Source organism: Eretmochelys imbricata, chromosome 15, assembly GCF_965152235.1.
Source record: "Eretmochelys imbricata isolate rEreImb1 chromosome 15, rEreImb1.hap1, whole genome shotgun sequence".
Taxonomy (NCBI): domain Eukaryota; kingdom Metazoa; phylum Chordata; order Testudines; family Cheloniidae; genus Eretmochelys; species Eretmochelys imbricata.
Window position 1 is genome coordinate 29,251,981 of NC_135586.1, and position 139,349 is coordinate 29,391,329.

At 45.7% G+C, this 139,349-nt stretch overlaps 3 protein-coding genes across 6 annotated transcripts; 1 reads left to right on the plus strand and 2 right to left on the minus strand.

Annotated features, from left to right (window-relative positions):
• Positions 1 to 16,329: 16,329 nt before the first annotated feature.
• SELPLG (selectin P ligand) lies at positions 16,330 to 25,963 on the minus strand. The gene is made up of 2 exons (XM_077835300.1): positions 25,807 to 25,963; positions 16,330 to 18,786 (listed from the first exon to the last, which is right to left on the minus strand). Exons 1-2 carry the CDS (start codon positions 25,847 to 25,849, stop codon positions 17,669 to 17,671), a joined length of 1,161 nt encoding a protein of 386 aa, XP_077691426.1. The 5' UTR covers positions 25,850 to 25,963; the 3' UTR covers positions 16,330 to 17,668.
• An 8,355-nt stretch (positions 25,964 to 34,318) lies between these two features.
• Positions 34,319 to 112,441, minus strand: CORO1C (coronin 1C). Of its 4 annotated transcripts, none has more exons than XM_077834638.1 (11): positions 112,322 to 112,441; positions 81,646 to 81,845; positions 63,994 to 64,116; positions 50,953 to 51,082; positions 43,420 to 43,601; positions 42,673 to 42,792; positions 41,810 to 41,914; positions 39,792 to 39,937; positions 38,515 to 38,572; positions 38,180 to 38,425; positions 34,319 to 37,197 (listed from the first exon to the last, which is right to left on the minus strand). In XM_077834638.1, the coding sequence occupies exons 2-11, from the start codon at positions 81,838 to 81,840 to the stop codon at positions 37,078 to 37,080; spliced, it is 1,425 nt and encodes a 474-aa protein (XP_077690764.1). In that variant the 5' UTR covers positions 81,841 to 81,845; positions 112,322 to 112,441; the 3' UTR covers positions 34,319 to 37,077. The 4 variants fall into 4 exon arrangements, with proteins under 4 accessions (XP_077690764.1, XP_077690765.1, XP_077690763.1 ...); XM_077834639.1 differs by lacking the exon at positions 112,322 to 112,441 and adding an exon at positions 82,862 to 83,152; XM_077834637.1 differs by lacking the exon at positions 112,322 to 112,441 and adding an exon at positions 82,773 to 83,152.
• ZBED2 (zinc finger BED-type containing 2) lies at positions 46,794 to 50,493 on the plus strand. Its single transcript, XM_077834641.1, has 2 exons — positions 46,794 to 48,551; positions 49,992 to 50,493. The coding sequence occupies exon 1, from the start codon at positions 47,232 to 47,234 to the stop codon at positions 47,880 to 47,882; it is 651 nt and encodes a 216-aa protein (XP_077690767.1). The 5' UTR covers positions 46,794 to 47,231; the 3' UTR covers positions 47,883 to 48,551; positions 49,992 to 50,493.
• Positions 112,442 to 139,349: the final 26,908 nt, after the last annotated feature.

Here is a 139,349-nt window from a genome sequence, read left to right on the forward strand (position 1 = left end):
CTGTGTCCGGTTTTGGGCCCCACACTACAAGAAGGATGTGGAAAAACTGGAAAGAGTCCAGTGGAGGGCAACAAAAATGATTAGGGGACTGGAACACATGACTTATGAGGAGAGGCTGAGGAAACTGGGATTGTTTAGTCTGCGGAAGAGAAGAATGAGGGGGGATTTGATAGCTGCTTTCAACTACCTGAAAGGGGGTTCCAAAGAGGATGGATCTAGATTGTTCTCAGTGGCAGCAGATGACAGAACAAGGAGTAATGGTCTCAAGTTGCAGTGGGGGAGGTTTAGGTTGGATATTAGGAAAAACTCTCTCACTAGGAGGGCGGTGAAACACTGGAATGCGTTACCTAGGGAAGTGGTGGAATCTCCTTCCTTCGAAGTTTTTAAGGTCAGGCTTGACAAAGCCCTGGCTGGGATGATTTAGTTGGGGATTGGTCCTGCTTTGAGCAGGGGCTTGGACTAGCTGACCTTCCGAGGTCCCTTCCAACCCTGATATTCTATGATTCTATGTAAGGAACTGTTTAGAAAGTACTTAAGCTTAGTGGAGCACATGTGACTATATTGTCCAGTCCTTTTAAAATTCCAACTAGAGTATTTGAATTCAAAGCATCAAAGTGTGATCATGTTTGTAAATGAAGGAATTATTGTACCGGATAGGGAAAGTCCAATATAACATGAACAATCAGTGGCTGCAGGATAAAAGAGACAACAGCAAATTAAAGCTGCCAGAGCAAAGGTGTGGTGTGGGTAAGAGACTGGTAAATCCAAAAGGCTGGAGAGAGAATTCAGCACCCTTTCTAAGTGAGTGAGAAGGACTCTGAACAGAAGGGGCAGAAAATAAAGCAAAAGGCATTCAGAATCTCTCCACAAAAGAGCTTTCACGGATTGCCTTGTAAAAATATGAGCTGCCTCTTAAAGCTGAATTATTTGGCATGACAGGACTTGATGGGAACTAACACATGTTGCTGAAAGTAACTTGGAAGGACTTTTCCCATCACACTCCAGTGACTTCCAAACAGAGAACTGAGTCCCCAGGAATATTGAATGAGCTCCACAGAGCTGCCGGACCTGTTAAAATGGGAAAGGAGAATATAGCTGAGAGAGAAACTCAAGAATCTGTCTGGCATTGACCGACAATGGGAATTTATTTTCAAAGTGGTGAAAATTCTTCTACAAAATTAACAAATATTCTGTATAAAAAATGTTCTTGCATCATGAGACAAAAACTTCAGCTGGCAAGAAACAACTGTGTTCCCATCTATCTTTGGACAACGGGCTTTCTGTAACACATGTTGTATTTCAGAGGGCTAGGAAATTATAGTGCAGGCCTTTTAAACAAATTCTAAAAGAAGAAACGCTAAGAGCCGTCTCCAGTAGCAGGAGTTCCTCTGATGTGTGTCTCAGCTGAGAACACTTTAATTATGGAAACATGGCTGAATTATAATCCAGAAATACACTACACAGAGCAGGGTGGACGGCAGTTACACAGTATAACAACAACTAGCAGGAGCTTTCATTATGGAACCACAGACTTTTCATGTGGACAGAAAGGTCTAGGTGATGAAGAAAGGTTGTTTTAAAAAAGATCATGTAAAGGGAAGAGAGTTCTTGTAAAAAAAAAAAACTAGGACATTTGATGAAGATGGAGGTGGTGTAATTAACTAGTGGATGACCAAATGGGTGGTGCTGGGATCTGGAGGAGCTTTAGGATGGGATTCAGAGCCGAGTCCATATCAGGGATAAAAGGTCCAGATTCAACAGCCACAAAAGTCCCAAGAAAAGAAAAAGCTGTTCTTGTGAGATTTCTGGCCCGAATAGTAGAAGTCTTCTGATCTGAGATTTCTGCAGCCTGGAGTCCAAATCGCATGAGAACAGTTTCCATGAGATTGCAGGTGGCTCTTAATCAGAGCTGGAAAATAGCCCCTTCCTGGCAGGGATCTGACCCTGGATAGAACCGTAGGGGCAGCTTTAAACCTAGGGGTTCATCTCAGACTCTAACTCGAAGTGCAGGTGAGATGGTTGGATTTCCAGATTCAGGTACCACTTGCATTAGTTCTCCACTGAATCAATATTCCATGGCCCTCAACATACTAAGGGAATAGGAACATTGTGTACTGAAAAAAACCCCACACAAATAGACCCCAGCTCACAAAATTACGAGAGTCAGTTCTGGACTTTGGTTGCTCGTTTGTGCATTAGCTGGGTATGCAAATGACCCTTTAAAACCTCAGCAGATACAGCATCCTTCCCTACAGCATATTCCCCACTGCCTTCTCCAGGCCAGTGTCAAATGGCTCAAGCTATGATGCTTCCACCATGTCCTTTGTTCATCTGTAATCTGGCTAGGTTTGAAATACAGTACTCCTGTACTCATGGATGCACCTAAAATACCCACTGCACACCTATGCAAGGACCACCACCACCAGGGCAGCCAAGTAGCGTTAACAAAGAGGCAACCTCAATCCAAAACAATGTGAAGGGGTCCATGGCTCCGTACAAAACAGAGACATCAGAGTTGTCCTCTGTGTGGCACAGGGAGCAGAACTCACACCTCACTGCTCCCAAATCACTAAACTCTGCCACTTGAGCTCAAGGAGAAGGAGTAAGACTCCAGTCTCTGGAGGACAAGATTATTACAAACAGATCTATGCCTGAGCAGTGGGAAAGACTGAGACAGACAGACAAGCCTGACTCTTAGGAAAGGGCTGGTTACCGAGAGGAGGTGCGGGTTGTATCTTTCAAAAAGGGCAGACAGAGCAGGATTCAGAAGGAGCACAGGTGCCAATCAGAACCAGTTTTAGAACCAGTTTGCCCCAGCTTTAAAATACAAGGCTGCACAACTAAGCAAATTATCTATCCCCTTCCCCCTCCTCCCGGGGAGGAAGTCGCCATGGCCAACATCTGGATCACCTCTAGTTTTCCTTTAATTTGCAAAGTCAGAGCTTTGCTCAAGGCTCGATTCCTGCAATGGAAAAATCACAGTCTGCAGATTCCTACTGACCCAGGGCTTAAACTAACGAGCTCAAAGCTCCCATTTCCTGTGGCCACAGGCTAACCAGCTGCTGACTCATTTATAAACATTTACATTCACCAGGATAAAGCAAGGGGAGAGTGAGGTTTATTAGCCTCAGATGGAAAATATTTGAAGCAGAGTATGAATGTAAACACCAAAATCTTCAAGTGTGATCTTCAAGCAATTTGTTCTGATGCCCCTCGACTGAATTCTGAGAATGTAAGACCAGAAGGTGAGTGGAAAGCTTGCAAATACTGCTCCTCTCAAAAAAAGTATGTGATTTTTCTCTCGTCTTTGGTTTGATGGGCTGGATCTTTGATGGGAGCCCAGCCCTCACCAAAATTAAAGGACTCTCAGCCCTGAAAGCAAAAAATGCTGCCTTAAATTCACCCACAGCCCAGACACTTTAGAGACGGCTGCTGTATCAGATGTCTTACGCTGCTCTGCGAAACCCACTGTGGTCTAGCAGCATGCCACGCTCCTCAGTCAGCCTCCCCAGGGTTTCAGTCAGTGGCATGGCCAGGAAGGCAAAAGCAGCTGAGTTAAAAGCAATTTTTTTTAACGCAGAGACAGTCGTTTGAAATGTGGTTCTAATCTGGAACGGGACTAGGTGAAACGAGCCTTTCCTATTCCACAGGCCTACTAATAATGTGCAGTTACAGCTGATGACATCAGTGACATAAATACGTCGACACCCCTTTTTACTCCTCTTCGCTCTGCAGCAGCGGAAAGGGAGCTGGATTCTATTTGGTCTCGTATGTCATCTGCAAAACTGCTAACTAAGTTCCAGCTACAGGACCCTGGTGCAGAAACCCGAAGGACCCAGCTTGATTCTGAGATCCCCGCAGAAGTTTGCTGGGCTGGCAGTCAGAACCCCCACCCTGCCATCTTTCGACTTGTCAGCGAAGCGCAGTTGAGAGCTGGAGTCAAGATGACAACAAACAGGGAGCCACACCGTTTTTAGAGCCACTTCTCAGAAGAGCAGTGCTGCGAGAAAAATTCATAGACATCGCAGAGGCGATGTGCCAAAAGAGACAGCCTTTGGGTCTGCTCTGTGTCCTGGTGGGAAAAATTACTCTCCAAGGTTATTCTACTTCCCCAACTGCTGTTTTGTCCTGGTTTTTAATCTCTCCGGTCTTGCCAGATGAGGAGGGCTAAAAAAATAACACCAATGAGCTTGCTAATGAATCTCTTTCCCTTGTGCATTTTATGGCTTCCTACAAGCCCCTAGGCCTCTGAGATGGAGCTCATAAAGCAGGCAGATTTTATCTCTGTTGCAGCCAATGCTCTAAACACAAAACACTGTATCTAAAACGTCTTTGCACTTTTAAAAACTATTCACTAAAGTTAACAGGACTTGAGCTTAAGCCGAAATAGCAACAGCTGGTTCAAGCTGGACATCGGGCTAAATCAACAAAAAAAAAAACGCAGTGGGATTTAAGTTCCCAAATTTAGCCCAAAATACATCAGGGCACAATTTCCCCTCCCACCTCAATGCAAATATTTGCCTCTCTCTGCACACATGGAGTTCCCTTGGCCAGGACTGGTATTGGAGCTCAGAGGGGAACTTGGTCAGGGTATTTTAAAAGACTTGACAATTTGCAGCCTGCCTTGGGGCTGGTTAATAATATCCACAAGAGTCCTTGGAAATCCCTTTACCGTGAAATGGTCCCGCAACCCAGAACAGCGGGTGTGCACTGCATCACTCACACCAGGTGCTAGTGCTGAACCCACTGGTGAGCGTGTGACACTAGCAATCACCTAACAGGTCAAGTTCGGTAGCTCGCAGCTGGTGGGGGGAAACAAACACTGCTTTCAAGAGGAGTTTTGCCTGAGGAAAGACTGCAGCATTCGATCCCACTCACAACAGACCCAAAACCAGTTCCCCTGAAGCGAAGGCTGCTCCTGAGCTATGAGGACCTCGACGGTGCTGACCACAGCTGACCTCCAAGTCGCATTGTAACGGACATAAGCCGTTAACTCACATGGTGGGGAAGGAGCATCAATCCTCAGCCCACATAAACAACCAAACTGGCCTCACTTCTCTATTTACAGGAAGATTCTTTGCAAGGCTATTACGAGCAAAGTTTCCATCACAGACCATCTTCCTGTGCTCACCCACATCCCTTTGAAGGCCACTTCAGCAACGGAATCTCACAATTTATTACAGTTCTGGGCCGAGCCCTGCATGCCTTATTCAGGCAAAATTCCCCTTAACTTCCATGGAAGCCGAAGCCGGAGAGTATCATCTGCAACAGAAATTTGGCCTGACTCTGTCTAACAAACCACAGCCACGTGCTATGGGCTGTAAATGGAGCTTGACCCTGGGATCCTTAGCACTAAACTTACGCTAGCTCCCACAGAGCAGATTTTCACAGCTCTCCGGGCACTTCAGACAAGGAGGGCCGCATCACGGTCCCCGTTTTACAGATGGTAAGCGGAGACGCAGAGCAGGGAGTTGACTTGCTTGAGGTTGCCCGGCAAGTCAAGGCAGAGACGGGAATAGAACCTGGTCCCTCAATTCCCAGCTCAGTGGCCTCTCCACTGGGCATCACTGCCTCCGAACAGCACAAGCTCCTCCCACTGGAGCTGGAGGAGTAAACTGCGGATAGTGGTAAAGGGCACCCTGTTGTACTTGCTGATGCCGCCACTAGAGGGAGACAAGGTCACATGACCTAAGCCGGTGAGTTCTACATGGACTAAGTACCCTAGACGTTAATCGGTGTATTAGTAAGAAAAATAAGACCAACCTTTATCAGCCTTTTCTTTTCCAATTTGCCTCCCCCTGAAATGCTGCTGGTGACCACGGTATGGCGCTTCCCCCATCTGAACAACAGGGAAAACACATATTTAGTAGTTCTGTTAATCAGCATGAGGGTCAGCTAGAGTCAGCCAGTTGGCACTTCTTGGGTTTAAGGCTGCGAGCTCAGTAACAGCCAGGGCCAACTTTTCACACCCCCACCAGAACACTGACTGTTGCAGGCACACGAGCTGCACGGGGAAAACAGACGCCCAGCTGCTTGGATGGGGTGAACTGACGCAGTGCCAAGAGGAAGGGCACAGGCGGTGCATGGCTTCTTTAAGAGTTTGGCCCACAGTATCCAGGCCCAGTCTGCAGCCCCGCCATAGTCCTAAATCTCCTTCCTACTTTGACCGAGTGTGGCATCTGCGTCACAGGGCATTAGTCTCTCTCGTCTCCTGCCCGCCCCCTCACACGGTCACACATGGGACAATTTCTGCTACAAACATTAAATGCAGGATCACCCCCCCGCAGCTTTCTCTGCTGGGCCCCGCCCAGCACTCCCAGCCATGTGGCAATGCCGCTTTAGACCCAGAAATAACACGTGTAATTATCAACTTTGACCAAGAAATCCAGCTCAGAGCTTAGTCCTGGTGACAAAGGACTACTTACCTGGCCACCTTTGGGGTCAACAGCCTTGGTGTCATGTGCCCAACATCTGGCTCGAGTTCAGGAGCAAACCATGGCCTCTATTAAGTAGCACTAAAAAGGAAACATTTAAAGTAAAACCCCTAGAAATGGAAACACTAAATGACTGAACTTAAGTCTAGGTCTGTGAGCGGAATCTCAGGGTTAGAGCTCATGCCCAAGAACGGAAGGGCTTGTTATGGAACAGGACATCTATCAAGTATCTATTAGATAAGAGGGCACCACAGCTGGGATCTGAGTTTGTCTCGTTCAGTTCCTCTCTCAGCAAAAGGTGCCTGGTTGACAGTCCTGGAGTGGGAAGTTTTATCTACGCACTGAGAAGAGGGGGAGAAGATGGTTATGTCTAGAATGTGGAATCAAGAGAGCTGGATTCGTTCTCTGGATCTGCCGGAGACTCGCAATGCGACCTTGGCAGAGCCGTCTGCAAACGAGACGGGGATTGGACCCCGAGGAGAGCTGTGAGAATGAGTTACATTTTCCAAAGCACTCAGCTCCTCAGATGGAAGGTGCTGCAGATGTGCCCTGGATTGTTCCGTACCTCGATGGTATAGCTATAATGCAGCCAGTAGACATACTGCCCATCCCCACTCATCCCAGGCAATAGGGCTCACCTCTGATCTGCAGGCACCAGGTGCTGAGGGTGAAAGGAGACGTCTGGCTGCATGTCCCATTCATTCCTTGGCTTCTTCCCTGAGAGCACCCAAAAGGGGGGACACAGTTGGTGCTAGCCATTGTGGTTTTAGACACACCCATCCCTCTGTCCTTCTCACAAGCTCCCAACCAGTTCTGAGGTGGTACAGGCTATGCCGGATTTGAACCGGAGACCAGGCAAGGAGGAGTTTGGACAATTCATGGGGAATTCCTACCCTGGGTGGAGCGTCTGTGTGCTATTTTGTGCTTTTGTACTATAGTAGTCTCGGCCCCTCAGTCCATCTTAAACAGGAGGCATTTATTACAGAAGACAGCTACAACTACACATGGAAACAGGCCTCAGGTTCCTGCTTGGTCTCCTTTGTTCACCATGTACCGCGATCCGCACCCCATCTGGGGCTCTGTAGACAAGGCGGAGTCACCAAGTGGCTGAACAACATACTGCAAGGAAACAGTGTCAGGAACCAACCTAGGCAAGCTTACTCACCCCGCACAAACCTGACACACAGTAACCTCCCTCCGTATTTCTCTGATCCAGTGACTTGGCTCCGTCTGCCAGACGCAGCCAGCACGGGTCTAAGGCGCACGCAAACTCTGCCAGGATGGCAGCTGACGAAGGAAATGCTCCAAATAGACCACTGTGACTTCTGCAGTCGGCATCCACGTGGCAGACACCCAAAGCGCGCTCTCTCCTCATTAGCCTGACTGGGGAAATTCTTCCGCTGTCCCGACCTTGGTCTGCAGCTTCCCAACGATCACAAGGCCTGAGAGGCAGCGTTTCTGGAACAGCAGGAAAGGCCTCACATGTTCCACCCTCGTCTGGGGTGGGATGCACGTTGCAATGGCTACAGGAAAGGAAATCCTATCTCCAAACCCTCTCCTAGACCCTCCTCTCCCAGCATCAGCCACAAGTGAAAGGAGTCTGATGGTCTCAAGGTCAATGGGCATTTCAGAGGCAGAGACCTGGAGGAACCCCATCTAGAGCAGGGTCAGGGTGGTGTCGTTCCAATCTCATTTAACCCTAGGAGATTCTTCCACAGTCAAACCGATCTCACTGGCGGGACATTTTTCTTGCTATCTCCCTTCCATTTCCTGTCCTTTATTGCAGCCCCAGGCTCCTGGTTGAACCCCCTTGTATCACACTGAGGAACTCCTGCCCACCCACCGATTTCGGGATGCCTACAAGAGATGCCTAGGAGTGATAGCATCCTGGGCCAGGCTTGCAGAGCAACACGGGAGAAGCTTGCACAGGGCCTGGCTGCACTGACTGTACAAGTATTCATGCCTCATCTTGCTTCTGCTGAAAGCAGTGGGAGACTGTTAATTACCTTCAGCGGAAGGAGGAGCAGGCCTTAAAAGTAGAAAACAAACTCCCATTCAGGGCCTTATCCGATGCCCTAGAGCGCATGAGAGTCTTGCCACTGCTTTCATTGGATTTTAGATGTGGCCTGTAGGTGGGAGGCAGTACGGCCTAGTGGATAGAACATTGGACTAGGACTCAGGACACCTGGGTTCTATTCCTGGCCTGGTCACTGGCCTGTTGGGTGACTTTGGGCAAGTCACTTCCTGTCCCTCAGTTTCCCCATTGGTAAAATGGAGATAACAACACTCTTTGTAAATCTCTTTGAGATCTATGGATGAAAAATGCTGTATAAGAGCTAGCGATTATTTAGTGCATACATGTAACTGGCCCCACAGGAGAGAGTCATTATTTTAAAATGATCAGTATGGCTTTTTAAAAGTAGAGCTAAGCACCACGTCTCCCCATCTAGTTTCCTCACAAAAAACAAAGAGTGAAAGCATTGCATGATGTTCGCGAAACATTTACTAGTTAGCTAAACAAGAAAGCAAAGCAGGCCTTTGATGGTAGTGATCTCAGATAAGCAGCTGCTATCCTGGGACAAAACAAAGCAGGTAGGCGCTGTTGTTGAGGGGAAAGCAGGAGGAAAGCAGGGGGGAGGGATAGCTCAGTGGTTTGAGCATTGGCTTGCTAAACCCAGGGTTGTGAGTTCAATCCTTGAGGGGGCCATTTGGGATCTGGGGCAAAAATTGGGGATTGGTCCTGCTTTGAGCAGGGGGTTGGACTAGATGACCTCCTGAGGTCCCTTCCAACTCTGATATTCTATGATGGAAAATGCTTTGACACTCAAAGATTAAAGGGTCAAATCTGAGCCTCATTGTGAGTGGCTAAGTCCTTTCTTTCCACACAACTGGGTGGATGGTAGGGGTCAGGAGTTTAAAAGCTTTTTAAAATTATGCAGGTGAAGAAAATACAGCTCCAAATAATGCAGCTGTTCACCCGCAGTCAGTGACCTCAAACAAGACGATTCATGCAAATTCTATCGTGTCGTGCCAGGACATGGCCTGTTCTTCCGAGTCAGCGGCAGCCATGTGAGCACAGGTGCTAGAAGCAGCTGGTTTTGTCGGGGTGTGTAGACAACAGACACAGCGCCCAGGGTTCAGGAAAGCAATGAAAGATATGCTCATGCCCATCCCTGTTCAGCAAACCACTGAAGCTGAATAAGGATTCTTTACTGAATTGGGGCCATAGCAAGTAACCAGACATCACATAATAGCATCACGAGGGCTAAAAAACGAGCATAGCCCGAGGTCTTCTCCGGGCCCGACCTGTTAGCAGGAGTTAGCTTCCGAGTAAGTTCTGCTGGCTCTTTGAGATAGGTATGGGCTTGTTAGCTCAGGGGAAGGCCAGACCCTCTGGCTAGAGAGACCCACGGTTTGGTTAGGTAGGTGGTGCCTGCAGATCACGGGGGAGGCATATTGCTTGGGATGAGTGGTGATGGGAGGGCACTAGGGCAGGTGTACAGGACAAGACAGATCTCTACAAGGAAAATTCTAGGAATGAGCAGGCATGGGCATAAAGCATCAGCTGAGGTTAACAATCACGTTACTTTCATTCCAGTTATCACCAAAAGCCATGGAGGGAGCGTGTGTGGACATGTACCGAGGGGGTATATTCTGGTCTGAGAGCCCATCTGTACCAGCTGGCAATCTGAGGAGGGAAGAGGACTGTATTAACAACCAGCTCTCACTCTTCTCATCTCAGCTTTATGGCTGCTCCCAGACTACGCTGGGCCCCAGTTGATAGCCATTTGTACTGTGCATCTCTTGCACGAGTGTAACTTTGTCGCTCCCATGCTGCCCTGGAGAAGCTCATGTCCAAGTTATGCCCCAGGCCTTGCAAGGGGCTCTTCCCAGGAGCAGTAAAGCTCAAACTTGCAGGCAGGCATGTGAAGAGAGTGGAAGGGTAGGAGGGGTGGCTGGTATTCTCGCTTTAGGCCACTCTGACAAAGTTCCTCCTCTGCCTTGGTGGGTCCTGCGCTTATTGGTGGATTTGCTCGCCTCAGAGATTCACGGCCGCCCTCAGTTGGCCACTTTTGCTAGTGGCTCAAACCTGCCGTTCACTCAGCTAACCTCATCACTGGCCAGCATGAGGGAAACGGAGAACAATCCCCGCAGTCTCTGTGTCCCACCTCGTGGGTCGGAGGATAGGCCAGGGACCTTCCCCTCTGGTGTGACCCACAGTCCAGGTCACCTCCTCTTGTCTCAAATAGGGAGTTGAGGGGAATGGGGGGAACCCGGGCCCGCCCTCTGCTCCGGGTTCCAGCCCAGGGCCCTGTGGATTGCAGCTGTCTACAGTGGCTCCTGGAACAGCTGTATGACAGCTACAACTCCCTGGACTATTTCCTCATGGCCTCCTCCCAGCACCTTCTTTACCCTCACAGCAGGATCTTCCTCCTGAAGCCTGATCACGCATGTACTCCTCAGTCCTCCAGCAGCACACCTTCTCACTCCCTGCTCCTTGCACACCCTCCCCTAACTGATGGGAGGTCCTTTTTAAACCAGGTGTCCTGATTAGTCTGCCTGCCATAATGGATTCTAGTATGTTCTTAATTGGCTCCAGGTGTCTTAATTAGCTTGCTGTCTTAATTGGTTCTAGCAGGTTCTTGATTGCTCTAGTGCAGCCCCTGCTCTGGTCACTCACGGAACAGAAAACTTTTCATCCAGTGGCCAGTATATTTGCCTTCTACCAGACTCCTGTACTAGTCCGGTGTCTCTCCCTTCGAGGGCGGGCACTGGTGCTTAATCAGCTAGTCCTGTCCACACTCTGGTACCGGCTCAACACCCTGGTCCCGGCCCCGGGTTTCCTGGCCAACCTCCGGACATTGATTCTGGGGTTCTTCTGGTCAGGACTGCACTGGGTCTCTGCAGGGGTTCTCCATCTGCCCCTGGAGGAGGGAGGGCAGGGCTGAAGTGTCTCCACACTCAAGTCCGTGTCTTCCGCCTCCAGGCCCTGCAGAGGCTCCTTTATGGCGCAGGTCGTCCGGCGTGGAGCGTACTGGCGCACGCCTTCCTGCGCCGCCTCCGAGGGCTCCGATATGACCGGCAGCTCCTTTATCTCCACCCGAGGGGTCTTCCGCGAGACCTCTCCGGGCTGCCGGTCTTCTACCAGGACCTCCTCCGGACCTGGAAACTGTGCACAGCGACCAGGCCCATGGCGGCCTCCGTGGGGGCAGATCTCCTCGCGGAGCCCCTGCTACACAACCCCCAGCTCCGTGTGCAGGCGGCGGAGTCCCCCTCGGTGGGCCAGAGGTTGGTCCTGGCGGAAGTCACCAGAGTCGGAGACCTCCTGGACTACGCCCGGGGAGACTGGCTGGATCCCCTGACGCTCGCTCAGCACATGGGGCTCTCCAGACCTCATACTCCCCTGCGCGTACTTCAGGAGGTGAGGGCCGCTTTGCCGCCCGTTGCCCGGGTTTACCTCGACCGGGTCCTGCGAGAGGGCGCGCCCCGCCCACCCTCCACCCCAGGCCCTCCGGACCTTTTCATCGGGCCCCTGCCCCGTGGACCCGACCGACCCCCCCGCCCCTTCACCATGAGCCGGCTACACAAGCTGCAGCCGGTCCGGTTCCAGACTGCGCCAAGGAAACACCTGTTGTTCATTAGTTGTCCCCCGTAATTGTTTGGTTTTCCAGGTCCTGTGGACCCCCCCCCTTAGGCTGGGGGGGGATCCTTTAGCAGTGGACGGGCTTCGCCCGCTCACTTCGTGGATCCCAATAAGACCAGACTCCTGTACCCCACTGGTCTGGGTCTGTCACAGCCACCCACACAGAAAGACCCTCCTAACATTAGCAGCAGAGCAGAAAACCCCTTTGCATATTTTAACGAGCTGTATTTTTAAATTCAGTACATGATTTTTTTAAAATATAATTGAAAAACGTTCAAGCTACCAGAATCCATCCCAGGTGTTCCCCTTCCATGCATTGCTAGCGCACAGAGCTACCTCACCGATGCAGCCCTGAAATGGGCAAAGTCTAAGCGCCCTCTAGTGACAATACCATGTTCTAGCATAAACCCAACCAGCATCTTATTCAGAGCTGAGCAAGCCCCTAAAATAAACCAGGTGATTTCTTCCTGCTGCCCTCAGTCTGAAAACGTGGGCATCCAGAGAAACGTTGAGTCACTTTGCTCCCTGGACACAGGCAGAGGTCTCAGCTTTGCACGAGTCCTATGAAAAGTTGCAGATCTAAGGCATGAACAGCGTGGCTAAGAGAGACTATTGCTCCCTGCATTTCATTTCAGCTAGTAGGTAGATGAACAATATCCAACACTGGAAAGCTCCTACTGTCAAATGCCATTTCTTGGCTTTCAAACCTCAGTAAAAACATTGGTCTCCAATGCGTTTCCCCAGAGAAAGCCAAGAACAGCAATCTCTGCACCATGCTGTCTCCAGGCATCTCTGTGCAACTAAAATGAAATTCCATGCACTGGCCTCCAAACCCTCTGAGATCTCCTCTTCGCTAATCTCTGCTCCCCTGGCACTCAGATCTGCACAGCCAAGACTGGAAGAGCTGTTTTCCCCTGGATCTGCACTTCAGAGGGAGACAGGGAATTACTGGACCTTTGGGGGTGCTTAATGCATGCAGGTTCTAAGAGCATTCTGGTTCTCTCCAAGGTTACTGAGAAGCTCCTTAAATCAAGACACTGAGACTCTCTATTGAAACACATTAACCATGGGCTTTATTGGTTACGTCTGCCGCATAGGGGAGCCCATAACACTCCCAAAGTCCTGTCCCTGCATGCAGGGGTTCCATGTGATATAAAAGCCGGGACAGATTCTCTTGGGTCAGTCTAGTCTGTGATCCAAAGTCCTACTCAGGAACATGCAGGATATCTCCCCTGGATCATCGCTCTTACCTAAATTCAGTGGCCTCTGTCCCACTGCTTTGCCTGCTTCAAAGCTCCCCACTATAACAGAAGACCATAATGGCTCATGCATTGCCTGCTTCATATGAGATTACACAGGGCTAGGACATACTCAGCTTATTGGCCAAGTTGTGCTGAGAGGTGCAAAGCCTGCAAAGCAAGTTATCTCCTTCAGGGAGCTGGCTTACTGCTGTGGTTAACCACTCAAGCAAGCAGCCAGAAGTCAGCTATTGCTAAGCATTTTCCAACATCTGTCTTCCTCAACACCCATATGTCTGTCCCGTCCAGTCTGGAATGACAAGCCACCGACTGTTACAAAAGCCCTCCCCCACTGGCCAGTCATTTTTTCCCCAAGAAGCCAAAGGATTGTGCCAGTGAGGGGTTCTTTTTGCAAGGCCAGCTGTGCCCCCCCCTCCCCATAGCAGACATGTGGTCCCCGTCTTCCAAAGCACATGCTGCTCAGGCGCAAGCCAGCAGAGTGCTGGCAGATTCAGGAGAGCTGCTCTGCGTGCACGCAGCTTCTGGGGGTGCTTGTAGACCTCACAGTCGGAACATCTAACCCTGCTGCATCAGCCGCCGATGCAGGGTGCCCATGGTGGGAAGGTGGGGCCCAGGCAGGTTCCTGGAAGGGGCAGTTTCCTGGGTGCCGTTGTGCTCGGAAGAGTGAGGCTTTCTGCATGCGCTCTTGGACAGCTGCACGAACCGGTGCAGACAGAGTCAGCGTCGATCCAAACCGCCACTGGGGTACCGTGCAGAAGCCGTTGCTGACGTCTGTCTCTGCTGGAGAGTGTATCTCGCACGCCAACCTTATGTAGCCTCCCACCCTGTTCTCCGGAATCGCACTGCTCCCTGCATCCCCTGCCTGCCCCAGCAAGGCTCTCCCCTCTCACAGCATCCCCTCCCTTCGAACACAGGGCCCCAAACCTGCCCATGTTGAGTTAAGCTGGCACACGGTGCCAGGGCTGCAAAACTTCCCTTGAGAGAGAGAAAGAGAGAGAGAGAGAAGCCAGCGTGAGTCCCTCGGGAACTGTCTCAGGTGTCTCTCTGGGTGTGCGCCTCTCAGAATCCCCCCTCCCAGAATCACTGCTCCCACCGCACAGGGACGCTGAGCCGATACACAGCACGCAGCGGGGGAGCGTGGCCAGCAGGTCGCCACCTGCGGCCTGGCTCTGAGCCATGCACCACGTTAGGAGACGATCATCGTTAGAGGAATCGGTGCCCTCGGCGTCGGGTATGCCCCTGGTGGCTGGCACGCAGCAGTGGCATAATCTCAGAGGAGCTCTCTGTGCCCAGGGCTTGTGATTGGCCAGGTGGTAACCCGGGCCCATATCCTGGGGAAGGGGCTCTAGAAAGGAGGGGTGGGGCGGGAACGGAGGCCCAGGAGCAGCAGGAGACGGGCCGTGCCTTGACTGGCCTTTAGAGCGGCCCAGCTAACCCTGCTGCGTGCCCGGGAAAGCACAGGGATCCAGCAGGGCCTCCGTGCGGGTGGGGATAGCCCGAAAGAGCCCTAACAGACAGAAGGGAGGAAGGCACCCCGGAGGGGCGGTCCGCCAGCGGGACAGCTCTTGGGCAGATGGGTGAGCTAGGAACCAGGCTGTCCCTCTGGAGAGCCCTAGATGTCACTGTTGCCTTCTCAGCCAAGCTGCTCACTTTCCATTTGATGCAGCCCCGGGCGACATCTCCCCTATTTCGGGCAGGGGAGTATTCGAATGTCCACAGGATGGAGATTTAATCATCTCCTTCGTCAGCTTCCGGGGCAGGCAGGTGACACGGGCTCCTCGTACCGTTATTGATCACCGCAAGCCATTGCCCCCGATCAGAGCAGAGGACGGACTAGCATAGGGTGGTGTTTAATCTGGGTTTCAGCGGCTTTGGTGCTTGCAGAGAAACCTGATTTGGATCAGCTGAGGCTCCCTGGTGAGGGAGGGGCACATCCTGGAGCTGCTGGAGAAAGCCATTTGCAGATGCATAACCACCACGAGCAGCACTCGTCCTGCAAACCCCAAACCTATTCTTGAGCGCCTGCTATCAGCACCTTCTCGATTAGCTATTTACGTGTACAAGGCACTCTTGGAACAGGAAGTGCCGTTATCTCTGTTTTACAGATGGGGAAACAGAGGCAGAGAGAGAGGACCTGCCTTGCTCACAGTCGCACACAGCCGGGAGTTGAACCCAGATTGTCTGACTCCCAGTCCAGCGTCTTAACCACGAGCCCACCCTTTTGTCTGGAGTCAGGGCCTGCAGCAGAGCCAGTCTGCAAGCAACTGAGTGCGTGGCGGTGGTCTGCAGCAGGCAGCCGGCCCGGCTTGGTCGGAAGAGGTAGCAGCCCAGCTCTTAAGCCATGCAGCAGCAGGGCAGCGGCTGCTCAGAGCATTCGCCCAGGGCTGAGTTAGCGCACGCTTGTTCCCAGCCTTGCTCCTGCCTTGCCTCACTCCCGGTAACCCGGTCCTGACCCTCGGCTCCGATTCCTGACTGTGGCTCTGACTTCGGGCACCTGGCCTCTGACTCCATCTCTGACCCCGGGCTCCAATGCCACTTTACCAACTCCTGCTCCACCCGGGAGACCTGATTCCTGCTCCGCCCAAGAGGCCCGCCCGCGCGCCCCGGTTTTGAGTTGCCACAGAGAGGCCAGATGGAGTTCACTGCTCAGCTGCTGCTCTGTTGGAGAATCCACCCTCCCTCCCTTTTTCTCCCTAGCCGCTGCAAGTGCAGGTGAGCTAGTGATGAAGGCAGACATTTAATGGGCATGCTTACAATCTTCCTGAAGCTAAAGGAGGCCTGCTCCTGCTGATGGTGAAACAGATGATGCCACACGGAGCGGGTCAAAAAAGAGCAATGTACAGCTCAACACGGATGAGGCAGGGAGGGGCTCAGCAATTTGCCATGTTGGGCCCTAACTAACCACAAGCTCCTAGGACTATCCTGTGCAAAGAACCGTTTCCTTCCCTGTGTCTGATCAGATAGGGCTCAGTGAGTCAGCGTTCAACGGAACTAGGAAGCCCCCGTAATATTTATTTCAACAGTGGTGAACTCGGTACATAAGGCATAAAAACAATCACAGTGCATTTAGCTACAAGCCTGCAATTTCATTGTGAATAGCACACTACAGCCCACAGAGCAAAAGGTTCATTACAAGAGAAGATGCAGCAAACAGTAACTGTCCTCTGACCTGTCCCTTCCTATGAGGAAAGCACACCCAGTGTCACCATGAAGCCCACTGTTTGGAGACCGTGTGGCAGGGACACATTACAAAGACTAGAACCTAAAGCCCCATGACTTGGTCAGTCAAGAGAGGAATGGGGTCAAAGAAACATCACCCTACATTTCCCTCCCAGTGCGGGGTGCTGGGAACAGTACATGCCCTGTGTTTGATACCTACAGTTACCGCCAGCGACTGCCTGGATTCAGCATTGGGATGCCCACAGCCCGTCACGCAGCACTGGAGAGGGAACAGGCTCTGAAGAGTGGGCCGGAAGGTGACGTTGCCCAGGGCTGTCTCTGAGCAGCCTGCCCTGCCATTCCCCTCCGAGTGGTGGCATGTGAGCCCAGGGCCATGACCCCTGAAGAGGTGTCAGGGGTATGACCACCCGGACTTTCCCAGATTGCTGAATGGGAAGTGGGTCCCTGTACGGAAGGGTTAAGAGCCACTGTCTTAAAGGGCCCAGGCCATGCCAGAAGGCGTTCACAGAAGAGACTTAACCACAGACAGGTACACAGAGATTTTTATGTTATTCATTTGAACAAAGAACATTAAATTGAGATTCCTTCACCCATTTAAGTGCAAAATAGTAACATGCCCCTTGTACATTAGTATAAATTAAAGCAGCGTCCCAGTTGTAACACTGTCTGGGCCAGGTCCACAGCTGGGGGTAACTCCTTCGGCTTCCTAGGAGCAGTCTGATTCATGCCAGCTAAGGATCTGGCCCCTTGTGCCCATGCTAGAGAGAACATCAAAAACGCAGCAGGCAGGTAAAGGTCAAGAGGACAGAACAGCAGTTTCAAAATCCCCAAGCCAGATGGAAAAACCAACCAGGTTCACCAGGACCCCCATTCCATATGCTCAGCAGTGTCTGCTCCTGGCAAATGCTCTTCGCTGAAGACTCTCTTGCCAGATGCCAAGTGCCTTTTGGGGTTGTGGTTGCTCAGCTAAGTACAGTACATCTCCTACTCACGTAACACAGACTGAGGCAACCTTAAGCCGAGTTAGATGGCCACCTAGGACACTGCACCCAAGAGATGTCGGGATGGAGAGGGTCACTCCAGTGCCCAGGAGGGGGCTGGATGGCCCAGGAAATGAGAATCGGAGAACCCCTGGGCATGTGGCAAGGTGTTTAATGGTCCGGCAGGAAGCTGCTCAGAGTCAGGTTGTCTCCTTCGGTCTCTGAGCTATTGTCTGTGGGCATCTTCATCCTCTTTACCTTGCTGGGCTTCTCCCCGTTGGCCACCGGCTCGCTGTCGGGCAGCAGGGCTGAGATACACACCATCTCAGTGTTGAGCTGGCGCACCTGGCAGACACGCTTCTGGCGCCACAGCAGGGTGGCGAGGACAGTGGTGCAGACGATGAAGATGGCAGCCACAAGGGCTAGGATGAAGATGGCCAGCAAACACTTCCCCACCAGGATGTTTGTGTGAATCGGCAGCTTCTGCAAGGGGACATTTGCTGTAACAGAACCACCTGCCGGGGGCCTCGTGGGAGGAGAATGGGTCTTTCCCACCTTGGAGAGGCCATGCCTCCAAGTGGCCAACTCCTTCACAGGCAGGTCCCCTTCAGAGGACTGTGTCAGAGATTCAGGTGGTGAAGTCGGTGAGCTTTCCCCCAGCCCCTTCATTCCCACTGGCCTGATGGAGGAGCCATGTTCCCGACTCTCCGTGCTGCTCGTGAGGATATCTTCTATCCCAGTGGCTGCCGCTTCTGAGGAGACGGTTCTGGAGCCCTGAATTGGAACCACCTTGGCTAAAGTATCAAGATGGTTGCCCACTGTAACTCCGGCCGCTTCTGTGGAGACGTCAGAGCTGTCAGCAGACAATGGCTCTGCTGTAGTGGTAGCATCATCATCATAGAAGTTTTCTTGGGACGTACTTTCATCTAGCTCCTGAGGAGCTAGAGAGACCTCAGTTTCTTCCACGGGATGCTCAGAAGGAGTCATGGAGAATGTGTTGTGGTGGCCGGTGGTGGTGGTCTCTTCAGCAGAAGAATTGGATGACTTCACCTCAGCTTCCCTCTTCTCGCGGATAAACACGGGGAAGTCAGTGCTCCCAGCCCCTGCTGTGTCCCACACCCACTGGCCCCGCTGAGAGCCCCCAGCCGCAGGAAGCCCGCCTGCTGCCGGGCTCTCTCGAACTGTGCCATCTCGGCCACTGAGCTGGATGGCTGGCAGCTTGTGGGCAGAGACCTGGAGCAGGCTCGCAAACAGCAGCAGCAGCGTGGCCCGGATTGGAGCCATTTGACCTAGGAGGAGAAAACAAAGAGATTAATTAAATTAACGGTAAATTAAATTAAAGGTAAAAAAAGAAAAGGCTGAGGAGGTAAGAGGAAGCAGCTGATCAAACATCCCCGTAGAGATGAGCTCGAGACGCAAGATTAGGTCCCAACATTTGTGAGGATTCAGCGCTGCATTTCCATTCTCCGTCGCCCTGACGCTAACTGGGTATGGCCAGTGGCAACGCTGCAGGCTGAAAGCGTCCCTACATCAGAATGCGTTCGCTGCCTCTTCTCCCCACCTCATGCCTTCACAGCCTGATAACCCCTTTGTCGCTTCCAGCATGTGCGAGTTGGGAGGAGGAGGAGGAGGAGGATTACAGTGGCACTTAGGAACCACAACCCTGGACGAAGGCCCCCCTGCGCTAGGTGCTGTCCAGATAAAGAAAGACACCTGTCTCCGCCCGAGGGAGCATACACTCTCGGGGGGGCGGGGGAGGAGGGAGACAATGAACAGTGTTTGGCTGCAGAATGGAGTCTCAGCCCCGGGGTTCCAGAAAGCTGTCCAGGTCACTCATGGGGTATTAGGTGGCACAGAGAACTGCTCCAGGCAGCTCCGCAGGAGGAGTGTTTACGAACAACAACTTGTATTTTGCACAAATGACAGAGTGGGATCTAGACCTCTCCCTATGCTAGAGCCACCAGGGAGCTGTTAGCAAACAGGTATGTCTGCCTGACTGCCTCCCCAGCATGCCACCTGCAAACCGCCGCCTTCAGCACCCTAACAAGCATGGGCCTTCAGTTTGCAGGCATATGCAGAAGGCAGTCTGGGTATGTTAACCATGTGCCAGTCTCTGTAGGGCTCCTCCCTCCCTCCAGCTACACTACAGAGCAGAGGTTCTCAAACCTATTTGATTGTGCCCCACTTCTGTGCGTCTGTTGTAGCAGATTGTGCGTCCCCCCCGCCTTCGGGTGCCCAACCAGCAGCCGCCGCTCGCCAGCCACCCAGCTCTGAAGACAGAGCGGAGAAGCAGCGGCTGCCAGCTGGGCGCCCAGCTCTGAAGGCAACGCCACCGCCGGCAGTTGTAGCAAGGGTGGCGGGGTACGGCATTGCCGTCCTTACTTCCTCGCTGCTGCTGGCGGCGACGTTGCCTTCAGAGCTGGGCGCCCGGCCAGCAGCCGCCGCTCTCCAGCCACCCAGCTTCCATGGGTGTAAGAGCATGAATGTGCACAGGAAGTTCCGCCCCCCCACTCCCCCAAGGCTTCTCATGCCCTGCCAGAATACGTTCTGCGCCCCCCAGTTTGAGTACCTCTGCTATAGAGAATGGGCTTCTCCATCAGGGAGCCATGCTAGAGAGAGCAGTGCCTAGTTGTCTGATTGATAGCAACTGGAACTGACCAAAACCACAAAGACTCCGGCTGCTGATGGAAACACGTTACACTTGCATTTTAAATGAATGGATTGTATCATCCGCCACTCCATGAGGGACCCCCCTCCTTGGTGAAGGAGCTTTGCCACATTAGCAGCTGGGAAAGAAAAACCTTAACCCCGCCCCAGATGGCTTGCAAAAATCTGGGATATTTTACCCTCGGGGAAAACCGATGAGCCTTGAGTGGGATTTGTACGCCAGCTACCTGTGCCCAGTCATGGGTCACTTGCATGACTTCTGCGGCTGCTCAGAGCTGGAGGTGGTGAGGCAATGCTTCTCTGTTTGATAGGGCCGAGGAGCCCAGTCGAGGATCAGGGCCCCCGTGGTACTAGGTGTTCTATGCAGTATGAAGAGATAGGCCTTGCCTCACGGAGCTTGCTGGCTACCTCGTGACCCGCAAAAACCCAGGGAGAGGAGCGGGGCACCCAAGGGAGCAATGCTGCAGCCAGAGTCAGCCTCCCTTCACCCCTCTGCGCAGCCATTGCCAAGTGCCCTGGGGATTTGGCAGAGGACAGTGGAATGACTCTGTGGGGTCCTATGGGGAGCTCGTCTCCTGCAAACTTCTGAACTCCCCCCCAATTTCAATTCCATGCCCCCCACTGGCTCTGTGAGGTGGGTGTGTTGTCCCCCCCTGTGGCACTGATCTATGGTGCTGCCTCTTTGCCCTTACACTCATACAAAAGTCTCTCTGATTCATGCAATTTATAGTATTGATGGGGTGAGGGGCAGGTTGTAAGCACGATAAAATAAATTTAAAAAGGGAGACGGACGAGCTCCCTCCTGGACTACCAGGAAAACCCAGCTTGGGGCTGGTGTTGAAGAGCTGGACTCACAGGCAGGCTTGTGGGGGCTCAGTTCTAAGGGGAGAGAAGACATAAGAACGGCCATACTGGGTCAGACCAAAGGTCCGTTAGCCCAGTATCCTGTCTTCCAACAGCGGCCAATGCCAAGTGCCCCCAAGGGAATGAACAGAACAGGTAATCATCAAGTGATCCATCCCCTGTCACCCATTCCCAGCTTCCGGCAAACAGAGGCTAGGGACACCATCCCTGCCCATCCCGGTGAATAGCCATTGATGGACCTAACCTCCATGAATTTATCTAGTTCTTTTTTGAAGCCCCGTTATAGTCTTGGCCTTCACAACATCCTCTGGCAAAGAGTTCCACAGGTTGACTGTGTGTTGTGTGAAAAGACCTGCACTGCTCCAAGCCCCTAGCAGAGGAAACCACGACACTATCAGCTACAATTGACTCCAGTGCCACAAACCCCGTTTCAAAACAGGAATCAGCTCCACCCATGGAAACTGCAGATAAAAGCAGTGGGTTCGTATGCGTCCTGTTTTGCAGCGTTCCTCTTCCTCCTCTCTCCTCCCCCCCCACCCCCACCCCTGGCTCCATGCACTGTAGGAGTTTTAAGACCTGTGGAGGGGTTCACAGATTTAATTGCAGCCGTTCTGTTGAGTGGATCTTTCCCCACACCTCCTCTCAGTGCTGCAGGATTGCTTTCAGAACCCAATTATGAGTGGTCTGGTACCAGTGCAACCAAGTGGGGAGCAGTCACTAGGCCAAACCCCCGTACAGACAAAGCCTAAGTCAAGTGCTGTGGAAAGAGGGTTAATGGAAAACAAGGAGAGAGAGAGAGAGAGAGAGTGTGTGTGTGTTGGGGGGGTGAGGGGGTTCTCTAACATGGCTAGTGAGATCACTGCCTTTGGAGGCCAAATAATTAGATTATTTTGAGTCCAAATGGCTGTTATTCCTGAGTGGTTTTAAATGTCCCTTTCAGATGTAATTTAATTTAATTTACGGGCTAATTACCTTACAAGGATTTCCTTCCCAGAGAGAGAAGGTAGCTATGATGGAGAGCAGATAACATCTCTGCTGAGGAGCTGGAGAAAGTTTGCAAGTAAGGAAATGCACTTTAAGGAAGTAGAATCTCAAAGCAGCTCGAAAAATAACTGTGTAAAAGCTCTGGAGTCCTGTTAACGCACGAGTAGCGGTGTTAAAAGGGTTAGATGTAACACAACAGCCTGCTCTGCGGTAGCACTGGCATTCCAGGTAGCTCCCGAAGCACTCAAACTGTGTACATATAAAAAACCCACGTCACCACTGAAAGGTACCCTCCTCTGGGGCAGAACGCAGATTTTGTAAAACATGCCATTCACTGTCCTGTCAGGGGGAAAGGCTGTCCCACCCACTGGTCCTCCAGCACACTGTGCTCCAGCTGCCTAAATCCTCCGGCAGAGGACACCCATCTTATTCTCATGGTTTAGGTGGAGTTTGTTCGCTCCTGATCCTCAGCAGCCATTTGACTTGCAATATTCAAGCAAAGACCCAACTGCAGAGTTCACACACTGGAAGGCTGTGGGCGGAGAGGGAAGCCATGACTGAGAGATTTGGGTACATTTCTAGAGGAACTGAGCAAGAAAGTGGCCCAGCAAGGAGCCTGGGTGTGTGTTTGAGTCTCTAGAGTGGCTCCACTCAGAGGTAGAGAGAAAACATTTTCAGAACGGGCAGAAAGATACGGCAAACCACAAAGATGAGGTTTATACAACGGCAAACACACCTAGAGCCAGGTTTCAGATGTGAACAGCAGCTAGGCTAGTGTGAAGGAGGAAAACCCAAGGGGCAGCACTCCACCCTCTTTTGATCAGGGGCGTCTCCGCTTGCCACAAACAGGACCCCGGTTGTGAGCACTCCACCCTGGGTTTGGTGCTCAGGAGCAGATCTCAGCAGCACAGGAGCCCACCAGAGCCTGGTCTACGCGTGCTGCTGGGAGCTACCACTGGGAACTTCTGCTGGAGATTCTCTAGGGCAGACAAGAGTCCAGGACCAAGATGGGGTGCATTGCACTATGGTTGCACATATTGTGACAGAGAAGAGGTCTTGAGGCTGATCTCTCTCTCCTTCACACCAGTGGCAATCAGGAGTAACTCCTGGGAGTTACCCAGCATGACACAGGCCTATTGTCAGAGAGGTTATTTGTTAGTCTCTAAGGTGCCACAAGTACTCTTTTTCTTTTTGCGAATATAGACTAACACGGCTGCTACTCTGACACCAGGACAGGCAGCCAGCTGGAGGGAGGTGAAAGGTTTGCAACACGATGGATAAAATCCATTCTTTTTAAAAATAAAATCATCAATCAGAGAAGCTTTTATTTAAAATGTCCTTTTATTATTTAAATATTTTTTTCTTTTTAAAACTAAACCTATGTAAATTAAATTTGACATTATGAAAACCTGTATTAAGGCCTAAATTCACTATAATCTATTAAAATAATGTAAATTAAATAAATAGTAATCAAGCAGTACGTGTTTGCTGCCAAAATTTTAAAGTCAAACTCCTGAACTGGTGGATGTCACTAGCTAAGCACCTGGAACCAGAGATCATTGAAGTGCTAAAGCAGCTTTTGACAGCACTAATCTCTTCTGCAGGTTCAGAGAGAATACTTCCTTCATTTCAGTTTACTCAGTTCAATGACCAGTTCATTTGAAGTCGAGAAACTGATTGGGAGTTGAAAGAGCAGAAAAGCTTGTTTTCTGCTTCCAATCTACGAATAAAAATGAAGCATGAGAGGATAAGATCGACTAGTTCTAAAATCTTGAAGGGATTGGTGACCAGAAATAATTAGTTCCATTTATTAACTACAGATAATAATTCCTTTGTTTAATAAATCATTTAGTTTTAAGTGCAAAAGATGTTTGAGAAATGTACTTTTTTTCTTCTTATGCATCAAGCATATTTAATGTAGTTTTATTTAAAAACAAATTTTAAAATGCTGGCTTTGTGCATTTTTAATTTAATTCCAACTTCTCTACAAATGCAGCTGGACACGAACCACAAGTAAAAAATTAATCGCCTCGTAAATAAGAAATGCATCATTCACTATTTCCTTACCATCAAAAATGTAAAAATTAAGAATCTGAATAAATGTACAGTAAGCTACCTAATTGCTTGAGTGATATAGAGATAGTGTCTCCTCCTGATTAGCAAAAGTAATAACAAATTATACCCATTAGTGGGAATCAGACTTTTTTTTAAAGAAAAAAAGGTAACTACAGCACAAATTCAAAACCAGACTAAAACTGATCACTTAAAATCAAGTTTTCCTACTCGCTGCTTTAAACTGTGATTAGAACAGGTGAGTTAAATCACTAATTTAATTCCCCCCTCGTTTCCCACCCCGTTTTGAGGCACCATGAAGAGCTGATGAACAATTACTTCCCTATAACTTAAGGCCAGGGGGTTTCTTTGGCAGAAGCAGTTCAACTAAAAATGAAAGGCCCTGACTTCCCAGTTAATGAGAAGCGTGGGCCCTAGATTAGCAAGGGTAGGACGCATGTGTCCTCCCGTCTCGGGGTGGGGGTGCAATATGAATGCAGCATGAGCAGCTAAGAGATCGACTTCTCTGGGCATGGCCTCCCCTCTCTGTTCCTTGTTCAGTCTCCCTTGCCAGAATGCTTCCAGAGAACTTCCACATTCACAGTGGGTCAGAATTTAGGCCAAATTTAGACCCTTACAGGGATGTACCTTCCGGGGGTCTCCCAACAGAGCTCTCCATGATCTAAAAGAGCTTTTCCAGTGCAAACCCACCTCAGGGCACCCTAGAACACCCGGAAGTAGGGGGACGCTGAGCAGGTTTAGGTCACTGGAGCTGTGCTGAATTATACTGGCTCAGGATCCAGCCCTAAACATTTCAGGTTGGACAAGCAGATCTGCTGGAGGAAGGCCAGCACACTTACAAAGGGCCAGGTGAAGACGCTATTACAAAGCCAGCAAGAATTCAATCACTAGGATGTCACCCATGTCTCAGGCCAAAAGATAATAAATCTCTGCCCATGACGCAGCCCTTCCGGTCCCTTATCATGGCAGAATGGCTCCACCGCCACAGCTGGACTCTCATGCAGCTGCCACAGAGCCCTGGTAACATGGGCGCTGCTTTGAAATCCATTACCCGTCACAGCTGCACAGAGGCTAACGTACAAGGGAAACGGCTCCAGAGCCTTCCAGGTCACGTTCTATTAAGCATCAATTGATCTCTTAGAACCCGGTCTAGACAGGCAGCGCTCTCCAATGGTCAAGGTGCCAGACCGGGTTCTAAGAGATCAAGGTCCTACCCCAGCTCTGCCCCAACTTGTGTTATGGATTAACCTGGCAAAGGTCACATATTTTACACTGGTAAGCCTTTGCACCCTGTGTGCCTCAGTTTCCCCATCTCTAAAGGCAGGAAGAACAGCACTTACCCAGCTCAGTAAAGCACACAGCGATCCACAGCTGAGCCCTACCCAGATGCTAACTACACAATGGCATGGAGTCAGAACGAGGGTTTTGCCCTCCTCTACAGCCATGAAACCCCATTGCATGGAAATCAGCCCAGTGGGTCTAGGGTAAGTCTTAGGTTTGGCATTTGAAATAAACCTGAGCCTATCGTCATACTAGATCCACAGCTCTGCCTTGTGCCTCGCTGATTGCATCTCCCTCAAGGAGCTGCTGGCTGAGCGGCTCCAGGCACTGCAGCTGTTAAGGAAGATCACTCGGTGTGCTTGTAACATGCCCCTGACTGACTGAGCTCCAAGCCTGCCCACCCACCCAGCACTGCCTTCCCCACCCCGATAGCCGCTTACCCTGGCTTGAAGAGGGCTGCCAGCGAAGGACGGGCGCAGGCATCACTCAGAGACCCAGTGCAGCGTGTGTCGAGGGGAAATGCTTAACGCCCCTTTCAAAGCCCGACTGGGTCTCTGTGCTACCTGCAATAATTCAGGAAGCCTCCCTGCCAGTGTACAAGCAAGAGAAGAAGGCGGAAGAGAAGTTGTGGTTTGGAGAGAACACGTGACACCGCTCCCAGAAAGAGTGCATCACAGCCGAAAAGGAGAATCGCCACCGGGCCCGCAGGCCGGCTTTTAATGGATGCTTCACTAGCTGGGGAGCCAGCAAGTAAAGGGCATCTCAGACTCATGCTGGGCTTAGCAGCATGATAAACCTTACCCAGAGCAATGGCAGAGGCAGGAGACGATGGAAACCCTGCAGCTGAGCCCCGATTAAATGGCCCAGGAGAGTCAGAATTCGAGGGGGTAAACACGTTACAAAGTCAGCTGCAAGGCTGCTCCAACTGGGCAACGCCTTGGCCTCTCCTTGCCCAGGGCAGACGGAGGCAGCGTCTCACTCCTCCTAGTCTGAACAGTACGTACGTTGCTGGCACCAGACCATCCCTACACACTATGTACAGGGTGGCCTGTGGGCGCTCTTAGTTTCTTGCCATTTACTGGTACTTGCAGCATTCCCTGGGCTTCGAATGGGGAACGAGGGCAAGTTTTGCAGTGGCCGTTGAAATGCAGCACGTAAATCTTTACTGTTAAGGGCTCTCCGAGTCCTGCCTGGTTGGATTCATGGCAACGAAGGGAACCTGGCTTTGAAAAGCAGAAGGGGAAAACAATGAACCCAATGATGTGTTTTAAAACTCCCGCTCAGGACCCGCAGCAGAGTCAGTCTCCAGGCTTCCCAACAAGAACAGCTGGCCAGCAGCAGGCTACCCGATTGACTTCGCCACCTGACTGGTCAGGAAGGGCAACTGGCTGGCTGCTGGCTGGAACAGCAGGAGCCGGTAGGACACAGGCGGTGCCGTCCCTTCCCCACTCCACACCCACCTTCCTCCTTTGTCCCTGATTTCACACATCTGAGGCTGGACCAGCAGCATCATCCCCAAGCTGAATGAGGAACTGAAATCCAGGCGTTTGGAAAGTGCTTCAGCACCAGGCTTCCTCTGTGCACGCCCCGCTCAGTTACTGCAGCACAAAGCTGAGGATTTCCCAGGGCTTGGGGGGAAGGTTGAGGCCAGGGACGAGCTAGAGTTAAATCCTGTTGCTGAGATCAGACCAACAAGAGTGCGGTTAAGACTGGAACTGGGAGGGGATCTGCCACAGACACAGTGTGTGACCTTTGGCAAGTCCCTTTACCTCTTTCTTCACTATTTATAACCTGAGTATATTACTGCACCTAGCACAATGGGGCCCTTCAGGTGTTACTCAGAATAGAAAAAACAGGGAAAGGGGACAATCCTGGAGAGCAGCTAGGAAAACACTGCATTTGCCTGGTTGGTGGTACCTAGGCTGCGCAATTAGTAACATTCACCCTCAAGCTGGAACTTGCAGGACACAAGGAAGCTGGGGAATTGGGACTCTTAATAGATTTGAAAGTGAGGCCAAAAATGGTGTCAGTAGCTGGGTGCATGGAGTTCCCTCTATGGAGCAGGGCACTGCATTTAGGAGGATTGGCCTGTTTGGAGGGGCCTCTCTTTTTAGAATATCTAAAAAATGGTTTCCATATGGATCACACATCCGGCATGTACCACCCCCCTGCAATTGGAAGGGGCAGATCTATACACCCCAGGAAAAGGAGATCGTCCAAAGCTCACGCCCTGCACTGAGCATCCCATGTTGCCCTCAGGTGACCAGATGTCCTGATTTTATAGGGACAGTCCCAATTTTCAGGGCTGTGTCTTACATAGGCGCTTATTACCACCCACCCCAGCTTTCCACACTTGCTGTCTAATCACTCTAGTTGCCCTCTTGGGAAGGCTGGGGGGCTGGATTAGTGTTATCGGTATTTTGAGGTTGTTGGGGTTTTTTTTGGGGGGGGGGGGAGAGATATGCCCCATAAAAAGCTGGCATGGCTAATGTAGCTACTGTAATGATGGGGGAACCTCAGATAGGCTTGGGTGTTGCCTTTCTCACATCCGAGACGAGCATAGTGGAGAGATAAGCAGCAGTTTATTAGCTGGAAGAGGCTCTCTGGTTTTGACTGTTCTAAACAGTCTATTTAACCACATCACAACAGCAGAAGCAAACGGCAAGTTGGCAAGAAAAAGATGAAGGAAGGTCACAGCTGGTTGCCCTGCCCATCCAGAAACAAATCCATCTCTGGGGTATGTTTCCAATGCAACACTAAGCAGGCAAGGACAATTTAGCTCCTGCTGGAACTTTAAGAAGTGCCCATACATCACTTCCCAAAATTATGTTTGGGTCAAATCAAGAAGTTTCAAACCTTTGCATGTCGAACAAAACCAGAAAGGTTAAGGCATAAAATGAGTTGCAGCTAGCAGGGAACATAAAAGGCAATTAGAGGAGGTTCTTTAAATACATTAGGAGCAAGAGAAAGACCAAGGAGAAGGTAGGTCTACTTCCAAGGGAGAGCTAATAACTGATGACATCAAGAAGACCAAGGTACTTAATGCATATTTTGCTTCAGTCTTTTCTAGAAAGGTTAATGGTGACCAGATACTCAACAGTGGGCTCCCACAGGGTCTGAGTCTGGTACTATTCAATAGTTTCATTAATGACTCGGTTAACGGAATAAAGCACATGCTTCTAAAACGTGCAGACGACACCAAGCTGGGAAGGGTTGCAAGCACTTTGAAGGGCAGAATTAGAATTCAAAATGACCAAATCAGAATTGGTCTGAAATCAGTAAGATTAAATTTAAAGACAAGTGCAAAGTATTCCACTGAGGAAGGAAAAATCAAATGCACGACTACAAAACAGGGACTACCTGGGGAGGTGGTGGTACTGCTGAAAAGGATCTGGAGACTACAGTGGATCACAAACCGAATACGAGTCAGCAGCATGATGCAGTTGTGAAAAAGGCTAATGTTATTCTGGGGTGTCTTAACAGGAGCGTTCTACGTAAGGCTCTGCTCGGCGGTGGCGAGGCCTCACCTGGAGCACGGTGTCCAGTTCTGAGCACCAAATGCGGACAAATGGGAGAGAGTCCAGAGGAGAGCAACAAACATGATCAAAGGTTTAGAAAACCTGCCCTATTAAAAAAACGGGCATGATTAAGTCTTGAGAGAAGTAGCCTGAGTGCGGGACCTGAGAACAATCTTCAATTATGTTACAGGCTCTGAAGATGGGACAAGAAGTGATGGGCTTAATCTGCAGCAAGGGAGATTTAGGTTAGATATTAGGAAAAGCTTTCTAACTCTAAGGCTAGCTAAGTTCTGGAACAGGCGTCCAGAGTAGGTTGTGGAATGGTCGTCGTGGGAGGTGTTTAAGAACAGGCTGAACAAACACCTGTCAGCACTGGCCTAGGTTTCCATGGTCTTGCCTCAGCACGAGAGGCTGGACACGACTTCTCGAGGTCGCTTCCAGCCCGACATTTCCATGACAGTAGCGCAGCCTCTCCACGTGCGGACTTCCTCATGACACTTGGCCTTTCTACCGCCCCTCCCCATGACTAGCTCAACACCCTTCGCCGGCATTCTCACTCAGAGCTTCAGTGATGGAGGCATCACCCCCATCTTACAAAGGCTGGCACCGACAGACAGCTGTCAAGTGCCCCATGCCTGTGGCACAACCTGAAACAGAACCCAGGAGTCCGGACCCCTAGCTCCCTGCTTCACCCAGCAGGACCCAGCCTGCTCCAGCACTCAGCTGTGAACAGATTTCCCATTAGTTTCTGAACTCCTTCTGCCCACCCTGGATTTACTTAGTGTGAAACTTGAGCCCTCCAGACATGGCGCAGCTGTGCAGAGGCCAAGCTCTTGGGGAACAGCTGCCACAGTGAAAGAGGACCTGCATCTGCTTTAAAGAATTTGGGGTTCTGCACAAACCAGGAGTGTCCAGTGTTAACAAGGTTCCATATTGTCCCTGGCGCATCGTTCTCCAACCTGGGAGGAACACAGGCCTTTACGAGTCAGCAGGGCTGGCAGTTGCAACACAAGGCTGGCTCAGGGTATCAGAGTGGAGGAAGTGCACAGACACAGTTGTGAAACGCTTTGCTGCAACTTACTGTAAATTCCAGTGTCCTTGGAGAACAAAGCCAGCAGTGAGTGCCGGTACGTTTGCTAAACGGCAGCTGCTATCCTGAAAATATACAACTGGCTCCCTGTTGTAGACTTTTCCTTCAAGTTGAGATTTTCATAGCCGACATGGGAACCTAGCCCCACAACTTTCAACCCCAGCCTTGAACTTTGACATTGCCAGGTTTCTCTTCTCCCTGTGGTAAATTTCAAACAGATTTAAATTGGGAAATAGGTAGTAGACAGCACATTGCGTCCTAGCTCTACGCAACAAAAGCCAGAGTGGGCCGATTCTGTTCTCCTTTCTCCTCACACTCACTGTTCTGGCAACCTTGGAAGGCGTCACCAATCCAGCTGAGCCAGCAGTAATACAGTGGGGATTGTGTAAATGGAAAAACACCATGCAGCTTACTTCAGTTAAAGGACGTTGTTGGGCAGTTCACATCCAAAATGAGCTTTGCTTTCCCTCCCAGCCTCTTCTCTCAGGAGACTCCTGGACAAGAAGGGAAGGAAACGGGGGAAATCCTAGTGGGCTGGCTCCTCCCACCCTCATCCCTGGAATGGTTTTGTTTACAGCTGTATCGATATGATTTAATACTGATCATGTAATTTAACAGGCCAGTCGCACCTTGAGGTGCAGGGTCCATCTTTCTATCATGGCAGCCATCTATCTAGGTCCCTGTACCGTGCCCATCACCACCGAATTTGAGCAGCTCCCTCATGGTAAGTGCTCCACTATGACATGGAAACCCACACATGAAACATAAGACAGATCCACAGGAGTGCTTCTGGTATCCGTGGAAACAGTTCCCCAGAAATACATGCTTCCAAAATAGGATTTTGCCACAAGTCGACTTTGCTCGGTGGTGATGAATATTCAGAGGGGAACTGATGCATGGCACATTGGCAGGGCCAAAGGGTGGGAAGAGCTAAGCCCGTCGGCATGGATTCTGGTTCTGTTACAGGGGAACAGTTTCCTCCATCTCTTGGCACAGTAAGTCTAAGAATTAGGGCAGTCAAGAGATTAAAAAAATTAATCACGATTAATCATGCCATTAATCACACTGTTAATATAGAATACCATTTATTTAAATATTTTTGGATGTTTTCTACATTTTCAAATATATTGATTTCAATTACAACAGAATACAAAGTGCACAGTGCTCACTTTATATTTGAGTACAAGTATTTGCACTGTAAAAAAACAAAAGAAATAGTATTTCAATTCACCTAATACAAGTACTGTAGTGAAATCTCTATCAAGAAAGATGAACTGACAAATGTAGAATTATGTACAAAAAAATAACTACATTCAAAAATAAAAACAATGTAAAATTTTAGAGCCTCAAAGTCCACTCAGTCTTACTTTTTGTTCAGCCAATCACTCAGACAAACAAGTTTGTTTACATTTGCAGGAGATAATGCTGCCCACTTCTTGCTTACGTCACCTGAAAGTGAGAATAGGTGTCGCAAGATATTTACGTGCCAGATGCGCTAAAGATTCACATGTCCCTTGATGCTTCAACCACCATTCCAGGGAACAAGCGTCCATGCTGATGACTGGTTCTGCTCAACAACAATCCAAAGCAGAGCAGACCGATGCATGTTCATTTTCATCATTTGAGTCAGATGCCACCAGAAGAAGGTTGATTTTCTTTTTTTGGTGGTTCGGGTTCTGTAGTTTCTGCATCAGTGTTTTGCTCTTTTAAGACTTCTAAAAGCATGCTCCACATCTCGTCCCTCTCAGATTTTGGAAGGCACTTCAGATTCTTAAACTTTGGATTGAATGTTGTAGCTATCTTTAGAAATCTCACATTGGTATCTTCTTTGTGTTTTGTCAAATCTGCAGTGAAAGTGTTCTTAAAATGAACGAGTGCTGGGTCATCATCCGAGACTGCTATAACATGAAATATATGGCAGAATGTGGGTAAAACAGAGCAGGGGACATACAATTCTCCCTCAAGGAGTTCAGTCACAAATTTAATTTTTTTTTTTTTAACGAGCATCATTAGCATAGAAGCATGTCCTCTGGAATGGTGGCCGAAGCATGAAGGGGCATACAAATGTTTAGCATATCTGGCATGTAAATACCTTGCAATGCCAGTTACAAAGCCCCATGCAAACTTCTTTTTTCACTTTCTGGTGACATTGTATATAAGAAGAGGGCAGCATTATTGCCTATAAATGTAAACAAACTTGTTTGTCTTAGCGATTGGTGAACAAGAAGTAGGACTGAGTGGACATGTAGGCTCTGAAGTTTTACATTGTTTTGTTTTTGAGTGGAGTTATGTAACAAAAAATTTACATTTGTAAGTTGCACTTTAACAAAACTTGCACTGCAGTACTTGTATGAGGTGAACTGAAAAATACTAGCTTACCATTTTTACAGTGCAAATATTTGTAATCAAAAATATACACTTTGATTTGAATTACAACACAGAATATATATGAAAAAGAAAAACATCCAAAATATTTAATAAAATTCAATTGATAACAGTGCAATTAAAACTGATTAATCGCAATTAATGTTTTTAATTGCGATTTCTTTTTTTGAGTTAATCGCGTGAGTTAACTGTGATTAATTGACAGACCTACTAAGAATCACTCTCTCTGGCATCTGTTAAGCTCTGCAGAGCGACATGGAGAAAGACATGACAGCAGCATGCAGGGTCAGGTTGGATTCCACCCCCTCACCCACCCCGGCTTCTCAGCTCAGCCAGGAAACTGCCACATGGGAAAGTTGAAATTTGCCCCTAAACTTTGGGGAAGCCACCAGTTTGGCTGGAGTGAAATTGCCTGGTGAGAGTGGGGAGAAGCTGGGCCCACTGGCACAAACAGAGAAACTCTGCCTTGGAACAGACTAAATACCAAAGTCTCAGCTGGCACAGGCAAACCCTGGAGCATGGAGACTGGCTGAGGTTTCACCCAGCGCAGCTGGCTGAATGCTTCTTGCACCCAGCTGCAGCAGCCTGTGGGGGGACGTAGGGGTACCTCACTGGGGGAGGGCAAAAGGAGCTGAGGGTCACCTCACAATGTATGACTCTGCCATGTGGCTGGATAACCCAAATCCACATACTGTATTTGTAAAGCTTGTAAAACAGTCACCCCAGTCTTAACCTGTAGAATTACAGAATCTATCACCTTTGATTTGTCTCCACCCGGTCCAGGTTTTTAGGGGCTATAGAGAAGTCAGAACATGGTTTGTTCTAAACAGCCTCTTGCTCCCAAATCCTCCAGGCTGGGCAGCTTCTCAACAGCTGCAGATTGTGAAGATGGCCCCTGCAGTAAATCACACAGCGGAGTGGCCAGGCTCTGCAGACGGTCTGCCCTGGCCACCACACTGCAGTCTGCAGGCAGACAGGCGCTAAGCCAAGTCAGGCACAAAAACTGAAGGAAGACAGACTCCAGGGGGAAGACATTGCGTGTCTCTTCGCATCCCCAGAGTAACTCCCAGCAAGGAATGCCACAGCTATTTGAACTTTCCTTTGATCAAGTATCTGAAAGGTGCTGGGGTAGTGGCAGCCCTCGAGAACATGATGCTCTGCCTACACAAGGTGCATAGGGTAAGAATCCCTATTGGGCTCTACCATCGTGTCTACTCCGTACTCTGGAGAGCCAAGGGAGTCTGCATGGGCTGTATGCCATCCTGGCGTGGCAGGATGTGTGGTGCACACACTTATTTGCTGCTAGGAACTGGATTGAGAAACAAGCCATTTCACAAAAGCCTCTAAGCAGCCGTGGGACGGGTACAATTTTCAGTCGCTGCTGATGTGGCTTGGATTCAAATGAGCAAGCCGGAGGTGAACAGCTCCAGGCTCCAATACCCACTCCTCAGCCACCTACCCACAGATATTGGAGGGCAAAGCTCCTTTCGAGAAGCATCAGTTCTGCACAGCTGGAAGTTGACTGGAAATGAAAGGCCTTCGTGGCCTGCTTGGAAAAAGGGAATGTTTGAAATACATGAAAATACAAAAGCAGTTTGTGAGTTCTGGGCTTCTTTCCAAGAGCGTCAAACTAAAGGAAGGACCAAGATTCTCTCATAAATGGCTGCGGGTAGAATTTTCAAATGTGCCTAAGTCCCATTGCAAGTCAGCAGGGCTCAGATTCAGTGCCTAGGTCACTTTTGAAGACGGGACTCAGGCACATTTGTGAAAGTTTCATCCTGTCTATTGTGTGTCTAGACTATTGCATCCTCCGCTAGTTTACAAAAATCCTAACCCCAGCCAGAAATAAAACACTGGCTGCTCCCTACAAGCTCAGGTTGCTGACACGCATTCAAACGTAATTGAGCAGCGCAGAATGCCACAGGAACAAGGTGTCAAAGAAAAACAACAGACACAAACTTTGTAATCAATGATTTTATCTTTGAAAATGGAAGCAAATATTTGGACAGGGTACTATGGCTGCTCTATAAGAGCGCATCTCTCAAATACTTCGCTGGTTCTCTTCTGGGATAGCACGGCTAAAAAAAGCTTTAGGCACTGACTCCGTTTGAGCCTGGCTAGGCATCATCCGTTCATTTAAATAAAATACAAGCTACAAACTAAAAAACCACGGAGGACTTTCCCCCCGCCCCCTTCTCTTCAAACCATCACGCTACCTTACACCAGGGTTGGTTGGGCAGTTAAATCTGGCATTTCAGGAACTTCCTTCCCTCGGGTTAGAAATACAAAGACCCCCAGCACACAGACTTGACGCCACACATACAAATTAACAAGGAGATCACTACCCAGGGGATTTTGTTTGCCAAAATCCACCCCACCCCACCAGCCATTGATCGCAGTACAAAAAACACCAAACACTCAAATACCCCAGAATTGTCTAGGCTGCAAACTCCATTTTCAACACACAATGCCAAGAACATTGGCTCGCTGTCTTAAATAACCCAGAGCTGGCTTTATGAAGCTTTCATCCTGTGACACTACACATTTTCTGTCCTCTCATCAATTTCTTATGCTTCACCTGCTAAAAGTTCACTTAACTGTCCCAATGGTACGACTTCACCTTAGGTCAGGAACACTCACGTCTTCCAGAACAAGAGACTCCTTCATCGTAAGTTTTGAACATGCAAATACAAGAAAATGGAGAACTTAAGAAATTCTAGCTAAACTACTTGAAGAGAAATTCAGCACTCACTCTTTTGCCCAGATGAAGGAATGTGAACCTGTCCCATGCAAAGGCAGCCTCTTGTCTGGCACTTCCCTCATTAATTGGGAAAGCAGCCCTCGTGAGCGTGTGTGTCTGACGGGCATATGCATATATATATATATATTAAGCTGCAGTGAGGTGATTCAAGGATCAAACCTCAGGTGGAAAAGGGTATTTTAGGCTTATCAGCTGGTTCACTGCTCTGGCCCCCAGACAGGTTTTAACTGCACTTGTGTTTGATCAGCCCCTCCCCTGGTGCCAAGGCAGGTTATACTGGCCTGGGTATGGCTCAAACGAAGGTCAACACTCATCACAGCAAACTGTGCAGACTACCAGAGGTCTAGCACCCTTTGCCCCAACAGGTGCTGAAGCTGCTCACCCCTGCAGGTAAATCCTTTGCAAGCCTGATCAGGGCCCACCTGGGAAGCTGCGTTTGTCACCAAACGCTGCTCCCTCTCATAACGCAGACCCTCATGGTAAGCAGACATTCACTGGGCTTAGGCAGTCACTGGACACTCGGAGCCCCACGCCCAAGTCAGCATGTTGGCTTTGGATTAACATGCACTTACACCGAGTCTTTCAACTGGGGATCTCAAAGGTTTCTGAGACCAGGGCAGAAAAGCTGGGACTGCAATGGGACTGGAGATAAAGGTTACTTATATTTCAGGAAATCTTGTGTTCCCTGGGATGGGATTTTATTATAGCTGGTGGAGTTACCAGGAGTGAGAGAGAGAGGGAGGATAGGTATTGGAGGGGTTTTATTTCTGGAGACCTGTCATTGTAAAGTTACCCAACTGCTTCTAATGCTGCTTTGAAAGCCATACTTGGGCTGGAACTTCTCAGAATCAAAAATGGGGGCAGAAATAGTTTAAGCTCACAAATTTAAGAGCTTCTTTGCAAAGCAAAGGAGTCTGGTCTTGCAGCATTTAATACAGACAAAAATGTACAGCTAGGCAAAGGACTGGAATAGACATAATGGAAAACTTGGCTACATGCTCATGTCCTGCTTGCTTGCAAATCAGAATTCTGGCCATTCATCTTCGCTATCTCGCTGCGCACCCTTACACCTTATGTTAGCTGATAAACAGAATACATGTCTGCGGTGTAAAAATATTTGGCCTTTAAAAAACAAAAATGCCCATTCTGACAATGTTAGAATAATCCAAAGCACAGGGTGTTGGAATGAGGACAGCATGACTCCAGGACAAGGGTTCAGTCTCTCGAATGTAGAAGGGGAAGAGAATTATGTGGTGACATGAGTCACTTCACTCACAACCAAGTTTTTTAGCGAGGTGCTGATGGTGACTGGGACACTGTTAAAAAGGCAGTAAAGTCAACTCACATGGGTTTATGGGAGGGTCTCTATAAACTGCTTTGTCCACACTGCAAATGGAACGGATCAGATTGTTCAAAGATGAAGATTTATACAAAATAGCCTCATTTTGTTCTCCACACAGTATAAACACACACATGCACAGCCACACCCCAACCTCTACACACTCACACAGTGCTGTTCCTTTAGATTTAAAAAACAAATACTGCAAAATGCCAAATAGGAAAAATAAAAGGCTACTTTTTTGTGTGTGGCAACTTTTAAAAAAAAATGGTTCAGAACAATGTGGTGTTGGTCCCTAAGGAGACTTGGGCACAACACAAAGTCAGAATAGTTTGTTTTCAAAAATTCATAACATCTGGAAACAAATTGTAAAAGTAGCACTTAGGCTTTTGACTTAATTTTGACCAAGTCATGTAACACATTAAAACATCAGAAAAATCTTTCACTAAAAAGCTTGGCTTTTAATCATCGGCTTTCGCTGAAGTTAATTTAGGAGAATAAAAAGTTCTTATTGGAATGCTGCACGCTGCTGCTTGACGAACTTCTGAAATGGAATGTCTTCTTGAGTGCAGTGCCTGCCCAGCCCTGCTCCAGCTTAAAGTTCTGCTCCCTTTGCTCTCAAACCGTCATCTTCGCCATCTGCTGTTCTAACTTGGAAATGCGCTCATCTTGATTGGAGATTGTGTCTTTTATAGATTTAAGCTCTTTCAAAATCTCATCCAATTTGGCTTCGTTTTGCTGGAACCAAACAAAAAACAAAACCATGATTCATTAAAAATTGGCCTGGAAGGAGCAATTCTGCATATTCAAGTTTGAGGTTTCCAAAGCAAACGTGTTCCAACACAAAGGGATTTCAAAGGGAGATTCTTACAGATAAACCAGCTGAGATGGCTGGGAATCATGTGCTCTTGAGTGCTACCATGAAGCTTCTGACACAGGGTAACATGCTAATGGCACAGCAGCGTTTCTAATGGAGTTAATGCGAATGTAAAGGGTACACTGGGCCATGGTTTGCTTTTTAATGGAGTTTATGTTCTCCTTTATCAATAGCCATCAGTTCAATGGCCCAATACACTGAATCTGCTCTTATAACCAACGCTATTAGAGCACCTGTCAGCCAGTATCACCAGAGTACAGGGCATTTCACACCCTCCTTCTCAGCAGTCCACTCTGCCAGGGTTATCCGGTCTGATTTGCTGTGTTTGGTTTTAGACAAATGATGGGCTCATGAATTAGGATCCAAAGTTCCTCTGTTAACCAGCTGCTTTCTTTGAATTACATACGAAAGGCAGATTGCTGTGGCCGCCACCCCTGGAACGAGTTCCCAGTGTGGGAACAGGACTTTTAGTGTCACAAGCCATTTCAAACACTTCCAGTGCCTAACAGCACAAAACCATTCCTCCCATTGCAGCTCTGGGCTGAGGGAATGTAAATCCCCCACATACGTGTGTGACCAGATCACCAGGCCTAGCACACATTTGTGCAAAAGGTTCACAGGGCACTTCAATAGCTACAAGTGATCTTAGACTTACCTCTTGTCCGGGAAACCACATACCCTAGTAGCACCTGGGCCCTACGTCCATGCTAGCTAGCTAAGCTGTTACTACAGGGATGGGCCCAGTGTAACGAGGGCATTTGGTTTTTTACTGAGTCAGAGGGTAGAGCAGCCCTGCCTGAGACTCCAGTGCCACTCCCTGATGGCCTGTGAGATGTTACTCACAATATTTGAGGTGTCTGCTGCTTTCTTTGGGGTGTTAATGAGATCGCTTTTCTTGTTTGCTGCAGGCTTGTTGTCCAATATGTTCTTTTTGACCACCTTGAGATCCCTGTTCTTGCCTGGAATGTACCCATGTTTCAAAGAAATGAGAATGGGATCAGCATTCTTCCCCTCAAACCACTCTTCAGCTTCCAGAGCTGCTTCTGGACCAGCCGTATCGGGATACAGGTCATCTTGGAAAAGGTCAGACTAGAAGTCAGAAGGAATTGATTAGTAACATGCTTTGGGCTGGAAGGCGCTATATAACTTCCACTGCGTAACTGCAAGCAGCACCTCACCTTTCGGGGGACAGTCATGATAATGGGCTCGCACTTCCGCTCGTGAAGTTTGAAGAACCTTTCAAAAAGAAAAAGCACAACTTAGTGGGAGCAAATGCCAGTGGCACATGAAAGCTGGGCTTCTTTCCTCTGTTCACCCAAATGGATACTAGTGGTCAAGTGAGAATGATTAAGAGGTTTCAGCTGGGTAATTTCTCCCCCCCCATTATACCCAGCAGTTGAAGGGGCTTTTCTAAGGGCTGGTGAAAACTACTCAGCTTTGTGCGCCAATGCTTCTATACCTTTAATGACTGGGTGGACTGAAGGGCAGCCTGTGCGAAGAGAACAGCACATGGAAACAAGATTCTTTAGGCAGTCTTCAGTCTGGCCTGATGATCTCTCAGCATGTCACAGAGTGCTGCCGAGACTATGGCGATGAGCACTATACAGATATCGTCTACACGCACTGTATCTTTGGTCGCCAGGCTGCTGCATGACACACTGCCTATCTCCACCCCCATCTTCCACCTCTACTCAGTATTTTGAGCTAGAAGACCATCACCAATTAAACCGTTACAGTGGGTGCCTCTTCCTTGTCGTGGGATGTTTACCTGGCCTGGCTTTCGCTGGCAGTTTTCAGTCATGTCAGCAATCTCTGGTTAAGACAGTGCTGCTGTACTGTTCTCCAAGAGTCCGAAATTGTTTCTATCTAAGTTTATGAAGCAGCACTGTGCAGCCTGGAAGGAGATTAATGCTAGACCATCAAAGAGATATCCTCTTAATATTAAACCCTGTAGTAAACCAGGCTTATGTCCGACCCAATATAGATCAGAACTGCCTAGATGGAACACACTTGGTTTTAGCAAGGCTGATTCCAGCAGCTTGCTGTGTCAGATACTGTTCATCAGTCTGTTACGGTCTCAGCCAAAACACTGATCCATTTTCAGTTCAGATCGTATTATCCCTAGCAGACGTATTAGTACTTGTCACTGGGAGCGAAGGGTACTACAGAAATCCTGCTGGAACATGGAACTCCTCTCTCGCTTGCTCTCAGATGAGGGGTCTCTAAGGCAGTCACTGTTTGTGTCACTGTGTCAGACCACACATCAGATTGAGCTTTTAAGTGCTCTCAAATCTATCAGTTCTTGTACCAAATGCACCTCTTGCTTCTGTGAGGTTGTTTTGCTTTTTACTATATGAACCTGGCCAGCGCGGCCCAGGACATGTACCAAAAGCAGGAATTCTAATTAGCTGCGTTGCTCACATCCACATGCCAGCCACTCAGCATTTCTAGTTACCTGGCTATTTCACACTTGTTCACATCCAGGCCCCTCTTTGGCATGAACCCCATCCCTCTCTGCGGTTCTTTGCTGCTGAAGGTGTTGAGGTAGTGGACATACGGGGATTCATCGGTGATCTCAAAGTAGCGAATGCTGCTGTCACCCTACAGGGAACAAAAACGAAGGCGAATAAAAGGGACTGTGATGATTCCATGGCCCTGGGATCCCCTCTTGGCTATGGGATACTGTGCTTAGCATGTGGGGAGGGGGCTCCTTTCCTAATGAGGCACCGTGTCCTTTACACAAAAAGCAGGCTGAAATCTGCTATCGATCCCCCTCCCTGAAGAAAGAAGAAATGCATCATGCCAATGCACAAGCAGCCTCCAGCCCACTGGCTGCCTCTATGCAGCCGTCAAACACAATGGCAATACTAGAAACACAGTGCTGCCCTGGAAAGTCAGCAGTCCAAAGCAGACGTGAATGAGGCAGTGCTGGAGATGCGGGCAGCCACAATGGAGGGGTTAACTGCAGGGACCAGTGGCGTTTCCATTACATGGGAGGCAAAGGGAATATCTCATAACAATCTGACCTTCAAAAAGCATCACATAAAAAGGAGAGAAGCATCAGAAACAATTGCCCCAAGAGTAATGTACATTTTATAGTTAATTTTCTCCAGCTGAAACTTTCACTGATCATCAGGCTAATGGCCTCATCTCAGCCAGCTCAATCACTATCAGTCTGCTGCTGCATTCAGATAGACCTATTAGCATGGCGATCATAAAACAGATGTCCAGTGTAATCACGGTTCATTATCTCAACAGGCTCTCACAAGTGAGGGATACGGTCTGGACTTAGAAATCTAAGTGGTGTCATAATCTCAGCACAGGACTGGACACCAGGAACTTCTATGGTCCAGTTCCATCTCTACCACCCTCTGTAGCTTTGGGCAAGTAAGAATTAACCTCCCTGCCTCGGTTTCCTCATCAGCAGACTGGGAATAACTCTTGCCTTCCCTGCAAGCATGTAGAAGGGGATGATTGTTTGCACAGCACTTTGAAAGTGCCATGTATTTAACTATATAATATGGAGTCATCTTGTAACAAGTATTTCATTGAAAAGGATGTGCAAAAGCATGCCATTTATAACATGCAGCATTGACAAGGAAGCATCTGGCCCATGTTTGAGTCTGGCTGAAAGTACAGATTAATAAAAATGGGTCGGTGGTCTGGAGATATCGGACAGGAGAGCTAGAAAACAATTACTCCTCATGAGTTCCAGGGGATTCTAGCTGTCTCTCTAAAGCAGCAGAAGAGGTAGTAAGAATGGAAAATGAGTCTCTCTTGTTAGCTGCTTATTATGAAAATGTTCTTCTATCTGCTTGCATGGATCCTTCTCGGTAATTGCTCATTTGCCTTGCTTATCTTTAAGCTGCGTGTTGGCAGGAAAACTGGAGCAGCAGTGAGCACTTTAGAGCACGTAACACCAACAGTAAATCACTTTCAGAAGCAACATGCACAACTCCAGTAACTGACCCATAAACCAAAGTTGGCTCTGTACACATTCAGGTGTCTGAAAGGGCAGTGAAGGTACCACCTGAGGGTGCCTTCGTCCTATATTAATGCCAGGGGTCACTTGGGTCACCATCCAAAGGGGTGAGTCTGGCTGTAAGGCAAGTTTAACTTGTATTCTTCCCATACAGCTTTGTTTGGCCTAAGTAAACCCTGCCAAAACAAGGCTAGGTGAGCATCCCTCAATCATATTTTAGGCTCCATGGGACTGTCGTAAAGTCTTATGGAGTTGGAATAATCACTCCAAGTCCCAGATCCTTGCAGGTTCATCTGCAGCCTTGACAACCGCCGAGGTGCAACATTTTGTTTAACTTTCCAACCCGTGGTTTTTAAGAAACGCTTTTGCGCACAGTGAAGGACCTTGTGCGCTCCAGCTGAACGGAACGCCCTTCACCAGCAGCACCCAGTCACCAGCACCACAAGCAAACGGCTGCAACCACTTCACTCCTCTTGGAAGTTGCTCTTTACCTTGCCACACAGGTAAATGATATTGGTGTCTGGGTCATAGAATGGAAGCAGCACCCCATTGCTGGTGTCCATTTCATGCAGGGCTATTGGCTCTTCCATATTTTTCTGCAAATGAGATTTGTATCAGATCATTAGAGAACAGAAACCCCCAGTAAATTCATTAGCTAAATCCTTTGAGATTCCTACTGTTTAGGGGAACGACCAACAGCAATTTCACTACTCTGAAGCACCTGACGTTGTAGCACATACGGTCATTGTTTGAGAGTACACTGGTTTTCTGAGGACCTTCCATCAAAAGTTGTTTTTAACAGGCCCCCACAAACACACGCAAAGTTAAGGAAGAGATTAGACACACAATCATGGTACTAAGTCTATTGCACAGTCGAGGAAACAGACCACGTCACAGTTAGGTACCACATTACATTGGCACATGAAAGATTTTGGATGGAACTGGCCCTCTCGGAAGGCCTGCAGGATCTGCTTTTTGCTTTGGTCAGATTTACGTTTGGCTCAGCTGGCTTGTTCTAGGACATCACTCCTTTGCATATATTTTCCTGATCTGTTCAATAATAAATGCAGCTTTGAACATTTAGCTGCTGTTACGTCTTCACTGTTCCTGGGAAGACACAGTAGACTTCCTCCAAGGAGGTTATACGAGAGTAAATTTCCTTTACAGATACAATTTGGGGCCTAAACAGATTGGCGCTGTGCTCGGCTGTGACATGTAGGGGCAGGATGAGAGAGCTAAGAAGGGGAATATAATCTCACTAATAAAACGTAAAGTGTTGCAGTAATTAGCAGGCTGTCTTGGCCAGTAACTTATGACAGCATTATAACAAAGGACAAGCTGGATGGGCACATACAGGATTCCACAGGGCGAGCTGCCGTTCACTCATGCGGCTGAAGCCGGTGGTAAAGACATTGCCATCGGAGAGGAATATTGCTCTTATAGGCCGTGCTCCCTCGTGGGCCCTCTCCTTCTCCTGAAATGGATTTTCAGAGAACAAGATTCAGCACTAAACAGAAATCCGGACTCATGATGAATTAACCCAAATTCTATTTGTCGAGTTGCATGGAACCACTGCCCCAGGAAGCTGACCAGATGGGATACAGCCACCAGGTCCTTGCCCAAAGCTCCAGGTGAAAAAATAATTACTAATGTACAAGAGAAGCGGCATCCGTTCAGTTCGTTTCTTTCAGCTACGCTTACCATGCAGAATCACATATACTAAAAGCAAGATTAAAACAAACTGATGTTTCAGCAAGCTACAGCACATGAAAATAGACAGCTATGCCACCAACCCTCCCTCTGCATCTACAGGTACCCAATTTTCCACACATTATTGTGGTACTATAATTGTGCCTGAAAATTATGTGTGAAATTACCCTTGTGCAGATTGAAAAACTGGGCCCAAAATGTTGATAATTCAAGCATAAATGCCAATAAAATTAGGTGGAGTACCTCAGCACTGCTACCCTTCCTGTAACATTTCACCAGCTTTGCAAATATCTCACTCCGTTAAAGAAAACACAAACGTTGAGTTTGTCTACATGCTTTTTTTTGCTAAGCATCTGTTGCACTGACACTCCACTGATTTTAGCATACTCACAGCAACGATTTCTTGTTTCCTAGGGTCAATCACTCGGACTTTTTTGTCTTTAGAAGCTGTACAAATCAGGCTGCCGTTGCGATTCCAGCTCACATTGTAAATCATGTCCAGATGCATGTCATCCAGATTTATAAGGGCTTCACCTGTTCCCACATTCCAGATGATGACTATATTATCACAACCTAAAGGAGAACAGTAACCAGACCTTAGAGCCAACCCACATACAGAGCACACAGGCCAGTTTTCAGAGGGGTTTAAAACAAAAGATAGTTCTAAGGGCAGCCAGTTCTATGCTCAGGAAGAGGAAAAAACTTGATGTTCTGCTTCCATCATTACGAGACGAGGAACCCTAGTAACAGACCAAGACCCCATGATGCTAGCAACAAAAGCAGATTCTCCAGAGTAAAAAGAGACACCCCCACACGCACACACTTCATATGGTTTGCAGATGCACAGTCAGTATCAATCTGTGTAGCCATGCCATGGGTAGAATACGCGGAAGGTCAGCTTCCATTTTAAGGGGGTATTTAAATCAAAGCTGCAAAGCAGGTTAGAGCCACCTGAACCCTCCAGGAATCACCACCTGGGCATGTTTAAAGATGCCCGTAAGCTTTGTGTTTGGGATGAAGAACGTTTCTCAAGGTCAGTGGCATTAAGGATGTCCTGCAGAGGCCAGGAACAGAAGGTACAATGTCTCAGTGCCTCCAGGCAGGTGCCTGATAAGGAGCATTGTACAATCTGTTCCCAGTGCTTGCAATGCAAGAACAAAACAGGAAGGATTCACAGGTGTGAGCAGCTTTCAGGAGAATTCACACAGAACCCTTCCTGTAGATTATTAGTGGACTGGGGATGAACATTTGATACAAATTAACGAGCAGAATTTGAAGACTTCCTGGGTAACCTGGGGGCAGAAGGTGGCTATTGAGAAGTTGGTATCAGGCTGGAGGACACTTCCATTTGCTGCAACGATGACTATACAGGCTGACTGGGCGAAAGGCCGGCAGGGTTTGCTTTCTGCTGTGGTCAGATTTATGCTTAGCTCAGCTGGCTTGTTGCATGGTTCCAGCAAGGTCAAGGCTGCCTCTAACACCCAGGCATGGAAACTTTCCCCTTCTTAGACACAGGAAGTAAAAAGCCACTTCTTGGTATTTTATCTGCCACTTAGATTATTGTGCTCTGTTCTTCCCTTCCTGTGCTAGACCTTCAGCCGCCACTCTTGGATAAAGAGAACGGCCCCAAAGGCTCTCCAAGATCCCTCCCCCGTCTCTGCTGGGACAGCTTTTTATCCCGCCCCATTCCCAGTTTCCCTACGGCCCAGGTTAGCAGTAAGGGGCTAGCAAGAATGGAGATTTTCGCACTGCAAAGCCGTTCCACACAGGCAATAATACTCAGCACAAACACAGCACTTGTCATCTTCAAACAGGGTGACCAGATGTCCTGATTTTATAGGGACAGTCCCAATATTTGGGGATTACCCCCCACACTCGGTCCTGATTTTTCGTACTTGCTATCTTCAAAGCACTTCATAAGCCTCACACCCGGACACAAATGTGTCTCCCATCCAGTGGCCAGATCCCAGGTTTAGTGGGGGTGGATGTAGTGTTCTGAAACCTAGATTCCCACCTGGTTCTAATTAATCTGTGCCCTCCCAGCCTGTCTGCCCTGTGCTCATCCTGCTCTCCCCACCTCCTCCTGGCCTGGCATTCTGCCTCCTCCCGCAGCACCCTTCCTCTACTATAAACACTGCACGGCTAGAACAGCGGAGCCCTTTCCAGGCCCAGCTAGCCACTTCCTTTTCAAGCACTACGGACCCTGGATATGCCAACTGTGCCCCCTAATTCCCAGTGTGGCATTGCATTAAGAATCAGTATGTGGGCAGCAAATCAAGCCCAGAATGTCCTGAACACTTCAAATATGGCACGTGGGCAAAGCTCAGTCAGGGGAGAAGTTAAGACAGGCACCTTCAGAAACCATCCTCTCCCTCACTGATATGCATTCCCAACCCCCGAACCCAAGCAAGACATACAACCCTGGACCCAACAGCCACACACTCCCTGTTCCCGTCTTCGAGATATACATGCCCCCTGCCAAGCTATCAAAATCCACCCAGCTCCCACCCTCTTCTTCTGGAGCCACCCAAAATAGGTCCCAGATTTGTTTCATCACCAAATACATGGTCACACTAATATCCTCCCTGCTAGCTGGTCTCCAGTGCAGCCTGAACAGCTGGAAATGCCGGTTACACTGCTCCGCATGCCACACTGAACGGCGTAACACTGGGCTAGAGCAGCCATCCAGTGAAGGAAGAATCCGGTCCCTGGGACTCGCAGCTGCTTCTAGCAATGCCTCAGATCTCCTGGGATCCTGTCTCTTTAAAATTTCTCCAGTGCAGAGAATGATTGACACAGGAGTCGGCCAGCACTTCCTGGTCTGATCACACACTAAGAAGTAACTGGGGGAGGAAGCAGCAGAGGAGAGGGAAAACACTGGCTGAAGCCAGCCTGGGGGCCAGCGAATCCTCAAGGATCTGGGCACCAAGGCTCCCCACGCCCCACCTGCAGAAAGCTGAGTTTCGCCAAGGCAAAGAGCGTGCCAGAAGAGGAACCCACGGCTCCACCTCCTCCTCCCCAAGCCTGCAGAGAGGGGTCTGTGCCTCCATGGCTGTACAGCCTGCCTGGAGTTTGTATCTCAGCTGATGAGAAGCTGGAGCAGCGGGAAGGGAAGCAAAGCGGTCTGGCCCAGCCCGGGGTTGGTAGGGCAGAGAAAGGTGCCGTGGGAAGATAATGGGAGAGACCCTCGGCTGGTACTGGCTACCAGGGAAAGGTACAGACTGACTCAGAGCACCGGGTGCTGACTGAGAACTCCTGGGGCTCCGGATTACAGCAACCCAAGGGACTAGGGAGGGGGCCCCCAGCTGGGCAGAGACAGACACGCAGCCATGGCTATATCATGAACTGTTACACGTGGGCTTTGGTTGTTTTTATTAAAAGGAAAGAGGAATCATCCTACCCACTTTGTGACTGTACCGCTGCAGACTGCACCAGGCCAGGAGCCATCGCACAGAGAGCCTGGGTTCCAGAATAAGAGACCGGTGTAAGAAACCAAAGTGCAGAGGATTTTGCACACTGGTTTGGAATATGCTTTGCGGGAGTCGTGTGGCCTGGCAAGCAAAGGACTGGGAGCCAGCAATTTCTAACCTGTAACCCCAGCTGTGTGTTACCAAAGCACTCAGAGGCCTTGCAAACTGGCTAAGTATCGACACGTGACCTACCTCACTGGGGTGTCATGAGGACTAGCTCACATTTGTGAAGGGCGTGGATGAAAAGCACTAGGTAAGTGCTGAGAATTTCTTGAGGAGGAAAAAAAGCTTAAAAGACTCTGCCATTCTAGCCCGCAGAGATTTGGTTATTGCAGCAACTTCAGTTCACACAGTTTTGGACCCTCCAAGCTTTAGTTTCATTCAAATCCAAAACTCGAGACACATCTAAGTGACTTTTGCTCAGCTTTGCTGCATCACCTATGGGTGAGAGGGGTTTCATCCAACAGGGGGAGAGGGGACAAGTGGGTGGCACTGAACAGGAACTCAGCTACTCAGGAGACAACGGTCACGTAAGAGAAAGACGGAATCACTCCCTCTCTCTATGGGAGGAATAAGGAGAGGAGAGAAGGTCCTGGAGTGAACTGGTCACATGTGATGCATTTGTTTCTTTGAGGCATTCTGAGGTTTAAGAGGTTTCACGCTTGGGGTGCAGGGGTTTTAGCACATTGGTCGCACTTTGGACTTCTTTGTGTACTGAACTTCTCGAGAGGGGATGAAGCAGGAAGAGGAGGAGGTGGTTGTGAGGATAGAGGAAGAGGTTGGTAACGCAGGAGGGCGAAGAGGTGCAGTGCCCACCCACACACACCATGGCAGAGGAGTGAGATTTTCTGAGGTGTGGGAGTACTTCCACATTGCCCCACCCCGGACTGGTCACCACCCCAGCCAATATGCTGCCTGCAGGCTGTGCGGCCGACAGGTCAGCCGTGGTCCAGGGCTCAACGTTGGGACCACCGCTCTGTGGAAACACCTACGGAGCATGCACAGAGAGGAGCTGGAGAAGAGTGGGCACAGGCAGGTCAACCAATGCCCAGTGGCACACTTGCCCGTGGTACAGCACCAGCCGGTTGCAGAGGGGGAATGGGCTCAGCTCATGGAGCAGATGGGGGCGCTGGCTCTGCGTGCCAGCCAGCGGGAGAGGGAAGTGGAGAAGAGGGAGAAGGCTGTGGAACGCAGGGCAAGGGCCGTGGAGCGGCGCGAGAGGGCCGTGGAGCGGCGCGAGAGGGCCGTGGCAGAGGAGGAGAGGTCTCTGACAGAGAGGGTGCTGAAGATGAAGGCTGAGGAGGTTCAGGTGCGGCTGAAAAGCACATGCGAGAGGGAGAGCGCCCTGGCTTCAGCTGCTGATCTCCCCATGCATTTTGTGTAGGAATACTTGGGCTTTAGGCCCATGTTGGGAGACTAAGATCAACACCCAGGCATGTGACTAAAGCAATATTTTAAGACCTGGTATGAACGGTCTGGACTGTGTTCCAGGCCTCTGACCTGCAAAACAGAACCACCAATCTCCCTGATTCCCTTCAGCCTCCGACAGCCTCCTTCCGAAACAAAAGGCATGGCTCGTGTGTTCAAAGCTGGGTCCCAGTTTCTGACACTGGGGAACACAGAGCTCCACGAGGCACAAGCAGTCTCAACAAGGCCCCAACACAAGCAATGCTGCAGGTAGACTCAGCCAGTCATGGCCTGAGCAGGCCAACAATGCGGTCAGTCAAACCTTTGGTTATGAGACAAGTTTGAAACCAAACCGAAGTCTCAGAAGACATCTGCCTATGCAGAGAGGACACAGAGGATCTGATGACCCAGAAAAGATTCCAGTGAAACTCCGTTAGTTTCCATTACTAGGCTCAAAACTAACCTAGCCAAGTTTCGCACAAGTTTCAGGCTATGCAATAAAGTCTTCATGCCACTTTTACTGATATTGACTTGGACCACAAAAATATTTCTTCATCTTGTTTTCTTAGGCATGCCTGTCAAAGAATGTAATTGTAACAGAGGTTAAGAGAATCCCATTGGATGGATTGCGCAAATAAAGGGGACAGTAAGTACTGAAAATAGGAGTTTGTGAAAAGACTCTCCAAACACATGCAGGTACCATTCAGATGTACATGCAAGATTGTTTGGCTAGTCTCATACAGGGATTTCGGCTTTGTCTACATGGGAAAGTTATATCCATTCAGCTAAATTGATATGGCATCCTTCAACCAAAATAAGCATCTTCCCAACAGGGCTGCAGATTTCACTACACCAGTACAATTCTTGTGCAGACAAGGCTTTTGGCCCAGGGTAGTCAATAGGTGGACCGTGGGCCAAATCCCGTCCACCAGACGCTTTTCAGCGGACTGCGCAGGCTGAACCCGAGCCAACGCTGGAACCGCGTGGAGCCGTGTCCACTCCCCAGCGCAGGGTCCCCCAGCAGGGGGCTGGTGGCTGGCCTTGGCTGCGGGGCAGAGTGTTCCCCTGGGCGGTTGCTTGTGCAGCCTCAGCCCCACTGGCAGTGCAGGGATGGAGCCTGGGGGAAGGTGTGGAGGGGTGGGGCTGAGTGGAGACATTTAGGAAGGGATGTCTGCACCCCCACGGGCAGCCTAATGTCTTTCCACTATGCCCTGCCCCTCCAATCAGGAAGCGATGGAGTGCAACACGCTCATTCTGCAGCCCAAGCAGAGGGCAGCACTGTCTGGGCCCCAATTCAAATCCTTCTCTGCTTTTCCTGGAGATGGCGGGGTTGGCTGGGCCATGGAGTTGCAACTTATGGGCCTCAGGCCCTACCTGGCAACCCAGCTGGTAAGTGCCTGAAGGGATCCTGCAGCATCCGCTTGTGCCGGGGCACCAAGCGCAGCACACCCCCCCACACACACCCGGGCACTCCTCGGAGCCCCCTACCCCAGCCTTATCTCCTCCCCACCCCGTCCTTCAGGGCCAGTCCCCAGAGCCCTCTCCAGCCCCCCTCGCCCCCCAACCAGCCTCTTTCCCTTCCCAGTCTGCCTCCAGTCACCCACTACGGCCACATCCTGGCCTCCCGACCCCTCCCTGGGTCTGCTCTCTGGAGTTTCCTTGGTCCCTCCCACTTCCTGCCCCTCGGTTATTCCAGCCTCCAAAGGGGCATTTCACCGCTAGCTGGATCGTAGTCTAATAGCTTCACCTCCTGGCTTCGAGCTCAAAATTCACACCTTGCTTTGCTGCCCAGATCCCAGCCCATACCCATTCCCCCTCCACCTGCCCCCATCTCTGCCACTTGGCTCAGCTGGGGACACGGAGGAACGTTGGGGGGAGGGGAGGAAGCGGCAACACCAGGTGGCTCAGGCCAGCCCCCTGTATCCTGTTTTCAGTTTAGGGAAATAAGGTCACTCTGCGCTCCGGGCAGGGAGCTGGTGGCAATCAGGGGTGAGGGGAGGGGACCTGGGTAGGGGTCTGGACCTCGACTATACCTTAAACAAGAAATTTGGACCGTGACAAAAAATAATCGATTACCCCACCCTAGATGCTGTCCACACGGGAACAAAACCACAGCAGCGACACATCTGAAGCAGGGTCCTGCCAGAACCTTACATGATCTCACTGTAGCTAGCTACAGCTGGTTTTCAATACTGTTCTCACCAGCATGCAGAGGTACTTGCTTTCCTAGGTATCCCTGCTAGCAGACACCCGAGTTGCAGATCCAGTCAGGTTTCCATCATAGTTTATTCACATATAGTTGTGCATTGCACTGAGTGTGAAAACAAACCACATCAAGCCTAACAGTATTTGAAAATTGTTGCCAACACTGTTGCAAACTTCTGCTAAAGTGGACAGGGCCAAAGATGGAAGTGGACAGATGGAGGACGCCTGTAATATGTAGGTTATAATCTTTGACATCTTTGCTTTGATACCCTGGATTATCAGTAAAATAAGATAACACCACCCCCATTTGTTATTTTCTGTTTGTATATGAGAAACTGACTTGGAAAAGAGAAACGTTTACACTTTTGTTAAAAGCAAGTGTGTCTGTGTGTGTGTGGTGGGGGGGAGGGCAGGGGTAGTGGGTGAATTGTTTGATAGCTGAACCTGAAATGGTCATTATACTTGCTTATCAATAAAGTCTGGAATGGTTTAAATACAACTGTTTCCTGCAGACAATTTCCTAGGTCTCATATCTGCAAATCAGAGACGGCATGCACTCAGCACAGAGTGGGATAAGATGGTAACCCTCTGCATTTGCGGGGGGGGGGGGGGCGGCAGTATTATTCTGTTTATACAGCACCTAGCACAATGGAGTCCATGACTGGGCTCCCAGGCCTTATGGTAATACAAGAACAGTATCGTGAGTGACCCAGTCCTAGAAACCAAAGGAACTCAGGCAAATGGTAACAGGGAAGGGTCATCCATTCCCCTCCAATTACCTGGTGTACGAACAAGCCGTAGGCGAGAGTCATTCATCCCCCCGCAATGCTTACACCTCCTACCTGCACTGAGCAGCACATTACGTGCAGCTGGATGCCAAGCAACGATGCCAACTCTCTTTGAATGGCCTTCTAAAACCACCACAGGCTCCGTCAGGGAGAGGGCGAGTCCGTTCTCTGGGATCTGCCAGACCTGCAAAGGGGTAGGTAAAAATGATTACTGAAGGGCCGTCAACTTTAAAGGACACACCAGTCATTCCGTGTGTACTGTACCATTAACAGAAGTCCAAATTCACCCCTCTTGATCTGGGCTGGAAGGTAAGAAAGCGAGGGACTCATTCACGGTCCCAAAGAAGTCTGTGCAATGACTGGGCTGCTTGGAACATAGCTCTGTAGATCAGTGTCTCGGGGGCACACAATTTGGCCAGCAATATTTTGAATCCACATCTCCCACATTTCCACGTCCAAGGAGACGCTTCATTTTAGACACACTCCTAAATAAGCGGATTCAAATAAATTCTCTTGCATCTCAAACTGCATCTGAATAAACTGATCCATTTCCTTACTGCATTTGTTCTTGTTGGGAAGAACAGGCAGCCATTTTAGGATGGGGGTTCCCTAGTTTTAATAGAGGTGGCTATACTTGGATTAAGAATGTTCACAGGGGCTTCTATGTTAAAATTCAAGGTCTGATTTCTGTGGTCGGTTACATGGGGAGTGCAGTTCGGTGCTGGTGGAGGTTAGAGAGGTGCAGGTCAGTACCGTGTAAGCGTCTACACAAAGAGCTGCCGATTTACTCCACTTCCAATCTGCAGCACCACATTTGTGTGCTAGAGGTGTGGCAAGATGTCTCCAGGCAGCTGAAGAACTCAGTCTGAAGGAGGAAACAGCAGAGATCATGAAATCCCAAACATTAAAGATCATGTCTCTTTGAAATTTAAGTGAGGAGGCGGGACGGGACATTTAATAAAGGTGGTTTCTGTGATTCATCAGTGTTTTGCATTTCTCAACCAAATCTGACCTACATGTAACAAAACAAACTATAACGGCCTACCAACAGATGGCAGCATAACCGCAAATTGCTTCAACTTTCTATTGTTTGTTTTTTTGGAAGGATTGATTAAGGATTGTCAGATTCTGCTCGCAATACTGAAACAAGCTGTCAAAGTCAAGTCCACAGTCAGCCAGAATGAGATGTGATTCAAACAGATTTTGGAAATAAAATGGGGGTGGTAGATGCACACAGCGGGGCCAGTGTGGACGTTAGCACTAATCCCAATTTCTCCACTCCAACAGAGCATGGACACTAACAAAAAACAAAAACACACACCCACAACTTTGAGACACAGATGCTCAAAGCAAATCAGATTACCTCAAAATAACCCACCCACCTCTAGTTTGGTTTGCATTTTTATGGGGGAAAAAATTCCACAGTGAATTTTAGAAAATCATTTGGTACTGGTCTGGAGAGCTCACGTATCAGGTATAAACAGGGGTTACCCACAGAAAATACCAGTGAAACAAATTAAAAAGCTACAGAAAACAAATTCTGAAACTGGGAGAACTATTGGGGGGGGGGGGACACATGCATTCCACAGCAGTCGTAGAGCACTGTAATCCTTTGCAAATTGCAAAACTACTGGTCTAATAATCCTGCTTGGTATTGCAAAACACAGGGAAAGCAAAAGGTCAGACTATGCTCTAGAGTGAACTGGCCAACTCATTCCAGTGCAGGGCGGGGAGTCTCTTCTGTGTGGGATGAAATCAGATGTGGGGCAAGTTAAGTAGCTTCCAGTTTGGTCACAGGATCTAGCCTGCTAAAACCCAGACATGAGACACATTGAGACATGGGACAATCGCCCAGAATGAGGCACACAAAGGAAAGCTTAAAATGTTGTGAGAGTCGTTGCTTTGACATCAGTTGTATTTTCTATCATCAGTTGCATTTCCTAGATTGGCATTTCTGCATCAGCTTTCAATACAGGAAGCGAAGCAGCACCAGGAAGTTTGCTGGTGAAGAACAGCAGGAGAGAGAAGGTTTTCTTGCACTGAAAGCACACACGAGAATAAGGATCGTTCCACCATTTTTCAGTGGTTGCTTTCCTTTTATACCCTTAAAGAGTATTAATAACTAGCTATTCGTTCATGTTCCCTAAATTAGTGAACAGAAACTCAGTGAGTCAGTTTCTCGAAGTGACAGATTTATTACTACAAACATTTCAGAGATGAAAATTGTTATATATGGTTGTTGAAGTAAAGGAGTGAATCAGGAGGCCCGGGTTTTAAGTCCCAGCTCTGCCAATGACTGCATCATCTTGGGGAGATCACTATGTCTTTCTGTGCCTCAATTTCCCCATCTGGGACATGAGGAGACTATTTCCCTACTTCATGGGGGGGGAAGGGGGGTTACTGTCCTATTTAGATTTTTGTACCATGCCCATCATCACAGGATCTGAGTGATTAATTCATTGTTTGAGGTGCTTGGATACTATGGTAATTAAAGGCCACAAAAACACTAACAGAACAACGCTTGGGTCATTGGCATTTCTAGCGTGGTGCTTCCAGCTAAGCTATCTGGTGCCTCTAGTTAGAGCAAGAGCTCTGGTTTAAATTTTTAACACATTCAATGGTCAATAATTTAATAAAACAATTTACCAAATCAACTTCTATGGGCCAATCCATGAAAACAACCTACCAGTTCACCTTATTTAAAAGGCTGCTCGCTTATACTAGAATTAATTCCTCCCATCTGAGAAGAGCCATTTGATATCCTCTATAAGCCCTTCCATAATAAACATTTTCCAGCTGAATACAAAACCTGCAGTACATTACAGTCATTCACAAGGTTCTTAAGCATGAATATCTAAGTAGTTCCTCATTTGCTGGCAGAAGAGAATCATTCTTCAAAGGAAACATCCAACATATCTGCATAGCACAGCACTTTAAAGGAAGTCTCTCTGAAAGCAATTCAGAGAGGAGGAAATGATGGGAACTGCTCATCTCATTCTTCTGTCAGAGAGCAGGAAAGTGAAGGTAACTTACTAGAAAACAGAAGAGTACTTGTGGCACCTTAGAGACTAACGAATTTATTTAAACAATAGATCTGCATTGCAACAGATCTCAGATTGAAGTTCATTGTAAATCAGCACTATGCCAGCACAGAATAAAGGATGGGCCCTACTCTGTAGAGTTTAGAGTCTCAGTATTAAAAAGGAGATACATAATTCTGTGTGATTATTCACATGCCAATATGACCTAGATAGGCTTCATTTGCCACATGGCGGACTCGCAGGGAGTCTTAGCACAACATCCTAATAAGTATCAGTGATCAGAGGAGGGACTTAGGCTGGTCTTTGCCACTGATGCTCCTTTTCCAATATAGAATCTTAGAAATGTAAGGCTGGAAGGGACCTCGAGAAGTCATCAAGTAAACCTAGACCATCCCTGACAGGGGTATGTCCAACCTGTTATTAACCTCCAGTGATGGGGATTCCACAACCTCCCTTGGAAGCCTGTTCCCAAGCTTAACTACCCTGAATGTAAACCTCCTTGGCTGCAGATTAAGCTCATTACTTCTTTGTCCTACTTTCACTGGTCATGGAGAACAACTGATTACCATACTCTAAATAGCAGTTAACATCTGAAGAGCGTTAGCAGGTCCCCTTTCTGCCCTCTTTTCTCAAGACTAAACATGTCCAATTTTTTTTATCCTTTCCTCACAGGTCAAGTTTTCTAAACCTTTTATCATTTTTGGTGCTCTCCTCTGGAATCTCTCCGATTTGTCCACATCTTTCCTAGAGAGCGTGGCACCCAGAACTGGACACAGCACTTCTGCTGAGGCCTCACCAGGGCCAAGTAGAGTGGGACCTACTCTACCAACATCACCCTGTTGACTCAGATTCAATTTGTGATCCACTATAACCCCAGATCCTTTTTACCTAGCTACTTATTCCCCATTTTGTAGTTGTGCCTTTGGTTTTTCCTTCCTAAGCGAAATACTTCGGATCTCTATTTACTGAATTTCATCTTCTTGATTTCAAACCAATTCTCCAATTTGTCACGGTCATTTTGAATTTTAATCCTGTCCTCCAATCCCTTGCAACACCTCCCAGCATGGTATCATCCACAAATTTTACAAGCATTCTGTCCACTCCATTGGCCAAGTTATTAAAGAAAATACTGACTAGGCCTGGACCTAGGACTGATCCCTGCAGAACCCCACTAGATAACCCCTCCCTGTTGCATCTGATGAAGTGAGCTGTAGCTCATGAAAGCTTATGCTCAAATAAATTTGTTAGTCTCTAAGGTGCCACAAGTCCTCCTGTTCTTTTTGCAGATACAGACTAACACGGCTGCTACTCTGAAACCTCCCAGTCTGACAGCAAACAATTGACAACTACTCCTTGAGTGTGGTCTTTCAACAAGTTCTGCAACCACCTTATAATAATTTCATCTAGACCACATTTCCTAGTTTACTAATGAGAATGTCATGTGGGACTGTGTCAAAACTCTTATTAAAATTAAGATATATCATGTCTACTGCTTCTCCCTATCCACTAGGCTAGTAACTCTATCAAAGGAAGAAATAAGGTTGGTTCGGCATGATTTGTTTTTGTATCATGGGGACACAGAAGAATGTTCTTCCAATATATTAAGGACCTATTTCTATAGACTAGAGACAGGCATGTGAATTTTTCCTGCTCTCATTTCTTTGCACCCAAAGCAAAGACACTAAGGGCTTGTCTACATTACCTGCTGGATCTGGATCAACGGGCAGCGATCGATCCAGCAGGGTTTGATTTATCGCGTCTACTCGGGACACAATAAATCGACTGCTGAGCACACACTCATCAACTCCGGTACTCTACCAGGGTGAGAGGCGCAAGTGGAGTCGACAGGAGAGCGTCACCCGTCGACTTACTGCAGTGAAGACACCATAGTAAGTAGATCTAAGTACGCTGACTTCAGCTACATTATTCACATACTTAGATCGATTTCCCCCCCCACGAGTAAGTCAGGCCTAATTGTGTATGTTTACACAGGCTAGTGCATCCATCTTAATAAAGAAGGTCTTACAGGGATGAGCTGGCCTAAAGGTTTGGCATTTTCATACAAATTTTTGGTGGAAAATTTACACCTGGGGTAAGTACTTCAAATATTTCACTTAGATCAGATGTACAGCACCTTTTATCTGTGGCTCTCGAAGCACCCTGCAAACAGTTAAACCTCAGCATAACTTGCTTAAGGCTATAAAGTAGATCAGTGGCAAAGATGGAAATAGAATGCAGGAGGTCCTAACTCCTAGTCCTCTGCTCTAACCACTTGGACTAGCGGTCTCACATATCAGACGTGCTTGAGGCATATATAGGGCCCACATGGCATCTTCAGGCTGCAGAATCAGCTTTCTGAAGTACCATCCCAGACTGATGTGTCAATAGAGGTTTTATTAAAAAAAAGTATAAACTAAAAAGTTATAAGTCACTGGGACCAAATGGTATTCACCCAAGAGTTCTGAAGGAACCCAAATATGAAATTGAACAACTGTAATATGTAACATGTAACCTATCACTGAAATCAGCCTCTGTACCTGATGGACCAGAATGCCAAATATTTAAAAGGAGCTCCAGAGGAAATCCTGGCAACTGTAGGCCAGTGAGCCAGAATTAAGTACCAGACAAATTGGCAGAAACTGTAGTAAAGATCAGAATTATCAGACACACAGATAAATACGATATGTTGGGGAAGAGTCAACATGGCTTTTATAAAGGGAAGTTTTGCCTCACCTATTTATTAGAATTATTTGAGGGAAATCAAGAAGTCTGTAGATAAGGGTGATCCAGTTGATACAGCATACATGGATTTTCAGAAAGTCTTTGACAAGGTCCCTCACTAAAGACTCTTAAGGAAATTAAGCAGCCATGGGATAAGAGAGAAGGTCCTCTCATAAATCAGTTACTGGTTAAAAGGCAGGAAACAAAGGGTAGGAATAAATCATTTTTTTTATAATGAAGTGAGGTGAACAGTAGGGTCCCCCAAGGATCTGTACTGGGACCTCTGCTGTTCAACAGATTCATTAATGAACTGGAAAACGGGGTGCGAACAGTGAAGTGGCAAAGTTTGCGGAAGAAAAAATTATTCAAGACAGTTGAGTCCAAAACACACTGCAAGGAGTTAGAGGAATCTCACAAAACTGGGTGTCAAGGGAACAAAATGGTAGATGAATTTCAACACTGAGAAATGCAAAGTAAAGGACATTGGAAAAAATAATGCCAACTATATATATACACAACGTTGGATTCTAAATTAGCTGTTACCACCCAAGAACAAGATCTTGGAGTGACTGTGGATAGTTCTCTGAAAACTTCCACCAAATGTGCAGCAGCCATCAAAAAGGGCTAACGGTGTGTTAGGAACTATTAGGAAAGGAATAGAAAATATGACAAAATATCATAATGCCAATAATTAAGTCCATGGTGCACGCACATATTGAACACTCTGTTCAGTTCCGTTTGCCCCACATCAAAACATAAGAACGGCCATACTGGGTCAGACCAAAGGTCCATCTAGCCCAGCATCCTGTCTTCTGACAGTGGCCCATGCCAGGTGCCCCAGAGGGAATGTACAGAACAGGTGATCATCAAGTGATCCATCCCCTGTGGCTCATTCCCAGCTTCTGGCAAACAGAGGCTAGGGAAACCATTCCTGCCCATCCTGGCTAATAGCAATTGATGGACCTATCCTCCATTAATTTATCTATCATGAATTTTTGAACCCTGTTATAGTCTTGGCCTTCACAACATCCTCTGGCAAGGAGTTCCACAGGTAGACTATGCGTTGTATGAAAAAATACTTTTTTGCTTTAAACCTGCTGCCTATTAATTTCATTTGGTGGTCCCTAGTTCTTGTGTTCTGAGAAGGAATAAATAACACTTCCTTACTTTCTCCACACCAGTCATGATTTTATAGACTTCTATCCTTTCCCCATGTAGTCGTCTCTTTTCTGAGCTGAAAAGTCCCAGTCTTATTAATCTCTCCTCATACGGCAGCAGTTCCATACCCTCAATCATTTTTGTTGCTCTTTTCTGAACCTCTTCCAAGTCCATCTTTTTTGAGATGGGGCGACCACATCTGCACGCAGTACTCAAGATGTGGGCATACCATGGATACTTATATAGAGGCAATCTGATATTTTCTGTCTTATTATCTATCCCTTTTTTAATGATTCCCAACATTCTGTTCGCTTTTTTGACTGCCGCTGCACACTGAGTGGATGTTTTCAGAGAACTATCCACAATGACTCCAAGATCTCTTTCTTGAGTGGTAACAGCTAATTTAGACCCCCTCATTTTATATGTATAGTTGGGATTACGTTTCCCAATGTGCATTACACTATTTTTTTTTTTTTTTTAATCAACATTGAATTTCATCTGCCATTTTGTTGCCCAGTCACCCAGTTTTGAGAGATCCTTTTGTAGCTCTTCGCAGTCTGCGTGGGACTTAACTATCTTGAGTAGTTTTGTATCATCTTCAAATTTTGCCACCTCACTATTTACCCCCTTTCCCAGATCATTTAGGAGCATGCTGAATAGGACTGGTCCCAGTACTGACCATCACAGTGGTCGGTACATTCTCTCCTTTCTGAAAGCTGACCATTTATTCCTACCCTGTTTTTCCTATCTTTTAACCGGTTACCAATACGAGAGAACCTTCCCTCTTATCCCATGACAGCTTACTTTGCTTAAGAGCTTTTGATTGAGGGTCCTTGTCAAAGGCTGTCTGAAAATCTAAATACACTACATCCACTGGATCGCCCTTGTCCACATGCTTGTTGACCCCCTCAAAGAAGTCTAGTAGGTTAGCGAGGCATGACTTCCCTTTACAAAAACCATGTCGATTATTCCCCAGTAAATTATGTTCATCTATGTGTCTGATAATTTTGTTCTTTACTATAGTTTCAACCAGTTCGCCCAGTACTGAAGTCAGGAGTAACGGCCTATAATTGCTGGGGTCACCACTGGAGCCGTTTTTAAAAATTGGCGTCACATTAGCTATTCTCCAGTCATTTGGTACAGAAGCTGCTTTAAATGATAGGTTACAGACGACAGTTAGTAGTCCTGCAATTTCACATTTGAGTTCCTTCAGAACTCTTGGGTGAATACTTATTGCTGTTTAGTTTATCAATTTGTTCCAAAACCTCCTCTAATGACACCTCAATCTGGGACAGTTCCTCGGATTTGTCACCTAAAACTCTCAGGCTCAGGTTTGGGATTCTCCCTCACATCCTCAACTGTGAGGACAGACGGAAAGAATTCATTTAGTTTCTCTGCAATGGCCTTATCGTCCTTGAGTGCTCCTTTAGCATCTTGATTGTCAGCGGCCCCACTGGTTGTTTAGTAGGCTTTCTGCTTCTGATGTACTTACAAATTTTTTTGCTATTACTTTGACTCTTTGGCTAGCTGTTCTTCAAATTCTTTTTTTAACCTTCCTAATTATATTTTCACACTTCATTTGCCAGAGTTTATGCTCCTTTCTATTTTCCTCATTAGGATTTAACCTCCACTTTTTAAGAGATGCCTTTTTTCCTCTTACTGCTTCTTTTACTTTGTTGTTTAGCCATGGTGGCTCTTTTTTGGTTCTCTCTGTTTTTTAATTTGGGGTATACATTTAAGTTGAGCCTATATTATGGTGTCTTTAAAAAGTTTCCATGCAGCTTGCAGGGATTTTATTTTTGGTGCTGTACATTTTAATTTCTGTTCATAGATACTAAGGTCAGAAAGGACCATTATGATCATCTAGTCCGACCTCCTGTACAACGCAGGCCACAGAATCTCACCCACCCACTCCTGCAAAAAACCTCACCTATGTCTGAGCTATTGAAGTCCTCAAATCGTGATTTAAAGACTTCAAGGAGCAGAGAATCCTCCAGCAAGTGACCCATGCCCCATTCTACAGAGGAAGGCAAAAAACCTTCAGCGCCTCTTCCAATCTGCCCTGGAAGAAAATTCCTTCCCGACCCCAAATATGGTGATCAGCTGAACCCTGAGCATGTGGGCAGGATTCACCAGCCAGATACCCAGGAAAGAATTTTCTGTAGTAACTCAGATCCCAACCCACCTAACATCCCATCACAGGCCATTGGGCCTATTTACCATGAATATTTAAAGATCAATTAATTACCAAAATCATGTTATCCCATCATACCACCTGCTCCATAAACTTACCGAGTTTAATCTTAAAGCCAGATAGGTCTTTTGCCCCCACTGCTTCCCTTGGAAGGCTATTCCAAAAGTTCACTCTTCTGATGGTTAGAAATCTTCGTCTAATTTCAAGTCTAAACTTCCTAATGACCAGTTTATATCCATTTGTTCTTGAGTCCACATTGGTACTGAGCTTAAATAATTCCTCTCCCTCTGATATATTTATAGAGAGCAATCATATCCCTCCTCAACCTTCTTTTAGTTAGGCTAAACAAGCCAAGCTCCTTGAGTCTCCTTTGATAAGTCTCCTCCTGTTCCATTAACCTCATTTTTGTGTAGTTTCCCTTTCTGAAATTAAATGCTACGGTGTCAGGCTGCCGTGGTGTTTTCCCCGCCATAGGGATGTTAAATTTAATTATGTTATGGTCACTATTACCAAGCAGTCCAGCTATATTCACCTCTTGGACCTGATCCTGTGCTCCACTTAGAACTAAATGAAGAATTGCCTCTCCTCTGGTGGGTTCCAGGACTAGCTGCTCCAAGAAGCAGTCATTTAAGGTGTCAAGAAATTTTATCTCTGCATCCCTACCTGAGGGGATATGTACCCAGTCAATATGGGGAATAGTTGAAATCCCCCATTATTACTGAGTTTGTTTTAATAGCCTCTCTAATCCCCCTGAGCATTTCACAGAAGGGATATAGTGGAACCGGAAACAGTTCAGAGAAATGCCATGAAGATGATCAAGGGTATGGAATGACTTCTATATGAGGACAGACTTTAAAGATTAGGGCTGTTCATCTTAGGAAAGAGATGACTAATGGGGGATATTATAGAGGTCTGATATCATGAATGGTGTACAAACAAGTTATGAGAGAAGTGTTATTTACCTTTTCCACCCAATACAAAAGCCAGGGATCACCCACTGAGGCAGCAGGGTTAATACAAACAAGAGGAAATACTTTTTTAAAGAACATACATCTAATCTGTGGAACTCATTGCCATTGCGTGTTGTGATGGCCAAAGTGTAACTGGGTTCAAAAAAGAACTGCATAAGTGCAAGGAGGATAGGTCCATCAATGACTATTAGTCAAGATACCCAGGGATGCAACCCCATACCTCTGACTACCAGAAGCCAGGAGTGGGTGGATCACTCCATAACTGCTCTGTTCTGTACACTCCTCCTGAAGATCTGGTACAGGTCACTGTTGAAGACAAGATACTGGGCAAGATGGACCACGGTCTGACCCAGTAAGGCAGCTCTTCTTATTGCATCTCCTGTCTGCAGAATCTGAGCTTTCATTTCAATAAAAAGTTTCTAGCCTTCATGCAAAGTTAACCATCGCAATGGAACACAAATGTCAACGATGCAATGGCGTCTTCCTGAGTCTGTAGAGAGCATGAAACAACAGCTATGGGAGGCACGAACTCCCCCACCCCCTTTATCTTAACAGGATGCTAACTAAAGCCTACTGACAGCTTACATGTCATTAACTATTTCATTGCTGATCATTTTATCAGATGGAAAAGACATCAGAGTGAAACCCATGGTTGGGAACTGTTGGAGGAAAGGAAATGCAGAGGCAAAAATGGAGGGGAGACAGAAAAAAAACAAAAGAAGGATGGAGAAGAGAGGAACATAAGGCAGAAATGGCAGGACTCCTATAGGTAAGAATGATTTTTCCATCAAAAGACAATGTGACTTTTTTCATTATTAGGTTACTTCCTACCTGTAGGCTATGTTCTATCCTGCATCTCCTTGCAAACATCTCATTGATATCAGTGGGAGACCTGCTGTGGACTGAAGGTAGTACAGATTCCTGAACAGTGTGCCCCAAATTCAGAGTCAATTAAAAATGGAATTTTCCAAAAGTGAACTGCACACTCCTGCACAAGCCTGTGTGGATTTCTCTGTCAGGGCACCAGCATGTTTCTCTTGCTTCATTTTAGTCATTAATGAAGAGTTCAGAACTAACTGACAACTTAGATATATTGGCGTTTATTCAAACTAATAAGACAGACAGTTTAGGAAGCAGGAATTTGAAACCAATACTGAAGACAATGCTAAATTACCAGTGCCAAGATATAATAGCAATTAGAGATGGAAAGAGACCCATTAGATCAGTGGTGGGCAACCTGCACCCTGTCATGGTAATCCGTTGGTAGGCCGCAATACCTTTTGTTTACATTGACTGTCCGCAGGCACGGATGCCCCAAGCTTCCAGTGGCCGCGGTTCGCCATTTCCCCCATCCCACCCGGGTATTTGTAGACAGTTTGTCCCTACATTAGCGGTTACTTAGACAAGCTATAATTGCACTTTGCTGATCTTTCCACATAAATCAATACCTCTGGATGTTCCAACGTGCTTCTCATTGCAACTTGGATTAGGAGCTTATTTCTTCTTCTACAAAGAAGTTCTAGATTTAAGGTTTACCAGTTCTACTGATGTTTATATTTCAGAGAGTATTCGTTCCATTTCACATGCCTTCTGAATTGTGGTTTCTTACAGAACATTCTGACACCATTTCAAACAATTCTAGATCGGTCGTGAACTTTACAAATCACAAGTTTGAGGGTTTTTTGGTGTGGGAATACTTTTTTTTTTGGAAGGATTTTCTTATATTTGTTATGGAGTCAATGCCTATCACTGATCAAGGCCATTTATTGTTCAAAGTGCTCTAACCCAAGCTAAAAGGGAACCCATGTTCAAGGCTGGCAGGTGCAAAATTTAGAACCCTGTTAAAGTTTTGACATATCTACACATCCTGTGGATGTAGACAAAAGTAAGGTGTTCACCCTTAAATCAAGGGCTGCAACGGTCCTAAGAGAAACTGGGTTTGTCCTCCTTTGCCCCATTCCCACCCTCCTGACTCTTCTTCAATCCCACACCTCTCCAGTTGTGAGCTCTGGGGATCGGAGCCACATCTGCCTTCTTCAAAGCACTATAAAAGGATACATGTCCATGACTGGCTCTGTCATGATCACTTCTTTCTTCCTCCTCACCCTTAAAGACCCCGTCTGTGAGACCAGGGAAGAGACTTGCATTTACCTATAGGTTTTGTTTTTGGAACAATTAGGAAGGATGGAGAAAGGCCAAACCAATTATGCCAAGGCAGACCCGATATCTGGATTCTCAGAAGAGAAAGTTCCTCTAGGAGTTTTGGGCTTTGATTTTCTTGAACAATGCAATGAAATGTCAAATGGACAATTGTGGAAATTCAAAATCCTGTAATCTGTGTTTTCACATAGGGTTCAAATTTACAAGTTTCTTCCCAGTTACTAATTGGGTGACCATCATATGTAAAAACCACACAGTATTGTTCTGAACACTGATCATGGTAATATGTTATCTGACCTGCTGCATCCTGGCTCATACTTCCCTTTATAACCTTCAGTGTCTCACTTCACTACAACAGAGCATTGATATCCCCAAAGGGGGACTTGGCTCCTTGGTGACTTCATCCATCCTGTTGTGCAGTACTGATGGGGCTGTTAAACACCCTCCTCTTCATTCCAATTTGTTTAATTGGCTCCTCCAGATACACTAATGTCATTGCTTAGCCAGGGTTGGATCCTGCAAGTACAGAGTGACCACTACTATCACCGAAGTCGATGGGAGTGGAGGCCTTCAGCAGATTGCAGAACGAGACGTCCAGCGGGTGCTGAGAGCAGAGTGCTGTTACAGGAGACACTTACCTGTCTTTGGAAGCACAGTGTCACCTGCACAGTCAACTCTTAAGCTGGAATAGCCTCTCTAGTGGAATTATTTCTGAAGTCAATGAAGCATCAGTACCATAAAAGCTCACCCAATACTTTTCCAAAGAAATTTTATTTAAAGATCAAACAAGTGAAATTTTCTAAATAGAAACCAGGTCTCAGGCTTTTAAATATGCTTTTTATTAACTTACCATGACAGTGCAGTCCTCAGAACCACTGGCAATGACTTGATCATTATGGGGACTCCAGTCTATGTCAAGCACAGGTCCTGTGTGACCACATACTGTTGGGTATGACTTGTCAATTCTACCTGTCTAAAGAAAGAAAGAGGGAGAGCTGTAATGTGCAGACCAAACCAGGCAACACACAGCATTTCACAGGGTAAAAGAACATTTCCCACACTCTACTCCACCATCTCCTCCAAACAACAATTTCATAAGCCTTAATTTCGTGTGTTTATGACTCTCATGCAGCACTGCCCCAAACTCATCAATATCCTGACAATTTCTGACTTTGAGACACGTACATACACAGACCTGCAGCAAACCTGGGGGCTTTCTTCTCTCAGCAACGTGTCTGCTTTGCCAGCCCAGCTCCAATGGGTGTTACTGGGACATACTTCTGGCAAAAGAAGTTAGACCCTCAAGTTCTCCTGACTGTGTGGGATTATGGAGTGGTGGCACCTGCTTAGTTGTGTCCTCCACATAGCAAGGAGAATATAAAAAGGTTCTTATTTTGCCACCCTACATTTTTTTTGTGGAGACTGGCAACAGTTACAGATACCCGAGATAAGAGTTATATCAAAGGGGCGTTCTGGACACTGGAACGTCTTCACAGCTTAACTGTTGTCACCTTTCATGAATTTAGTTTTTGTGGAAAACACATGACAGCTGTGCAGAGTGCACCCCTCTATTCCCAGAAAAGAAAAGTCACCCATGCAGGCTTCCCATAGATACACCAACCTACCCACCAGGAGACATCTTTGCCTTCTACTGGAAGGAGTTTGTCTACGGTGAGAGTTCTGTCTGCATAGCCCATTCAATCCTTGCCCAAACTGCTGACTGACAAGACCATCAATTAGTGCCATTTGTGATGTGGATCTCTCTGCACTAGGAACTGGACGGGGACCAAGAGAGTGACAAGATTCTCTATAAAAACAATTTCCACACTTATTTGCAACAAAAATTATTCACATTTCTATCAAGAGGTTAGCAAATCTCTAGAGCACTTGCCTAAATCAAGCCAATTGAAAGGATAAATCTTACAAGAAAATTAGCTACTGCCTGGTGTTCATCTGAGTTTGAGAAGACAGAATTCTAGTAATTTATAGTTCTTTCAATTACTCAAATTGTTCACTGGTACTACAATAAAAGGACTCTGGCAGCTTCGACATCGCTCTATTGTCTGATAATCTTTTATTACCTACTATTGGTGCAAAACACTTGAGCTTGCTGTAAGTGAAAATTAAAAAAGGAACATTTTATATTAAGTCATTCGCATGGTTTCTTCTGTTCCTTTTGGTCTTTCACACAAAAACAAGTAAATCAATATTTTTTCAGATAGGGAAATGTGACTAAAAACTGTAAAGATTGGAAGGTTTTAGAGTAGTAGCCGTGTTAGTCTGTATTCGCAAAAAGAACAGGAATACTTGTGGCACCTTAGAGACTAACTAATTTATTTGAGCATGAGCTTTTGTGAGCTACATGAAGTGAGCTGTAGCTCACGAAAGCTTATGCTCAAATAAATTGGAAAGACTGGAAGGAGGATTTGGGCAGGTGCAGTACCTGAAATTGTCTTCAACTCATTCTTTAAAACTGACTGGATTTCAAGCGGACCATGTCCTTTCCTTTTGCAAAGTTATAACCTATAAGAAGGGGTTCAGCGAAGTTCCTGACCGGATTCTAGTTTCTTTACACATAAAGAGCTGCAATCTAATCTCAATTCTACTGTGTGGTGGTTTCCTGACCCTGGGGCGCGAGCTGCCTTCACATGACTGTTAGTAATTCCCATGGAGATGATTATTCAATTCCAAGTTCTCTACATAGAAGGATTTACAAAGGGGCTGGACATTAGCTTTCAAGTACTATTGACATTAAGATGTATTTGTCAAGAATAAAACAAGATGTAGATCCTAAGGGAATACAAGTCAATGCAGTTATAAAAACAAGGCGCAACCATTTCCTAAAAACCTAAATTCAGGCTCAACAAACAATGGTGTCCTTGTCTCAATTCCTCAGTTGCTTCTGAAACCTTTTAAAATTAAAATGTTGAAGACTGAAACAATACAAATAATAAACCAGAAACTCTCAAATTGAGAGCTAGAATCTACTTATGCCTTTTTGCATGCAACAAGGTAAAACGTATAAACAGGTTACAACGAACTGATGTATGAAGTCACCACATTTTAAAATATCAACTTTTAAAAAAAAACAGTCTAACATTTCAAGACTGAGCATCTTTTAAAAGACACGCCACAAATTAAATCCAAACTAAAGAGCTAAATCAAAAGGAATAGATGGTCATGTAAGGTACTGTCTGCAAATGTAAATAAATAAATGGCTATTCCTAGGTAAGGCTTTTAATTAATTTTCTTAGCAAAAGAGGGGGCTATAATGATTAGTTGCAGACTGAGAAAAGTGAGCACTTGCCAGTCTAGATCTGGGTTTTTAACAATCATCATCAAGATTCTTATTGGGAGAAAAATATCAGTTTGAACAAATGAATTAAACTAGAAAATTTTTCCTGTCTGCATGATCAAGATAAAGCCTGAACACCAAGTCTGCAAGCAAACAGGAGACTGTATTACAAGCTTATCCTCCTAAATAATTGTACTTCATGCTTCTCATTTTCTAAAATGCAGCTCATTTTAAAACTAGTTATCTTGTAGTACCATTAGCTCAATAAGCTGTTGTACTCTGAAATGACATTAAAAAGGACATGATTGGTCTCCATATTTATCGTCTATCAGTGACTTGTGAATTAAATGTGCTCCATTTACAAATAAAGATTATTTTTTTTATACCCAGCCTTGCAAACCACCTGAGCTCTGAGAATCAAAATGGATTCTTTCTTTTTTGGCTACTGATAGCCACAACAGAACTGGGAGCCAAAATAGGCCACTGATTCCTGCCAAACTCCACCGTCTTCACATTATCAGCTCAGCAACACCTGTGCAAACCCATGGTCTTCAGTGAGGATTAACACATGGAACTGACTGGTTCTGTAACTGGAACCCCGGAAACAATTCTGTTCAGAACGCACAAGAAGGGGAAAATAAATCCATCTTAACCATGCTGCAGCTAAGAGAATGTAACAAATAAATTGTAGCAAAACTCATTCTTGTCACTTAAGTGACTAGATATAACCCAGAACACAGGGAAGCAGCTGTTCTTGGTAAGTGTGATGTCCCACATGGTGACAAGTGATTAAAGAGCCAGGCTGACTCCACCCCTCCAGCCCTGTCAATCATGCAATGGGTGCAAGAGTGTTTAAAAGCAGGAAGTTCAAGTCAGTTGGCAGGCGGCTCTGGAAGAGCATGGACATTAGCTCTACAGCTCTCAAGAGGAATCCCTGAAGAGCTTCAGGGAAACTGCCCTCAAGAAGGGTACTCACCAGTGCCATGCCCCTACAAGGAGGCAGCAGACTCCAGTCTACCAGCCACGCAGGTTAGCCCCAGCAAGCCCCCACTGCATTTGGTACTCCAGCTGTCCCTGGGGGTAGTGAATCTGGGGCTCCACTGAAAGGATGTGGGGAGTGGGAGCCAGCAGCCCCCGTCCCTTTAAAATGCAGACAGACTCTCTGGTATAGTTTAGTATTGATAAGACAGACCACTGTTCATACGGACCGTGGCACCCCATTGACTTTGCAGAGCTTAGCCACCCAGAGGCACCCATCAGCAACAGTAAGAAAGTGGTATTTTTAGTCTCTTTTCAGAGCAGAGCTGCACTTTAAGTGTTCAAACTGAGAGGAGAAAATAACTGAGTTATACAGTGAAGAGGTCAGTCAAAAGTCTGCAGAAATGTTCCTTTGTTACAGGTGAACAGTCATTTCTCTCTACGATTTATAATGCATACCCCTTTCCTTTACGGAAGCCATCAGGGTGATTATTACTATAGCAGAAACACTTATCACCTCAAGCAGGAGCATAAAGATGGAAAAAGAGGCGACTAGGAAGTAACAAATAAAGGCCATTAGCCACAAACTGGCGGGGAGAAATGTTTATCTATTAACAAGTTTGGAGGAAGATGCTGGGAGAGCTACACAGCAAGTGATGTGCAGTGTATTTATTTACAAAAGTGCAGGTGACCAGCATTCCCACAGTGCAAGCGACTGCGTACCATGCCACCCACATACATAACACAGGATCACAGGCTCCACACTATGCAGTTACATTAGATATTCTAGCAGACACAAAAGGAAACTTATCTCAGCAGTACAAACGGCCATAGATCACTGATTTTTACATTTAGGGAGAAGACCCTGCTGCTGCCATGAATAACTGAGCCATTACTAGACTGAAAGGGTAATACAGTCACTGACTCTGGCCCACACAGAATGCTCTCCCAAAAGCACAAATAAAAATAACTAAGCAAGACAATGTAAATGGACATAATGGTTGACTGAATGAAATACTGCCCTGGTGTCTAACAGTACGGTAAAGATGAAAGAAGAGGTCTGAACATCTGTGGAGGAGCTACTGAATTGTGGTCAGGAACAAGAACAGCCGGTCTTAAAAAACAGCACATAGGAAACCAGGAGATTCTCCTAAAACCCTAGTGAAAGAGGAAGAGCCGTGCTCACAGATACGTTCTCTTTAGGGTTACATTTTAAAAAATATTTTAGATTTGAAAGGATTACCCTCAAGAACGGAATCAGCAGTGCTGTCAAAAGCCAAAATTCATGTAACCCCTTCAGAGCTAGATCCGCAACATCTCCTTTATAGCTACAAGACACTGGACAGAGGCAGGCAGGTCACAAAAGCTAAGCAGGAACAAACACTGTTACTGCTTGACAGGAGCCTTCTAAAGAAAACTCAGGAACTGCCATATTTTATTTTATTACTCAACACTGAGCCAGTGCCCCAGCATGGTTCAGGGTGGGCAGGAAAGGGGCCACCTTTCAGATGAGAGCCTGACTGAGATTTGGGACCACTGGGCACTATTCACAAGGATAGGAGCTTTAGAACTGATCCAGGCTACCAAGGTTAACCTTGTTAGGAGTCAGTACTTTCCCTCTACTTTCAACTGGATATTGAACCTTGGCTGCATCTCTAAACCAGTTTTGTAAGATTGCTGGTGCAAAATGTTCTTGGCTGCCTATTCCCTTGGGGGCCCCATTCCAGCAATAGGAGAAACCGAGCTTTGGATGAGTCTACAGCACTCTGGGATCACTTGGGTGGAAAGGGGCATTGAAAGAGTTTGGGGGTTTTGGTTCAGTTTAGTGACATGGGAGTCATCCATTGAAGAATCCCCTTTCTGCTGAACTGCTCTTCTGGAGTGTTCCAAAAATAGAAGAGGGAGACAGCAGGATATTGTATCTAGTGGAGTAAAGTGCAGGCTGGAAGTCAGGAGCTCCCTAGTTCTAATCCCAGCTTTGCCGCTTCATGGGTTTGGAAAATGTCAATTATTGTTCCTAGTCTCCCCAGCTAGACAATAGGATACTTCCTTTGCGATGTGAAGGTGAATATTTGTACATGCTTTGAAAAAGTAAAGCACTATAGGAAAGCGTTACAAACAGGTGAATTAAATATAGGACACTACATTATGAAACATTCACAAAAATGAAAGACCCAAGATGAAGAATCTAGGGACAGTCATTTTGGACTTCGATACTAGAAATGCCACTACAGTTGAGGGATGCCACATTCAAAGTTTTTAAAACTCTTCAAATACATGCAAGACTACATGATAGTGAAGTGTAGTACAAAGTTTGTATCTTCTATGCCAAACTGGTGGGTTTTCATCCTGCCATAATCCTTCCAGGTTTTTTTAAAATGTAATCTTTTAATTAGTTAAGGATTTACAGTAAGTCTCAAGTGTTGATACACAGCTTAATATTAACTCAGTACAACTACGAGAAATTAAACCCTTTTCATAATCCATTACTATTTAGGATGAGCAATACATCACAGTAACAATTTATGATAGTTCAATGGATGTGGTTTTACATTTAGTACATAATGAAGCCAATCCAGAAAGGCGAATTAAAAGATTAAGATTTTAGCAGGCTGGATGGTTTAGGCTAAGAGATGCATGCTCAATATTCAAGTCCTTTAGCAGGCAGTAGGTTAACTTTACCAAATAAAGTCATCTAGCTGTTTCATACCTCCAAAAACAAGGTTCCTGAAAGAGATGAGCAAGAAACTTCTGTGATTAAGTCCAGAAGAGATGGATAAGCAGCACAGAAAAATAGCTGCTAAAAGTGACAGTGTTATTAAGGCATTTGAATGTCTTTTACAATTGATTCTCTGCCAGGAAAGGGCAGTTGGTCAGAGGAAACAGTTCATGGATTACAGTAAAAATATGTGCAGAGAACAGCTGCTTCCTCTGATTTTGTGTTGTGCTCAGTAAGATCACAACTGAAAACAGGGAAGCAGCATCAGATTGCACAAGTGAAAGCGATTCCACTATCTGCATGCTGAGGAAGGGGTTTGGAGAAGGAAATCAGATCACAAAGGCTGGGTTTGAAATGCTAATTGACCAGTAACTTTTTTACTTCAGAGATGCACTGCTCAGACTGGGACAGGACTTTATTTCTACTCTCCCTACAATAAACTCAGTCTCACAAACCTAGAACTTGTCACTGAAGCTTAATGTGAACTGCTGTGGCCACAGAACACCCATCCATAGCCATGCCAGATGGTCACATAAGAGGCTGTTAGAATGAAAAAAAAAAATATGGCAGGATGTAATGAAAGTGTATTGCTCATTCCTGACCATGACAAATGGCTATTAGTCATCCAGCCAACCAACCAAGGCATCCATGGCTAATCCTCAAAATGAGGACTGTTACTCCCAAAAGGCCCACTGTGCTGTGTGTCACAGTGACAAACAAGCTATTGAAGCCTTTAAAGCATTCATAGCTAAATATTGCAGTTGGATTTTCCTTATATCTTCCAGAAATCCATATACAATGCTCTGCTCCAGCTCGGTTGATCGTTTGTTATTTCTACAGCTCCATAGGTGTGCATGGTACTTCAGGTATGTGCTCTGAAGTGCCTAAATCTAAGCTGATATACAGACAAAAGAGGAAGGGAAGAAGGGCTGCAGTAATGGACAGGAATGTTTCTCCCAAACAAATCCACTCTGATCAGTCTGAATGAGATGCAGAGCTTTAAAGCCATGTTATGATTGTGCCCCAGCAGATTTGGTATTAGTGCTCAAGGTACTCTGGAGAGTTTCAGGAGTGTCATCAGCCTAGTGTAGTTTGCAGCAGAAACAAGGTTTATTTCATGCCTGCAGGGAGACTAGAAATGCAGCAGTGGGATGACTTCATTGTTTGTGCCATGTGCTCATAGCTGACCAGAAAAGGAGAGATAGATAAGGTTTGGTTACAATGGACTCTACAACTAAAATAGTTGAGGGATGCTTTGCACTGGAAAATGTATGCTAATCCCCAGAATCCTCCACAAAATTAGCTGTAGCGATCAGCTTGCTCTCACACACGCTGGCTTTTTAAACAAGACAAACGGCTAGCTCCCACTGCAGTGAACTGGGTGTTCAGCTTGGCTGTTCCAGTTCAGCTACCGAACATCTGATTGCTACTCCTGCATTCTGGAGAAAAACCCTGCACAACTTTCCAGAATTAAACCTCTCAGCTGTTGTTTAAATTTGCACCCTTCCGCATCCCACCAAAAGGGCTTCAACGGAGTTTAGAAACAAACTCACACAAGAGGAAAAAGTGTTGTCCAGTGATGACAACAGGGGTCAGGAGAGTTGAGTTCTAAAGCCCATTCTACTGCTACAATGAGACCTTGAAAATTCTTTGAAGTGATCATTGAGTTTATCATCTAGAGTTTGGGCGGAAAAACATTCTTGGACTCAACATAAACCACTGGGCTTTCCCGTACGTGACAATACCATGTTGCCCAATCTGTCTGAGCTCTTAACTTGGCTGGAAGCACTATAGGAGAAAGTCATTCGAGCAACCCCATCTAGGTGACCATCAAGTGGTGTTCACATGCTCCAGTGAGAGCCATATCCAATCCAACTTGTCTACTAGGCCAGGCTGGACCAATATAGGGCTGTTAAAAAAGCAGACAAGGAGGGAGCGGGCTGAAAAAACAGGATACGTTTGGACAGATCACAAAAAAAGTATCAAATTCTAACCAGTTCTGTAAAACTAGTTTTGCATCTGGATTTGCAGTTTGCTTATACCAGAAATTTGAAATGGCTGAAGCACTGGACCAGGATTTTCAAGATTTTACTGTCAACTTCAGCAGCATTCCCAGCATTGCTATAAATACGTATGAGAGAGGAGGGCAGAGACCGAGAAATCTGATCTGCAGGTGATAATTCCAGGTTGGGCAAGTATCCATGTATTGACTCTCAGCATGCCAGTCCCCCTTCATGCCAACATGCCCATAAACTGTCAGGAGCAGCTCCTTCAGACTACTTCCATTTGTTCCTCAGGCTTTAAGACTCTGAAATAATCTAACATTGGTCGTTGCTTTCGACCTGACTGCTGCCTGAATGCAAGTGAGACAGTCTTGCAGAGTATTTTAAAGTTGCTCAAGTTTCTCCAATAAGTGGATGAAAAAGATGCAAATCTTTAATTCTGGTCTCTTCCCCCTAAAATACAAAGGTGCACAGCTAGACAGAGGTTTAATCAAAAATTAGGGAAGAACCTTCCCCCGGGCTTCAATCTCGCATGCCAAATTTTAACCTAAAAAACCCAGACATTTTCATGGATAAGTTTAAGTGTTGAGAGCCCCTCAATGGCAACAAAACTTATGTCCTTCCATCACCACTCCATCTAAACAGCTAGAAGGGTTCAGTAAATCTCGGCCAGAGCAGAAACACTTGATTCATTCTCACACTCTCTCACACACACACCCCATGGCTGAATCATGAGACACAATAACATGTCACTGACAGATGATCAGCATTTCTTGGGTGTGCAAGCACCTTATACATGTTATTTGCAATAGCAGGTTCAGGGTTTCGGTGGAAATGCTGCCAGTTTAGAAACACAGTCATAAAGCGGCAAACACACAAAGGACAAATCTAACAAAAGGTTTTGCCAAATGGGTCTGAGTAAGCCCTCAGTCACATGCACAAACAACAGGCATCATCCCTCTCTCTCAAAGACCTTACTCTACATGATTTCAGCTGTTGGCAGCCTTCTTAGGAGAGATCAGTTTAAGTAAAGAGGAGGAACCTTTTGCCACAGCTTTTTTTCAAAAAGGCAAGCTGCAAAGATTTTGTAAAGAGATATAAAAAATGTATCTCAAATTACTCTGGGGATGTGTGGACTTAACCGTTACAGTACACAGGTGTGTTAAATCCAGATATTTTCAAGTCACTTCCCCCAGTCTATCAGGGAATATAAGAGCTTTCCCCCTTTTACTAGGGCAGAGATCTGTCAGGATTAGGCAGGTATATCCCACACAGCCCAGTTCCTTCAACGATGGATGCTGCTCAGCTTCAATCCTCTGTACAAAGCTAAATAAGTACGTTGCACTGCACAGAAAAGGAGGAGGCATGGCCTCTGCCCCAACGTGGTTAAGAGACAAGACCAAGTTCATCGTTCAAAGTTCAATGTTTTATTCAAAGCAGCTGATCACCACACAGCTGCTTAAAATATCCACTACAGATGGTGGTACCTATGAAAGACTGCCAAAAAACCCACAGCAGCAAGTCTCGGAGCCGGGTCAACTGACTTGGGCTCACAGGGCTCAAAATAGCGGTGTAGATGTTCCCACTCAGGCTGGAGCCCAGGCTCTGAGACCCATCCGCCAGGCCAGGTTTCAGAGCACAGGGCAGAAACATCTACACGGCTATTTTTAGCCCCGCAGCCTGAGCCCCATGAGTCTGAGTCAGTTGATCCGGGGTCTGAGACTAGCTACTGGAGGGTTGCACATGTTTTTTGGTTTGGGGATTGTTTTTTGCAGTATAGATGTACCCTTAATGAGTTAGGGTCTTTGGTACAGTAATGACTCTGTGGTCTTATGCAATGAGCTGTGAAAGCACTCCTAACGAACACCCAGAAAATTGAACAGCAAGTTAACTAGACAAAATCCCAGCACCCCTCAATTCCATTCACATCAAAGATCTCAATCGGGTGTGAACAGGAGTGTTTCTTACTTGTCTGCCTTACTGGTTCTTAATTCCATGAATGACAACAAACTGTCCTGCCTTGCTACACTGGAGAAGTAGCTGTAAATCGGGCCCAACAGTTCGTGCCTAGGAGCAAGCAGGAGCTGAAGTTACTGTATTTGCAGCATGCTCATTTCAGCAGAAGACTTGATGAAGCTCAATAGCGACCCCTTGCAGCAGATTAAGGATAAAAGTGGATTAGGTCAAAAATCTCCGATCCCATGGTGCTCGGGCCATACATGGATTTTGGATAGAGATATCTGGGCGACGACGATGCCTGGCTAGATTTCATGGAACAAAGATTAAAAATTAGAGATCAATTCATGGGGATCTTTAGTGACGTTTATCAGAGGTGTCCTCTCCTACACACCCAAAGTGATGTGTTGGGAAGAGAGGCAAAAGAAACGAATGACTAACTCTTAAAAGCAAGGAAGTTCCAAGGTTAAAGACACGGCAGCTACAACATGCTGCACTTTGTTCCTGCAGTCTGCCTAGTGGTAAAACCTACGGTATCACATCTCAAGCATCTATGCAACGCAGTGGGAAACTAAGGCGTTTGGTTCCATAATTTCCTGGCTATGGCCAGTATAAAATCCGAGTCTTAGTATTATAGTATTATGTAGCTGAATGTGGGTAATTCCATTTGATACTTCTTTTTAAAGACCAAACTATGGTCTAAAACAGGCTGTCTCTCTCTCTAGCACGGGAAACGGTGAATTCCCTACATATGCATGCACCAAAAATTACAAGAAACTCAGGCAAAGCATTTCAACAGCAAGCCAGAAAGGAAAGAATCAACTGCACAAGTCTGACTACTAAACCAGCATCAGGATTTGTTTTGCTGGTAAAACAGCATGAATGGAGACAATCTGTAGGCCTCCGGCCTCCACGCATCTCCACCCACTCACCCAGTAGCTGCCAGAGGGGGCCTCATGACAATCTCCCCCCTCCTCCCAAAACTGGCAGCAAACTCAGGGCTTGCGTGGCTCAGAGACTAAATCACTAGGCACTTCACATCCAGCCAGCTGTTCTAAATAAAAATGGAAAGCGTGGTTTAAAATCTCTTTGCGTCGGTTACACTGTCACTCTGAACTGTGGCTGGCAAAGAAACCCAGGCGGGGCACAGAGGGATTACACCAGCAGCCCAGCTCCCACTTGAGGCAGCACCACCATTCACCCCAAAAAGGCATCTGAAGAACAAACGTGGGGTTTTAAAACAACTCAGTGTAATTAGACTGCTAAGCAGAGCTTGCTGCAATTCCGGGCATCAGCCACATCCCTCCCTTCCTCAAAAGGGTAGGGAGAGCCAAGGATCCAGCAGGGATGTGTTAACAGTATTGATCTCCACTCATTTTTCCCAATCCCTGTCCATATTACATTTCAAGAGGCACTGCCAAGAGCTCTTCACCTGTGAAGACTCGCCTACGGACAGCAGAAACTCACAAAAAAAAAAACAAAACCCAAAACAGGGCTGTCAGTAACCCCTTTGGCAAGTGATCCGATCCAGGAACCTAAGAGTTAACTAGCCCATACACTTGTCTCTGGTACAGTACGGCCCCTATCCCACCATCCTCCAGTCCTAGCCCAACGTGGCCAATCAAAGCAAAGGGTGGAAATTATTCGGGACGTCTGACAGCCCAAAGAGCCGTGATGACCATATATGGTAAAAACCACTGTCAGGCGCCCTGCAGCGCTGCTGCTGTGAGACATATCAGTGAAATGCAGCAGCCGAGGCAGGGCCAAGGAGAAACACAAAGAAGAATAAGCCGCTCATCACTGGGGTGGGGTGGGGGAGGGAAGAGCCATTCATCTGCCAGGGCACAGGCAAAAATCACTCAGTATAATCAAAAATCAACCCCGGGGGGACACTGCGTGGGGCTCTGTGCCCGGACTTTGGGCTCAGTGTGACCATTTTTATTTAAAAATACGGCAAACACATTCATTGGGAGCAAATATAAAAGCCATTTGCTTGCACCTTATGGTAATGAGACTAGAGCACGCTGGGACTGTGCCAGTCCGTGCCCTAATTATTCAGCACCTGGTGCCTCCTCCATCCCCTTGGCTCACCCCCACCACCGTCCATTTCACATTTCCAGGTGCCACCACGGAGCAGACAGATTTACAGGAGCCACGAGCCAGAATCAAAAGGGCAGGCGGGCGCTGAGCACGCTTCACTAAACAGTAGCGTTTTATTTCACTGCAGCGCCTGCCTTTCATCCCGAAGTGCTTCGCGAGCCACATGCGCACAGACCCACTGAAAGGAAGCTGCCTCGGGAGCGGAGGACAGCAAGCAAAGCCTGCTGCACAACTGTGCGGGAGAAGGAATTTTTGGGCAATCCCTTCTCTTGCAAGTTCCGTGGTAGCTTCGTACAGAGGGCCATGGCTTTTAAAGTCTGTGCATGGTACTTAGTTGTTCCTCCCCAGAAGGATGAAGGGCTGGCCCAGCTGGGATTTGAATAGGTGGTTTCAGGAAGTCTAGATGTATTTAAAATCATTAAGTCATCCCCCCATGCTGCTAAAACAGTTCAAGAGGATGCATCTATCTCCCACCTACGGCACAAGACATGCTATTGGTATTGCCTAACCAGCCGGGACCTTAATACTAGTGGGAGAATACGATGTAGCCTCCACGAGGAAGGGTGGGAGGCAGTTCAAATCTCTGTGTGTCCCCAGTGCGACACTTTCACTTCGAACCCAAGAGCAACCATGAAACAGGTTTGGTTGGAAAGCTCCTAAGACTTCTTTAGAAAGGTGTGCTGTGTGAAGATGATTCAAGTTCTGGGTGGGGACTGGCCACCAATGGCATTAGGGCTCAGCTCCTGAGTGTCTCCCTACAGGAAGCTCCCACAGAAGGGGCCAAAAACAACTTCTGAAGTTCTACAGAAGCAGGTGGGGAATCCATCCTGGCCATCACAGAGGACTCTAGACAAGGGATGAGAGTGTGGGGGAGTCATGCAGGGATGGAGATGTATACTTGATCAGGGAGCCTCTCACATGGCAGCATGTAGACAGCCTAGAGGATCTGGTTCACTGATCCTCCCATTCCCCCCACAGTGAAAGGCATGTCACTATTCCATGTAGGCTACTTCAACTACTGACCCTTCTTCATGCTCCCACTTGTGGTCTGGCTAGGTGCTAGGATCTGGTTTTGGCCCTGAATGCATTAAATGTGCACCACGCAAACAAAACTGCTGCAAGTTAAGCATCTCTAAGGTGCCACAAGTACTCCTTTTCTTTTTGCGAATACAGACTAACACGGCTGTTACTCTGAAATCTGCTTGCAGAGTATCAATTATAAAGGTTTTAAACTCATAAGCAATTTTAGATTTGTTTACCGAAGTGCTTTAACCAAAAATTTGAGAGTGTAGTGTATTTAGGTAATTAATTTGTATATATTCCACACACAGCTTTGCACATCTCTTTCACATGCAAAGAACAGCAGAAAAATCTCTGAAGAACTTGCCAAACCAGTGACACGATTCTAAAGAGCTGCAGGGCAGGCATTTTGGTTTAGCTGTGCTGGTGGTGATCTTCAAACATACATACAATCCACTCCAGAAAACTCTCTCTCATGGTGACAGAATAACTAAGGGTATCAGAGGTGAACTGGGAGTTTGAACATATTGTTTTCGGCGGACCCATTCTCAACCCCTGACTGGGCAAGAACGCATCGAAGCCAGGTAGAAAGACCACCATACTGGCTGCAGCCATCATGCTCCAGAGTTTAGAGAGGCTGGTGTAAGCAGAAGGGTCCCCTTTGAATGTAGAAGGCTGCAAATATGCTGAATCTGAGCCTCTGGGTGCTTTCCGAATTGTGTTGGCGTAGCTGTTCTCTCCCAGCATGGCCTAGATGAGTCAGCTTGGCATCAGCAATGTGGGCCTTCTATACACAAGAAGATGGGGGAGGCATGTTTGCTCCAAGCTAGTCAGATGTTCCACGGGTGCTGGGGCTCAAAACCTGTTTGCTCCTGAACCAGTCAGGCTTCCGCAGAGTCAGAGAAAAACAATGTTCCATGGCAGAAGCCACAAATCAAAGACTGTTTTTTTACACAAGCTTTGCTTATCAACTGACAGCAACAACAAGTAGAGATGCTGGGAAGAAGAAATAAATGTTTCACTTCCTTTTAAAAGGAGGGGTATTCTAGGGCATGACAGATGCCTTGATTAAAAAAGGCCTTGATAATGTTTAACAATTGATAAATCAGCCATCACCTCAACATTTACCATTCTTTAACCTTTACACTTTAAATTATGTCAAATGTCCATGTAAGACTGTGGACAGCCACTTGAATAGAACCAAAAACTGTTAACAGAAAAAACTTTATTGAAAACGTAAAGGAAAAGACAAATTTGAGAAAATAAGCTGTTTACTTTCAAGATTATACAGACCTTTTGTAACATGAGTTTGCTCTAACCCTGCATAATAGGTTAAGCCACATTAAAAGTACGTTGCAGAGACCCACACGCTAAGTGAGGAATTTGATAGTTACGTTGCAATTAAGCGGAGAAGGAGGTTCTCTCCCTACTGACTCTGGCAGCTCCCTGGTCTCTCAGGATTGCACAGAGTGTAGTTTTCTGGAAATCATCAAAAAACAAAAAATTTAAATCAGTCCTTTTGAAAGTGAACATGACGGCAAGGATGTTAGTGGAAGCCATTTGCAGACAGCTCAGTGAAAACTTCTGCTCAGTGAATGGTGGCAATCGGAAAATACAACGCTCTGATGTTTAAGGAATGGAAGAGAATAGTAAAAATATTATAATGTGAATATATAAATCAATGGTATGAGACACACTTCATGTGAACACTGCTTAATTCTGGTCACCCTATCTCAAAAGATATAGCTGAAGTAGGAGTGCTCCAGTGATGGGCAATAAAAAGATTCGAAGCCAGAACAGACTTTGATAAGAAAAGACTGAAGACACTGGAAGTGTTTAGCTGAGACAGGAGAAGTGCAAGAGCAGTCATGATGAAAGGAATATAAAATAATGAGTTACAAACAAGTAAAAAACAACACTCCTAAAACAAGAACAAGGGAACATGCCATGAAATTGAAAGAAATTTTGACGCGTAAGGAAATACTTATGCAACACAATTAACTTATGGAACACACTGCCTCAAGATATCACTGAGCGTAGTGGGGGGGGGGGTGACCCTGAAAAGTTTGGGGACCACTGGCCTAGTGGTGCTTATATATCACTGCTTGGGTTAGGAAGATACTTCTCGCCTGGTATGTCATTCCCCAGTCAAGCAGAGGAATACACCAGGTTCAGTTAAGTGTCAGATGGGATACTTGACTAGATGGACCACTTGTCTGAGCTGGTAAGACCAGGCCTATGCTCCCAACTAATGTTTCCATGAAGCCAGAGTTATAGTTTTGGAGAGGTTTCAGAGTAGCAGCCGTGTTAGTCTGTATTCGCAAAAAGAAAAGGAGTACTTGTGGCACCTTAGAGACTAACCAATTTATTTGAGCATAAGCTTTCATGAGCTACAGCTCACTTAGAGATCCCACATACACACTTTTGCAGACTGGGCTATTCTTTTTTCTGTTTCCCCCCCAATCATCCTGGACCAACGTATTCTCTTGTTTTGTCATAATCTTAGCCCTCTTCCAAAATGACAGTCCTCTTTTGAAGAGAAACTAGTGCTGTGAAACAAGAGTCAATGGTGATGTATTCAGGGGTTTAGGGTTTTTTTTTGTTTTTTTTTAAATAGATAGCACATGAAGTGATCAAGCTGATAATTTCAGTTACAAATCCTTTAAATGAGTTTATGAAAGACTTACCAACTGACTGTGATAAAAGTCAATCAAAAGGGGAGCTTTGAATAATTCTTTCCAGCACAGAAAACAAAGGTATTTTGTGACCCACTGCAGAGATAGCCTCAGTCCTTACACACAATCACCCCAAGGTATGTCTACACTACAGCCTATGTCGGCAAAACTTATGTCACTCAGAGGGGTGAATATTCCACCCCGCTGAGCGGCATAAGTTACACGAATAAATGCTTGTGTGCACAGTCCTATGTTGGTGGGAGAGCTGCTTCTGCCACTCACGGAGGTGCTTTTCATGCCAATGGGAGAGCTCTCTCCCATCGGCATAGAGCGTCTTCACCGGACGCGCTGCAGCGGCAGAGCTGCAGCACTTTACATATAGACATACCCTTATTTTCATTTGATATATCTACGAGACACCACCCTACTGCTTTATACGTTCTCATGCCATAGTTGCAAAGGCTGTCATGAAGCCTCCCAGCACTGATCTCTTCCAACCGTCTCTCCCCACGTCCTTCCATCTAAGCACTTATCCTGCATTCTGTATTTGCCTTTGGGACAATAGGCTTTGTAAAGTGAGTGCATATATTTATGAGGTTACAGAAATAAGTCTAATGAAGAAGTAGGGAACCAGAGGTGGTCGTATAATACAGCTTCCCTGTTTGGTTATTTATCAGTTATAGCTGCTTCTTGCTTGTACAGAATCTTAAAATATCTCTGTCAGAGATATGTGGAATGTCTCCCCCCATCATACTCCAGCTGCTGAAGATAACAGGGCTCTCGCCGAAGTGCAGTAGCAGTCTGCACAGGGAATCATTCATGTGATCTCAGAGAATGGCTGGAGATGTGGCAGGAGCAGTTATCTCACTTGGGTTATTCTGGTATTATACCAGCACTGAACAGGTAGAGCCTAGAGTGAAAGACTACCCTAAAGAGCCAAACAGTAGCTTGAACAGGAGGTGGTCATCTGATTCTTCGGGTACATCTATACATGGATTTAAAAACAGAAACAGAGACTAGCCTGGGTCAACTGATTTGGGCTCGCAGCGCTCGGGCTCTGGACTGAACAAATATTATGTAGATGTTCAGGCTCGGGCTGGAACCTGAGCTGTGGAACCCTGCAAGGGTGAAAGGTCCCAGAGCTTGAGCTCCAGCCCAAGTCTGATCGCCTACAAAGCAATTTTTATCCCCGCAGCCCAACTCACCTCACCCGGGCCAGCCGTGGCCATGCTGCAGGTCTTTTATGCCTGTGCAGACATATACTCAAAGACCTCATGGCAACAGGGTCTTTGAAGACTGAAAAAGGAGGCTGTCTGATTCTTATACTTTATTTTGCCACCTAGCTGTTGCTTGTCAAATGCAGAAAGTAATTAATGCAATACTGCACTGAGACCTAGGAGATACCTGGGTATCTTAGAAAGCTAAATTCCTGATGGTAAAAGAATGAACCATCACTATAGTAAACAGAATTTCTTTGTGGTAGCACATCATTCTAATCATGCACTTTTTTCATACAGAGCTGGTCCAAATTAGTCAAGCAAACCATTTTTATTTACTGTGTTTCATTTAAAGGAAGCATTGGAATGATTACTGAGGCATGCAAGACTCCATCTAATGGCATCAGAAACTGGCATTTGTCATTCCAAAAAATAGCTCTGAAGTAAGACTTCCCAGGCTCAGTCTGGTTCACAAATAATGTTGAGATGATAGCTTCACTCTACAGAGGCAATAATGAGAAACTTTCAAAAGCACCTACCTTGTGCAAGGGCAGCACCAGGAATGCTCCACCACCGCTAGCTTCTATGATTATTGCAACAAATTTGGGGTTTACTACACAAAAGGAACTATCCCAGGTAACACGGGAAACCCGGATGTCGTCATAACACTGGTCATTTTTCACTGCTTGCCCAAACACATGCCGAAATTTGCTCTGTCGTACCACTCGCCTCATTGTGTCTGCGGAGAAAGAGAACAGGAGTTTCAGAAAAACTTGGCCAGTTAAGTGCATGTTGTCTGGTCTGTTTTTCTAGAACCCACCTGCCTACATACGCTAGCGAACTCAAAGAGTCAGACAAGTACCCGGTATTGCAGGAGATGCAGCAGCTTTCATTCATTACTCCTACGCATACCGATGCCCAGTTTCAGATCCTGACCACTCTACAGTTCAAATAGCGCTCGTAACAACTGGTTTTAAAGGGTAAGTTCTATTTTTTTTTAAAATAAGACTTCAGAATTACACTGACTTGTACCAAGCATAACAGAATTAGATTTTTTTAAACCAATATTGTATTTTACAACAAAAATGGTAAGACTAATTTTCCACAAAGAATGGCATTTTCCCTATTGTGATTTTTTTTTCCTTTTATTCCAGTAAAAAAGCACCCAACTCAATGGATTTTTAAGGTAAGTTTCTACATAATTAAAAATCATTTGGGGGCACGGGATGAGAAATGTATTTTGTTTTTTGATTACTTTATTTACTTTGCAGGAGATGTAGATAAAACTCTCAGAAACAGGTACTTCTGTGAAATGGTTTCACAAGCTAGCTAGCTTACTTTATACTAACTCAAAAATCTCATTGAAAATAAATTTCTTTCTTAAGCAGGGAGAAGGGAAGCAAGCTAATGACTTGAATTAACTACTCTGAAACCTTGAATTAACTTTGTTAGCTTGTTTGCATTGCTCCTCCTCTGCCTAAGAAACTAATTGTCTTGAGTTAGAATAGAGGGAAGTTGACTGGCATGGAAAATTCCAGCCCCCTGCCTCTGCATAGACCGCAGGGGGGTAACACTCCATAGGAACACTGGGTCTCAAGGGGAGTGAGTGGCAGTATATTTTCCATTAGCATCTCCAGCTTCCAGATTGATCCCTTCTGAAACTTACCAAAAAACATCAAAGGAGTCCTCCCATCGTAGGAGATTTTCTCCTCCACAATTTATCAGTTCATAGGTAAGTGAGGAACCTCCACGTACCTTCTTGCCTTTAGAGATGTGAAAAGGACTTCTGCAATGCCCAATCTCTGAGCAACAGAAATCAGAGTCTTGCTCTAAGTTTGCCTCTCCATAAGTCCATGGTTACACACCAGGATTGGGAAAATGCTGCTCCAGTTCACAAAGCTACTTGTTAAGGAAATATTGGTTCTGATTATTCCTGCAGTGAAGTGGTAAACTGAAATGCTTTTTCACACCACACAGTGGGTGTACTTATGTGTGCATAGTCTGCCTGCAAGCAAAAATTGTGAAAGGTTACTCAAAACACATCCCATTTTTACTTCCAGAACTCTGCACGCAAGTACACTGCAAGACAGGCTTAAGAACTGCTTATTTGTAAAAAGTCTGGGAGCTAAAAAGTTAATGGTCTGTGCATCTGGAGTAAAGCTCTCACCAGAATTGGCCAAGTAGTTGTACAATTAAAAGAAAATTTATATCACTCTTAATAGAAAACTCAATTACTCAGTGAAGTACCTCAAGTTTCCACATAAATATGAGAAATCCTCTGCAATTTGTCTCTTTCCTGCAAAATCCCCATGCCTGGGGTGACAACGTCAAACACTGAGCACCAGAACTCTGAGCAGGACATCTGCACAGCAGACTTGCCCCAAATCTAAAAATCTACAGATTAAGCAGACTATACATTTAAAGTGAAATGGTAGCACTGGTTAAATCTGCTGGACTGACAGCACTGGAGAACGAAGCCACTGGTTCACAGAGACGCACCCCATGCAGCAAAGCCAAAGCAGCGAGCAGAAGCTTCTACTAAATGCCACACATTGCCAGAATAAGGCAGGAGCTCGCCTCCATGCCCAGGCACTCATGGGTTTCCTTTCAGAGATGGATAATACATGTCCCAGTAACTGTGGTGATTTCTGCAATGTGGATCTCCGTCTATCTAGGAATAGGATAGAGACCACCAAGGGCTTTCACACAGGCCAAACAGCTGTCGGATGGTAATGACTTGCAGCCACTGATGACCTTAACTGAGTTCAGACCAGCGACCTAGAGGCAAAAAGCTCTCGAAATTATTCCAAGTCTCTTGACCTATCCAGTCCAGACTTTTTTTTTTTTAAAAAGTATTTCTCATTAGTATTAGTTTTATTGTACTAGCATCAAGCAGCTATTCAATCTATCAAGAACATAATGAAATTGCCCAAATAGTTAGCCTTGCCCTCACTCTGAAGAAAACTAAGGATGACCAGACAGATTTACAGCTCAGCTTCCTAGAGTCTCTTCTCCATCAGATAACATAACCCAAACCACTAGATCGTGGATAGATTCACCTATTTTCAGGTCTCTCCAATTCAGCCAGGAAACCTAAGCGATTGTTTAAGACAGACAATCTCACCTATGCATCTACAGGAGGGGGAGGGCTATTTTCATCAGGGCTTCACTAAATTTCCCACAATAAATTAGCTGGTTTTGAATGACAGAAGTGCCACAATTAGCACTTTATTACAAACGCCTGTAGCTTAAAAGAAAAGCAGCTGTTTTAAAAATAAAATTTTGTGAACTGGTGAATTTGAGATCTAGAGAAAGGCAGCACTGCAGAAAAAGTAAGGATGGTATTATTAGATGGGGTTATGCCTCCTCAACACTTACGAAGTGAATAACTGAAAATTAACAAGCTAATATCCAAACATTTGTTAAAATATGCAGTATGTGTAGCAAAAAGCCTAAGAAGGGGCCTTATCCCAAGCTCCACACACCTCTGACATAAGTTGCGCAATCAGAATGAAAAACCCAAGTGACCCACAAACACGAATAACTTTTTACACACACAAGCCATAGCAGCACCATGACAGAAAACGTTCAGATCTGTGCAGCAGCCGCAATGGAACCGCTGAAGCCTGACATATAGAATAGTTTTCATCCAGCAGGAGTCCAGAGCACATTAGAAACAAACTAATATACGAACTGGCAGATATTCCATCCCCTATCACTGAAACACACTCATCTGTGCGATGAAATACCACAGCTACTCTGCCAACAATGCTGCAGTTTTTTCAGAGAGGAAGGGAAGAGCAAGCTGTCCCAAGCTGAATTGGCAGGAGGAGATATGCTAAATAGACCTGTATGTAATAATTTAAGGTTGGATTCTGCCAAGACAACAGGAAGGCAAGCCTACTGTTTGAGAAGTGGCATGGGAATTTTAATGACCCCAAACAGGAAGGAGTGTTCAGAGCAGGTGACTGAGTCAGGAGACCCTGGTTCCATTCCCAGTTTTGCCACAGACTCACTGTGTGATCTCAAGCAAATCACTTATACCGTCTGTGCCAAAACGCACCTGTCGTAAGCATTTCCAGCTGCTGGAATGAATGCCCCCAGGAAGGGCCAAGGATTGTACGAGTAAGTTGTCTGGGTCTCAGTTAAGATGAGTCATGTAAAAAATTCAGTATCTCGCCTAACTAGTAATTCACATTATTAAATCTTTTAGATCTGATCAACAGCACTTCTAAAAGACCCTTATCTGGTACTGTGGTAGAGCCTTAGTCATAGCCCAGAACTCCACTGTGCTAGGAGCTGTACAAACATAGGGCGTTTCAGTACAAAAAGTTACCTTTAGGAGGCCATGTCATCATTCCAATCAGCAGTTAATTGCACAATGCCAGCAACTTGGAGAGATGCACAATTAAGACACCTGCTTTTACCCTGGCTTATTTATGTTACACCTTAAAAACAGACAATACCTCAAAATCGGTAAAATGTTCAACAAGAGTATTACTGCCCCCAAAATCTTCTTCTCCAAACATGAGAGCTCAATATCTTCATTTCTTTTTTCCCTTTGCTATTATTCAACACTTAAACTGACACTGACTTGCTGTAAAACATTCTGGTATACAATTTATATGAAAGATATAAGTATTGCTAATTCTCACAATTTTACAGTAAGTCTCTCAATGTGTATTTTTAAGCCTCAGCTCCTGGAGTCCTGTGATTACGTTACGATTACAGCTTTCCAATTACCCCTGCCCCCAGACTTTCTAACCCTCATGATTGCACAGAAAAGCCTCAAAACATGAATTCTAGGGACTCAGAAACCAGAAGGTAACTATAAAACTCCCCAGATTTATTTTTATAAGTATCATTGTTTTTAAGCCAATCTCATGATTTTGAAACGCTTGGGGTTGGCAATACTGCAGCTTTCCAGATTTTTATAACCCTCTGCTCTAATTTTGATGAAACTTTCTTCTCTCAACAGTCACTCGCTTCACATCTTGCCAGGACACACAGGTATTGCACTTAGGAATTAGCCAAACCCATTGATGGGGAGAAGATAGAGGGTTGCTCTCAAACACCATGTGTTGCAATAACTAGACCCAACCGGAACTGTGCACACTCAGCTCAACTATTTCTCACCCGATAACACATCTCACAGGTACAGTGCTCTGCAGCAAAGTTCTACTTGCTCATTTACCTGGGGTGAGTAATTTCTTCTGATGAGCAACTAAAATATTAGTCATCCAGGTAAGACAGGCGAGCAGGGCAGGCTTTGTATATGTTTTCAGGAAGACACTGCAATACTGTTCATTGTTTAGCATTCTTCCCACTCCACGGTGGGTCAAAACATTAAAAATCTTGTTTTAGAAAAGTAAAGCCAGTACTTAAAATCTATGTTCCTGCAAGTAACCCCAAATTGCCTAATCTCAGCACACCATATACAGGAATTTTTCAATTTGTTGTCTTTAATACTGGGAACAGGGACATGCTAGTAAAATGTAAGATTGCACAAAAATTTCACCTGGTTCACAACGAGACCCCACCAAAAAAAGTCAAGTTCTTCAGCTTACAAATCTGATGCCCTTAATTCTACTATTCTTCCCTGACCAACTGCTGAAAAATTCCCTTCTCCCCAGTCCCCAGGGTGAATTTCCCTCATTTTAGTCATCTTTAGAAGTTAGCCTCATTTAAGATCTTTCTGTTCAAGAAGCACATCTTTGCCACCCTTTCCCTCAATCCAAAATGCCCTGTTCTCAATGGGAACCTCTCTATGATGAGCCTACGCTGAACAGGCTCCCTTTGCTATGGAAATGAGGGCTTAGTGAGTGATTCTCAGCTTTGGATCACAGCCATTTAGATCTGGTTCTTTTCGGGGGGGGGGGGGGGGGGGGGCTGAGAGACATGCAGGCTCTAGTTATAAAGAGCAGTGACTATGGATCCTTCAATGCACCAAGGAAAGCGATCAGGTAAAAAATATAGGTAGGGTTAGCTTGGTCCTGGAAAGCCAATGAAGAGCTCTCTTTCCCTGCAGTTCCAGCCTGAAGAGGGTTTAGTATCCTAATTAATTTCCCAATAGTCAAGTGCAGCAAAGGATCCCCTCCCCCACCATCTAAAAAATGACAGCTGAAGCCTGACTGCCACTGGTTCTCTTCCCAGGGTTAGTTCAGAGTCAAACAAGGCAGACTGCAGGAACAGAAGGCAACCCTTAGGGAAAAAAGTTACTCTGTCTAGCAAAGTGGATAGGCTTTTCACCTCTGCAATTATTAGATAAACCCTGATGTGCACCTGAAGCCATTCGCCATTTTAAAAGATGATTCAGCCCTTTATTAAATAAGCAAAACATAGTAGGACCTGGCTAATTCAGGCTAACAACTAGGGAGCCTGGGTGAATTACTTAGGCAGGGTAGCACATCATGAAGTGTCCTTTGTTCACTCGCTTGACTAACTGCAGTTTTACCTACCAACGCTATTTCAGTAAGGATATTGTAGCGTCTCCTAAGAGCGAGAACGTCAGAGACGACTCATTACAGCACTGTTCATTTTAAATCTTTGCTGAGAAGTGGGGAGAGGATATCAGGGCATGTGTGCTAAATATTGGATATTTGTCTCAGCAAAGTATACAAATTAGGAGGGTTAAAGACACCACTCCTACTTGGAAGTATTTTAATATTGCTAGCGTTACAACCCTCACCAAAATGAAAATGGAAGCTTTATATACCCTTCCAAGAGGGTATCGATGGAAGTGCTGACAGACCTCTAGCTATACATGGAGCTCCCATTCAATGCTTTATAATGCAGAGTGTCTTACAACTCATGTTGTACGGGGCGCATCTGGATAAACACCCTTCAGCTTTCTAATGCTGAGAGACTTGTGGCCAAACTCTACCTTTGGCTACATCCATCCAAACCTGACTGATTGCAGAAGCCATTGTACAGGCCCGGAGTACTAGGCATAGAATCTGGCACCTTGCAACAGTGTTCAAGTGGACCTTAGAAATCAATTGGATGTTTAAGAACAGGTCAGACGAACACCTGCCAGGAATGGTCTAGGTATACCTGGTCATGCCTCAGCATGGCAGGGCTGAACTAGGGGAACTCTCAAGGCCTTTCCAGCCTCAGACCTACATTTCTAAGATTCTAGGAGTTGACACTGCACGCCTGCACAGTACCATTCATTCAATTTCCTTCTGATCTTCCATCATGAAGAGTCACAAAAATTACCCTGGATTTGCCCATCATCCTGTTTATAAAGGACTTATCTGTCTAAAAAGTCCAGATATAGTTCTGTGGGTTGCAGGGTTTTCAGCCTGCTTATGTGAGAGGAAACACATCCTGCTAGGGAACAGCTTACAGGAAAACCCCCTGCGAATGACAAAATCCTGTTCAACCCACATGGATGTGATCCTTTGGGAGGGCCAGACACTCAAAAGAAATGGCTGGTTTAAAACATTAATTCAGCCAGAGGCCATTTTCAGTAAAAACAATTTACACGCCAACCTTACGGAAAGAGCTTCTTTGCAGAATCTCCTTATAAAAAGTTGGTACCTTTGATGTGAAAGAAGGGTGTTTTTCCTTCCAGGCAAGATTCCCAGAAAGATAAGGAAAACTACATATTTTATGGTAGCCCCCCACAAAGGCTTCGTTCAGGACTGGAACTCTGTTGTGCTGGAAACTGCAGAGAGCTAGACGTGGTCTTTGACCCAAACAGTTTACAATCTAGCAATGAGCAACATATGAACAGTGGAAGTGGTGAGATAATCAAATATGTTATAAGCACGGCTGGCAGCACTGCTTACTACTCAGGGTGCCCGATACAGTCCCTTATAAGGCCCTGTTTTCAGTTACTTACAACTTTGCCGGATTTTAACCATTCGATCTGAAGTTTTTCCAGCCTAGGTGTCTGCCTCAGGCTGAATTTGTTCGGACAACTTCAGCCAAAATGGTTCAGCCATTTCCAAGAATGAGGCTAGGGAAAGATAGGTCCTGTCCATGTTAACCGCCCCCACCCCCCCCCGGCTTTAGAGCATGGATATAAAATCTGGCAAGAGGGGTAGGGCGGTCTGTGTGTCATGGATACGTCTTTTGTTATTCCCATGAATATCCACCCACATTTGGCCAAGTTATAAGCCTTTGAAAAACTGTACTTTGCACATGCTCAGTAGAGACTCACTAGACCACAGATAAAATCTCTGAAGATTCCATCTGTACTAAGCATGTTTCAGCCCGGGGCTCCAGTGAGCTGAGCAGGACTCTCCCTGCAATGACAGGCCCAGGCAGTAAGATCAGAGTACCTGTCTCTCCCGGACTCTCAATGGAGGATGCTGTAGAATTGATATGCAGACACAAAATATGGGGTTGGGGGTTTTTTGGGGGGGAGGGGGGCTGAGCGGTGATGTGGGGGAAAAATGAGACTGGCTGGGCAAGAAGACTAGGGCTGGGAACCAGTGGGATGGGGGAGGAGATCTGATGAGCAGCCAGAGTGCAAGGGGACAACTGGTGCTGGCGGGGCAAAGAGACTGGCACAAGGAGCCAGGGAAGGGGTGTGGAAGGCTGGAACTGAATGAAGCAGCCTGGGAAGGGAGACCGAGTCAGTGGAGATGGGGAACATGCGCGGTGGGCTGTCAAGAGGCCAGTTGGGGACTGGGGGGGTGGGGGGGTGTAGAAAAAAAATCAGACAAGGAGCTGTTCGGGGGTTAGAAGACAACCGGAACAAGCTAGGAAAAGAGGCTGGGGACAAGAGGGGAAGCTAGTAATGGCTGGGCAAGGAGATTGGGACTGGGAAGAGAGACAGACTGGCTAGATACGAATGGAACCAGGATGAGGAGCCAGGGTGGGGAACAAACAGAACTGGGAGGAGGACAGGTCAGTGGGAAGGGAGCAGAAGGAGTAAAGTTAGGTGGAGAGGAGGGGTACAAGCGAAAAAGGCTGTGTCCATGAGAGTACAGAGCCTGGAATGGAACCCAAGATTCCAGAGTCTCACCATTCCACTGCTGTCAGCAAACAACTGTGAAACTCGCTGGCAAAGTGTGCGTCTCATCTTCTCCTAGTGCTGGTCCTCACAGAGGATGACGACCTACTACTATTATCAGTTACTCCATGAGCTCAAGTGGCGGAAGTCTGTGAGGTTCAAACCCTGCTGATGAACCACATGGGTGTCAATATGATGTCACATGATGGAAGCAGAAGAGGGCTTTGAGAAGGCATCTGGAGATGGTAACAGCCTCACAAGATCAGTTCTGGGAGGGCATCTGATGCCTAACAGTCAGCTTGGGAGAAAGTGCACAAATGTTCATGGGAGGGGTAGACAAGCAGGTCTATGGTTGACAAGCAGTCATGAGATTGGCATAACTGATGGAACCCTAACAAAAAGAGGGGACACTGGAAAGAGCGAAATCCTGAATGAACACAATAGAATAAATCCCAGGAGCTCAATGCCACAGGATATTAAAGCAAGCAGTTTACTCTAGAAAAAGTTAAGAACTGCATCTGCAGTTAGACTAGGAACACTGTAAGTAACAAGAGATTGCAATCGTCATGCTTCAAGGCCATGCTTCAAGATCACCATCTAGGTCAGAAGACATTCACCCACATGGTGTCATTGTGTACAGTTAAGTTGATCATAAAGGGGCTGAAGGACTCGCCACTTGCCACAGCAACATCTCACAAAGGCCACTCAATCAGTGATGCCAAGTCTCCATTTTATCAAGCCTTGTGATTCCCTAAAGCCTCAGCTCCTGCGGTCATGGGAATACATGAGAATCTCAGATTTCATTTTAAAAAGCAGACAGCTTTTAGCCCACGGCAGTTGTGGAGGAAAGCTTGAAAACAAACTCTAAAGCCAATAAGAAGAGCCCAAAATTATGATGTTTTTTCTCTCTTAAATTACACAATTTCTTGGGGCTTGACTCATGATTTTTGAATGCTGAGGGTTGGCAAAACAGCCACTATCAGAGACTGAGAATATAAACGATTGGAATGTTTTGATTTGGCAACTCCTAGGTTGTCATTTTTTAACATCTGTACATCATGCAATACACTTGTATAGCATTAAATCAAGATTCATGCTTTGAGATCCTCTGATGGACGGGACTGCAGGGTTACAAAGTATCTTACAACATTAATCACTTACAGCTCACTTCACCTTATTAGTTTCTTTTTACAGATGAGGCAATCGAGGCTCAAGGACGTTAAGTGACTTGTCCAAGATCACCCAGGATGAACGCCGATAGAGGCAGGACTAAAAGCCAAATATCCCGAGTCCCAGGTCTTGTGCTTGTAAACACAAGGCCATTCTTCCTGTTGCATCTCATCATTTTGTGTTAAGGCAGCTTGTCCATGTCAAGGGACTATTCAAACCCACTGCAGCAGTGACTAAACCTTTATTTTCATGCATTCAGAAAAATTTAATCCAGGCTGCACATTGTCACACATCACAGCCCTAGGATGTATCTTATTTGTGTACTGACAAATAATCTGCCTGGTGAAGTGAAGTCTAGGTTGAGCAAGATGATCCCACCCCCCGACTTCAGTTCATTTTAAAGACAAAAAGCCAGACTATAAACTCAACAGTGAAATTTCCAGCTGTCAAAAAAACCGAAAAACAAAAATAACCCTGGCAAGATTCTGTTATGTGATGAGAACCTAAGTCACGTAAACTAGCAGGAAATTTGGTATTTTCCCCAAATAGGAAGTGTAACAAAATCAGAAATGTAAAATTTGTACTAAATTTAATCATTTAAAAATGCTAAAATTGCTATTCTGGGCACAATTCAAGGTTACTGGCTCTAACCTAGAAATTCCTGTTTGGTATCATTGAATCCCTATAACTATACCCAGATACAATAGCAATGAGACCACCATTCTTCGGAGAGTTGCAGATTAACAAGGCTGTATAATAATGCTTAACTCTTATAAATACACACAGTAACAACTACATGGCTTGCAAACTGGGTACTTTAGGACTACCGTACGTACACATGCTATGCTAAGGTGGTGATCTGAAATGCAGTTGCTGACTATACTAGCAAGCGCATATTTGCAGATTGGACATTGTGTGATTCTGCAAATTTAATTTCCTTGAGAGGTCCTGGAGTGAGTGACCTTTTACAGCATGGTGCAGGACACCTTTGTGGTCTCACGTTGGGCCTTCAAGGGCCATTCACAGTTGGGGTGGTACAGGCATTGGACTGTTTAAAAACCCAGACAAGACAGCATATCTAGCTGCATTTAATCTGTGTCATTTGCCCTAATTCCATTGCAATAAGTGCACACAAAATCATTAAAGTAAATTATCACGAGAATATTGATGGAAAGAAGGCAAGGAAAAAAAGCTACTTAAAAATCCTTGGCCCCAAATTTTATGTGGACAAAATATATAACAAAGCCTGTACTAATTTCTTAGGAAAAATGATGTAGGAGACCGTACATCACTGAAATACTTCCACAGACAAGCACTTTCAGATTTCATAACTGACAGAGAAATGACGGAAAATAACCCACTTCCCAAGTTTGTCTCTTCAAATTTGAAGGGACACTATCAGGTCATATTAGAACAAAATTTAAGTTTTATGAACACAAACTATTAGAGGGGGGAAAAAAAACATTTCTAAGAAGATGAATTTTTTTAAAAGGACAATTGTTATTTAACACCTAAGAGTGTTCTAGGAACTTTACAGACCTATACAATGAAAAGTTCCTGCCTGGAATAATAGTGGGGAATTTCCACAATCCTCATATTGACTGGGTATGTGTCACCTCAGGAAGGGATGCAGAGATAAAATCTTGACACCATAAACAACTGCTTCTTGGAGCAGCTTGTCCTGGAACCTGCTGGGGGAGAGGCAATTCCTGATTTAATACTAAGTGAATCACAGGATCTGGTCTAAGAGGTGAATACAGCTGAACCACTCAGCAATAATAACCATCATGTAATTAAATTTAACATCTTTGCAGGGGGGGAAATGCCAAAGAAACCCACCACAGTAGCATTTAACTTCAAAAATGGGAACTACAAAAAATGAGAAAGATAGTTAAATGGACATTAAAAAGAACAGTCAAAAGGGTGAAATGCCTACATACCACATGGAGATGATTTATAAACACCACAATAGAAGCTCAAACTACATGTATACCCCAAATAAATAAATATAAACAGCCCAAAAAATGCTGCCATGGCTAAAGATGGTATTTAGAGTTAAAAAGGCATCCTTTAAAGATTGAAAGTTAAATTCTGCTGAGGAAAATAGAAAGGAGCATCAGCAAGTCAAGCGCAAAATTATAAGGCAAGCCAAGAAAAAAAAAGATATGAAGAGCAACTACCTACAGACATAGAAAAAAAGTAACGGCAAACAGTATTTTAAAGTACATTAGAAGCAGGAAGCCTGCCGACCAGTCAGTGGGGCCATCTGATGATCAAACTGCTAAAGGAGCACTCAAGGAAGACAAGGGTGTTGCAAAAAAGCTAAATGAATTCTTTGCACCAGCCTTCACAGCAGAGATTATGGGGGTGATCTCCACACCCGAGCCATTCCTTTTAGGTGACAAATCTGAGGAATTGTCCCATATTGAGGTGTCAATAGAGAAGACTTTGGAACAAACTGAAATTGAGGACTCGATGGTATTCACCCAGGAGTTCTGAAGGAACTCAAATATGAAGTTGAACTACTAACTGTGGTATATAACCTATCACTAAAATAAGCCCCTCTACCAGACAACTGGAGGGTAGCTAACGTAATGCCTATTTTTAAAAAAGGCTCCAGGGGCAATCCCGGCAATTGCAGGCTTTAAGCCTAACTTCAGTACTAGGCAAATTGATCAAAACTATGGTGAAGAACAGAATCATCATACACACAGATAAGCATGATATGTTGGGAAAAAGCCAAAATGGCTTTATAAAGGGAAATCATGCCTCACAAATCTATTAAAATTCTTCAAGTGGCAATCAACAAATACATGGATAAAAGTGATCCAGTTGATATAGTATACTTGGATTTTGAGAAAGCCTTTGACAAGGTCCCACATCAAAGGCACTTAAGTAAGGTAAGGAGTCATGGGTTAAGGGGGAAGGTCCTCTCATGGATCAGCCACCGCTTCAAAGACAGGAAACAAAGGATAGGACTAAATGGTCAGTTTTCACAATGGAGAGACGTAAATAACAGGGTCCCACAAGGACCTGTGCTGTTCAACATATTCATAAAAGATCTGGAAAAGAGAATGAACACTGAGATGGCAAAATATGCAGACAATACAAAATTATTGAAGCTAGTTAAGTCCAAAGCTGACTGTGAAGAGTTACAAAGGAATCTCACTGAACATGGTTTGAGCATTGGCCTGCTAAATCCATGGTTGTGAGTTCAATCCTTGAAGGGGCCATTTAGGGATTGGGGCAAAAATTGGGGATTGGTCCTGCTCTGAGCAGGGGGTTGGACTAGATGACCTTCCAACCCTGAGCTTCTATGATATAACTGGATGACTGGGCAACAAAATGGCAGATGAAATTCAATTTGGTAAGTGCAAAGTAATGCACACTGGAAGAAATAATCCCAACTCCACAAACAAAATGATGGGGTCAAAATTAGCTGTTACCACACAAGAAAGATTGAGTCATCGTGGATAATTCTCTGAAAACATCTGCTAAGTGCAGCACCAGTAAAAAAAGCAAACAAAATGTTAGGAATCCTTAGGAAAGGGATAGATCATAAGACAGAAAATATCAAAATGCCACTATATAAATCCATGGTACCCCACACCTTAAATATGGAACGCAGTTCTGATAACCCCATCTCAAAAAAAAGATACCTTTCTCTGCACCTTTACCAATTTTAATGTAACAGAAGTGATTGGGGGATGGAACAGCTCCCATATGAGGAGAGATTAAAATGCTTGTGACGGTTCATCTTAGAAAAGAGATGAGTAAAGGGGGGATATGATAGAGGCCTATAAAATCATGAATGATGTAAAGAAAGTAAGTGTTATTAACCACTTCACATAACGCAAGAACTAGGGGTCACTCAATTAAATTAACAGGCACCAGGTTTAAGACAAAAGCAAGTATTTCTTCACACAACACACAGTCAACCTATGGAACTTATTGCCAGGGGATGTTGTAAAGGCCAAAATTATAACTGGGTTCAAAAAAGAATTAGAAAAGTTCATGAAGGATAGGTCCATCAATTGCTATTAGCCAAGATGGTCAGGGATGCAACCCCATGATCCAGGTGTCCCTAAACCTCCAACTGCCAAAAACTGGGACTGGAATGACAGAGGATGGATCATTTGAAATCACCCTATTCTGTTCATTTCCTCTGAAGCATTTGGCATTGGCCACTGTCAGACACTGGGCTAGACGGACCGTTGGCGTGCTCCAGTATGGACGTTCTTATGAAGAGCTTATAAACTAATATGATAATTTACAAAGGGGGAGGAGGAAAGGGACACTAGAGTGCTTTTTTCATAATCTGAGCCACGCTTAAATCTTGTTGTTTACCATTGCTTAACCTCATACCAAAGTACCATTTTTTTTCCATCTTTTCCTTTTGTCAGTTTGGTCTATTCTGTTTTTTTTTAAACACATAACCTTCACTCATTTTCTCCAACTTTTCAATAAAACTTGTTTAAAAAAATCCCCTTCAGTATTTTTGAATCCCCACTTCGTAATTTTGTGCCTGCATGAGATCCTGACATTTAAATGGGACCAGAAATTGACTGAACAGATCTGAAACTAACCTCTTTATTTTCATCATCCCAGATAAGTGACCATCCAAAATGCAAACAGCAAAACCAGTGGACAGCAAAGCAGATTTTCAAGGCTGTTTTTCAATTTTAAGATCAGGTGTTCTTTGTCAAGAAGGTAAGGAAATTTGTTTTTTAAAATACGATTTTTAACCTTTTACATTCAGCTGAAAAAAATCATTAGTGAAATAAGCTATTGTACAGAAGCCGGTTTGTGCCATACTTAGGAACATATATTGATCACGTCAGTTGGACAAAGAAATGAATAAAAAGACTGCTAATGATGAACAATATAATAAATAGAAGATAACTGAAGAGGGGAGTGAGCTATATTATAAATAAAGCAATAAACCCCACAACAAAGATCCAGGCAATGAGGGCAAAACCACTCATGAAACCCCAAACACTTGTGCACACAATGAAATCTAACAGAGACATTCAGTTACACTGCATCCGTGCTTGCAAACGTTGGGTTAGACCCGGGGCAGGCAAACTACGGCCTGTGGGACCATCCTGCCCGGCTCCTGACCGGGGAGGCTGCCCTCGGCCCCTCCCTTTCAGCTACGCTGCCTTGCGCCTGCCCACCTCCCAGGCTTTCAAATAAGCCTGTCCTGCTGCTCTGAGCGGCCTGGTAAGGGGGCAGGAGGAGGGGCGGTTGGATAAGGGGCAGGAGGTCCTGGGGGGCAGTCAGGGGACAGTTGGATGGGGTGGAGGGGCAGTTAGGGCCGGTGGTCCTCGGGGATAGTCAGGAAACAGGGAGCAGTGAGGATTAGGGGTTAGATAGGCATGGGAGTCCCGGGGGGCCTGTCACGGAGCAGGGGTGTGGATAGGGAGTGGGGCAGTCAGGGGACAGGGAGCAAGGGGGTTGGATAGGGTGTGGGGTCCCGGGGGGCGGTTTGTCCCCAGAGGGGGCAGTCAGGGGGCAGGGTCCAGGGTGTTTGGGGAGGCACAGCCTTCCCTGCCCGGCCCTCCATACTGTTTTGCAACCCTTATGTGGCCCTTGGGCCAAAAAGGTTTTCCCACCCCTGGGTTAGACAAATGTAAAAGCTCCCAAGCCCAATCTATGCTACTACTTCCACTTCTGCTTCCACCAGGGGAGCTGCAGCAGTGATGATGAGCTATGGCTATAAAGCATGCTCATTTAGACAAAGCCTAATAGGATAAGGAAACTATATCCCTCCATTGGGATACTGCCTTCAACCACCTCTTTAGGACCTCTAGATTAATGACTCTGAACAAAGAAAGAACTACTCAAAAGAAAAAAGGAGTCCTGAGGGCAAATGTCCAACACCCACAAAAGACCACGAAAGGCCTTTCCCACATTGGGACAGATGGGAAATCTGGGTGACTTATTAGCTCTCGTACAGTCTTGTTTTTGTTTTTTTAAATGGTGTAGGAAAGAAACCTTGGGGGGGAATCCCTTTCACATTTTCATCCACCCCCCAGAAACAGACCAGTATCCTTCCCAACCCAGGCAATGTTCTTCTGTGCTTCTGCCAGAGGCATTGCTCAAGAGTAAAGGTAGGTGCTACCTACACTCCAAGGGACTGAATGCATCACCTCTGCAGAAACAGAGCTCAGGACTAGAACTTGACTCCATCTTCTGTGGTGAGGAAAACCCTAGACAGCCAGAGCACACAATCCTCTCTGCAAAACTACCATTCAGCAACCCTACTAGAAGAATAAGCCCAGGACTCCAGTCAAGAGAGGTATATAGATAATAAAATGCCTTCCTCTATGCAGCTGACCTAGTTTTCTTATCAAGGCAACAAAGTTAACAAGGCAGTATCAATCTGCTTGATTTTGTTACTCTACTTGCTGGCTTTTCTCACTCTTTTGAAAGTTATATATATGGGTCTCTTCCAGATTGTATTTTTAATGAGCATATCAAAGAATTTTTCTACCTAGGAAGCAAATTGTTAGACACATACTGCCAAATGTGGGCTTTGGTCTCCCCACAACATGCACTTACTAGGTTTGAAAAAAACTCTGGTCCAATGGCCCAAATGACGGAAGGTGGTTTCCTACCAGGGCACCAGCCTTGGACTTCATTTGGAGTCTCAAACCCTACCTTTTCCAACCACCTCTGGCCAATCATCTAAGGTCTGAACACTTCGTTTGCAACATTACTACGAGTCATGATAGCGGAAGAGGGTTTAAAATCCTTCTCTTATATCTCCTCCCAGGAAACATACATGCCCACATCAATTTTGATTAATAAGCAATTCAGGCTTTTTATAAAATGATAAACAAGAAGGTGCACTAGCCACCACACCTGAAACTGCTGATCAGAATCCAATCTAGCCATTCCCATGGTAAATAAAGTCTGAAGCCAAATTATGACAGATACACTCAGGTGCTCAGACACCAGAGATGAGCCTAGTTATTCTCTTGAGGTGTTTATACAAGAGTAGGATTTCTCACTTTACAAACACTTAGTGAAGAAACAGATGTGACTAGTTTGATTAAGCTTAACAAGAGTAATGGCCACAGAAAAGAATATAAACCCTATTGGCTTCAAGGTATTGTTGGAAATGCTTCTTGAGTTACACAATCAACTAAATCATTCCAGCTACCAATTGAGAACTTACTGGAAAATGCATAGGAGGGAGAAAGCCACTGGGGGCTTGATAACAAACTGCTCTATCTCCCCAAATTGCAACATGCCTTAATGTCTACAAGAACAAACTTCAACAGATTTCTAAAGACAGAACCTGCCTGACTGTGAAGGTGTTACAAGTGTCAATTTTCTGGATGCACTAAAATTTTACTATCCAAGAACCTCTACTACAAATATAAGTGGGACACAGATTTATCACAGCCTGGAAACCAAAGCAACAACTACGCAATCTAGCACAGCCAGAGCTTGCAAACATACAAACCGACACTGAGTCAGACTCACCAAGTAAAGACACTTCCCCAGACAGCCCTGCCTGATGTAGAAGTGTATCAGGCAGAACAACAAGTGAGGCACCCAGCGCTACAGGTAGAGGAATAATATAGGAGAGGAAGAATGAATGTTATCTAACCCACCTGTAGGGGAGGTAGGGAAAAGTGGGCAGGCAGGGGCAAAAGAATAGAGTGCTCCCCTTCCAGCACACTGCCTCTGAAATCCACAGAGATGTATTTGCTACTAGCCTCAACTTGTTGGGCTCATCCTACAGCTATGCAGAGTTGTCAGTTTATTTGCAATCCAAAAATGTCCAACATAAGCCAATGTACCCGAAATGTGCCACTTGGCCAGACTGGAGTTACATTGGGTCAAATTAACCCCTGCTGTAACAGTGAACAGGGTAAATTAACAATAAAACATCTTCCCACTCTAAGAAACGGTAACAGTCTTGAACTACTGCATTCTGAGTAATTTCTTAATCCAAACGCTCAGTATATTAGAACCTCATTTAGGGAGCTAAACTTCCCAGATTCCCTCCCATCCTGACTGCTAAGGCCATCTATAGATGAAGCACCATCACTTGCAATTGTTCAGTATATTTTGAAGCAAAAGCAATCACTAACTGCCAGATACAAGATAGTAATTTCAATATGAAAGACAGTAGATGACCTAAAGAACTGCTCAAGTCTGACAATGCAAGTATTGCGTAAGTGAATGAGTAAGTGTTTTTAAACTTTAATATGTACAAACAAACTGCAAAGTGAATTTCTCAGCTGTCCCATCTGGGATTGTCACACATTTCTTCAGATTTCCACTTGAGATCCTGCCAGCTCCTCCGGTCAAGCAGCCAATAAGTCAAAGAGTAAAACTGTCATTGTCTCATGGTACCAAAACATGCAGTTTGCAGTAAGGGGTTTGGGGGGTGGGGGCTGGACTAAAACTAACATCCAGATATTTCAATGCATTAACTTGATTTTAAATCCTTATCTTGTGGTACTAATTACAGCTCCCCCAGCATCTGTTTTAACAAAGACTGTCAAGTTCAAAACATACTTCCTTTTTGTCTTACAGATGTTCTGTATCTTCAAACCTTTTCCCATTTCAGGCCAAAGTTATTATCCTGAACTACTGAAGTACAGAACCCACCCATACACACTACAGATATTGTTCAGTTTAGCTAAGGGTATGTCTACACAGCAAAGAAAAACCTGTGGCTGGCGCATGCCAGCCGACTCAGGCTCACGGGGCTCGGGCTGCAGGGCTGTCTTACTGCTGTGTAGACTTCTGGGCGCAAGCTGGAGCCCAAGATCTGGGACTCTCCCACCCCGCAGGATCCCAGAGCCCAGGCTCCTGCCCAAGCCTGGAAGTCTACACAGCAATGAGACAGCCCCGCAGCACAAGCCGGAGTCATCAGCTGGCACACCAGGCCAGCTGTGAGTTTCTCTTTGCTGTGTAAACATACCCTAAGAGTTCAGCTACCTAAGCAGGCAAGTACCAAAGTATTTGTGTAAGAGCAAGCACATTTGCCACCTCATTCAGAGGGCAGGAAAGAAACATTTTGGCTTATGGATGCACATTTAGTTACCTCAGCCTTTAACAACATACTTACATGGTGACAACTACAAGATAGTCCACAAAGCAACGCTAACTTGGGCAGCAGCCTGGATGGTGCATTACAAACAAGAGGAAAGTATATCCGAGGTGCAGGAGACAGAGGAATTTTCCTGCACCCACAAGCCCATTTATGGCAATCCAACACAGAGCATGCTGGATGGTCCCTGATAGTCTGTCACCATCCCAACAACGGGATGAAAAGTCTCATTCAGCAAGCACACCGAGTTGTGCTCTGATTTGCTGCCGGCACGGACTGATCTTGGGCAGCAAGGTGGTCTCAAAGAGGGACCCTCGGCTTTGGAAACCGTTTCTCTCCTTGGTGGGTCACAGCCTGGATTTGATAACCTTCAAGGCACGCTTTCAACTGGAAACCACTGGTATCTAGACAGACATCACTGAGCCTGCACCCTAAACTCTGATCCTGTGAGACCGTTTTCTACAGTACCATGAGGGTTGCTGGGCCAGACCACTGGAGGTGAGCAACACCATTTACACCGAGAAGTACAGGGTTTCAGTATTTGCTATTTATTTTTGCACTGCCATAGCACCTTGGACTCCTAGTCATGGACCAGGACCCCATGGTGCTAAATACTGTACAAACACAGAACCAAGACAGTCCCTGTCCCAAAGCAATGCCACAGGGCAAGGTGTGCAGTACAGAGATACATATATGCAGCTGCTGTCTCGGGAAAGAGGAGGCCAAATGAAGCTGCACACCCTTTTTTGAGCAGAGCACGTAAAGATACAACACAAAACAACAGATTGTTACTGTACCTTTCTGGAGAAATCTTTAGCACAAAGATGGCCCCTGGAAAGCACCATACACCTCACACCTCGGGTTAGGAAAGCTTAGCACTGTGGTTCACGCTTTGCGAAGACAGTAAAACTTTTCTTCACTATCTCTTACAAGTAACGCTGGCATAAACTGGCACCAGTGTCTCCCCAACTTGCAAAAAAATACAGCATGTCTGAAACTGTAAATACTTTAACCATAACCGTTATGGCGTCTAGCTTACACAGCAATTCTCTCCACTCAATAAGCCAATCCTCTTGGGGGAGACAGTTTATATATTTGCATTGTTACATACCATGGGAAGATAAATGACCATTTCTCATGTTTTAATTTCCTGAATACAAAGTTAGTTGCCTCTTTACTATACTGTATTGATTAAGAGCACTCAGATACCATGGTGACTGGGATGGTACAGAGAAAATTACCTGCAAATTAGGGCATGTGGCCTATAGTTCAGAGCAAGAAACCAGCAGCCAGGACTCCTGTGTTCTAGTCCCAACCCTGTCACTGAATGACCCTGAGCAAGTCATTTAATCACTCTATGCCTCAATTTCCCAATCTGTAAACTGAGAATATTTATCTATTTCACTGGGATACTGTAAAATCTAGTTGTAAGATTAACTGGAGATAATTTGATGAAAAGTGTTACATAAATGCGAAGTACAACTGTAAACGTATCCTAAGTGTACACTGTGCAGATTGCATCAGTCAAGTAGTTAAAAAGTGTCTCGGATGAACCGAAACACCCTGGTTTTGTTGGTATTTAAAGCAAAGAAAAATTCTGAACAGTTTCTAAAGAAAACATCAGTTACTCTACTATGGGCTCCAGGACTGATGTTTTGTTGATGACAATCTTCTACACGAAGGGCTGGTTTAGACTACTCTTAAGTTGATGTAACTTACGTCCCTCAGGGGTGTGAAAAAGACATCCCCCAAGCAACACCCGTTACAGCAAACGACGCGCTGACCATACTGCTGCTACGTCGGCATGAGATGCTCTCCCATCGGCACAGTGCGTCTTCACCAGATGTGCAGCAGCTGCGCCAATGTAGCACTGTAGTGTAGACCCGTGGTTTTCAAACTTCGGGTCATGACCCAGTACCGGGTGGCAGAATGCAAGGCACTGGGTCGCCTTGCTCAGCACCCAGGGACTCTGGCAGCCGGCCAGTAAAAACTAGTAGTCTCTACCTGTTCTGACACTGCGCTGCGCCCCGAAAGTGGCCAGCAGGTCCAGCTCCTATGCGGAGGGGGGACCACAGAGCTCCACGCGCTGCCCCCCCTCCAAGCACTGGCTCCGCACTCCCATTGGCCAGTTTCCAGCCAATGGAAGCTGGGGGGGGGGGGCAGTGCCTGCGTGCGAGAGCCACGCGGAGCCACTTGCACGCCTCCACCTAGGAGCCGGACCTGCTGCTTGCCCGCCTCTGCCTAGGAGGCGGACCTGCTGATGGCCGCAGCGCGGTCCACAGTGCCAGGACAGGCGGGAAGCCTGCCTCTGCACCCTGGCTGCGCCGCTGACTGGGAGCCGCCGGAGGTAAGCCTGCACCCCAGCCTTGTGCCCCCACAAAACCAGAGCCCCTTCCTGCATCCAAAACCCCTCATCCCTGGCCCCACCCCAGAGCCTGCACCCCCAGCCCAGTGCTCTGACCCCCCTCCTGCACCGCAACCCTCTTCCCCAGCCCAGAGCCCCCTCCCCCACCTGAACCCCTCATTCCCAGCCCCACCCCGCAGCCCTCACCTCTGCCCCAGCCCTGAGCCCCCTCCTACACCCCTCATCCCCAGCTCCATTGGGTCGCGGGCATCAACAATTTTCTTCAAATGGGTTGCCAGAAAAAAAGTTTGAAAACCACTGGTGTAGACTAGCCCTAGGTTATCATCTGTATGTACTGCCAGTCTGTCTTGTCTCTCAAGGGAGACAGATCACACTCTGCTTTGAACCAGTTACCTCCTGCTAACCTCTACTGATATTAATTAAACCACACAGTTTGTAATGGGTGTATCAGCACTGGGTTGTGTCTGCCCCATGTCCAATTTCCAAGTTTGGAATATTTTAGGATGTCAATGTTTTGCTAGTTTCGTATGGTAAAGAAATCTTTCAAAATGCAGCATCGCAAGGTATCACCTTTGTACATTCACATGAGACATAATGGGTTTCCAAAGACTCAAGAACACAGTAACTATGGCAACAATAGGAGGACAGGATGTGCAGTGGGGCGGGGGGGAGCGTTTCCACAGTTTTAAATATTTTGACCAAGAGTGACCTGAAGTCTCATTTCTACAGACAGCTTGTCTCAGGGACGGTGTGTGCCGTGTGTTTCTTAGGTGAAGAAGGATGAAAAGAGCTTTCAAAAGAATCTTGAGCAAGAGCCTTTGAAAGCAGTGGTTATGGGAACGGGGGGAGGGGGTGAGAGAAGAGAGAGAAAATGCGGGAATGGTCCTCTTTAAGGCAGACTACTGAACATCCACAGAATACTAGGTAATAGCCATGGCATCGTTTGGAGGCAAGTCACATCAATTCCAAAGTGGAACTAGACCTATAGGATGTGTATAGAAACCACATATTATACCGTAGAGCCTATGAGCTCCATTATGGGCCAGGATGCCATTGTTCAAGATGCTGTACGAACAGAACAAAAACATGGTCCCTGCACCAGAGAGCTTACAATCTAAGTCTAAGAAATGAGAGAAACGATGGATACAAACAGACAGGGGAGTACAAGGAAACAGTGAGATCATAGTGATTATAACTCAAGTTAAACCGAAAGGTAACTGGAATCAAAAATCCATTCTTAACAATTCTTAATCCATTCTTAAGACAACGTTAAACTTTAGAATCAGATGTGAACCAACAAAAGCCAGAGAATTCCAGGCAAACACAATCATATCAGACTCCCGTGTTTTAATCAGATTGAATCACAATTGTTTTAATTTCATTTCCATTGCTTTTTAAAGTGGATGGCTGAAGGAGAAAAGAAGGAAAAAACTAATTATAATGGATTAAGAGAGACCCAGCTCAGTGACAAAAATCATTCTGATTCTTCCAAACACAGGATACCATGAACCATCACAGGGACTTCCAGCTATGTTCAGACCAGATGTAGCCTTTCACCACACACCAGAATGCCTCCTACAGAACCATTACATCAGTCCATTGCAAAGATAGTGTGCATAGTTTTAAAAAGATGATATAATCTGGATGAAACACAGAATTTATAGTTCTTGAACTGCAGACCAATTATTCCAACTGTAGAATTAAAATAGTCCCCAAAAGTGCAATTAAAAGGATTCTTCCTTCCTTCCAGACACCCCAAAATAAACTCAGGCAACTCAACCTTTGAATATGATGCCTTGAAAAAGGTACAGAAATTCTCATTCCTTTCCTTGTTGGCCCTTCCTTTAAACTGCATATTTAACCTTATCTTATTTAATTCAAGCTTGTGCCGTCTCTTGCCTTTTATTTTTTTGGATGCATTAACAGCAGTCAAAATGAGGCGGCAGGAGATTCACAGCTCATTTTTAAAGTTTTTTTCTGCTTATTTTTAATATTAGAAATTAAGGCCTTGTCTATCTTGGAAGACTGAGGACTAGTGACATCCCAAGAGTCAAGAAGGGCTTTTTAGTCATTGTTTACATTTTTGTTTTGTTAACACCTTCATCCTTTAACTTCAATGACTAATTAACATTTTGAATAAAGGATATCTATCTCAAAGATTTAGCAAACACCATTGTACATCACATCACTATCACATGCAGAGATCCTGCAGAGATTCTAGTCACTTTACATTGCTTCATTACTTACAAAACATATATATACACTTTATTTTAAACTAAAGTAACAAACCACACCTACTAACATAACCTGCTGATGCTCTAAAAAGTAAGCAGAGCTTTACAGAGCCTCTCACATCTGGGTCACTGGTCAATCCTGACCAGGGCAGTAGTGACCAGGAGATACTACTATCTGCCATCTGTCCAGTGGCCAATATGAGAGGAGTTAGATGGTCTCAGCACATTTCCTACTGGATAGTTATGAACTTTTCATAAACCAGAACTAGTCCCCTTTTAGCAATCTTCAAGACTAAAGATACAGCTGCCTTCCACCCTACAGGAGGGTCTCCTAGAACACAGTTCTGAGACAATGGTGAGGCACCTTGGACCTGTCACTGCCGTACAGGTGAGTCGCATCATACGCGCATTTAACTTACGCAAATTCAACTATACGCACTCGGCCAAAAAAAAAAAACAAACAAACAAACACGAACGAACAAACAACAAGATACCTGTAAATAGTGCAGGTGGAATTCTGCCCACCATTCCACTCAATGAGTGTATGCCCCGGAGTGAGTGCGAGATGGGAGACGTGAATCTACTGTTCCATCAGTTGGTCTCAGTTCCCATGTGCCTCTCATAGTGTGAGCATCTCGCTGCACTGAGTGTGATTCTAGTGTTTAAAGATACATATTTTTCGTACAACATGGCCCCTAAACGCAAGCCAACTACTTCACCTGTTGCTCAACCGAAGAAACATCCATCCGTTCCAACGCTGGAGAAAAAACTGGCTGTGTTGGACTTATTGAGAGACGGCATGTCAGTCTCCAACGTGGCGCGTAAATGTGGCCGCAACTAATCTAGCATCCATGCCATCAAGATTCGAGAGAGAGAAATTCATCAAGCCGTGGCATCAAGTGCTCCAATGACTGCTAAGGTGATGAGCCAGGTGCATGGTAAGACTTTAGTGAAGACTGAAAAGGCATTAAACTTATGGCTAGAAGACATGAATCGTAAACGTATGCCTATCGAGGGCAACATGTTGCAAGAAAAAGCTCTTAGCCTCTACGGGTTGTTCAAACCTGCCGCTGAAGAGGGACAGCCTTTGATGAGAAGGAATTCAAAGCCAGCCAAGGTTGGCTTAAGAGTTTTAGGAACCGCTTCAACCTCAAAAACGTGCAGACTACTGGTGAAGCTGCATCTGCCAATGAAGCAGCAAAAACCTGCCCCGAACAATTAAAGAAAATCATAGAAGAAAAGGGCTATCTTTCGGAACAAGTTTTTAATGCTGACGAGACTGGGCTCTTCTGGAAAAAAATGCCCAACCGCACTTACATTTTGAAATCAGAAAGACAAGCCCCTAGCTTCGAAGTAGCTAACGACCATGTGGCTGTGTTGTTTTGTGGCAATGTGGCTGGACATATAATAAAGCCGGGCTTGCTCTACAGGGCTGCAAATCCCCGTGCCCTAAAAGGCAAGAACAAAAATCTTTTGCCTGTGTTCTGGCAATCAAATAAAAAGGCTTGGGCGAAGGCAGCATTATTTCTGGATTGGTTCCACAAGTGTTTCATTCCGGAGGTCAAGCGGTACCTTGAAGAATCTTGCCCATATGCTGAGGGTTTAGCTGATTGCCATATTTGGGGTCGGGAAGGAATTTTTCTCCAGGGCAGATTGGAAGAGGCCCTGGAGCTTTTTCACCTTCCTCAGTAGCATGGGGCATGGGTCACTTGCTGGAGGATTCTCTGCTCCTTGAAGTCTTTAAACCACGATTTGAGGACTTCAATAGCTCAGACATAGGTGAGAGGTTTTTTGCAGGAGTGGGTGGGTGAGATTCTGTGGCCTGCGTTGTGCAGGAGTTCAGACTAGATGATCATAATGGTCCCTTCTGACCTTAATATCTATGAATCTATAAGAGGAAGGACTTGACTTTAAAGCGTTGCTGATCATTGACAATGCTCCTGGCCACTCTGCGGCACTCCGGTTTGCGCATAACGACGCTGAAGTCATCTTTCTCCCACCCCATACCACCTCCATCCTCTCGACCAAAGCGTGATCCGCTGTTTCAAGGCCACGTACACGAGGCTTATGTTCTCATGGATACGTAGCCCTATGGATGCTGATCCCAATCTTAATGTGATGGAGTGTTGGAAGTCCTGCAACATTGCCGATTGCATCACTTATATTAAACAGGCAATGGATGCAATCAAGCCTGAAACAGTCAATGCATGTTGGCGAAACCTCTGGAAAGATTGTGTGAATGATTTTAAGGGTTTTCCAACCATTGACAAAGAAGTGAAACGCATTGTTCAGGTGGCCAGGCAAGTTGGTGGTGATGGCTTCGTCGACATCCTTGAGGAAGAAATTGAAGAATTAATTGAGAGCCATAGAGAAACATTGACTCACAAAGCATTAGAGGAACTGATAAAATCGTCTACAGAAGACGAAGATGATGACAGGAAGAGCCAGCAAGTTGGAATCTTCATAAGTTTGCTGAAGTGTTCCAAGCAGCGAAACACTTGAATGATTTAATTTCTGAATACGATCCCCCTATGGAACGAAGCCTCAAAAAACACACGTAGCATTATGGACTATTTGAGACCGTATCAAGAAATGTTTGAGCAGCTCAAGAGACAACTGCAACAGTTGCCGATCACCATGTTTTTCCAGGAAAAACAACCAGCAGCAGATGAGCCTATGCAATCAACTTCTCGAGCTGAACCAGAGCCAACCACTTCGTCTACGACTCGCTCTCTGTCACCCATGCTCTCCATCACGTCCGTCTCTTGGATCGACATCAAGCCCTGACGACCCCCTGTAATTACCCCCTTTAATTAAAAATACAGTACTGTAAAATTATATTTTGCATATGTACTCTATTATATACTGTACAATACTGTACACATTATACATATTACTGTACAGGGTTGTATACACAAAACCATGTACAGTATACTGTACTTTATGGGCAATTTAAGGGATTTTCAAGGGCAATTTTGACTATATGCGATTTTCGCCTTATGTGCTGACTTTAGAACCTAACCCCCGCGTAAGATGCGACTCCACTGTACCTGTGAGGCAGACACCTTTCATGAGCATCACTGTCACTTTTTAAAGCAGATCAAAAGTCAAGGACTAAAATTAAAACATTTTTTAAAAAAATCTAAATGGTTTTATTTAAGTTTGTCAATATGAGCATGGGATGAATTGACCAATCTGAATCCTCTTTTGGATAAGTTTAGAGAACAGACAGGAACTACCTAATGGCATGTAAATATACGCCTAGAATAACCAACTTTCAAAAAGCAGCCGGCCAGAGTCACTTCATTTAACCTAAGTCTGTACTATTTTAGTTCTGCTATTAAGAGCTAATCCTAATAACTTCAGCATCACTTGCCCTTATCAATTATAGCACTACAAAGAAATATCAGTTCACATTTCACCAGCCTGGAGCAGTTAGACATTCTGATTCTTGAAATAGTTGATCTGGTTGTAGACTTTAAACAAGCAGTTCTAACCAGCCTGACTCAATAGTCACCACAAGGCAAGTAGGTTCAAGCTTTTTCTTTGGAGGGGTGCGGGGAGAGGGGGACTTCAGGAGAAACACTGTACATTAAGACAGGTTTCAGAGTAGCAGCCGTGTTAGTCTGTATTTGCAAAAAGAAAAGGAGGACTTGTGGCACCTTAGAGACTAACCAATTTATTTGAGCATAAGCTTTCGTGAGCTCACGAAAGCTTATGCTCAAATAAATTGGTTAGTCTCTAAGGTGCCACAAGTCCTCCTTTTCTTTTCACTGTACATTAAAATTTTGTTCATATACACTTAAAGATTTTAAACTAGGGCACTTAAATCCCTCAGTGACTTACTGTTCCACTACGTCCTTAAGGAGGGACTGAAATATTTATTAAAAAAATTAAGCATAAACATACAAAAATTTCTTTAAATATCAGAAAAATGTGCTTGTGAGTTTGCATGAAACAACATTCTTAACCCTGGGAGTGGTGCACTGATGACCTCACCAAGCAGAAAACTCAGGCCAGGAAGTGTTTTGCTCATGTCCTCAAAATAGGAAGCCGGCACTCAAACTCATTTTATTCTACCGAGGCAACAGTGAAATTGAAAACAGTCACTTACATGCTCTTGCAACTAAAATGCCATGTTGTGCTTAAATGGGACATTTCATGAAGTCGCCTTTAAAATCTTTAAGTTAACTGATTGTTAAGTGTATATATCCTTCATACTTCTCTGTGCTATATCACTAAGGAAAGCAGATATTTTATTCTTTCGAGCATTCCATTTCATTGCTATTACACTGAATATCTGCCTCGTGCTTGGAGTGAATCCCAGAAGTGACAGATGCAATAAGCATGAAGATTTAACTTGAAAAACCCAATGATGTTTGGAAAGGCAGCTCACTAGAAGACAGAGTACTGTAATCCCAACACAGTACATAAAAAGGAGACACATATGCTGATTAAAGCAATCAGTGCGCAAGGCTACAAATGACCATTAAAAATTTACCATTATGAAGAGTGATATCAAAAACAAATACAAGGCACATACTCCCACATGCATATTATGGGTTACTGGGTCTTACTGTTGCTATTGCAAATACACAAAAAATAAACTTGCTTTGGCTTTGTCACAACAGTAATTGATCTTTTACCTCTGTAGTGTGCACACAACCTTTAGCAAACATGAATATTGGTGGTAACAAGATGTTCTCTTTGGTGCATGAAAGCATTTCAACTAAGGTAGTTGCCATTTTCTCTAGCCACACATCCCTATTACATATGGGCATATTTAATTCCTATGGCAGGCACTATGCCAATTCACACAGCTTTCCCCAAACTGCACTGTACACACATGGCTTCTACCATCATGCTCTTCTCTACACACGTATGTAAATAGAGGTTAACTTCAAATAGTTTAGCTATAACCCATCCAACGGCTAAGCAAGGACTGGCATTAGTAAATGGGCTGCACCAGTTAACAGTTTTCAAAAACAAATTCTTATGTGTTGCTAACCTCTTAGGCCTGATTATGCAAACCTGCATGCATAGTTCCAATAGCTCTACTTGTGTATGCATTTCCAGGATTGAAACTTTAGATTAATAATACAAAAAATCACGTCAATTGTTTTGAACAATAAGTGCACCAATCATTTTTACTTTTGTTTCCAGCCAGCTTCTAGTCCATTTCTTTATCAGGTTCTCATGCACTGTCACAATACTCCATTGTCTGCAGCTGAAACACGACAATGGAATGTGTATTTGTTTAAAAATGGTAGCTGTTGTATTTTGATTTATTGGAAATATTTCTATTGATCTTTAATTTTGTAGAAACTTTTTTAAAAAAAGCAGAAATTGGGGCTAACAACTGACACCCCTTTAATTCCAATCTTTCACTTGGCAGCATTCACAGAAAGTACCTTTTGGTAAGGGAATCAAACCCAAAGGATACTGTTCACATAGTTTTGTGCTTTCCTTGGCTTTCAAGAGGATTTAGAATAGGCATCAATATGGCATGACATCTACTACACCAAAACAAGCCTAAGGAACTTGATCTTCTGCTGCTGCTGTGTAATGTCCTAGGGGGAGAGAGAAGAGCCTTCCACAGGGTGACATACACATTATGTGGAGTGGACTAATACCTCCGCTTGTACGTAGTCAACAATTTGAAGAACAAAAGAATCAGATTTCTTCTCACATACTAATATATGTTATGTCACCCTTTAAGCCTGATGTATGTATGGCTCAGAATGCATCATCATGAGCAAACAGCAGTGCAAAAGTCATGTGTGAAAGATGGACAGGAAAAAAAAGGCTAGTCTTTCTACCATGTGTGTGTCCAATTTTTTAAATCAAGATTGGATTTTTTTTCGAAAGATATGCTTAGGAATTATTTTGGGCAACTTCTACGGCCTGCCTTATACAATGCCAACTAGATCACAATGGTCACTTCTGGCCTTGGACTCTCGGAGTTTATGAATCTGCACCTCATAGTCCTTTCTTTCTTAAAGAGACACTCGTTCTCTCTCTCTCCTCCATGAGAAAAGTCAGAAATCAACCTGCCAAGTCTCACTTATCTATAGGAAGCCTTCATTGTGAATTAATTTTACGTAATATTTTATTGCATCTCTCTTGGGGAGAAAGATTCTGCTGTGTGTTCAATGAGACGTTTAAAGGCTCAGTGACACTTTTCAGAAATCTCCCCCCCATTCAGAATCTCAGCAGAGCCACTTAGCTGTGACAGCATCCCACCTTTAAATATGGAAAGAGCTTCAATAATCACAGCTAGACCAGCCTGACCTGCAGTGAGGATGCCCACAGAAAGATCTCATTCAATTTCAGCAGCAAATATTAAGCATCTCATTTATCGAGCTCAGTCTCCAAAAACCTCCCTTTGTTTCCCTTGGTCAGCAGAGAACCTACCTCCCCTTGTTTGTCCCTGCTATTAGCCATTCCCAGCTTTGTCCTTATAATGCATACAGCCTAAACCCGGTGGAAGACATACTTTGCCTCAGCACATACACTATCCATCTCCTCCCTCACCCATCACAGTAGAGTGAACGCTCCTAAAGCCCCCAATCCACATACAGGCACATAGCTCCATCCCCAGCCCACCCACCCCATTTGCAACCTGTTTAAACATCAAACCCCTCCATGCCTCTGGCTCCTATCCCACCCCAGCAAACCCATCCAGCTTCCCCAGCCGCAGCAGCTTGCGATCACCCCACCAGCCCGTATGCAGCTCTAACATTCCCCCAAGCCTTCACCTTCTCACCCGGCACCCAGCTCCCTCTTCCCCACCCTGCACTCCCCGCACCCAGCTCCCTCTTCCCCACCCTGCACTCCTCGCACCCTGCGGCCAGCTCCCTCTTCCCCACCCTGCACTCCCCGCACCCTGCGGCCAGCTCCCACCCCGCCCTGCACTCCCCGCACCCTGCGGCCAGCTCCCACCCCGCCCTGCACTCCCCGCACCCTGCGGCCAGCTCCCACCCCGCCCTGCACTCCCCGCACCCTGCGGCCAGCTCCCACCCCGCCCTGCACTCCCCGCACCCTGCGGCCAGCTCCCACCCCGCCCTGCACTCCCCGCACCCTGCGGCGAGCTCCCACCCCGCCCTGCACTCCCCGCACCCTGCTCCCTCTTCCCCACCCAGCTCCCGCACCCTGAGGCCAGCTCCCACCCCACCTTGCACTCCCCGCACCCTGCGGCCAGCTCCCTCTTCCCCACCCAGCTCCCGCACCCTGCGGCCAGCTCCCTCTTCCCCACCCAGCTCCCGCACCCTGCGGCCAGCTCCCACCCCACGCTGCACTCCCCGCACCCTGCTCCCTCTTCCCCACCCTGCACCCAGCTCCTGCACTCCCCGCAGCCAGCTCCCTCTTCCCCATCTAGCTGCACGAAGCAACGCGCGCCACTCACCGCACAGTGCCCGCCCGCTGCGCACCAGGATCCCGCGCTGCGACCGCTCCTCAGCCCGGCGGAGCCGCCTCCTGCCGCCGCCCGATTCCGACTGACCACGGCGTGGGGGGGTGGGGGGCAGCGCCGACACAGGCCCCGCCCCCGAGCCCGGCCCCGCCCCTTTCCGCACACTCTAGCCCCGCCTCTCAGTCCCAAAGAGAAACTGAGCGGCAGCCCGGACGGCCAATCGCAGCGCGGGGCGGCCACACTGCGGGAGCCCCGAACACGGCTGCCCCACCCCCACCAGCCAGGCGCGCCAGGGGGGCGGAGCCAGGCAGCAACCCCTCCCCCCGTCAGGGCCTCCCATCGCCTCAGGGGCCCCCCGCCCCGGCCCAACCGGCGCCCTCTGCTCCAGCAGGCGGGGCCGGGGCCCTCACCCGGCGCGGGGGTAACCGGCCGGGCCGGCTCCGCTGACAGGCCGCCCCCTCACAGACTCCGCCCCCGCCGCCTCACCGCAGCCACTTCCCGCCCACCCCCGGCTCCGCCTCGCTGTGCCCAACCGCCGCCCGGCCGCCCCCGGGGTGCTGGGCCTGCTCTCCATGCCCCAGGGCCAGGGGCTGCCCTGAGGGCAGGGGCCGGTCACGACAGCAACAGAAAGAGTAGCTGGCAGGTGCCCCACCGCAAGAGAGGCGCACCCCGGGGCGATGGACGGGCACCCGGGAGCCATGGCCATGCACCCCAGAGGAGGGACGGACACCCGGCAGCAACGGACACGGCCATGGACATGCACCCCAGAGGAAGGACGGACGCGCACTCGGGACTGATGGTCGTGCAGCCCATGGCAATAGATGCGCGCACACAGAAGCGATGGATATGTGCCTATAAGAGCAATGAACACACATGCATAGGAGCACCATTAAAGGGGCACATGGGCCCCAGTCCTGCTGGCATCTTCTGACTTTTCGGGGCATCACTGTGCACCCATGCCACTCTCCAGCTGCTGCCATATTTGCATGGAATAACCCCCATAACTGGACCCATGCTTGTAACTATCAAAACCTGCACAGACCAGTGCTTTGAATCCAGCACACACACCCAGCAAAGTGAAAGATGAAAATAATTGACTTATTCTACATTAAAAGAAAATTTAACTCCAAAGCCATTAGTAATTCTATTTGGTTTTGCCCAAGTATGTTAGATTCTTCATATGGTGGCTGAGGAAGTAGTCTTCTATCAAATCAGGTCAAAATAAACTGATCTGAGAGATGCTCTCAGACCCCAAATGGCTATTGGATAACACTTTGCAGTGAGAAACAAGGAAGCCAGCTGTCTTAAAACCCAAAGATTTCCTCCTCCTGGCCTTAAAAATACATCCACATTTTTTTGAATGTTGGCATCACTTAGGTACAGAACTTTTCTCTCTTGTTCAATTAAATAACCTAGAATAGAGATTTATATAATAGATCAACAGTACTGACTTCAGTACAGACATACAATGAATGTCAGGGCACCCAACATAATGTAACTTGCAAGGTTTTATTTTTCTGTTCCTGCAAGGCACACTATGTGTAGACAAATTATGGTGCTCACATTGCTCACAATGCTTCCAAAACAAAAGACCAATTTGGGCTCCTTATATCGTTGGAAGATGTTGACCAAATTTGGCTGCTTACAATTAGACACTTAAATAAGTTATTTGGTTTTCAGAAGGGCTGACCACCCACAGTTCCCATTAACGTCACTCAAGTTTGAAAAATGTCCCCCAATTCACTGATGCATTGGGATCAGAACACTAAAATAAAGTGGTCCATTTTGTGCCACATATTACAGACCCCAGGGGTTTTACTTGTTAACGATATACATGGTACATGACAGATAAAGGTGTAAGACATGCAAAGAGAGTCTCAGCAGAGACAAATTTATCACAGTTCCTGCTGGCTTGGCTGGGTCACAGTTGCAGAAACCGCATGGGATACAGTAGCTCCAAGTCAAACAAACAAACATATAAAACCTGACAAAAGTTTAACCACAGCTTCAGTAAGTGGAAGGGTCTTCCTCATTGTAAACAACACCACACTGCTAATAGCTACTCCACCAAAAAATTAGGTTTAAAATTGGGTGCATACCTGCTGTGAGCTGCCTTCAGTGTCTTAACCATTTTGGAACAAGATCTTGCTTCTGAAATCCAGCCTAGCACATTTCCCCTCCACCCTCATCCACAAAAATCCCTTCATCATCAAAAATAAGAAACACTAAAAAAGAAATTTAGCACTACCTAAGTAATAGTGCAGCTAAAGTTTTTATCTTAGCAGACTTGAATTGTGATTCATATTTTCCACACACTCACGTGACTTGGTGAAGGGCAAACACAGTGAGTCAGTGATAGAGATGGGTCTAGAACCTGGACATCTTGACTGCCAGTCCCCTTGCTGTAAATCTGCTAGGAAGCGTACACCTGAGTTGCTTTGCCAATCGCTGGTTTATAACAGCTATGGTTATAGCACACTACACTACACAACAGGGTAGGCAGCACAGGAAGTGAATAAGAATTTTGCATCCCTGTAGTTTTCAGTGGGACATTTCAGATAAGGAGGATGTAATGAACCCAGCTGAAATTTGGTCACCCTGTCTTTTCAAAAACTGCCATGGTATCTTCAATGACCACAACTAACAGGGCCTGTTTTACATTGCAACCAAAAGACACTGTAGCACAGTTCCTCCCTGAAACCATGCTGGAACATTCACTCAGTACTGACTTAGAAGGAAGGAAGCCACCTATCAATCCTCAGCACCATTTCCTCTAGCATCTAGATGAGAAAGGGCCAAATATCGCCCAAATTCTGACCTAGGACAATGAGCTGGTTAGGTCTTGGTGTGGCTGCAGACATGCAGAGACATCATAAACCTTTATAGATTGTCTTCATCGAAGTATAGAAAAATAAGTATAAGATTATATAAATTCTTCAATTCCCTTCAGGGCAGTCATCTTCACTATTTGTAGGCTAACACTATTCTAACTAGCGTGTTGCTTACAATTACAAAGCATATCAATATTAGCCTATATCTATCAAAAATATTTTTAAAACATCACATTAAAGGCTGATTTTTCTCCCAATGAAGTTTATGTTTTATTAGTAAATTAATGAAAAGAAAAGGAGTATTTGTGGCACCTTAGAGATTAACCAATTTATTTGAGCATAAGCTTTCGTGAACTACAGCTCACTTCATCGGATGCATGCAGCAGTAGAAAATACAATCTGTATTTTCTACTGCATGCATCCGATGAAGTGAGCTGTAGCTCACGAAAGCTTATGTTCAAATAAATTTGTTAGTCTCTAAGGTGCCACAAGTACTCCTTTTCTTTTTGCGGATACAGACTAACACGGCTGCTACTCTGAAACCTAGTAAATTAATGTAGCTAAAAGGATTACACAACAGAGTTTATATTCCTCAAACATCTCACCACTACCAGGATGACTAGAAATTTAACTTTACATGCTGGCACGTGACAAAATGGAGGTGTAGAATTCCTTCAAGTTGAGCTGTTCACAGTTTTATCTACCCCCCCCCCCCCACCTCCCACACATGCTCCAAATGATAATGTAATTTCTTTGAGGAAAGGGAGCAGAGTGAACCATCAATCCCCACACTAACCCCTGACTCTGAAAGCCATGTCAGTAGCTAAATTTAGCTAACTTGCAAATACGTATCTATTCTACCAGCACAATAATCATGCTATTTTGATCATGTGAATATCTCAGAGTGCTTTACAAGTAACTAATTTGCTATGCCTCACTGCTTTACAGGTGGAGAAAGTGAAGCATGGAAGGGTCCACACTTCACTAATGGTGCTCAATACCTCTGAAAAAAATCAAACCATAAGTGACCTGGGCCAAGGTCAATGGCAGAACCAGGAACAGATCCCAGGAGTTTTGACTCCCAGTCCCTGCTATAACCATTCTATCTACTCCATCCTAATAAGGGTATGTGTGTGTTGGTGTTTTAAGGGGAAAAATGGGGAAAACCAACCCTTAAAGGAAAACTATACAGTACAGATTACTTCCTGGAGGGACATAACTAGGTCCCATTTTTCTCAGGTGTATACTGCATGTACAGTGTTCCAAGGGGGCAGGTAGTGGCAGAACAGCTGCAATGCCCCACTGCATCTCCAGCTGAGGAGAGCTTTTCTTTGGCCTTTTGACCTTGCTGAGAGTAACTGTATACTTGGGCTTGCCCACTGGTGGGAAGGATGGACTGGTGTCTGCATGTGCTCTTGGACAGATGACCAACATATCAATCCAGTAGTTCAGAACTGGTAGCGTTATACATCAAGGATGAATTTGGCACAAACACTTCAATATGCTTAGACCTCATGGGCTGAATTTTCTCACTGCTAAGTATGTTCTAAATTAAGCAAACTGCTTTGCAGGGGGTTTAGGGAGCTCAGCAATTTAAAGTCCTGTTATTTTGTAGCTTAACTTCTGAGTCACACAAAATATGCCAGACATGATAGTTTAGCTTGAGCACTTCCTGATTACAGATGTCCCAGGTTATACATCTTTCCAGGACATTTGCAATGATTTATTTATTTATTTTTTAAAGCAGTGGTTCTCAACCTTTCCAGAATACTGTACCCCTTTGAGGAGTCTGAAGCCCGAGCCCCCTGCCCGGGGCTGAAGCATGTAACTTAGCTACGCAGGACCCCCTGTGGCGTAAAGCCCAAGGCAATAGCCCTGCTTGCCACCCCCTAATGCCGACTCTGCACTTGTGACCACCCTGTCCTGTGACCCCTGTGAGATTCGCAATTTCCCAGGTTGAGAAACACTGATCTAGATGAGTTGACATACCCCCTACAAGGGTTGTGTGTACCCCGGGTTGAGAATTACTGTTTTAAAGCATGTTAATTCAGTATAAACAAAATTACATTTCAACAACATGAAGGCTCAGATTGCAGGACACATCAGGCCGTTTCACCTTTATCTCAAGCTGTTATACCTCGTCCTTCCTCAAAACAGCATGATTTACATACACATGGACAAATTCAGCACTGGCGCAATTGGGTGCCACTCTCATTGAAATAAATGATACAACTTTATATTTCCCTATATTTTAGGGGAAATGTTACCCTTTATGTTACCCTTTAAAGTTATTTAAATGCAGGGGTCATTTTTTGTCTTTAATACAGAGAAACATGAAATGGTTGTAATTTAGGAAACAAGATCATTCTCACTCTGTGTAGCAGCATTAGATTTCTCTTCATACACTATGGTCTTTAGTACACAGTAGATATGTTATAGCAAATGGTGAGGATAGCTTCATTAAAGTGATTAAACAGCCTTATTTTGAGGGGGCATTTCAGTTCTTGTCCTATGTTCAGGAGCAGCGAAGATAAAACAGTATACAACAGCTCTTGAATGTGGTAGAACAATTATGCATCTCAATGAAACACTGGCCTGTGGTGATCTCTTCCCCAGACCTAGCTAAGCATTTGTTCAGTGAGAGACAGAGAGAGAGAAACCACTTTTGTTTGGCCTTATGATTCATGCAGTTCTTGGCCAGAAAGGGGAGCTATAGAATTATGCAATGACGATAACTAGTGCAATATAAGAGTCTGATCTGATAAAAAAAGGGATTCAGGAGCATGCTCAATAGCGTGTGTCATCAGGACAGGGAATGAGGATGAATGTGTGGGTTAAAGCACAGGACTGGGAGTCGTGAGTGCTGGGTTTTATTCCCAGCTCTGCTACTGCCCTGCTGCATGGCCTTGGGCATGTCCCTTCACATCTCTGTGACTTAGTTTTCCAGGTGTAAAGTGGAGATAATAATACTGACCTGCCTTACAAGGGTGTTGTGACAGTCTGTTGCAGTGAATGGAGTGATATAATTAATGCATTGTTTGTAACGGGAAATGCTTGGATGGAAAGTACTGTAGAGTGCAAAGGACCAATAAACAGAGTATTAGTAATTGTGTCCAGGGTAGTTATTAATGAAAAACTATTGTTCCAAATCATATACAAGTACATTATATAAAAAGGCTTTTATATTATGTACACACACAATTGTGCAATATATTACACACAATACTTATCAACAGATATATATATAGAGAGATACATATATATTCAGTATATTTTTGTTTCACCTTCTCCACTGTAGTGGTTTGTTTAAGATTTCTTTTTCCTTTTTTTAATGTTTCACTCCTAATTCCTAATTAAAATGTTAGGACACTAAATAAAAAAGCTGCAATTAATTGCAACAGATGGGGTTTTCTTTGTTGCCTGTCTCAGACATAGCAGATGATTAACTATAAAGAGGCAGGCCAGAAAGAAGAACCCACTCCCCACCCCCAAAAAGAGAGAGAGAGAGAGAGAGAGAGAGAGAGAGAAGAAAAAGCAGAATTCTAGCTATGCAATGAATAATTTGGGACCACTATTTCCTCTTGTGTTGAATAGTAAAAAGAATTCAGCCAGGCTCTGCATTGTAAACACAGGCTTTTGGAAATGAGCAGTAATGTGTGGATTTAACAGCCTTATTCATGTAGCATTTCTTGTTACATTTATCACATTTGAAATCTACATCCTGATTATTCAATCTATTTTGAATTCTTTTGTCATCTCCTCCCATTTTACTCACTTCTGTAAAAGGTCCCATTACAAAAGCTGCAAGAGAGTCAGAAAAAGGAGACGAATGCAGCCAAATCCTTGCCATCAGCCAGGGACTGTCTGGGTCAGGTGGGTGCATTTCTTTTAAACATTAATTCCTCTGTGTGTTTGTTTGGTTTTGGAACAGTTAGATCATGAACATGGCACAATGGAGGGCCACTATTCCATATCCATAGCTAAAACTAATGTTCCTGTAAGAAAACTTATTGCATCTACCAGCAGTTTCTGTTCCCCAAAATGCTGCGGGCCTCTTTGCTGATGTAAACATTATTTCAGAATGAATTTAAGAGCCAGATGCTCCATACTCCTTAGTCAGATAAAACTCCCACGGAGTAGTGGTCTGGGTCTTTAAACCCAGGGATCAGTATCAGGGATGTTTGGTGTACGTAACCCAAGTCTTTCGGGTTGTTGATAATTTGCAGTTGCATACACATTTCATTTTGCACCTGTTTGATATTTTCCCTGGAACCTGACTTGATGTGGCTATAAACATTAAACCATTACTTCTCAAGAGTATGCACTTGTTCTCCCCTGCTTTGCACCTTGTTCCCATTCTGATTCAGGTTTCCACCTTCTTTGCATTGGTTTAAGTGACAACGTAACGTGCAAGGCGGGGGGAGAGGGGGGGGCGGGGATCCAGGCCTATTTTTAAATTAAGCTTTTATTAATTGGAAAATATTCAAGGTTAACATAGATTTCCAGTGTCTTAAAATGTGACTTTTCCCCAAAGGAAAATGTATAATAACCTACCAGATCATCAGTAGTCAGCATAGGTCTACAACACACCTACAAACATACGTCTTTACTTTTAGTTTGATGTCTGTCTGACCCATGTCTGTTTTTACAGTTTTACTGGTTTCATTTTAACAATGTAAGCTTGCCCACAACTTGGCACAGCTTCAGGCTAGTATAGTCTTACTCCTCAAGAGAGTAATACAGCCAAGTCACACCACAAGAGTAAAAGAAACTAAGGGAAAAAACTGCATCTTATATCAACAGGAGTAAATTAATCAAAATATTGGTCCAGAGAGACAGTAGCAAGTGTGAACATGGGGAAATGAGTGAAAGAACAGCATCAAAGAGCATGTTGTTGATAAAAAGCACTATACAAGAGCTAGGTATTATTATTCAGTGAAACTTTTGTATAATAAAGCCCCCTTTTCACAAAACAACTTAACTATAAGTGGCAGTTTTACTAAACTCTGCATTGAAACAATCTAGGATTTTCACTCTACCTTACTGTAGAGGTCTGCTAGATCCCAGTTTGCTATGAATGGACCCCATGTGTTGCTCAATATTAATCAGATAGCTATTTCTTGAAGAGGGTCACCAACACATTTCATCAGACTCATCTCAGCCCGGAATCACCACCTGTGGTTTATTTTAAACTGAGCACTGCAATCCAAAGCTATAAATGCAGAGAAGTATTTTGAAATCCTGCCCCCCAGCAGAGTTGCCATGGCTCACCTTTTCTGGCTGTACTGTGCGGAGGTGCTGACGCTTTGCCTTCTGTAGACTTCTGTCTTTCAAAAGTTTTCTTCACATCTGCAACTTTAAGCACTTTTTCATCCTCTTGATTTTTCTCCCCCTTTTGCTCCTGCTGAGCTGAGCCTTCTTTTGGGATCCTTTCTCCGGTGATTTTAGTTGCACTATCTGGAAATGTAGCTTCTGGCTGGTTTTTGTTAGAAGTAGTCTTATTGTGTGGTTTCTGTAGCACCTCTGACATTGTTACAGTCTCACTGAAACTCACTGCTAAACCTTCCGTTTGTAACCTGGTTGAAGGGGCTTTCGAGGAGTTTTGCTGGCTGTTTGAATCAGATACCACTGAATCTGCCTCACTTATGAGGTTTTCTCCACTGTCAGGGTGAAGGACCTGGCTGTCGTTCTCTCTTGAATCTCCAGCAACCAGAGCACAATTTGAAATTGCTGAGACCATTATCTCAAGGCTCTTCACTACCTGCTTATCTTTATCAAGCTTTCCTGCAGGATCCTTTTCACCAGTCCGACCATTTGGGCAATGGTCTGCAGAGCTTTCAGTCAGAGAGGAAAAATTGACTGTCTGCCTAAAGTTTCCACCTGGATCGCTGCTTTCCCAAAGAGTATGAGTATTTCCCAAAGCAGATTGCACTGTTCTGTCCTCTTTGCTTTGCAATGTATAATCCATCACCATGGCTTTTCGCTCCCTGCTATCTGACCTGCTCTGGACGCTGGGTTTATTTTCCTCCGAGGGAGAGTTCAATGTCAGCTTGTTAACTTGTCTGCTCTCTATGCTACTTTCTGAGTCCGACCGGCTTATCTGCTTCTTCAGTGTTCCTTGAAAAGTGTTGATCATATTTGCACTTCCAGTTGCAGCCTGCTCTGCCCCTTGATAACTTTCCTGGTGGCTGGCATTTCTCTGGATCAGAGGCAACTTGTACTCTGTCATTTCCTTTTTCCCTTCAGATTCCATGTGAACAAATGGATGAATTTCTCCCTCTTGGCTGGAGATATTGATTTCAGCTTCCTCCAGCCTATAAACAACAGCATTCACCTTCCTGCTTTCAGCCTCGTCTCCCAAACACTGTTGTCCAAACTGCATTTCAAACACCTCTGAAGAGACTTCACCTTCCATACCTTTCCCACCTGCTTTGGTCACAGTTCGCTTTTCAGAGCATGACTCCTCTGCCATCAGCCCCTGGGTCCGTCTCTCACACACTCCTCTGCTTATTTGTAACTTCTTGGTGGAAACATGCACATCATAATCAGTGCCCTTGGGCTCACCTCTCTCTGTTCGGAGTCCCAGGCCCTCATAGCCAACTTGCTTCTTACTCAGCAAAACATAATCTTCGCACTTCATTTTGGACGTTTTGTTGGAGAGAGGAGAGTCTCTCCTTCTCATCTTACTTTTGTCATCAAGTAAATATCCAGAGTGGTGCCAGGTAGAGGCTTCCATCACTAGCAGCTCAGTGCTTTAATCACTTATCCAAATGCTTTGAAACTGACAAACTGAGCTCTCTCCCCACTTTGGGTCTCCACAGAGTTTTCACCACCACCTTCTCTTTATTTCACTCCTCAGTGAGACCGGACACAGCTTGGAAACCTCCGTTACTAGGTTATGGGAACCACAACTGTGATTATTCAGAATCACAGACACTAGAGGTGGAAAACACATATTGGAACGATGGAGTCCATTCTCTGTGGCAGGGCAGGATGTCGTCTCCTCACAATAGAGGGGGTCAGGATTGATATTACACTTGATGCTCGCCAGACTTATCCTACCTGAGCAGGCACAACTACATCCAAAGTCCACTGGCTTCTAATCTGTTGGTGCATAACACTTGACATGCAGGATTTGCTATATATCTGTGTTCTCCTCCAGTTAATCTCCTTCCTTTCCCCAACTGTGAGAGTAATTTCTGCCGATTCCCTATGGTTTCCCTTTGGTGACTGATCTTGCTGCAATCCCCACAGCTGTTTTCATGGTTATTTACAGTCACATAATTTGTTGTAGTTCATCTACGATGGATCATCTTCTGTCAACTGTTCTGTGGTTTTTATAGAGATCTTGGAAATATATGTCCACACCCCTGGTTCATTTTCTAGTGCTTTAACATGAGCCTCTGTCACAAACCCCTTCTCCCCAAACGTTTCTTCCTTGGAAGCTGTGTGCAGTTCACACTGATGCTGGGACCTTGGTCTGGATCGCAGCGTACTTGGGAAAGATACTGTATACGCAAAGTATTTAGGGCAGAGACAGATTGGCTGGAATTATCTGCAGGAATATGTTATTGTTAAGTGAATTACTGTGACATCAAAGTATTCCAGAGATAAACAGAGAAGCCCAACACCAGCCTCAGAAATAAGATTCCATTAAGACACTAAAAACACACACAAATTATCAAAAAAACCTTACTAAAGTTTTGGGCATTGCTAAACAAACCTTCATGCAGAAAATTCCTCTCTCCAGATTACAGTTCTGCCAAATAAGTGCCTGTAAACTCTCTTGAGAATGAGGCAGAAGGCGGGGAAGGAGAGATTTTTAAAGAGTCTTAATCCATTTATATACAGTCCCAAATGCCTGACATTTTCACTAATGGTGAACATGGCATCCCACCAATGACCTACTTCCGTCCCATAGGCTCTCCCCAGCTCTTTGCCTTTTAGGGTGTGCTAGGTGTCGGGCTTCCCTATTTGTATCTCACTCAGAATCGCAAGTGGGAATATTAAAAAAAAGCAGTAGAAATACATCAGTGCCTTAGCTGTGTGAGCAACTGTGCATTATGCATACAGAACTCTCTCCATATCCCTCAACAGTTACTTGCCGACGTGGTATACTCAGTCTATGGCTCGGCAAGGCTGAAACTTATATGTTCTGTCCTCCTTGTCTCTGCCTATTTACTGTTGGAGGCTAAGCCGAAGAGCAGAGTAGAGGTACCTCTGAAAGCTGGCCAAATGCAAAGCACAAGTGGTCTGGAAATAAGGCCCAAAGATCTGTTTATTTAACAGTGGAAGTTCAGGGGAATTTTTTTAAATGATTTGATTGCTGGCAAAAGGTGCCAGATTGACAGGTCTGGAGGCTGAAATCCTGAGCTTATCCACAGATCAGGCACAGGTCAGGGAAAGCTTCTCCCACATGGCCACCTGCCACCAACCTTGCTCCTCGCCTGTAAAGATCAGTTCTAGAAGTGGAAGCACAGCTAGTTCTCCATGTCCCTTTTAATCTTTGGCCTCTGAGCTGAAACTGCCAATGAGAGGGCCAGTTAGTGCCAGTGATTTCTGCTAGGTGGCCACTTGTGCAGTAGGACCTGAAACAGAGATGTCCCACCCCCTTCACACAAGCCACCCGACAGCCATCAAAAGTAATAACTTCTTGCCGCCACCATCCAGAGCCAGATCTGAACCAGTGACCTAGAAGTGAAAGGCTCCATTATCCACATCATCATCAGCAGCCCCTTGCGCCAGCTAGCCCCACTGTGGGGAACAGCATCAGCACACAGCGAGACAAAACACAGCATAACACTGGGAATTCTACATCCACAGCAAGGCTGCCCAAAACAAACAACTGCCCTACTTTGGGGTCACACGCTGAGTGCTGCAAAAAAGTCTGCAGCAGTGTTTTCCATCTACACGCTTTGAACAACACTGTGTCACCTTCCCTTCAGGTGCAGGAGCTGCTGTCAGCCCTTTCCTGAGCAGGGGCTTTAAACAGGTCTCTCAGTTGGTTTGAATAGCCTCCCTCTCCCCCATTCCCACCCCATCTTCACTTTTGGAGCAATATTTGGAGAAAGTAGGTGGTGGGGTGACAAGCCTTAAAGCCAGGCCACTTCCTATCAACATAAGAACATCAGATTCATATGCGTTTGCCTTTGTCATGACAGGTACCTACATCTGAAGGGCCATGCCTGTGGTGCTGACTGTTTTCCACCTAGCCATGCATGCTCCATCCCTAAAACATTTGCAAGCCCTTTCCTTTTCCTGTCCTCAATTTCTCAAAAGTACTAAAGCCATAGAGCTCCCAGTAGAATAATAAATGCTGCTTGGGAAGTGGGGTTTTATGTCTCTTCCTACCATAAACAGGAGATAACATATCCATTTTTTGGCTAGATCTGCACAGTTGTTTTATTACCCCTAGAACTGATTTCAGGTCTGCACAATAAGGTAAATACAGCTTGATGCTTTAAAATCAGGGAAGAAGGACTAGTGTTGTCTGCAGCCTTCTAGGGATGACGGGAAGTTTACAAAAACCAAACATTTCCAGCTGAATTTGCAAAGCAACTTCCTGCAAGAAGAACCCCATTGCCCTAAAGCCTTATGGTCAATGTGTCACAAGCCAAGTGACATCATGACATAACTTCAAGCTTCCCCAGTTGAGGGCCTTTCACATCAAGTGTTTTATTTCAAAGAGTTCTTTATCAAGCACCTGGCAGACTCTGACAAGGGCTTCTGTGATTTGAGCTGGTGGCTGCCAGTTAAATCTAGGCATAAAAGGAAATTGTTATTGCAGTGACTTTGCCTCCACATGGTTGGAAAATTCACTGTAGCGCACAGGGCAGCAGTGAAATACTTTTAGGGACTATGCTAAACGCCAGGCGAGGGCTGAGGCTGACACAGATTGGCCATCGGCTGTCAGAGCACTTGCTTACCCAACTAGCTTCCCAAAGCTGGAGCAGTAAGCAGAGTTGTTAGCAATTTGAGATCTGTATCCACATGCTGGCCAGGGCTCTTCCACCCCCATTCTGCCCGCAGTGTAATCAGTAACACACATTGGGCAGTCAGTGAATGCAAGTGACAGGCTCATAAAAGACTCCATAAAGAACAAGATCAGCTTGCTGATCACCATAAACAGGGCCCAGTGTATCCTGAGATTTCATGACCTTGCAATTTGCTGCAGAAACCCACCGCTTGCCTCAGAACTCTGATGCCAAATCTAAGCTAACATTTACATGTCTAGCCCTTATGGCTGCCAAGGAAGCTGTCTAAATGTGACTAGAGTGTAAATTGATACAAAGCTGTCTTCATGAGTCTGCAGACAGCTTGAAACTAGTAATCGGCAAAGAGGAGGAGGCTGCCCTGTTCATCGCAATGGGTTGTTAACCCAGAAACTTAATTCTGGTCATTGCCATATCGATACAGTTAGCTATTTCACTACTATATATTCTGCCTCATCTTTATCCCACAATCCCATACCACCTTCCCATTTTTCTACAGGTTCCAAAAGCTTCAAGTGCCCATCTATGCAGCTGCCAGAGCCTCCAGCTTCTCCTTGACAACGTCTACAAAACCACTGTGCATTGAGGAAGTGGTTAGGGCACTAGCTTAGGACTTCAGATACCCAGGTTCAATTCTCTGCTCTGCCACAAATTTCCTGTGTGACCTTGGGCAGATCACTTAATCTCTCCATGTGTCAGTTTCTCCATCTATAAAAAGGGGATAAAAGCAAGTCCCTGTCTAACGGGATGAGGCTGGCACAGATTTGTCTGAGGACAAAACTGTAAAGGTTGTGAGGTGCTCAGATACTGTGGTGATTGGCACCATAAATACCTTACAAAAATACAAATAACGTGACTTGTGGCAAAAATGGAAAATCTATGGGCCCAGTGAAATAAAGTGAATTTAAGTAACACCACATGAGGGATACTCAGCAGATGGGCCAAGGATGGAACAGCCCTTGGGAACTGAACCTGCCTCTTGCCAGCTGTGATGTTTACAAATCAGGACTCAGGCATGTTGGCAGGGGTCAGCATGTGAGGAAAACTTGCCCTGCTGCTACCCATGCTTTACTCAGTCATGGATAGAGGACTTCCAAGCTGGCATCACTCCACAGCAATCTGCCATGGCCTCCGCCACACACGGTCAAAAGGTGTAGCATGCGCTCCCCTTCCCCCAATGTCAGCTGCAGTCTGTTCCCCAAAGGGAAGGTGTGGAACCTCGCCCCCACCCATCCATGACCGGTTTGGCTCAGGGAACACAGGGACTGGGACTGTGGCTACATTTTTACTCCCTCTTCTCTCCCCTCCACCATTGCTCACCCACCAGAACTAATCACATCCCAGAGCGTTTATTTACTCATTCCATTTACTGCTTCCAGGAGCAGGGGCAATCAAAACCAAGACAAATCTTAACACCCCGTGAAAGCTAAATCAACACCAGCAGCTTGTTTCCCCTTATGTGCAATGCCCTCATTAGAACGGTAACAAAATCATGCCAAACAGGCCCAGACATCACCACGTGGTCTTCTAATCACCTCAGTCAAGCAGAGGAAGGTCTAACAAGGTTCGATGGCTGGAAGTTGAAGCTAGACAAATTCAGACTGGAAATAAGGTGTAACTTTTTAACGGTGAGAGTAATTATGCATTGGAACAATTTACCAAGGGTGGTGGTGGATTCCCCAGCGCTGACAATTCTGCTCTAGGAATTATTATGGGGCAAGTCTCTGGCCTGCGCTATACAGGAGGTCTGATGAGATGAGGCCAGTGGTCCTTTCTGGCCTTGGAATCTAGTCATTCCCCTGCCCTTGCTTGGTCCTAATATATCAGTGTGTTCACCACATTCAAGTTTATTAAAACAGTTACTGGCTTTGCTTTCATGGCTGTCACCATATCACAGATGTCGACATATCCAGGGTGACACAAAATGGTTTACAACTAGGAGTAATGGGATTGAATTAAGCAAAGGAAAATATTGGCTGAACATCAGGAAAAAAAGTGCTAACTCGTCAGACCCATTTCCACTGTGCAATAGCCTCCTGAGGGAAGTGATAGAAAGCCCCAATCACCCGAATCCTTTAAAACTAAACTGGACAGATCCCGAGAAAACATGCCACAAGGAACAAACAATCCGGCGGTGCCTGGGGTCAGGGTGGTGGGAAATGGGCTATGCTTGATGATAGCATTTGGTCGATGAAGACTAATGGACCACCAGGGACACACAGTAAGTGGAGAAGACTTCACTTTATGTTGTTCTGTCCTAATGTTCTTTCATATTCTTCCAGGTATCACACCGAGAGGGAAGTTAGGGGAATGTTCCATTCAGGCCACCTTACATATTGAGCCCCGGTCACACACTGGGTATTGGACTCCTTCGGTGTTTTATGTTCAAGCAGCACAGTTTGGGAACAAGCCTAGAAATAAATTCCATGCCAGTCATCAAAAACAGACGGAATTTGTGTTGCTCCAGATGTTGTCTGGTTTTGCCATGGCAACATCATAACAGGATATAACTTTCAATCATAACAAGAAAAAAATATTAACTTACCGGCAATAGTAGCAAGGACTTTCATCAGGTTTCTAGTCCTGTCTCATAATGGCTGCTTAGAAATTATTTTTATGTGCAAAAACCTAAAGAGGCAAACCTTCAAGCAGCTTCTGAATTGAGGCATTCAGCACATCTTTGGAAACCAGAGAGGAGCAAGGGAATTAATTTAATGAGAATGTTTGGGTTAATCAGTAAATAACCAGGATTAATTTAATGAGAACGTTTGGGTTAATCAGTAAATAACCAACAACTCAGAGCTCCTTCACATACAGACACCTGCTTCCACATAGTTTTGCTGAGAGATGGAGGTCAGGGCTGGGGACCTAGAAGCACATAACACAGGGAAAGCTGTTGTTTTTCAGAACTGCAGGGCTGATTTTCAGAAGACCCAACACTCCCAACTCAAAGTGAATTCTCTGCACCTGAGAGTCAGGCCCTTGTGTGTAAAAACTGAACACAAGTGCATGTTACCTGGAGCATTAGTTTTCCTACGAGTGTCATCATGTGAGTATGTTTGGGCAAATCATAAAAGGCCTTGACAGAAAGCTAAGAACTCCCCACCGAGCACACAATGTACAGTGTCTGTCTTCATCCCTAAAACTGGACATCTACCGTGTCATGGGAGGATTCTTGCTTACGATAAGGGGACAGTTTACAGACAGATGTGGGTCTCATTAAATATACTCACACATGCACTGCTCTGCGAGGGCCGGAAGCTGACTTGACAGCCGCAACACACAGAGCTATGGTACAAGCCAGGCTCACGGGGTAGACAGAGGACAGGGGGATTAGGGTGGAGGATTGTACTTCCACAGGATGAAATATTTTATTCTGATCTAAAGAGAAATGCAAAAATATCAGGACGGTCAGGAACTTTGGCAGGGCTGTAAAAACCTGATTTACAGATAACCTCAATCTCAGGACTTTGGTTCAGAGAATTCTGTTTCCTTTATTATCAATCACATGTATTATGGTAGTGGCTAAGGGCCAACCCAGAGCCATCCATGGTGCCAGGCGCTGTAAAAACACAGAGTAGTTGACATCCCCTGTCCTGGGAGCCTGCAATCTAAACAGACCCAGCAGACCCCGGGTGGTGGACGGGTAGAACACACCAGCAGAGTGAATTATGGAACGGTGGCAAATGTCAGGTTAGTGCCACCAGTTTTCTTGGGTGGAGAAGAGTTTGGTTAGGAGGGGATCAGCTAGAGGCAAGGGAGAGGGACTCTGAAGGGAACAGGCTGAAGGGAGACAGGGCAGGGAGAAGAGACTGGGGGCAGGATGGAGCACACAGCCAGTCAGCACAGGGCAGTTTCGGGAGTGCAGAGCAGTGCAGCAGGCAGACTGTGTTGTACTGAGTTGTGTCTCTTCCTTGGGATCAGCTTTCTGCTGCTCTGTCCTTCCCAGCACCCGTGCAGGGTTTTATGCCTGTGTAGCACACCCTCCCTCCACCCCCTTGCGGGGCTCTGCCTTCCCTCCTAGTCCCTCCAACAGGCCTATCCCTTCTTTCAGGAGGCTTTGTCACATTGTGGTCTCTAGTCCCAAGACAACAAAAACAACAGGGTCTGCTGCCCCTCCCAGGCTACTCTTCAGCCCGGCTCACTGGTGGAGGGACTTTCTCCCTGGAGGCCCAGCTCCGATCCGAGCTGCTGAGCCTCGGGGCTTTCTCCCTGGACTCCTTCCCCGAGTCTGGGTCTCCCAGTCTGCCACTAAGCCCGTCTGCCTGGGGAGGTGGACTGTTCCCAGGCCTGCCCCAGCAGCCTCCTTCTCCCCTGCCGCTCTCTCTATTCATGGCCAGGCCCAGGAAACAACCACCCTCCTGCAGCTCCCCTCCCCAGCCCTTTATGAGCCACCTGATCCCCAGGCCATCAAGATAAGTTCAGGGGGCAGGGTGGTGGTGCTGCTCATCCCAGGCCCAGCTAAGCCCTACTCTCCTTAAAGGGCCAGCCAGCCTGTGACAATTGCCTTCTCAGATTTTCATTACGAGGTGTTCCCTGCTCGGCATTAAACCCTCATTTTTCATCTAGCTATTCCATGGCTCTCTCTTTCTGTGAGCCGAATGTTTATGAGAAAACAGTTAGTCTCTGAAGGCCCTGTTTTCATGGCTGCAGGAATTTCCACTCAGGTCTTCCTGGCAGGGCTCTAGCTCTAATTCTGTTTGTACTGCAATTTCATTTAGTCCGTCAAGTCAGCAGCACATGCTGATACAGCTAGGTCGCCCGCTCTGCTCTGCTGCAGTTTGGACCAACAGAGCCGTCTCACCACCACACCCATGCTCTGTGCAGGTTGTGATCGGTTGTGATCGTAGTTCTTGTGATGCAGACATGGCCACTAGGAACTGACCTGAGACCACCAAGTCTTTTCACATAAGCTGCTGAGCAGCTGTCACGTGGCAGTGACTTTCAGCCCCCATTGACCTGGGCCGGGATCAAATCCATGACCTAGACAGGACAGTCTTCATGTTTTGTTACTAGTCATGAGCCATTCAACCACCCACAAAGACAGAAAGATTATCTAATTTAATTCAAACATCTAAAATAAATAAAAGGCTTGGATCATTAGAGAATTTCAAATCAAGATGTTTTCCTGGGTGGTGTATGTTTCCCCATTGCTAAATATGAAAGCAGCCAATTTCTGCTCTGTTTAATTCTACAGCAGTCACAGTGCCTTCACGTGTGTACCTTTTCCTTGTGTTTCCCCAGTAATCTGGAGTGAGCACAATTCAGACAAATATCAAGCAGCAACCACGGGGCCCTGTGCAAAGAGTTTCAAAAGCAACAAATAGGAAAAGGAACCAGCCATAAAAGGAACACAAGTTTCACAAGGGTAGGTGTGGATATCAACAGTTCAGAATACAAAATTAATAAATTGGTGCCACCCTGCACTTGGAAACCAGCTCTCTGGAGACTGTTCTGAGCATAACTGAGATTTGGATAGTCTGAATGACAAATTCAAATACACTTCTCATTATTGCAGATTCAGAGATCCTCAATCTGGCCTAGGCAGTCATTTCCCATCAGCTCTAAGACATTTGACCTTAAACTGGCACATTCAGACAAGAATGGGAATTTACCTCAGTGGCTGCTCTCCAAGCATGCCATATGGCCTTCTCCAAGACTGAATATTTTCCTCTCCTTTCATAACACTGACTAAGGATGAGGCACCAAGAGTCTGAATTATTGTCCTCATTACCTGCATATGCATAGAGTGGCTATGGGTAACCAACAACTGGCTGGTCACATATGTGGTAGCAGAGCTATTGCAGATCCGAGAAAAGATGTGTTCAGTGCATTCCTTGATCTTATGTCACTACCTAACTAGGAACAATTGACTGGTAAGAAAAAATTATACAAAGGGCAGCTGAAAATAAGGATCCACACATGGTATAATTCTCAAAAGGTGACCCAGTTTTATGGGCCATCAGTCTTGACAGCATCCTGAAATGTGTCCTATCCCTGTTTAAATACAGTCCATATCAGACCACAATTGAACTAGGAGTTATTTGTGGGGTACACATTGCCTAGATGCCCACCTTTGCACAACCCTTCAGCAATGTCTTGGGTAAGTTCAGTGGCCCACTTTGGAGCCATCTTCATTTGCTGATTGAGAGCAGAATTTAGCTCATAATGACACCAGTGCTGGGGCTCATTCACGTGGAGAGCTGCCTTTAGTCCTGTTTAATTGACAGAGAGCTCCCACCTCTTGTTAAAACATCCCTGGGAAGGGCTCAGCTTTTGAGGCATTGTTTTCTTCACTGCCCAGTTATAACCAAAAGCGGACTTTCTTCCTCCTCCATTTAAACTGAAACTATACTAGGCTGTAGGGGCCTGGGACTGGTGTCAAATGATCCAAGGCCAAATTCCCTTTTCATTTACATCAGTGTAAATCTGAAGTAATGCCACCAAAGTCAATGGAGCCAGTCTAGATTGATGCAGGCTTTAGTGAGAATGGAATGTGTACTAGGGTTGTAATCAGCATGAAACCTACAAGGACTGACAATTCTGTCAGGCACGGTGGTGAAAGAGAGAATGGGGAAGAACAGGGGGACAATTCTTAAGCAAAATGAACACACAGTCTCACCCCGAGAAGTGTAATAAAAATCCATAGCACTCTCTCTCACTCACGCACAACTTGTAAACTCTGTCTCTCCTCCAGGCTCCCAAGAACTGGCCACAGTTCTTTCTACAGATTCCAGGGCTTGGCTATGCTACCTTTCCATACAGGCACTGCTCACCCAGGTGGTGAATTCCTCTCCATGGGCTCATCTTCCCCCACAAATGACTTTCTATAAGGTCACTAGCATAGTTCAAAAGCATGCCATTTGGCTAAACAAAGAAGCCAAATCCATGGGGCTGTACGAAGAGCTGTGGTTCCAGGATGATACTTTATAAACCCATAAAGTGAGAACAGGTTTGAAATATTCCCTGCATCCCCTCCTGTCCCTAATCTCTCTGCAGAGAATAGCTGTGTGTGTTAATATTTGGACCAAACCATAGCTCACATGACACCAAGCTCCGGAGAGGCTTAAAGGTGTTGGATGCCTGACTCATTTCAATGACTTCCCAGCCTACACTTTTCACACTTAGTATTTTGAGAAGTTGGCAAATTAATGTTGGCAAGAGATTAAAATACGTGTGGAAGTGTCAATTATTTCCCAGCATCCTCACAGCATCTTAGCACAAACTGGGGCTTGCATGGCAGCCTCTGCTGAAGGACCCAATGGGTTATGGAGACGAGCTCCTCTCTGAAGCTCTCCCGGAGATCAGTGAAACCAACTGGCAGTGCAATATGGAGTTCAGGCCTGGGCTGGCACTGCCCATGTTCTTCCTGACCAATGGTTAAATGACAGATGCCAATCTCCTGTCAAATCGGAGCTGAATCAATTTTTAAAATGTAATTTTAAAACAATACTTCTTGGGGTTAACGACTTTCTCCCAGACAATTAGCAAGTATGCCAAAGCTGAAGAACATCCTCAGCCTGTGCTTTGTTACTCTGCCAAGGTAAACACTGACATTTTCTTCCCTGAAGCAGCTTAGAGAGCAAGAACAATTCCAGGCAGTAACAAGACTCCTTAAAGGCACAAGAGACAGATGCTCGCTGTTTGCCTTTAAAGGCAAAATTTGGTGAATACACTGGAAGGGCTGATCCTACGTCCTATGGAACTTTGGTCTGGAGCAGAGTTGACTCATCACAAAAAAGGCTTCATTTTCCCAGTTACATCTTGTAACTTACAATTAATCTGCTTTAATGCTAGCTATTTGTTCTTTGAAGGAGACATTAAAACGCAGGTTTCCACTCACTACATCTGCTGGGAGTTAAAGAACCCATGGCACTGTCAGATAATGCCATGTGTCCTCTCAAATAAAATAAATTCTCCCGTGCTGTGGACAAAATATTGCTTCGCATGTAATAGCTGCTGCATTTGCCTGCACAGACACCATGCTATTGGCATTTGACTCATTACTGGGAAAGATGCTTTGAGATGCTCAGAGTCTGAAAGAGTTTCCTTAAAGCCAAACTCCAGTCTCTTAAAAAAATCTACTGGCATTGTATATTTAATTCCTGTTCCTCCTCCATTAAACGGATTTCTATTTTTATTTCAAACAGCCCCCTCCCCCCAAAAAGAAACTAAAAAAGACTTGCAACCCATATTCAGACTTTATTTCCAAAAATTAAGTAAATGGGATTAAATAAACCCAGCAAACAAAGGGGTAAACATTCTCAAAGTTAAAAGACAGCGAAGTCACTGGGAGATGAGAGTCAAATGCTGATGCTAAAATCTCTTCACAGTGAAGAATGCTAGCGAAACTGCACCATGAGCTTGGAGAAGCTGCAGCATGAATCAGTTACCTCAGCGTTGCTAGGTCATCTCAAGGACCAAATTCTTTTGGATCTCTGGGGTCTGCTGCCTCTCTAACCCAGTCCCCATTTTTGTATCTCCTTCCTCATTACCCCTGGACTCTGCACTCCCTGGGTCAGGTGTTTCAGGAAGAAAGCAAGTCACTGGTGTAACAAGATCTTACTGGGGCCAAATAGGCACAGTTCACTCAGCAGTGGTACTGTGACAACAGCTGCAGGTGGAAAGGGGTGTAAGCACGCTCCAGCCTGATCTCGGTGATTGTACAACACAAGCCTGGCTTACACAGTGAGGGGAGAAAGAGGGCATGTAACAAAAAGGAGGCGTGGAGGAGATAAAACTTGTGGGGGGAGAGAGGGAAGCTGCTTGATCTCACCACCACCTGCTGGTTCCTTTTTCCTCTTTCCTGCTTCCCACACCACTCCTATCACTTGACACAAAACATTTCATGCATTTGCACCCTTACCGAATACCAGAGAGATTGGTGCTAGTTACCCTCCCTGACTGTTCATGCCCACTTACTCCTGGGGTCAGATTCTGATCTCAGTTTCGCCAACGCCACTCCACAGGCTTTGGTGGGCTGGCAATGCAGTGGTGGCCACTTACATAAGAATCTGGCTTGTGACATACATCCCCACATTCATCATCACCGAGTCTGGCCCTATAGGTCAGCCGCAAAGCCCTATAGGTCAGTACCCCCTTCTCAGCGACAGCTGTTTACTGACATTGACTCCCCTGTAATATACTGTACACAACGTTCGGAGGCTTGCACTAGCCAGTCATCTGCTTTGAAATGCTGATCACAAGCTGACTATGCGTATGGACGTTACTCAAGAGATAGTGCAAACCTCACTTGTAAAGAAAAAAATGTTTATTTTCCTCACAAGAAGCACATGTAACATACAGTACACTTTTACCAACAAAAGTAAAAAAAAAAAAAAAAAAGTGCATTATGCATCCCCTACTGCAAATGTACAGTACAAAAGATACTGCATATTTAAATATAAAAACCAGAATCAAGAAATACAATGAAATAAAAAGAACACTGTTATCATAAGAGTACAGCAATGCACTGAAACAGCGACTGGTTATTCACCCATTCATTCATGTCCGCAGCTTATCTAACAAGGGTGGTAACTATTCATGGGCCCTAGGTCAAGTCTCAGGCAAGGAGAGCAGACCAAAGTCTGTGACATGAAGGGGCATATTATTTAGTTAAAGAACACACTGAGAAATGATGACCAAAACGGTGCTATTTCTAAAACAAGGAACAAAAAAGCATACGCTGGAAATAAGGTGCCAGTCTGTGCATTTCAGATTTGATGTTGGAGTGTTCCTTGGCTTAGATCATGCCTGTAACTCTTCCAAGTGTAACGATGGCCTTCCATCTTTGGAATGTCTTGTCAAGCCCTCCCTTGCCTGCACTGTCTGCAGCAATGCAGAGATAAATCATAAGCGATGAGGCCAGGGCAACGGAAGCTGGAATTTATGTGGGATCCATTTACAAAGCCCATCGTTTTACCCATACACATAACAAAGGAAAACTGATTAGCAGTTCTGAGATCAGGGACCATCAGAGTTATACAGGAATCATACACGCAAATAGTAATGGTCTTACTTACACTGAAACATCAAAGCACCAAGACAAAACAGCAAACAGCAGCGTTTACCAGCTCAGCATAAATACACAGTATTTGTAAACTATTAATAAGGCACTCAATTGTAAAAGAACAATTACAATACATAGGAGAGAAAGAAAACAACTATATTTTCATGCATCGAGACTAACAACCCTGCAAGCACTGCATTTTTTGGCTACAAAAACTTTGAATTGGCATGCTATAGCCTCTACGCATATATTGACTTAAAAAAAATTTAAAATAAACTACATGTATCAACAGTATTGTGTTGCACTAAGCAGCAATGGATCTTCAAGTTTGATAAGCTACATTATGTGTGTGGTGACACAGTTATGTTCCACAAAATAACGGAGTCTGTGTGATTTTTTTTTTCCAATCACAATATGGGCATTGTAGTCAACTGAAAACTAAACTACCACAGCAGTAGTTTGTATGTAGCAGAGTTTGGCAGGTCATAGAAGAAGAAAACAGGAAGGAAATAGGTTTGTTCACTTGTATTGTTAAAACAACTTGGACATTTTCAGAAGTTCTTCAAGTCTAAGCACCTGTTAAGCTTCTCTCTTAGTACAAGCTACAATGGGTTGGTCAACAAATGTCAAATTGGGCATACGTGGCAATGACCTTGTGAACAAAGGCAATGTGTATTAATATACTGCAGTGTCTTACTGCCTGGGGTTGGTTCCCTACTGGCAGTTAGTGCTGTGAAAAGTGCATGTCCCCTCCCCAAGAAAATAGATGGAATTACAGCTCACTGGCAGTGGGGATGGGAACAGTAGGTGTTAAGGCATCTTCACAAGGCAGCAGCCAACTCACAGGTGCAAAACAACCTGCAGAAACAAATGGCCACATCTGTGTGTGTCACTCCTGCCATTCTTGGAAACAGGCAATTTACACGGGATTTTCAGAAGCACTCATCATTGGCCTGCCTCTACGCCCATTGAAATCAACAGTTAAGACTCCCATTGACTTCAGTGGGAGCAATTAGACCAGAGATCAGCACTTTTAACAATCCTCGTCTAACCTAGCCCATGTGTTGTATGCACACATGCGTGATCTGCACACACAACTGGGAGAATTACAAATATCACCACACTCACTTCTTTTTGCATGCAAAATTTGGACCTAAGTAGACCATCTCTCCACAAGAGAAGCACAAGATCTTGCTTAATAACACTGTGGAGTCCTAGCCATGGGGAGTTAACTATCTGCTTTATCCTACAGTGACACTATTAGGGATCCTTTAGGGTTATCTGGATAAAGAGGGCTAGCAAAAATCCACGGGAAAATAGAAATTAAATAAAATAACTAGGTCAAATTCTGCCTTGCAGATCCAGCTTCAATGGAACAGCATGGGTGTAAATAAGGGCAGTCTTTGTCCAACTGTGTCAGATGGGAAAGGGCCTCTCCTCGGGAAAGAAGACTGTCAGTGTGAACAGGTGCACAAATTTGCAGACAGGGAGAATCCAAACAACTGTGCAACTGGCTTTAGCACAATGTTGTGGTTTGGATGGAGTTGGTGAATAGATTAACAGCTTTCAAAAATACCTTAGCTGATAATTTCAGCATGGGCTAATAGGCTCTGAAGAAACCCTTTGCCGCCATGCAATAATCAAGCATAGTGCTATGGCTTTAGCCATGCTCACAACCACCCCTCCTTCCCAATCCATCTTTTACAAATAAAACCTAAGTAAGAACAACTAAAAGACAAGTAATAAAAATATATGGAATACACTACAGTAGATATGGACCTGGAAACGCACCCATGATGCTTTGACATTAGGCACATAATAACAACATTAATATTTTAGATATACCACCACACCCCAGATACAGCGAAACTGAAATGTCACAACTGGGGAGGGAAGGGGGGCATGCGTCAGTGAATTCACAGTGTATTGAAGTGATCTAGTCAGTATTGATTTCCAAGACGCACAAAAGGGTGGGTTCAGTGAAAAGAACCACACCAAGAACCAACGACAATCACAGCATCAAAGGAAGTGTCCATGCTAAATCCACTTCTGAAGGTTTATAGCCAGACAATAACACAAACATTGCAGCTAAGGGAAGGTCCAACTCTAACAATGACATCAGTTTCCCGACACTAGAAAACGTGGATTACAAAATATTTCACGTCCTCCGAGATATTGCCATTGTGTGCCTTGCTTAAGAAGCTTTTGCTTCTTTCACACATGAAATGGCAAATTTGCCATATGCTCAAGATGTATATACATTTTTGACCCCTCTATCAAAGGATAAATATTTATCTACTGCTTCCCAGCCCATATTTCTCCTGTTTTTAGTACAAAATTGGGGGAGTTACTGAAAAAAAAAAAAAAGGAATCCTTGGTATTCTAAACGGTGGAAACCAAGGGACACTTCCCAAATGGGTACTCAAACATTTTAAATGGCAGGTTGTAGGATCTGCTGTTCAAAGTTGCACCCTTCACTTTCCATCCCCATCTGAAAGACTTTATCCAGCAACGGCTCTGCAAACGCAGATTTTTAAAAAAACAGCTCAGACTCACATGGACCTGGTTGTTAAAACCACGGACCACAACAAATCCATAGTTTGTTGTCACCACACTTTAAATTTCACTGTGACACCAAAGTTAGTCTAACACATGGAATTCAGGCATTTTTGAAAATTTAGGAGCCTAAGTCCCATTTTTAAAAGCGCTTAAGTCACTTAAGTCTAAATCCAACTGATACGCAATGGGACTCAGACTCCTCAGTGACTGAGGCACTTTTGAAAATTATATCCTTAATTTGGCAAAAATGTATCTCCCAGAGTTTTGGAGGTTTTTTTAAATGTGTTTTTTCTATCAGGCTGGCAAATGCATTCTACCACAATGTGTTACACACCCCAGAGGCAAAGGGCCTCCTTTGAGGCACGTTGCACCTGGCAGGGGCGGGAAGTCAATGGTACAACAGTGTTTATCTGAAATCGTTCTGTAATAAACGGTCACTGGGTGTGACGACAACAACCCACAAATAAATATGGGGCTGGTTACCATGATGCTGGGAGTGCTCCTTTGTTGAGGGACAGCATTTTAGGGCTAACCTGGGTTATCTGTGTGTCCAACCGGCCTATCTCTGGAAGTGGCTCAAGCAGATTTCTTATAATCTCACTCACTCATTTTGATCATCCCCATTTTTACTTGAATTCTGTTTCATCATCAAGGGCTGAATCCTGAGGTCTGTGCCCAAGATTATACAGCCCCCCCCCTTGCCTGAATGAGAACTAAGTGGAAATGGAGTGTTTCTGAGTTGGCCATAAACCTCCAACAGAAACTAGTACCAAGCAGCTGATGAAAAAAGAACGGCCTATACAGCCAATGGCTCTGCTCTAAGACGTAATCCTGCACAACTGAAGCCACTGACTTCAGAGGGTATAGGACTGAGCCCTAAATGCCTTACCATATCAGAAATCTAGCTAGCAGTACCATGTAGAAGACTTAATGATTGTTTAACACTATGGAAACTAACCTAGCTCTCCACTTTTCCTTCCTTTCTGAGATATTGCAATATTCCATTTAGGCTAGGCTAGTGAAACTACTGCCTCCTCCTTGTACTGGCCCCAAACTCTGCCCTTGGATGGGTGTGTAAGATCAGGGAAGCCCAGGGGAGCACCACATGTTCACCCGAGAGCAGAATTTGCACTTCTGTTGTCATCAGGAGGAGACCATCACTGAAATTAACCTGTGCATCCCAGACAATATGTACTATAAACGAACAAGAGCAGGAATACTCATCCTCCCGCACTGCTTCCGGATGATGAAAAAATAAACCCTTTGGATGTTACTCAATGTGGGGACTTCTAAAAAGCTTCAGAGCTCAGTGACAACCATACACCTTCCTGAGATAACCTGCTGCTGCTTTGCATTTCTGCTGCAAACTCCAGGATGCAAGAAATGTTCTACCAAATAAACTAACTTATCATCTCCCCACGTTTCAAACGTACAGAATGACAATAAAGCCTGCCCTCCGTAGGATGAGACAGGTCAGTCGTCTTCTCATCTGCAATGCATGCCATCAACAGTCTGATAAAGCAGGGCTTCCAAAACACAAGTGCTACACCACTGACTCCAGCATCACACACATTTCACAATGGTTCATGGTCACCTACTGGCCAGGCTTGTCATTATTACTGGGATAACTA

Coding starts and splice junctions, on each gene's coding strand:
- SELPLG (XM_077835300.1), bottom strand. CDS start 25,849: ATGCCTGCGCCCGTCCTTCGCTGGCAGCCCTCTTCAAGCCAGG. Junction 18,787..25,806: donor GCAGCCCTCTTCAAGCCAGG/GTAAGCGGCTAT, acceptor TTCTCCTCCTAG/GTCAAATGGCTCCAATCCGG.
- ZBED2 (XM_077834641.1), top strand. CDS start 47,232: ATGAAGCAGGAAGAGGAGGAGGTGGTTGTGAGGATAGAGGAAGAGGTT.
- CORO1C (XM_077834637.1), bottom strand. Junction 42,793..43,419: donor GGAAACAAGAAATCGTTGCT/GTGAGTATGCTA, acceptor AATCCATTTCAG/GAGAAGGAGAGGGCCCACGA. Junction 41,915..42,672: donor AGCTCGCCCTGTGGAATCCT/GTATGTGCCCAT, acceptor TCTCATTTGCAG/AAAAATATGGAAGAGCCAAT.